Source organism: Monodelphis domestica, chromosome 4 (genome assembly GCF_027887165.1).
Source record: "Monodelphis domestica isolate mMonDom1 chromosome 4, mMonDom1.pri, whole genome shotgun sequence".
NCBI classification, from domain to species: domain Eukaryota; kingdom Metazoa; phylum Chordata; class Mammalia; order Didelphimorphia; family Didelphidae; genus Monodelphis; species Monodelphis domestica.
The window spans coordinates 40,827,403-40,971,581 of record NC_077230.1 but is presented as its reverse complement, the minus strand read 5'-3'; the positions used below and the strand labels follow the sequence as shown (position 1 = coordinate 40,971,581).

At 34.9% G+C, this 144,179-nt stretch overlaps 1 protein-coding gene across 9 annotated transcripts; it reads left to right on the top strand.

The window, feature by feature from the left end:
* The first annotated feature begins 23,964 nt into the window (after window positions 1–23,964).
* On the top strand, window positions 23,965–134,898 carry RPS6KA3 (ribosomal protein S6 kinase A3). 9 transcript variants are annotated; one of them, XM_056793330.1, is made up of 22 exons: window positions 23,965–24,094; window positions 45,025–45,081; window positions 75,853–75,969; window positions 80,365–80,446; window positions 87,669–87,749; window positions 89,138–89,217; window positions 89,806–89,912; window positions 96,390–96,427; window positions 96,872–97,014; window positions 98,366–98,436; window positions 99,824–99,912; window positions 100,049–100,113; window positions 103,288–103,390; window positions 107,708–107,832; window positions 112,292–112,414; window positions 115,046–115,135; window positions 118,216–118,374; window positions 120,896–121,057; window positions 122,807–122,883; window positions 124,261–124,378; window positions 128,021–128,161; window positions 129,296–134,898. In XM_056793330.1, exons 2-22 carry the CDS (start codon window positions 45,040–45,042, stop codon window positions 129,416–129,418), a joined length of 2,136 nt encoding a protein of 711 aa, XP_056649308.1. In that variant the 5' UTR covers window positions 23,965–24,094; window positions 45,025–45,039; the 3' UTR covers window positions 129,419–134,898. The 9 variants fall into 9 exon arrangements, with proteins under 9 accessions (XP_056649308.1, XP_007493500.2, XP_007493498.2 ...); XM_007493438.3 differs by having other exon boundaries at window positions 112,289–112,414; XM_007493436.3 differs by lacking the exon at window positions 23,965–24,094 and adding an exon at window positions 24,872–25,405.
* Window positions 134,899–144,179: the final 9,281 nt, after the last annotated feature.

Sequence of the window (144,179 nt, the reverse complement as noted above, 5' to 3'; positions counted from 1 at the left end):
AATGTAATGGACTTCTCCATTAGCGGCATTGCAGAGATCCTGAACACCTAGGAGGAATCTATGAGAAAAACCGCTATCCACATTCAGAGGAAAAACTGTGGGAATAAAAACACCATGGATCGAAGGGATATGGTTGGGAATTTAGACTCTAAATGAACATCCTATTGCAAACATCAACAACATGGAAATAGGTTCTGATCAAGGATACAAGTAATACCCAATGAAATTGCATGTTGGCTGCAGGAAGGGTGGGTGGAGGGGAGGGAGGGAAATAATGTGATTATTGTAACCAAGGAATAATGTTCTAGATTGTCTGGTTTTTTGTTTTTGTTGTTTTTTTTAAACCAGAAAAAAATGCTTTATTGGAAAGGTACAAAACCAGTCACAGCAGCTAAATGTACAGAATTAATTACGTTGTAGCTGTCAGAAGAGCAAAGTGATGGACACAAACACTAGGCTATACGCCATACAAACAGGAATCCACATTACTTGATATATTCTCAATAATTTATATTATAATAAAAAAGCAGCACAAAAATAAATATTGAAATGAAATTACTGAATAACCACAGAGGACAGAATGAACTGGTGCTAAAAACTTAGACTGTCCCTATTATCGAGGAGGAAATTTTTTAAAAAAGAAAGAAAGTATTGGTATAACTTCACTATTTTGGAATTTATCTCCAAAGAAGAATGGAAAGGGGGCTGCACTGGGGGAAAGGTGATAGGAGAAGATGAATGAAGAAAATTATCTCATACAAATGAGTCATAAAAGAAAGAGTTCATATGATAGAGGAGGAAATGTTGGGGGAAGAGTGGGCAATGCTTGAATCTCATTCTCATCTGAATTAGTTCAACAAGAGAAAATACAGATAGACCCTGCTGGGTTATTCATCTTATCAAAAATGGAAGTAGAAAAGGAAGCAGCTAAGAGAAGGGCATATAGGAAGTAAGAGAATTAGAGGTTGGGTAGATTAAGGATGTTGAAGATCAGAAGCAAAATGGACTCTTGAGAAGGGGAAAGGGTTAAAAGAAGAGAAGGATAAATTTAAGAGAATAAGATGGAGGGAAATACACAGTTAACAATCATAAGTATGAATGTGAAAGTGACTTAACTCACCCATAAAAGAGAAGAAGGCAGAATCAATTAGAAAATGAAATCTAACAACATATTACTTATAAGAAACACACTTGAAACAGGTCACATACAGATTTAAAATAAAGGGGTAAAGTAAAATTTAATATGCTTCAGCTGATGTAAAAAAGGCAGAAGCAACAATCCTGGTCTCAGAAAAAGTAAAAGCAAAAATGGACCTAATTAAAAGAGATAGTCAGGGAAACTGTATTTTGCTAAAGATATCATATACAATGAATCAATATGAATATTAAAATATATACAACAAATGCCATAGCCTGTAAATTCTTGAAGAAAAATTTAAAAGACATGGGAGGAAAGAGATAATTAAAAAACTATACTAATAAGCAACTTCAATTTACCCCCTCTCCAAATCTAGATAAATTTAACCAAATGAGAAAAGAGATGAATAGTATTTAGCAAAGTTGGATATGATTGACTCTTGAGAATACTGAATGGGAATGGACAAAAAGGAATATGCTTATTTCTCATCTGTGTATGGCACTTTTACCAAAACTGACCATATATCAAGGCATAAAAACCTTACAAACAAATACAGAAAAGCTAAAATGCATTTTTCTGACCATAGTACAATAAAAAATTACATTTAATAAAGGGCCTTTGAAATGCAGGTTAAAAGTTAATTGGAAGCTTAAAAATCTATTCCTTAAGAATGAGTGAGACCAAAGAATTATTTTAAATAACTAGAAAAAATGTCAAAAGTAATCTCAAAGAACAAAAGGTCAAGAATATCAAGGGAACTAATAAAAAAATGTAAAGGAAGGAGTTCTGGCAGTAACAGATCTCAAATTGTACTCTAAAGCAACAATCATCAAAGCAATCAGGTACTAACTAAGTAATAGGATGGTAGATCAGTGGAACAGATTAGATTCACAATATACAGGGATATATGACCTTAAAAACTAGTGTTTGATAAACTCAAAGATCCCAGCTTTTGGAATAAGAACTCATTCTTAACAAAAATGGCTGGGAAAATTGAAAAACAGTATGGCAGAAACTGGGTATAGACCAATATCTCACACCCTATACCAAAATAAGGTCAAAGTGGATATATGATTTAGACATAAAGAGTGATACCATAACTAAATTAAGGGAACATAGAATAGTTTACCTGGCAGATCTTTGGAGAAAGGAAGAATATATGACCAATGAAGAGGTAGAGAGCATTATAAGATGTAAAAGAAATAATTTTGATTATATTTAATTAAAAAGCTTTTGTACAAACAAAACTAATCTAACCAATATTAGGAGAGAAACAACAAACTGAGGAAACATTTTTATAATGAATGTCTCTGATAAAGGTCTAATTTCTCAAATTTATAAAGAACTACATCAAATTTATAAGAATACAAGCCATTCTCCAATTGACAGAGGGTCAAAGAATATGAACAAGCAATTTTCAGTTAAAAAAATCAGTCATCAAAAATCATATAAAAAATTCCAAATCATTCTTGATTAGAGAAATGCAAATTAAAACAATGCTGAGGTACCACCTCACACCTATCAGATTGACCAATGTGGCAGTAGAGAAAATTGGTAAATGTGGAGGGGATGTGGCAAAATTAGGACACTGATGCATTGTTGATGGAGCTGTGAGTTGACCCAACCATTCTGGAGGGTAATTTGAAATTATACCCAAAGGACTATAAAACTGCATTCCCTTTGATCCAGTAATGTCACTACTGGGTCTATATTTTAAAAAAAAGATAATAAAAAAAAGAGAAAGGACCTATTTGTAAAAAAATATTTATAGCCGATCTTTTTGGGTTGGCAAAGAATTGGAAATTGAGGGGATGTCCCTCAATTGGGAAATGGCTGAGCAAATTGTGGTACATGTTGGTGATGTAATACTATTATGCTATAAGAAATGACAAGCAAGCGGGCAGCTGGGTAGCTCAGTGATAAAGAGCCAGGCCTAGAGACAATTTGGCCTCAGACACTTCCTAGCTATGTGATCCTGGGCAAGTCACTTAACCCCCATTGCCTAGCCCTTAGCATTCTTCTGTCTTGGAATCAATACCCAATATTGATTCTAATATGGAAGATAAGGGTTAAAAAAATGAAAAAGAAATGATAAGGTAGATGATTTCAGAAAAAGCTGGAAAGATCTGCAGGAAGTAATGCAAAGCTAACTAACCAGAACTGGGAGAACATTGTACACAACAATAGCAATATTGGACAATGATTATCTGAAAACTTAGCTACTCTTAGCGATGCAATGATCTGGGACAATTCTCAAAGACTTTATGACAGGGGATGCTATCCACTTCCAGAGAAAGAAAACTCTTTGGTTTTATTTTGGGGTTTCGTTTATGTACAAGTTTCTAACAACAATGGCCAATATGGAAGTGTCTTTTGCATGGCAATCAAATATATGGGAGGGTGCATTGGTAGTGTTTATAGATATTTTTGACCATTCAAGTTGTAAAATTTTATGTAAAATAAATGTTTCATTGGAATAATAAAATAAAATAAAATATCTAGAGTAGGGAAAAAAGTTTGTGAGTCAAAGAATAAATAAAAAACAAAAAATAATTTCATTAAAGATAATGACAACATACCAACATTCGTGAAATGTAACCAAAGCAATATTAAGGGGAAATTTTATATTTTTAATGCCTAAATAAAAAAAAAGAAAGAACAAACAAATGGAGCATGCAACTAAAAAATCTAGAAAAATAACCAAATTTAAACTATCTAGCATTAAAACAAAAATGTTCAAAACCAAAGAAGAAATTGAAAAAACCATTGAACTCATAAATAAAATTAGGAGTTGGTTTTATAAAAAGAACAATAATAAAGATAATCCATTGACCAATTTTGTTTAAAAAGAAGGAAACCAATTACCAGTACCAAAAATGAAAACACTGAATGCACAGCCAATGAAGATGAAATAAAAGCAATTACCAGGATCCATTTGTCTAACTATATGTCAATAAAACTTATAATCAAATTAAAATAGATGAATAATTATTAAAATGTTCATTGCAAAAGATCAATAGAAGAAGAATTAGAATATTGAAATAACTATCTTTTAAAAAAAACAAATAAGCGGTAAGTGAGCTCCCTAGGGGGGAAAAAAAAACCCAGGATCATAGAATTGCAAGTGAATTCTACCAAACATTAAAAAAATAATTAACTCCAATGCTATATAAACTATTTGAAAAATAGATAAAGGAGTCTACCAAATTCTTTCTACAACCCAAAAATTATTTGATACTTAATCCAGAGAGAACAGAAAGCAGAAAAAGAAAACTATAGACCAATCTCCTCAATGAATATTGAATGCAAACATTTTAATAAAATTCTATTAAGTAGATTATACACAAAGATAATCCACTATGCCTATATGGAATTTATACCAGGCATTGTAGGACTGGTTCAATATTAGGAAAACTATAAGCATAATTGTCCATATCAACTACAAATGCAGCAAAAATCACATGATCATATCAATAGATATAGAAAAAACTTTTTACACAATACAGCATCCTTTCCTCATAAAAACCCTAGAAATCATAGGAATAAATTGCAGCTTTTCTTAAAATAATAAGTATTTATCTAAAACCGAAAACAAGCTTTATCTATAATAGGGATAAACTAGAAAACTCTCCAATAAGATCAAGAGTAAAGCAAGTATATTCATTATTATGATTATTTTTCAATATTGTACTAGAAATGCCATCTATAGCCATAAGACAAGAAAAAGAAATTGAAAAAAATTAACATAAAATAAGGAAACAAAATTCTTTTTGCAGATGGTACAATAATATACTTAAAGAACCCTAGAGAGTCAGCAACAACAATAAACCAGTTAAAACAACTTTAGCAAAGTTGCAAGATATAAAATAAATTCATTTAAATCATCAGTATTTCTGTGATACCAATAAAACCCAGGAAGAAGAAGAGAAAGAGAAAATTCATATAAAATAATTGCAGACAATATAAAATCCTTGGGAATCTACCTGACAAGACATGTTTAGGAACTATATGAACACAATTACAAAACACTTCTCACACAAATAAAAACACTTAAATAATGGGAGAAATATTAATTGCTCATGGATAGGTGGAGTCAATGTAATAAAAAAAATGACAGTACTAACTAAATTTACTTATACCATGCCATTCCAATCAAACTGGCAAGAAATTACGTTTTTAGAGCTAGAAAAAATAACAAAATTCATTTGGAGGAACAAAAAGTCAAGAATATCTAGGGAATAAATGAAAAAAAAAATGGGGAAGAAGTAGGATTATCAACACCAGATATCAAACTACATTACAAAACTGGAATCATAAAATCAATTTGGTAATGGATAAGAAATAGAATAGTTGATCGATGGACAGATTAGGTGTATAATATACAGAAAAAGTACAATAACATTGTTTGATAAACCCAAACATCCTAGATACAGAGTCAAAGTATTTACTATTTAACAAAAACCACTGGGAAAACTGGAAAGCAGACTGGCAAGTCTTCAAATAGGCACAATTTAGACATAAAAGATATTCCCATAAGCAAACATGAAAGAAATTACATGTTAGATCTATGGATAGGCAAAGAGTTCATTAACAAACAAGAGACAGAAGTTCACGGGATAGGAAATGGCTAGTTTTATTACATAAAATTAAAATGCTTTTGCACAAAGAAAACCAATGCTGCTAAATTAGAAGTAGAGTAGTAAATAGTAGGACAAGGAGAATTGTGTAGCAAATTTCTTTGATAAAAGATCTTGTTTCTCAAATATTATAAGGAACTGAGCCATATCTATAAAAGTGAAAGATAGTCCCCAATTGATAAATAATAAAGAGATATAAACAGACAGTTTTCAGAGTAACAAATCACAACTAATCATATATGAAAATGCCCTAACTCACCAATAATTAGAAAAATGCAAATTTAGTCCATTGAAGTGCCACCTCACACCCAACAGATTGGTTAAGATGACAGAAAAGAAAAATGACAAATGCTGGAAGGGATGTGAGAAAATAGGTTCGTTAATGCATTGTAGGTAGAGATGCAAACTAGTCCAACTTATGGTGGCAAAGAATTGAAAATATCCTTTGGAGAATGATTGAAAAAATCTTGGTATATGAATGTAATGGAATTCTGTTGTGCTATAAGAAATTATGAAGAAAGTGGTTTCAGGAAAATCTGGAAAGATCTGTATGAACTGATGCAGAGTGAGATGAACCAAACTATTGAACCAATTTATTCAATAACAGCAATATTGTAAAGATAATCAACTGTGAAAGACTGAGTAATTCTGATAAATAAAATGAACCATCATAATTCCAAAGGATTTATGATGAAAAATGTTATCCATATGCAGATAGAAAACTGATGGGTTCAAAGTGCCAAATGAATCATTTTTTTCTCTTTCTTTTTTGTTTTTTTGGTGGAGAGGGGGGTAGCATGCCTAAATAAGAAATGTTTTTCCTAACTTCATATGTATAATGGATATTATAATTCTTACTTTCTCAATGGGTAAAGGAGAGGGGAAGGAAAGAGAAATTTTGGAACAGAAAAAATAAAAATAATTTTAAAGGTTTTTATTGATATTTTCTGTTTCTTAATGATAGTTATTCCAAGCAAACCTTTTCTTCTCCCTCCAGAGTCATCTTGTATAACAGATAGTATTTTTAAAAGGGAAAAGATCAGCATCACTACTTTCATTTCCTTTTCCCTGATCACTTTAGAAAATAAACTTAAAGGGGGCAGCTGGGTAGCTCAGTGGATTGAGAGCCAGGCCTAGAGATGGGAGGTCCTAAGTTCAAATCTGGCCTCAGACACTTCCCAGCCAATACACAGTATTGACTCCAAGATGGAAGGTAAGGGTTTAAAAAAAATTTTTTTTAAATAAACTTAATGTTGGTATTATTAGGTCAAAAGGTACACACAGTTTTATAACTTATGAGCGTAATTCCAAAATGGTTAAATAAGTTTGCAGTTCCACCAACAGTGTATGTGTCTCCATTTTTCCACACCCCTTCCAATATTTGTTCATTTTGCCCTTTTATCATTTTAGTCAATGTGATAGGCATGAGAGTTATACAAAGATTTTATTTCTTCATCCAAAAACTGTCAATCATATCTTTTGACAAATTGTCAATTGGATAATGGCTCATATTCTTATATACTTGACAAAATTCTCCATATATTATGCATATGAGACTGTCTATATCCAAGAAACATCCAAGAAACTGTCTATAAAATTTTTTTCCCAACTTACTGCTTTCCTTCTAATCTTGGCTATATTATTTTTATTTGTACAAAAACTTTTCAATTTAATGTATTTAAAATTATCCGTTTTACATCTCCTTTCTGTCTCTTCCTTGTTTGTAAATTCTTCTATCCATAAATTTGATAAGTAATGTGAGCATATTAACTAGTTCTTCTAATTTGTTTATGTCATCTCCCTTTGTGTATCCATTTTGATCTTATCTTGGTAAATGGTGTAAGATATTGCTCTATATCTACTTTTTGCCAGACTACTTTCTAGTTTTCCCAATAATTTTTACCAAATATTGAATTATTATTCCAAAAACTTGGATCTTTACTTCTGTTTAACAACACAAAATTACTCTAATTTTTAGGACTATTTGTTGTATGTCTGTTCTGTTCCACTGATCTATTTTCTATTTCTTACCCAGTACCAGATAGTTTTGATCATTACTCCTTTATAATATAGTTCAAAATCTGGTATTGCTAAACCTCCTTCCTTTACATTTTCTTTCATTTCTTCCTTTGACCGTCTTGAACCTTTATTTTTCCCAATAAATTTTATTAGTTTGGTATAATTATACCAATTATTTTGGTAATTTAATTGAAATATCATTGAATAAATAGATTACTTTAGGAAGGATTGTCATTTTAATTATATTGGTTCTGCCCATCCATGAATAATGAACATTTCTCCAATTACTTAAATCTGAATGTATTTGTATGTGTTTTATAATTAGGTTCATATATTTTCTGGGTTTGTTTTGGCATATATACCTAGGTGTTTCATTCTATTTATAGTTAATTTTAATGGGCTATCTCTTACTATCTCTTTTTATAAGACATTGTTGGTGATCTATTGAAATAATTTATGTGGGTTTATTTTATATCCTACTACTTTGCTAAAATTGATAATTTTAACTAATTTTTTTAGTTGAATCTTTAGGATTTTCTATAGACACCTCTGAAAAGAAATAATTTTATTACTTATCTTCCCATTCTGATTCACTTAATTTCTTTTTCTTCTCTTATTGCTATTGCTAACATTTCTAATTTTAAGTAATATTGTGGACATCCTTGTTTTATTCCTGATCTTATAGGGAAGGGTTCTAACTTAACCCATTACAAATAATCCCCATTACAAATATTGTCATCTATATACTTTCTTCTACTTTGGTATTTATTTTGACCTTTTTTTTTCTAACCAGTTGATGATATGACTACATAAAGATATCTGATTCTGAAATGATTGCTCTGTATCCATTCACTTCCTGTCTCTTACAGAAGATCTAGTTGATTTTTTATGTGCATGATATTATTAGGTACTCATTAGGTTCAGCACTTTCCAATTCTCTTTTGAATAAAATATTTATGATATACAAACATAAAATTTCTACAGATATTTTACCTTGTGGTGGGAGCAATATTTTAAACCTGCCCCCCTCTCTATATAAGTTAGACTATTTTTTTTCCCTCCTGGAAGATGTATATTGCCCATATGGTTTATGCATGTCCACATTTGTCATCTAAATGAAGCTCTTGGGAAGACATTAATGACATAGGAATTTCACCCACCCTTCTCCAAGAGAGATGCCTGCCAGGAAGGGAGCTAAAGATTAGGGTCACAAGGCTTGGCTACTTTACTCTCCAAAACTGGGTTGCTCCCTCAAAAAGAAAAAAAAACAACTTCTGTTGTAATAATAATGCCTCATTTTTATATCATGATTTAATATTTTCAAATGATTTTCACCCTTGTTTTCTCACTTGATTCTTACAAAATCATAATGCAGGTAGTATTATTCTATATTAAAATTAAGGAAACTGGAGCTAAGATTATTCTTTGGCAAATTACTACCACATTCAATAAATGAGAAAGCTGGTATTAAAACTCTCTATACTGCTTCTAGAGACCAAAGCCAAATTGGATATAGAGATTTATCTTTTTGGTGGGCATGAGATAGGGAAGGGCATATTAGTGATAAATATTGGCAGTGGAAGAAGACCTTTTTCCTACACTATCACTGTGAATTCTTCCTGCCTATTCTTTTGCACTTTCTCTAATCCACTCTCTTATTCACTGAATCTATTATTTCTAATATGTTGTCTTTCCCTTCTCTACTTTTCTTTTTGCTGCCTCAACCAAGTTTTTTCTTTGAGGCTCTTTGTCCTTCTCTCACTATGCCTCCCAGAAACAATTCAAACTTTACCAAAATTCAACTACTTTATATTGATCAGAACCATAATTAAGAAACTTGGCACATAGGGCAAAAAGGGAAGATGATACCTTTAGTTAGGGAGAAGGTAAAAAAAAAAGAGAGAGAGACCTCAACATACTAGAACAAGTTAGGGGAAGGAAAATCTGGTAGCTTCCTATTTTCACTAGTCTTGCTAAATAAATGTTAGCTTTGCTTGGCTAGTCCAAGACCCTCAGAATGGCAGCCATAGTGGAAAAAAAGACAGCTGGGCTTCCCTCCTCCATTCACCAATCTCTCCTCTGCACTGACAATATAGTTGTTCACACCTATGTGCAACACAGAGCATCTATCTCTTCTTTTTACATTAATGAAGAATGAATCCCAACTCCAGGCCAGGAGTGGCAAAAGGCCAGTACCATGAAGGAATGAAGGTCATAAGAGAAGGAGCTTGCCCACTAATGTTTGTATGGTATCACTTTCCACATTGTGTCTAGGAAAAGAGTAAAAGAGAGTGCTTTGTCTTTAAACCACCTGAAGTAGTGAGGGATGGGAAAAAAAATGAACTGTTACTTGCTTAACTGCAATTTTTCTTCTTCTAGCTCTTTGGATAGACCATACATAGACAGAAAGAACTAACAATTACAAAGAAAGGGCAATGGGAAAATATGGTATGTCAATCAGATGAACTTCTTATCTATCCTTCAGTGGTTGTAAAGACGAGCACTATATCCCTGCTTCATGTATTGGGAAAGGTCCATGACTAGGACCAAATGGGCAGGGTATGATTAACAGCTTTTAAGAGATTTGCTTTTAAGGATGCTTCTTACTCCTCATACCTTAGATATATAGAAATACCCAAAATAGAGATTTCAAGATTGCAGGCCATTTATCATTCTGGACCATACACGTAGCTCCTGGTCTCAGCTTAGAAGAGATTTACTCTAGGTATTGGAACCATAACACCCCAGAGGAAGAGGATATCACTGTCTAACTTCTCTTCACCCTAGTAGAAAGACTAGTAACTAGCCAAACCTCTTTCCTTAGAGAAGCTGTCCCTATCCTTTCTAATACTGCCTTCCTGGGTATGGAACCATAGTAATTTCCCTCATATCTCCTTCAGTAATGCTGTCCCCAAATCACTAAACTTGATATACTCTGAATTCTGCAACACCCCCTCCAACTTCAGTGACAGCTGTGGAAAAACATTCACTTACCCCACTTTGGTTATTATTCTAACAATGATAACACCAACATCTAATCTCCAGCCTTATCCTCTCACCTGATTTCAGTCCTGCTTTCCAACTTTATACTCAATATCTCCATGTCCCAATGTTACTCCAGATGCTAAATATTCCCCTGATTTCATCATCTTCACATCAAATAAGCTTATTTTTCTAAAAGCCATGTATAATTAATTGCCATAGTCTTTCAATTTGGAAACATAGGGGTCATTTTCAGTTTAGCTTTCCCCATCATTACCTATATCTTCAATCATCAGGTCCTGGAAGCTCCCTTCCAAATGTCTCTTTTAATTGTCTTTTTTCTTTCCACTGTATCTCTTATTACCCTAGGATATTATGCCAATCATAGATTGAACAATAGGCCTCCTAGCTTCTGACCGCATCTCAAATCTCTTCCTCCTCTAATATACCCTAAATTCTGACAAAGCTGAAAGATGATACAAAACCCAACTTTTTTAGTCTTTAATTTAGAATAATATAGTAAAGTTATAGAAGAGTGTTGTGGTCAATAGCACTAGGATCAGGATTTATAGACATCATTAGCAAGGACATCAGCAATTATGAGTTTATTGATAATATGTGAATGGAAAACTTCTGGTTTGGAAAGTTTACAAACTATTGACCTTCTTCAAAATATAGTTTACTATATTACAAAGTGATAATGCTCAAATCAATCAATCATACCTATCAGATTGACTAATATGACAAAGAAGGAAAATAATCACCGTTAGAGGGCAGGTGGTACATTAGTACACTGTTGATGGAGCTGTGAACTGATATAACCCTTCTGGAGAACAATTTAGAACTGTAAAAGTTAAAATTAAATCTCAATAATAATATTGTAGTTTAAGAGATTTATTAATGATCATTAGAAATCAAGGAATAAAGAATATACAAAATAAAGACCATGTGCCCATGACTGGTTAGCCATTTTTTACTCAACCCCACTCACCACCATCAATGCTGATTCCACATCAGAAAGAGGGAGCCTCCAAAGCCCATGCCCTTTAACCTCTGTCTACAGGAAGTACAGGAAGTCAGTGGGCTCTTGGAATATGTAGTTCTTTTTTAGGTTAACATATTTTCAAACATACATTCCCCCACCCACCCACCCACCCACCCACCCCCGAGACCGGCGGAAGACTAGTCTCTCCAGTGGGTCCTGTAAAAATACCAACTTTGAAATTGCTATAATTTGAGGATTAGAGGAAAAGAGAACAAAACCAATAATTGCTAGGTGCATTGACAAAAAGCCAGTTGGGGGCAGTCCCCTTTTGGCATAAGAGTATACATTCAAATTAAATGTTCAACCAGCCTTCAGTTCAATCAACTACACCTGGTTCATTCTGGATCTTTTTGATGTAGCTTGTGGTCTGTGGAGGCATCTTCATGGTGCCTTCTAAGAAGAGTTCATGTTCTGGATTTGGATAGGTAGCATGTTTCTTAACCTAAAATTACTCTAAAAAAGAATTTTAAATTTGCAATTTAAAATAATAATAATACATTCCCCCCTGAAGAGGGTGTTGCAAAACACAGGGATCACTTAGGGATACATGATTTAGTTATGAGGTATATGAATCAATTGGCAAGAGAAATAAAAAATATTTTTAAAAATCCAAATTAAAAAAAAATAAGTTCTGGATGAAATATGGACTATCAGTCTTATGTGTAAAAATTCTAAGAAAAGGAAAAATAAATCCATAACAGGTCCTTGAATCAGGGCCCAATTAAAATGATCTAAGCAATGATGCATTTACCCAATCAGTAGCCAGGACTATAGAAAGTTTGCCACACCATGAAAGACAGAAAAGGGACTAGATTTTAGGAGCCAGGTAGGAGTCAAATTTGAGATACTTAATAGAATGTGAGGCAAGGAAGACCTGCCTTTAACACATTTTAAACAGCTGCAACCTAGAACCCCCAAAAAGTTCAAGTCCTCTTGTCTTGGCTCAAAATTTTTATGAATCCCATTGGGATTGGTTAGTCTCTTTGACCTTGTGCTCGATAGACATTATGCAGTTTAGCTTTGTGCTTCTTTGACACTGTGCAATGGTTCTTTTTGTATTCTCTTGTCCTGTAATCAAACAGAATCATTAAGCAAAGTCCCATAATTCTTTTTTAAACAATCTGTGGCATCATTTTTAAACAAAGTAAAATTTATTTGGGTCTAGAACATCACCAAGAAGTCTAGATAGTTCTGGTGGAAGTAAATCAAACTGAAGAATTTTGCAGGAGCTCTTTTTGGCTTTCTGCTTCATATAAATACCTTGGTAGGAACATTTCTTCATTTCTCTACCTTTAATACAATTTCTTTAAAATATAAATATAAAAGAAACTCATCCATTCAGAAACCACTAGTTAATTAAAATTATTTCTGAAGACCCCTTAACATTACAATTAAATTCTTAGCTTATTAAATTCTCTAAAGGTTGTTAGCCAGGTTGAGTCCATTTATCATTTATGTGACAATTGACAAATGCAAAATAGAAAAAAAAAAAGCTGTGTATGGGCTTTTACAATATTTTACAATATTTTATTCTGTAGTCATAAGGGAAAGGTAACAGAATATATCTAATAGTTAAAACACAGTAGATTAAAGTGATTCAGTGTAATAGAACAGTATCAAATACATTTAATATATGAACTTAAAACAACAAAATTAAATCTTAAACAAAACAATCAACAAAATACAATAAGATACAGAGACTTTCATTTTAAAAAATGGAGTCTGAAAAGGCTTAAAATTTGTCAGCACTATGATATATCCCATAGTGAGGGAGAACATGGGTTTTAGGAATCTCAAACTGGGCAGGCCCAAATGGCAAAGGGTTGTAGGGGGAAGAATTTCTCCCCTGAATCTCAGGCAAGATAATTGAAAGGATCAGTGGTAGAAAGGAAAAACATCCTAAAGCTGGAAGTTGTTTGCAATAGATAATGTAGTGCTCTTTCATAGAATATGCCATGATTGTAATCAATGTCCTGTTTGGAAGAGTCACTTCCTTCTCCCCTCCCACCTGAGGTAAAATGCTAGTTTAGGAGGCTAATCATTGCCTTGGGGAAAAAAAAACACCCTGGGTTTTTTTACCACCTGCCCTGAGGAGTGACTCCAAGGACTCCTAGCTTCTATGTGGCAGCAATCAGCCCAGCAGAGGCAGCAATGGTGGAGACCGATTTAGGATCTGAGCTGAAGATCAGGAGGAGGATGTCTGGAGACCAGTGGCTGGGGCCAGGTGAACTATCTGGGTCCAGAAGATCAGGAGGAAGCAGTTTCAGCAACTCCAGAGTCAGTAACAAGGAGAAATGAAAGAGGAATGAGGAACAAAGGACTCAAGCAGTTGGAGGAGAGAAGCAGTTTATTTCTTCTTTGACAAGAGTCCTCCGGATAAAAATAGCCCACCCAGGAGGGAGAGCAAGCAACCAAGCAAAAAGTAGTAAAAGAAAAATGCAGCAGCTCCAGAGAGTTGGAGTTTTCCAGGGTGAGTGGGGTGGGCAAAAAGCCTTGACAGGCGAAATGTGGCTTAAAAATTTTTCATCTAGGTTATCTTAAAAAATTTGAGAGGTTCTTCTCTGACTAGTGGTTGCCATCATGCCACAATGACCAAAGGAGCTTCATACCACTACTAAGTGTGTATCCCAAAGAAATCAAAGAAAGGAGGGAAAGACCTACTTGTATAAAAATATTCATAGCCTCTCTTTTTGTAGTGGCAAAGAATTAGAAACTAAGAGATTATCCATCAATGGGGGAATGGCTGAACACATTGTGATATATGATTTTAAAGGAATACCTATTACGCCATAAGAAATGACAAACAGGACAATTTCAGAAAAAGTTGGAAAGGCTTCTATGAACTGATGAAAAGTGAAGTAAGCAGAACCAGAAGAACATTGTACACAATCACATCAATATTATCTAACAATCAATTGTGAATGGCTTAACTATTGTCAACAATGTAAAGATCCAAGATAGTCCCAAAGGACCCATGATGAAAAATGATGTCTACACAGAAGGAACTGATAGTCTGAATGAAGACTGAAGTATATTATTTTTTACTTCATTTCCTTTATGATTTGTTTCTTGAATATGCAATATGTGTCTTCTGTTACAATAAGAAATCCATATTGCATGATAACTTATGTATATAAATGTCATATACCTTCCTGCCTCAGGGAGGGGAAAGAAAATGGAGGGAGAGAACTTGGATCACAAAATGTCAGTAGATGAATGTTGAAAATGGCTTCATTAAGCCATTAAGAAAAAAAAAGTTCAAATCCCATCCCCCCCCAAAAAAAAACAAAAAACAAATGGGGCCATGAAGTGTTAGACACAGTTGAACAACCACAACAAAAGAAACAGAGATTAATGCCCCTTGAATGAGGAATAGCTACTCCAAATGGTAACCCATGAATGAAATGTAATCAATCAACATTTATTTATTAATTTATTATTTCCTGTACTTTCTTCATTCCAATGCCTTCTCTTTCTTAATTATTTCCTATTCATCCTGCATTAATTGTTCCTTATTTTTTTCATATTGTCTCTCCCATCAGATCATGAGGTCCTTGAGGGTACCAACTTTATTTTGTCTTTCTTTTTTATTCCCAGTACTTAGCTCATAGTAGGGACTTAACAAATATTTATTTACTAGCTGATTTATCAAGAACCAACTTCTTGTCAGATGCTAGAAATACAAATACTATATAGTAAATGAAATCATTCTAAATTATATTCTAATGGGAGTAGCTGGGTGGATTGAGAATCAGGCCTAGAGACAGGAGATCCTAGGTTAAAATCGGACCTTGGACACTTCCTACCTGTGTGACCCTGGAAAAGTCACTTAACACCCCCCTCCCCTTGCTTAGTCCTAATGCTCTCCCTTGGAACCACTACACAATATTGATTCTAAGACAGAAGGAAAGGGGCTTTAAAAAAATAAATTATAAATTATATTCTAATGGAGTGTGCTATAAAAAAGGCGAATATGATCAATATCTGTTGTTCATCTGCCTACTATAATTCTTATGAAACCAATTTCATAAGACTTGTTTTAAAAGTTCTATAAAAATTCCTTGAGATGAACTACCCTCATATTTTGACATGAGTAGCAATATAGAGGGAGAGTCCTGGTTTGAGAGTTAGAAGATATTGCTGAATTTGAATTCTAACTCAAGTGACTGAAACTCCCTGGAGCCTGTATTTAGTTTTGGGTTTTTCTGGTGCTTTTTTGTTTGTTTGTTTGTTTGTTTTAACCCTTACCTTCTATCCTAGTAAAAAGTCCAAGACAGAAGGGCAAAGTCTAGGCAAACCAGGTTAAGTGACTTGCCCAGGGTCACACAGCTAGGAACTGTCTGAGGCCAGATTTAAGTGCAGGTCCTCCCAACTCCAGGGCTGATACCCTATCCACTCCATTCCTTAGCTCTCCTTCTGTTTACTTATTATAAAATGGAGATAGTCATACCTCAGTAATCTACCAAATTTTTAGGAAGAAAATGCTTTATAAACTATGAAACACCTATAGGGACAGAGATAATTAGAAATGGCAAGTTGATATACTGACTGCTTATCAGTCAATGAGAAAGGACATTCTTATAGATTCTGCAGGAAATAGATTGTTGGAAGGGAAGGGGGGGGCAATGTTTGTATAATATTAAATTAGTAATTTTGTTTCATGTGTTGCCAAATGACATTCTCTCAAAAGATATCAAGGAAATGCATGATTGGAAATGGAGTTGGGCCAATTCTATAGGAAGACTGAAGGATAATAGATAAACAGATGAGTTTCGCCCCCCTCAATATGTTAAAAAAAAATAAAATAAAAACATAAAGGACATTAGTTACATCATCCCTGGAGAATTTATGGGAAGATGTGAAAAAGAAGAACTCAGGGAGAAAAAAATGGATGGATGATGATCTGAATTGTGAGTATCTGTGAAATAAGAGATCTATTAGCTAACACTTTTTTCAATAATATCTGAATGGCTCTTTTCATCAGCACCTTTGTCTTATGGTACTTTTGTTTTCTTTCCTTTCCTTTTCTTTTCTTTTTTTTTCCAAACTCCTACTTTCTACCCTAGTTAAAACTCTTAAGACAGAGGGGCAAGGAATAAGCAAAGGGGTTTAAGTGATTTGCCCAGGGTCACATATCTAGGAAATGTCTGAGATCAAATTGAAACCCAGGTCCTCCCAATTCCAGGTCTGGCACTCTATCCACAGGGTCACCTAACTTTCCTTTCTCCTCTGTCCCCAGTGGTATTTCTCACCAAGAATTTTTTCTGACAACTTAAAAATAATTGTTTTTAATGTGAGTTTTTTTCTTTTCATTTTAGCAGTATACTGAGAGGCAGCATAACTTAATGGTTAGAGAGCTAACTCAAAATCAAGAGGACTGGGTCCAAATTCTCTCTGAACCACACTGATTGGATGACCCTGAGAAAGTCATTTGATTTCTCAGTGCCTCTGGCAACTTTCTGGGAGTTCTGAATAGAGATAAAATCACAAGGGAGAGGAGAGAAAATAAACTAATCTCTTCTTGACAACAATGATAATATAAATAAATAAGTATAAATAAACTTCTTACACTTGTTTCAACTGGTTCATACCAGTCCATGTTTCTAGTTTGAATGTATTTTATGAAGTATATTTCTAAAATTCCCTAACAGTCTCTTTATCTTGAGTCTCCCTGAAAAATTAATCCCTCATCCCTCATTTGAAAAGCATGTGGAGATGGCTGCATTTACAGTTAGTTATAGATATAATTATTTGCTTTCAATTTTATGAGAAAAAGAATAATTGCAAATAAAGAATCCCTTAAAACCTTCATTGTACCAAAGAAATCTCCCAATAGTTTAACAAAATACCACTTTATAAGATACAAAAATCATTTGGAAATGAGGCATTAAAAAATGTGATTGATTTGATTCTTGATAAAAAAAATATGTTGCATTTGCCATTATGGCACTATTGCCATTGGTGTCAATGGTTATATACGACTCCATATACATACACTTTTGCTATCTTCCTTAGGACAGAAGGCTCATATTTTTTGGAGATAATTGAGGTTTGGGATTCAGTCTGTGGCCATGCAATAGAACATAATGTGATCCCATGGTGGTTCTCAAGGGCTTTTCAAGTTGAGATATGGTTGCAGACTGGTCTTAAGAGCAAATTGTGGTATAAAAACAAAAATAAAATATGTTTGAATTTTTTACATTGTATTTTCCCCTTGCAAATTCAAATCAACATTAAAAAAAAAACACAAAAACAAGCATTAAAAAATATTTTCCAGGCACAGTTTCTACAAGGGGTTTTTTGTTTGTTTGTTTAGTTTTTTTAACTGTAGCAAGAGAAAGGGGATGGTACATGGGGCCTTTTGTCCCATCACCAAAGTGGTTTGTGGATTTAAAAAAAAAAGAGAGAACTTCTCTTACAAACAGAGCTAAATTGATAGGTGGAGAAATGGATTGTTGATCAGATGAATTACCCACACAAGGAACACATTGTATCATGTTCTCACTTAATGTTATTACAGCTGTGTTTAATTTCAATTTGAAATGGGAAATATTTTTCCTATGTATTATTTCCCTCTTATGAATTAACATTTACTAACAAGAACATTTAGTGAGAACTTTCTACTCTACTAAAATGAATGCTGGAGGGAAAATATTGGATTATTAAAACTTCCAGAATGACTTCTCCATTCCGTCAAATTACAAAGTCCCATAATTCTTTTCTTCCATACCAGTCAGAAAGAAAATAATACCTCTTAAGATTAAACCTTTTAGAAAACAATCTAAAAAAGAAAATATTTCCTCCTCTAAATTTCCTGTACTTTTTTTTTTCTTCCTACCCAAGCACCAGTCAGGTAAAGCTGCTCCCTTTGAATCATACTTGGGTGAATTTATTTGGATCACTATGTAAACAAAGTTTTGGTCATAGTCCATAATCATTTACATTTCAACAGATGTTGCAATAAAAGCAGACTACTAGGTCATATAGCATGCTATTTTAATTTGAGCCTTTTATCTATCAAGTGAACTCATCTATAGGGCTCACACAAAATTATTTAGTGCTACACAGAGATACTTTGCTTTTAGTAAGCATTCATAATAAGGCCACACATTTCATTAGGGTGTGTAATATACAGAACTCCTTAAGGTATGCATTTATTAAATTCTCAAAAATAAAAGATATTTTTATGCATCAAACTAAAGAAACCAAAATGTAACTTGTTTTTTAACAATTATACTTTAAAAACAAATCCAGGGGGCAGCTAGGTGGCCCAGTGGATTGAGACTCAGGCCCAGAGATGGGAGGTCCTGGGTTCAAATATGGCCTCAGACACTTTCTAGCTGTGTGACAGTCACTTGACCTCCATTGCCTAGCCCTTACCACTCTAAGATGGAAGGTAAGGTTTTAGAAAAAACAAATCCAAAAATGAGACATCAGGTACCCATCATACCCAAAAACCTCACCTAAATATTCAATTAATTAATATTTATTAGTTGAATTAATTTAAAAAGTGAATCATATATAACACATATGGCAGGTTTAATTTTTGTTTTGACTGCTTTTATTTTATGCCTTACTACATTTAATGGAAAATAATAAGTGGTTAGGAATAAGTACTTGAACTGTATTTTAAATAGAGCTTTTAGATTTCTGAAGAAAGCAAAAGGAAATGTACATAAAACCTCTTAAATTCATGGTACAATTAGGTTTTTTTTTAATAGATGTTATTTATATACTTCCAAGTTCCATCACATAGTCATAGACTTTTAGAGTTTGAAAGGACTTGAAAGGTCATTTTCCCTTTCCTTTCTCTCTGAAAAAGTGTAGATTTTTATAAGCCAACCAAAAAAAAATAAACCAAAACATAATTTTAAAAATTATGAAGTTTACTTTCAAATAAAAATGTTTTAAAACTTTGAAATAATACTTAAAATGCACATTACCTATTTTCTTTCTTAAGCAATGTAGATTGAATCAGAAGTCTGGTCTTACTCTAGTTTGGGGAGATTTAAAGTAAAAATTAAATTTTAGCTGAGGTTATATTTCCATGCATTTTGTTAAACTAATTAATATGTATCTATAAATTTGAGATGAAAATCAAGTAGGGTAATGTAATACTAATAATAGCTAACATTTATTTAGGATTTTAAGATTAGCAAAAGGCTTTACAACTGTTCTCATTTCATCCCTATAACAACCCTAAGGGGTAGGTGTTATTATCCCCTTTTACAAAGGAGGAACTTGAGGCAGAAAAGAATTAAGTGAGTTACCCAAGATTACACAGCTAGTCTTTATTAGAGGCTAGATTTGAACCCAGATTTTTCTGACTCCAGGTTCATTTGTCTCTAATGTAACAGGTAAGAGTGTTGAACCTGGAATCAAGACAATTTGGATTTGAATTCTGTCATTTAATAACTATCTAGACCTGAGCAAGTCACAACTTCTGTCTGCCTCAGTTTCTTCACCTGTAAAATGAGGGAGTTGAACTTGCTGACCTCTAAAGTTTCTTCCAGTTCAAAATCTGATACTCTGAAATATTTTTCCCTTTATCCTAGAAACAGTTACCAGAGAGGACAGTTTTCTTTTATGAAAAATAAAAAATGCAAAAGATTAGAAAACTTTTAAGAGATGTTATGATTCTTTCTTGACTATATTGTGACAAATCTATCCATTGTACAGCTATGAATTTGGATTTGTATGAAGTAGAGATTTAGCTATGAGCCACAGTTAGTCATCTTGAACTTGTCCAGAATGATGTAATTCTACTTTTGAACAATGTTAAATAAATGCACATTTAAACTATGTACAAGGGTTATAATTATAGCAGGAAACTAAGTGGGGGTGAGAGAGGTTGTCTGGTTGTGCTGTCATGCACTGGGAATGATTTCTTGGAAACTTATTCCATAATTTCTAGTGATGTTTGCAGTTATTCTAAGTTGCAAGTCTAAGCAATAACATTCCAATATTATAAATGACTAGATGGGAGGGGTTGCAGGGAGGTGATGAGTAGTGGACAGTGTTAAAAAGTGGGTTTAGAGTGGTGGAGCAATTGATAAAGTCTTTATTTTCATTTTGAAGACCAAGAACCTGAAAAAGAAGGACCAGAAGATTAGTGGAATGAGGTCATTGTGCTGCAAAAATAAGTAGCAAATTTCATTCAATGAAAGGAATAGAAGCTTAGAGTACACTTTCAGGTAACACTACATTCAGAGCCATTTTCTACCAACCAGTAAAATTCAATCCTGCCTTAGGCAATAGTGTCAGCTGTCATTTAAAATAATAGCTTTTTTTTGACCCTCCACACAAATTCCTCCCAGGCCTTACTTCTTACTTGCTTAAGTTTACCCAACTAGAAAAGGGACAGTAATAACAGTTAACATTTAATGTTTTAAGGTTTGAAAAGTACTTTGTGTTATCTCATTTGTTCATAATCTGTTATTCTAAAATTAAAATTAAAATGAACAAAATGTTTTACTCCATTTACTTGTAAATGAGGAATGTAAATCATTTTCTTCAAATGGAAAGAAATAATTTTTTCTTTAAATCTAAGCATTTGAAGGTAGGATTAGACCTTAGAGATTATACAACTCTATAACCTAGCCTTTTCATGTTTTAGCTAAAGAAAATCAAACCAACAAATATATATTGTATACATAGGTACCACACTATTATTAGCAATTTAATTACTGTTTAATGCCCTTTATGTGCTAGGTACTAAACTGAATCATCCATTGGTCTTATACAAGTTGATCAATTAATTTTTTGTCAAAAATATTCCAGCATTTTTCATGGCAAAAATAAATTAATAAAAGCTTTAGGAGGGGATTTTTAAGTTAACAAACTTTAAAAAGCTAGTGCCCATAATGTTACATATACATCAGTTTTATTAAAAAGGAGGTTCTATTTTAGTCCACCAAAGATAGTGACTTGGAACATTAATCACAGGTTTGCTATTATTTTGCCAGTTGTCATGAAGCACAATATGTAGCATGCTTACTGTTTTAATTGGTCATGTAGGATAGTAATCTTTTGCAACATGTTTGGAGAATACACACAAAAAAACTATGCTTAAATCTTCAATGCAACTTCATCTTCTTCTTCTTCATGCAACTTCAATCTAAATTCTCCTTGTCCTCAAATTTCTACATGACTTAATTATCACACATAAGGATGGTTTGCTATAACAGAAAAATTCAGATTGATTTCTTTAATTCATTCATTCTACTATCAAATGTAATAATTGTATAATAAGAGCTTAAGAATCAGAGTACCAAGGAGACCTGAAGAAGTAAACCCAGACAAGTGTAACAATTTGCTCAAGGACACAAAATATGAACAGATTTAGTGGGGTGGGGGGCCACAAATAGGAGTTGATATGTGTAGGGGGCTTCCAGTGAGGAATCTCCTCCTATTACTACAAAAGAACAATTGTTCTGCAATTTGTATCCTTAGAGAATGCCTTAAGGAAATAAGGAAATCAATGATTTGAGCAGAGTGACACAGCCAGTATGTCATAAGTGGTATTTGCCTTCCTCACTTTGTCTGAGATGAGTTTTCTATCCACCATACCATGAAGCCTTTCATACTAGATATTACATCTAATATCTTTCTATCCCACCTTTCCCTTTATTTATTTACTTCTTTGGTTGTAAAGAGAACTGGATGGTCTCTGGAAATGATATGGTTCAGAGTGAAAAAGGAAAGCTGTTTTAAACATAAGAGATTCAAAGATCATAGGGGCAGAAGGGACCATAGAAGGCTGAGTCCAATCATCCCATTCCTTTTGCAGATAAGAAAAGTGAGGTCCAACAAAGTTAAGTGACTTGTCCAGCATCACAAAGTTAATGAGAGTTTGAGCTAGGCTTTGACCCTAAATCTTTTTGATCAAGTCCTGCATTTCTATTTATCACACCTCCTCTACACTTCCTCAATTATCCAACCCAGTAGGAATGGAACAGAAGGAGGACAAGGGAGGAAGATGGTACTGAGATACACAAAAACACCTGAGCTCATATATCTATTAGATATTTGGGAAAGGTGCAGGTAGAGGTGACTATCAGCTCTGATGCCGCCAGACAATCTTGCATCTCTCTAAGGGGAAGAACAAATGGAAAACTTTTCAAGATTCCAAAAGATGAGTGGTTGGTTTTCAGTCGGGTCAGCTATAGTCTGGTGGCCAAAAGACTTCCTTATCTCCCTCTTGCAGTCCTGACCACATAGTTATAGCGTGATCTGAGGGCTAACGAAGTTGGGGAAGGGTGGTGGAGAGAATGAAAAGAAGATAATAAACACCTTGCTGGTTGAGGGTGAAAAAGTTTTGCAGTTCATGAAGAACCCCGTGTACTAGTTTTCTTTACGTCATCAGAACTAACCCAGTTAGGAGTCAGTTTTCTCAACAACGCTGAAACTGGTGTCTTTTCTCTAATGAATTCTTGATTTTGAAACCATACTACTGACACCTGTTTAAAAAAAACTAGTATAGTTTTCACCTGTTCTAGAAAGGGAGCTATAAGCTTGTCAGGTATTGGAAGCCAGAAAATAGATTAATTCTTTTGTGTTAGATGAAAGAGAACTTCCTTCCCGCTAACCCTGACCCCTCCCCTCCCCCCCCCACAAAGTCTACAAAAAGCTAATCTAGTATGTGAAGTGGCTTCTGGCATAGTGCGTGGGTGGAGACAGAGAGGGTAGTTTTGGCTGGAAAAGAATCCAGGTAATGCTATTGAAAACAATAGCACCAGAGAAATAAGTAGATAGAGAGTGCAACCGTGACTTGTCCGCTTATATTGTTTTTTCGTCCTTAAAGAGCAGCTAGTAACTTCAGATAGCTTCCATAAATAATGTTGTCTTTATATACTTCTGTGAGAGTGCTTTAAACATTTCTGTAATGCAGGATGAACTAGACAAACATTTATATATGATATGATTTCGCAGTCCTCATTTCAAAAAATGTTTTATTATTTTACGAGATAAAATTTCTAGTACTATTCGATTTCTATAGTGTGGTCCTTCCTCCTTACGGCAGAAGGGGGAGTCAGACTCGGTCCTCTCGGGTATCTCACTCACTCCCACTTACTCCGCCCCCAACCAGACCTACTTTCTAATCTCATCTTTTATTTTAAGTCAGCGGAATGATAGGAACCCCACTCTTCCTGCCTACAAGATATTTTTAATAACTCCCTATCCTGGCTTCTTTGGAGAGTGGCAGCATCAATTCATCTCGTGCTTTTCGACTTCGTGGAAGAATATCACTCTCCTGTAACGCCGGCCATAGTAGTAAGCCCTGGGCTGCACAATATTGGAGGAATGTAGGGTGGGGGAGGATATGATGGAGAGATAGGGACCGGGACTGAAACCCGAGTCCTTTTTATGGACCACAAGGGTCCGTGCTGCTTATCTGAAATCCAAATTTCGGAAATTTCACTTTGGGGAGAGTAAATTCTTCTAACAGAAACGAGGTTCGAATCAGAGCTTGAAAAAAGCTGGTATCTCAAGAGACCCCCAAAACATCCTTATTGGAGGCCTCGCTAGAAACAAGGGAATGCTTGGCGTGTGAACTGGGATGGGATGCTTTCATTATTTGACCATATTGTATACATACACACACATACATACACATACACACAGTAACAATTTTTATGAAAAACATAGCCAGTGCTTTTTCTTATACAGTGGGCCAAGGTCACTTCCCCAGGACTGGTCAGCCTGTACAATGCCTCTTCGGCTAGATGCCTGCCTGGGGTAGGCAGACTGACAAAAGTGCTACAGTGACAAACTGCCTGGGATTTTCTCCCGCCGTGAAGGGTGTCCAAAATCTCTAGGATAATGTCATCCCCCCTTACGCTACACCCTGCTCATACAGTAAGAGGGTTTCCCGGTCTCCCACACCTTCCGGTTTGGAAGCATTTGCCCCTTCCTCTTCTCCTTACCCATCCCTCTCCCGCAACACCCACTTGGTTTCCTTAGTCTCACCCCGCCCTGGGGTTGGGAGAGGCCAAGAAGAGGAGGGGGGAGAAAGGGGGGGCGGCGCCACAGGGCGTGGCCTATCAGGTCCCGCCCCCGCGGGGGATGCGCAAGGCGGCCGGAGCCTCGCTCTGAGGGACAGGTATCGCTTAGGCGCCATGTTGTGAGCGGAAGTGGGGGAGCGAGCGGCGGCGGCGGCGGCGGCGGCGGCGCCGCAGGGAAAGGGAGCGGAGCCGGGAGGAGCACAAGCAGCGGCGGCGGCGGCAGCAGCGATAGCGATAGCGATACTAGTGTTAGAAGGAGGAGGAAGAAAGAGAAGAAGGCGAGTTCCACACAGACGGCACCGTCTTGCCGCCAGCCCGTGCGGGCGTCTCGCCGGGAGAGTGCGGCGTTTGTGGGGGGTGTCGGTCCCCGTGCCTCCCCCCTGGGGTCCCGCGGCCGCCGCGCGCCGGGGCTGTGGGGCTCAGGCGGCGGAGCAGGATTCCCCGAGAAGGAGGAGGCGGGAGAGGAGGAGGAGGAGGAGACAGTGCCGGCGGCTGCGGGTCCGGAGAGAAGATGCCGCTGGCGCAGCTGGCGGACCCGTGGCAGAAGATGGCTGTAGAGAATGCGAGCGACAGCGCCGAAGTGAGTGAGGGGCAGCGCCCGGGGTCGGAGGGGCAGAGAAGCCCCTCAGCCTCCCGGCCCCTTCCCTTCTTCCTCTCCTCTTGCCGGCGCTTCTGGCCCCTTCCCATTGCTCCCTCCCCTGAGTGCCCGCAAAGTCGTTCTTCCTTCCTCTCTCGTCCGAGATTCCGGGTTGGTTACTTGTGTTGTGGTGTGTGTGTGTGTGTGTGTGTGTGTGTGTGTGTGTGTGTGTGTGTGTGTTATGTGTGAGTGTGTCGATTTCTCCCACTTCCTCACCTTATTTCTCTACGGGATGGGTATTTTTGTTTGAGGGGTCTTTGGGAGGGTTTTTTGTTGTTGTTGTTTGTTTGTTTGTTTTGAGGAGTGGCTATTTTCATTCTGGGATTTAAAGGTAATGAAGTAGGGAGCTGTATTTTAATCCACTTCGTGTTGAGATGGGGAAGAGAAGGGACTGAGCCAGGTTCCGAACTGGATTTAGAAAGTTTGACCCTGGGTGGATGTGCGGGATTCTTACGGATGGTCTGGGCTCTTTGCCAGAGGTGGTGGGGGGGGGGGGGGAGGAATGGGGGAAGCGTATAACTTGCTTGCAGAAGGAGGCAATTGCTTAGATGCCCCCTTGACTTTGTGCCCCCACGGGCTTCCACCTCTGGCCAGGTGCCGAGGGAGACTGCTGACAGGATTTTTGCCTTCTGCCGCAATGGTGACTTCTGCTTCAAAGGAGAAAGTTGACTATTTAGGTCTCTTCTACTCTTTTGGCTACCCTGTCCCCACTTCCCCCCGCCGCCTTGCATCAGTTTCTCATCTTTGACCTGGAGTTCCCTGGCCTTTTGAGCTTAATAAATTTCCTGCCGATTTGGAGTGGAGTGAGGGCTGTGCAGTGGTGGAGATAAGAATATTTGTAGTGAAACTGAATCTACATTGAAGTATATTCTGGTTTCCCCCCACTGGGATCCAGTGAATGTCATTCGATTTCACTGTGCTTGCACTTTCTCGTAAATGTCCTTGTCCAGAGCATAGGACTTTCTATCTTCCACCTGATTGTTGTCGCTGCTCCAGGATCCCCTTTGCAGTAAAAATAATCCAAACGGTATGAGTTCTGAGCTATTATTATCACTTCTTCCTAGAGCAATATAAGTTCCTGATGGTAGTGCACCATTGTTCATTCTTTTTGCTTCTGCTGCTTCTCTGGTCTTTTTCTACACGTTGCTGACTTTGAGAGATTGTAGCATTGTGTATGTGTAGTAGTTTCAAAGTCAGTGACCCCATTTCTAGAAAGCATGACTGAAATGCGGGAATAGAGTGGGATAGGGTATGGTGTAGTGTGATGTGTTTGGTGTAACAGCAGCTTTGGTCTATGCCGGTGTCCGCAGTATGAAGGATGTATTAGGTTACAGGTTACGTCAGGGTGACCGTGGTTGAATTTAATCCGAATGGGACATTTGCATTCCGGGGTTTGTGAGGAGGGAAGGGGAAAGATGTTAACATAATTTAAGGACTGTTCTGCAGTTATTTCCCCTGCCATAAAAATGTTCTTTACACATTTCTTTGTTTAAAAACAAATCTTGTAAGTTTTAATAGTACTAACTTAATGACTTGAATCATACTTTTTGAATCAAATTTAAATGCCAATTTTGAAAAGAGGGAACATAATGCCCGTAATCTAGAAATGAAAAATCTTGAGGCCAATATGGCCACAATACTAGTCTTAAATAGAGTTTTTGAAGTTTCTATAATTTTGCCAGTGTTTTAGAAACACATGATCATTTAAGGATATCAAATTTAAGATGGTTTGTCCCTTCAGAATGAAAAGTATATTTTCAGTAAAACCTTTTAATCATTATTTTCTCTGCAAAGAAAAGTTGTAGTGTATGTCATTAAATTGTTCAAGCAGAGACAAATGACTTACTTGCAATGCCACGTTTTAAAAGAAATTGAATTTAAGTGTAAGCATACTTAATGCTTGTAACAAATACAATTTAAGTATGATCTGAATATGACAGTTTCACTCATAAAACCTTTATTTAAAAATTCCAAATATGTGGTATCTTTCTCTTGGTAGTTTTGGAATTTTTCAGAAATTCAAGGCATTCTAATCACCTGTTATCACCAAAAATTTATATAAAAAATCAGTTGAAGTGTTAAACCAAATCAGTTGATGTATTTTAATTGCTTTTTTTCTAAAACCAGGTAGATAGGATCATGCCTTATTGCTTTAAAATAATAGTTTCCCCTAAAATTCTTATATAACCTGTAAGTATTAGAGGTTGTACTTTAAACATTTAATCATAAATGCTCAGAAGTAAAAAAAAAATAGGTTAACCCTCTAGAATTTAGAGTACAACGTGGTATATACAGTGGAGAGAGGGATGGAACCTGGAATTTAGGAAAGACCAGCAAGCTTGAATCCCTCCCTTGCCATTTTATGCCACTTGAACTCTTTAAGCTTGAGTTTACTCATTTAAAAAATGTATATAATAAGCTCTTTTATCTAAAAGAGTTTGTAACCATAAACCACTAGATAAATATCAGCTTTTAATGTTAAAATGTGATGTCTTTCATTATGGTAAAACAAAGTGCTTAATTTGCCATTAGGTTTTTTTGGTTTTCATCTAGACTTGGGATACCTTTCAGGTATATTTATTCTCTAAGTATCCAAAGATTTCCAAAATTTACTGCTTTTTCTCCTTTTGGTATGTTCTCTCCCTCTCTCCCTCTCTCCCTCTTCCCCTCTCTCCCTCTCTCCCTTCCCCTCACACACAGTGCTGTGCACTACACATAGCTGTTTGTTTAATAAATATTGGTTGGAATGGGTAAACTCATTTTAAACAGTGAAGATGACAACAAAATGCAATCTTTTTTTTAACCAGTTGAGGTTTTTTGTTTTTGTTTTTCATCCAGCATATGTTAATTACTATTTGGGACACCCTTTGATATTTGGACTGGCCACAAAGTATGTTTACTGTTAAAGCTTCCACAAGTCAAATTTGGGAATATAAAGGAAGTTCTATTTAGTAGCATTAGTTGAATAGAAAATAAGAATTTTGGTACATGCTGGAAAAAATAACAAAATGATTTAGGAAAGGTAAGAGATGGCAGATTCATTGGATTATTAATAATAAAGTTAGGATATTTGGAGGTTATATGTCTTTGAGGATTCAAGGATAACCATATTCTTCCATAAGTAAATATAGAGAATAGAGAGAGGATCTATCCAGTGTATTAGAACCCTTCTTCCAGACCTTTTTACATTTCATGGGTGCCAATACAGCACTCAGTCTATCAATTTGTTATGCTTCATTTTCAATACATGACTGCCCAACCTATTTTTCCTTGATAGTTTCCCTTTTCTCCACTTCTTGTATTTAGGTCGTTTAGGTCATTCCAATATATTGGAAATATGTTGCAGCCTCTTTGCATCCACTATATACTTCTTCTATAATATAACCTTTACCATAAGCAAATAATCAAACAGCAATCGTTTATTAATCATCTGCTAGGCGTACTGGGTATACCAAGGCTAAAATGAAATGAATTTGTTCATGTCCTATTAGATGAAACAATGTAAACCCAGAAAAGGAAGGATAAAAAATACACAAAGTAGTGTCATCTAGAAAAAAACACAGAACTATTAAATAGTCAAAATCACTCTTTAATCAAGGGCAAAAGGGGTTCAGCGCTAATAGACCTCAACAACAGAGTTTCTCCCTCCCCACGACTGCACAGAGTCAGAAGATTGAACTCTGGCCGCTCTGACCCCTGGGAGTGCCATCAACTCAGAATGGACTCCCAAGGAACAAAAGAATTTGGGGAACTTATATACCATTCTAGTTGAGCTGGGAGCTCAGGATGAGAGAGACAGTTGATTGACTTGGTAAGAAAAAGTAGCAGACAGGAATGACAGTGAGGGGCTGATGCTTTACTATGGATACAGAAAGGAAAGACTGCCTAGGGCTGGGCCACCTTGGTAATGGACCTTAGCCTAGGGGGAGAAACCATTGGGACAAAAGAGATAACTTAACATTGGATGGGATTAGCTACTCTCACCCAAACTACCAGGATGTCCATTGTCTGGTGATGTGGGACCTTCCCTCAGGGGGAAACTCTCAGGTGACTAGGTCAAAGCCTGGGGTTTCCTATCTCCCTACTAAATAAACTGGGGATCTCTAGAATTTCCACATTGACATTAGCTTCCTAATCTAAGGCACTTGGGAGTCTGTTGGAGGAGGTGGCACCTGAATTTAGCTTGGTAAAGTAGACTCAAACCACATAGTAGTAGTAGTCTCTCGGTAACCGAGGATGACGATTGTCTTTGTGTGTTTTCATTCATCTATGGTGTAAAGATGAGTGTGCACAAAGACACTTGTATGTGAAGGAGATTTAAGTGGAAAAGTCGATGCACAGAGACAGTCCCACTCTCTCGGCGTTGGAAGCCTGGGTCCAGCGGCACAAAAAGTCGTTACACCTGGAGACTTCCTCAGCTGCATTGGATGGCCGTGTTGTCTTTTGTGCTCCAACACACGCCCTAAGCACTCCACAGTGCTTTGCTGCGTTGCCATCTCAGCCATTGAACCTTCTTATTGGTTTCTTCCGTCTGTTCAGCTGAAGCAGTCTTCACATGCTGGGTGAGCAAAGCCCTGGTTCACCAGGGGGTTTAGCCTGCCTGTCGAAGCCGTTGCCCGGGGTGTGGCCGCTGCCGCATGCTAGCAGCTACTGGGAGCCACAAGTGAGAGCTGGGTTTCAGGTGAGGGTCAGAGGTTGGAGAGATGCTCTAAGAGGGCACGACAAGCCCTCCATACCAGAGATACTACCCCTCCCTGAGCACCCCATACACCCCCGAACCACATAGTAAAGGGCTTTAAATGACAAGTTTATATTTTGTCCTAGAGGCAAGATGTTCATTGGAATTTTCTTGAGCAAGGGAGTGGTAGGTTCGAATATGCTTTAAGCATATCATTTTGACACCTGAAGAGGACTTGGAGAAACTAGTTAGAAGACTCTATTGCTGTAGTTGGAGAGAGGAGTTGAAGGCCTGAACTAGGCCTTCTGAACTTTGTGAGTGCAGAGGAGATAAGTATGAACTATGTTGTGGAGGTAGAAAAATAAAATTGAAGCAGCTCTTTATTATTATTAAGTTCTTACTATGTGTCTGGGCTTCTGCTAAGTACTGAGGATACAAATTCAAGCAAAAAGAAGGGCAGACACTCCAGTTAGGGGGCTTATGTTCTAATAGGGGAAGTTAGCCCACAAAAGGGAACTGAAGGGTGAAGGACTGGGCTTTAAAGTCCAGACCACTGCACAAAATGGAGATCTCGGGAGGAATTCATCATTGGAAGAATGGAACAGGCTTTGAAGAAAGGTAAACACCTTCAAAAAGAGGCTTTGTTAGCCTATGGAAGTTTCTAGTTGAGGCAACTGCAAGAAGCATGGCTTTGAAATCTGTACTTCAAGAACATGACCTAGAAGGAAATTTACAAACCTTGGTAGGTTTGATATGAAGAACCAAAGAAAAGTAAAAAGGTGAGGAGGATAATTTCTAGATTGCAAGCATAAGTAATTTAGATGATGATGGTGTAATAGACATAAACAAGGAAAGTTAGAAAGAATGAAAGATTTGGAAAGGTAATGATTCTTTGGAGGTTGTGGTGTTCTAAGATACATTATATGGAAGATATGTTAAACCAAAAAAAAAAATATTTAAGCTAGAGAGAGAGCCAGTTGGAATCATTGGAAGAACTATGAATTTCTCAAATGTAATCCGAATCATTGTTTTCATCTTACTCAATTCTGGGCCAAACTCAATGGCCATAGGAGTGTTTGACTCATATGTGTGCTAATGTACTAATTCAAAGAACTGATCTTCCAAATGAACTTGTAAGCAATTTTATCTATTTAGTTTTTCCTGAATGAATCTGTTGATCATGCCAGTTTGAGGGAGGCCCAGTAATGACCTGGCCCTTAATGTAATCAGCACAATGTCATCTACATACAGGAACATCTGGGGACCTCTCTATCTTTAATAGAAATTCCCTACAATTTTTGGTCTCCTTATCTCTTTGCTTTCAGTAAACATACCCACAGCCCCCCTTTCAATATGAAAGGAAATAAATTCTAGTTTACTATGCATATTCACATAAAGTATAATGTAAAAAATTTTTTTTCACAAATAGGATTTTATTAGGTATAGAACAACCTTTTAAAATATCATAAAATTGTTTTTAAAAATGCTTCTCAGTAGTCTTAATTCATGAGATCTTTGATTCTGTTCTGTCACCCAATTCTAGGTGTCTTTTTTTTTTAACCCTTACCTTCCGTCTTGGAGTCAATACTGTGTATTGGCTCCAAGGCAGAAGAGTGGTAAGGGCTAGGCAATGGGGGTCAAGTGACTTGCCCAGGGTCACACAGCTAGGAAGTGGCTGAGGCTGTATTTGAACCTATCCACTGAGCTACCCAGCTGCCCCCCCCCCTTTTTTTTTAAGGTAGCATAGTGTAAAGTTTAGAGAAATGACCTTGCAGCCAGGAAAACATGTTTAAATTTTGTCTCTAAGATATGGTGTAGGGGCAGCCAGGTGGCTCAGTGTATTGAAGAGACAGGCCTAAAGACAGGAGGTCCTAGGTTCAAATCCGGCCTCAGCCACTTCCTAGCTGTGTGACCCTGGGCAAGTCACTTAACCCCTATTGCCTAGCCCTTACCACTCTTCTGCCTTGGAACCAATACACATGCCCTTACCACTCTTCTGCCTTGAAACCAATACACATTATTGTTTCTAAGACAGATGATAAGGTTTTAAAAAAAAAGATAGTGATAGTGTGATTCTGGACAAGTTCTTTCACCTCTCTGTGACACTAAGCAACTCTCCAAGACTGTTTCAGAGAAAATGCCAAACTTAAATTGGTAGAGGAAATTCCTAACGGAGTACTTCCTTTAATGAAATCACAGGTTCAGTCTCTATCCTTAGGTTTTTTGAAATAAAAATAACCTACTTATCCAGTTCCATTTCACTTTTTGTTTTGGATTTTATCAAGAACAGGACTGAGAATCGCCATTCAGGAAAAATGAATTGTGACTAAAAAGTCTTCAAGCAAGAATAGTATGTGCTTCTCCAGCAGGGCAGCAAAAATTTCATAACTTAGTTGATTAGAAATCAGTTTTTAATTTCTGGCTGATGTGGAGATCATTAAGCTTATCTTTAATTGGCTATTGTCACAGCTATTTAAGAAGAGAATTTCTTAATGAAACTGTATTCACTTGATTTTGGTCAGTAGTGGTTATTCCTTCATCTTTCTTAAAATTTTCAGATGCATGGATTAATGTTCCTTTATCAACCCTTTTGCTTTTCATTGTCTCCAAAACACATGTTTTCAGAAGCACTCCTACTTTTGGAATATTTCATTAGGGGGGAAATTATATTACCTATACCCCTTTGACAAGTTTTGTGTCCTCCCTGATGTAGGTTGACCCCTTTATTTTACACATGAGAATGCTGAGCTCTGGAGAGTTGAAATTTGTCCAAGATTGCACAACAGATTATAAATATGGTTTTCATTTTTTGTAGAAAATATGTTTGAGAGTGTGTTAATATATTTGAATTTTGTAATTTAATGTTTAAAGTCACTTGATTAGTAAACTCCTACTTGCCTAAAATTCAATACAAATAATTCATGCCTCTAAGAAACTTCAATTCTTTTATTCTCTGAAATTCCTTTATTTAGTAATAATCTTTTATCACTTCGAGCCATCTCACTCCTCACATAGCCAAACTCTTCTCCATTCCTCATCTTGATTCTTTGGTGAACCAGTTCAATTATACACTATCCTCTTCTTCCAAATCCCTTGTACCCTTATTCTATTCCCAGTTTTACCCTGCCAAGACTCAGCTTTGGTTTACTCTCATCTACCTTCACCCCTGCCCACATGCTACAAAATGAAACTTCTTCCTTCAAGTAAAAGGAAATGATAAAACCATCTTGACCGGATACACTTTATTATGTTGCATTATTTTAGCTGAGCCTTCACTGCAGTTTAGCAACCCTTTTATACCTGTCTCCCATTTACCACTGCACCTTTTCAAAACCTTTGTCTCTTTTAGAAAAGAATATTTCATTTATTTGGGGGAGGGGGGTATTTTATTTAATTAGTTAATTTAGAATATTTTTCCATGGTTACAAGATTCATGTTTTTTCCCTCCCCTCCCCCGCAAGCCTCTCCCCTAGCTGGTGCACAATTCCACTGGGTTTTACATGTGTCCTTGGTCAAGACCTATTTCCATATTATTGATATTTGCATTAGCGTGATCATTTAGAGTCTATCCCCATCGATCCATGTAATCAGGCAGTTGCTTTTCTTCTGTGTTTCTACTCTGAATGTGGATAGCTTCTTTCTCATAAATCCCACCAAATTGTTCTGGATCACTACATTGCTACTAGGAGTCCATTACATTCAATTGTACCACAGTGGATCAGTCTCTGTGTATAATGTTCTCTTGGTTCTGCTCCTTTCACTCTGCATCAAGTCCTTGAGGTCATTCCAGTTCACATGGAATGCCTCCAGTTCATTATTTCTTTGAGCAGAATAGTATTCCATCACCATTATATACCACAATTTGTTCAGCCATTCCCCAATTAAAGGGCATCCCCTCCATTTCCAATTTTTTGCCACCACAAAGAGTGCAGCTATGAATAGTCTTGTACAAGTCTTTTTCCAGCAGTGCTATGGCTGAATCAAAGGGCAGGCAGTCTTTTAGAGCCCTTTGGGCATAGTTCCAAATTGCTTTCCAGAATGGTTGGATTAATTCACAACTCCACCAGCAATGCATTAATGTTCCAATTTTGCCACATCCCTGCCAACATTTTATTACTTTCCTTTGCTGTCATGTTAGTCAATCTGCTAGGTGTGAGGTGATACCTCAGAGTTGTTGACTTGCATTTCTCTGATTATAAGAGATTTAGAACACTTTTTCATGTGCTTATTAATAGTTTTGATTTTTTTATCTGAGCACTACCTATTCATGTCTCTTGTCCATTTATCAATTGGGGAATGACTTGATTTTTTGTACAATTGATTTAGCGCCTTATAAATTTGAATAATTAGATCTTTTCAGAGGTTTTTGTTATAAAGATTTTTCCCCAATTTGTTGCTTCCCTTCTAATTTTGGTTGCATTGGTTTTGTTTGTACAAACCTTTTTTAATTTAATGTAATCAAAATTATTTATTTTACATTTTGTAATTTTTTCTAACTCTTACTTGGTCTTAATCTTTCCTTTCCCAAAGATCTGACAAGTATACTATTCTGTGTTCACCTAATTTACTTATAGTTTCCTTCTTTATATTCAAGTCATTCGCCCATTCGCCCATTCTGAGTTTATATTGGTGTAGGGTGTGAGATGTTGATCTAAACCTAATCTCTCCCTCACTGTCTTCCAATTTTCCCAGTAGTTTTTGTCATATAGTGGATATTTGCCCCCAAAGCTGGGCTCTTTGGGACTGTCTTACTGAGGTCACTTAACCCAAGTCTATTCCACTGAACCTCCCTCTCTGTCTCTTAGCAATTACCATATTGTTTTGATGACCACTGCTCTATAGTATAGTTTTAAGATCTGGTACTGCAAGTCACCTTCCTTCACTTTTTTTTTCCATTATTTCCCTTGATATTCTTGATCTTTTGTTCTTCCAAATGAACTTTGTTACGGTTTTTTCTAAAAACAGTTTCTTGGTAGTTTGATGGGTATAGCACTAAATAAGTAAATTAGTTTGGGTAGGATTGTCATTTTTATTGTTAGCTCATCCTACCCATGAGCAATTAATGTTTTTCCAATTATTTAGTTCTTGTTTTAATTTTGTGGAAAGTGTTTTGTAGCTGTGTTCATATAATTCCTATGTTTGTCTTGGCAAATAGATTTTATCTTAGACAATATAAAATACTTAGAAATCTTTGTCTCCTTGATCCTCTGATTACTCTCCTTTCCCTTCTCTCAGTTAAGCATCTTCCCTAGTATTTCACTGAAAAAAATTGAAGCTATTTACTAAAAGCTTCCTCTTACCTCCTCATCTCACCCAGTTATCTCCATCCCTATCTGACAAGAAGTGGCTCTTTTCCTTCCCCTAGCAAGCAGTTCTTCCTGGACAAGCAATTACATTTAATCCATTTAATTCTGCCTTTTCTATTAGCTATTTACCTGCTATAAACAAAAATCTTCATGTCTCATCCTCCAAAAAACTGTCACTTGACCTGTCCATCCCTGGCAGCTAATATCATATATCTTTCCTTTGTATCATGTTTAACCTCTTTGAAAAAACTCTGTTATCCTTATAACCTGACTCCTTTCAGTCTTCTTTGACCCCCTACAATATACAGTAACAATTACCTCCTTGCTCACACCCTCTTCTGAGTCTTCATTTTCACCAACTCTCATGCCTGTAACTCTTTCCCTCCTTATCTCCATCTCCTACCTTCTTTGGCTTTTTCAGGCCTCAGCTACACCTACAGCAAGAAGCCTTTTCCATTCCTCCTTAATCATAGTATCTTTCCTCTGAATCTTCCTCTCAGTTTATCTTTTATGTGTTTTCATTCTCATGAGACTGTAAGCACCTTGAGAACAGGAACTGTCTTTATATCCATAGGGCTTAGCACAGCACTGAAGGAACCAACAAGGGGAGTACTTATTCTGAATCTAATCTCACTGTTTTGAACTGACTGGTGGAATAGAAATGATGAGATCTCTAAAGGGAAATGAATTATTTCCCCCCCTCCCCCATCTCCTAGAGTTTGTGATAGAAAAAACAAATCCCATATGTGATCTGAAATGCACCAATATTTTGAGAAAGCAGATTTCAAAGGATTCAAAAGGAAGATTGATACTAAATACATGATTGATACATGAACTAAAATGATTCCTAGGAAATGAACCCAGGGAGATTGAGAGGTGCTAAAAAATTAAATTCTCAATGAAAAGGAAAACAGTTTCACTGAAAAAGAAGAGATTTGTCTCAAGACCTGTGTAAATTAAACAGGAAATTCATCAGCCTATTTAGATTTTTAAGAAAAAATATATAAAAGATGGAAGCAAGGCCAAGTAACAAGATGCAGTAAAAATAGTATAATACTAAAGTTCAGAATGAGCTAAAGCTTCTGACAGGGACCTAACAACAAAAAGCAGGAAAAGATGTTAAGTCTTGAAGAAAAAAAGAGGATCAGAGAAAGGATCAAGCCTTCTTGGAGAGGTTGGGACAATGGTAACCAACAAGAGAGAAATCAGATTTTCAATGCTTATTTTTTTCTTGTTTTCTCTGCCTAGAAGAATGACATTTGCACTGGAAATTACAGAACAAAAATGAGTAATGTGAAATTGATGCCCAAAATAAATAAGGAAATTAGAACCCAGCTTCCCTTCAAGAATTCAGGTCACCTGGCCCAGAAGAATTGTGTTCTTGGGTAGTAAAGAAATTGGTGGATGTTATTGCTGAGTCAGTAATATTTAAAGATATGGACAATCCAGAGAGATAAGAAAAGATTGAAAATGGATAAATATTTGAGTTTTCCAAAAAATTAAAAAGAAGGAAGTGTCTGCAAGTGAGACCAGTGAGCTTAAATTCCAATTCTGGGAAAATTTCAAAGCAAATTATTTAAAAAGATGATTGATCAACTTTTCAAGAGAAAAGTGGTGATTATAAGTAAACAGCATGACAATCAAGAATAAGTCATTACCACTCCGATTAATAATTGGTTAAGCCATATGAATAGGCAGTTTTCAGAAGGAAAAAATATTAATAGCTATTTTGGGGGGGAAATTTCCAAATCACTGAAAAGTGGAGAAATAAAGCAACTGAGAATGAACCTGTACAGATAATTTTAGGGTTATGACTTAAAGATCTAGAGTTAATTGGTCACCAGGGGAAATCCCAAATAAAATGCCCAAGTTGGTCTGGGATTTTACGGTAATTTAATTAATATAGAGGGAGGGAATTTAAAGAGGAGGGAAGAGGATATAGGATTTCTCCTGCCTGGCCTATGCCAGAAGGAGTTTAAAATCGCTGCCTCTAGTTCTTTGAAGAAGATTAGAGGCTTCTAAGAGGTTAAAGTTGGACAGTAAAGGAGGGAAATTCAGCCAGAAACTCACCATGGAACCGGACAATAGCTTGTAGCCACACTAAGATGCCAAAAGGCTCAGCACGCAACTCTCACCTAACTCCACAGCCATTTGGAAAGAATGTTTTTTGTGAGAGGGAAAAATCATCCTTGTGTCTCCTCCCCTAAACTTTCACATCTACCAATCACATCAAAGGCTTTCTCCAGGACTGCCCATACTTTTAGTTTGGGCATACCTTCTTTGATTATATCTTTTGAGTTACTTAACGCTTCTTTGTTAAGTTCACCTTTTGTTAGTTCTTGGCTTTTTTGTGATTAATTTAACCTTTATAGTTACTTAACACCTTTTTGTATTAAGATCTAAAAATAGACTTAGCTTAAGGTTCTAGCTTTACTATAAGGTGAGAACTAAGTACTTTCATTGTTCAATCAGGAGATTACAACTTTTATCTTCCCCTAAAGTACAGTCTAAGTAGGGTGGAGTAATTTAGAGTTCCCAAGACATTCCTACTTTTGTTAAACTAAGTATCTTCATTGTTGCAAACAGGAAATAGCTAAATCCAATCTTTACATACCTCCCACCTACCAGACTAGTGAAGTTGGAGAGAAATGGAAAATGACAAATATTGGAAGGACACTAGGAAAACAGGCACCTTAATAAGCTGTTCATGGAACTATGAATTGTTAGTCATTTTAGAAAGTAGTTTGGAACTGTTGCCAGAAAGTTACTAACTTTTTAACCCTAACTCTGGCATACTATCTTTGACCCAGCAGTGCCACAGTATTTAAAGAGATAAAAGACATGGGAAAAGAACCTGTGTGACAAAAGGTTATAACGACTCTGTAGTAGCAAAGAGTGAAACAGGTGCACATTAATTGGAGAATGGCTGAACATTTATACACCTTAATTTGAACCCATGACAGAGCAGAATTAGTTTAAATAATTGGAGTAGAAGCAAAAATGATAGTTGTTTGCAAGTATTTGAAGGGCTTTCATTTTAAGGAAGGATTTGACCTGTTCTTTTTGACTCTGGAGACTGAACCTAGGAGCTATGAAGAGAAATTGCAAAGAGACAAATTTAAACTTGATAGAGAAATGAATGCTACTTAATAGGCAAGACTCTAAGAATGGTAGTTAATGAAACACAAAAACTGAGTTGGAAAGGACCTCAATGGCCATGTGATTCAATGCATACCTGAAAAGAATACCCACTCTTAACATACCCAATAAGTGGTCTTCCAGCATCCATTTAAAGACCTTTAATGATGAAAAATCTAATACCTCTCAACACAACTTTGGGATAGCTCCATTAGGTAGCTTTTCCTGACATCAAGCCTAAATAAGCACTTATTTCATAAGATCTATGGAATATAGATTTAGAGCTGGAAGGGACTATATCATTTAATTTCCTCTATGGCCTATACCAATACCAATACCAGTTCCAAATCTAAATCCAGCTCTAAAAGAATATTTTAAAAATATTAAACCTTTTCAAGTGTTTGCAAACCATCCCTTTGAATTTGCTCTAGAAATTTGCCAAGAATCAAATTCAAGTTCACTGGCCTATAATTAAAATGTTCCAACCTCTTTCCCAGTTTAAAAAAAAAAACACCACTGCAACATTTATGTATCTTCAGATTAGCAGCACCTCTCTTTTTATCCATGATTTTTCCTTTTTTTTTTTAACCTTTACCTTCTGGCATAGAATCCATACTAAATACCTGTTTCAAGGCAGAAGAGTGGTAAGGACTAGGCAATGGGGTTAAGGTTCACGCAGCTAAGAAGTATCAGGCCAGATTTCATCCCAGGTTCTCCCATCTCTAGGCCTGACTCTCAAACCACTGAGCCATCTAGCTGCCCCATCCATGATTTTTCAAAGATTGACAGTAAACAGCTCAGTAGTTATATTCTTGGGTTTTTTAGGGCTCTTAGAGGTACTGTAGGTAGTCAAATTATATTCAGCTTTCCTTTCTTTATGATATGTGAGATTTCATGATCACTTCCTTTCCAGGGTTTTAAATTTTTTTTTTGCTTTTATCAGTCTGTTCTTTTTTATTAATCAGAATCAGATATAGAATTTCCTCTTATCACTTACTCTACTGTTTAAAGAAATATACATTTTCATCATTAAGGAAAATCAAGCCCCTTGTTTTTATTGGAATGTTCCCACAGATGTCTGAAAAGTTCACCTCATATCATTGTTATATATGATGCCTTTTCTTACTGAACTCATTATTTAGTTTCTTCTTGCCTCAGGGATTTCAGTAGTATTTTTGCTTTTTTGTTGTTGTCAAGTTTGTTTGGGTCTTCATTGGTGTAAGGGACTACAACATAAGTTAAGGAAACTTAACCAGTACAAATCCCAAACTGAGATCCAGTGACAGTGGCCAACTTGCTGTCCCTTGAACAAGATACTCCATCTCCTGAATCTACATTTTTATTGAATCCCCAATGCTTCTGAAACTCCCCACTAACTTCATTCCCTGCCCTAACTTCATTCAAATGTCAGGTAAAAAAATCAAATTTTCATAAAGAAGCTTTTCCCAATCTTCCTTAATTCTAGTGTTTGTACTCTTGAGGTTATCTACAATTTATTCTGAATGTATCTTGTTTGTGTATAATATTAATAGCTAGAATTCGATTAGTGCTTTAAAATTTACAAAGGCCTTTACAAATACAATATCTCCTTTTATCTTCACAGCAACATTGGTGGTATTATCATCTCCATATTACAGTTAAAATAAGACAGGATAAATGACTTGCCCAAGGCTACAGAACTAGTAAATGTCTGAAGCAGGATTTGAATTCAGGTCCTTTAAAAAAAAAAACGCTATTCTCTGTCTTAGTAAAAACTCTTAAAATAGAAGGGCAAAGATAAGGGGTAGGCAAATGGTAGTTAAGTGATTTCCCAGGGTCACACAGCTAGGAAGTGTCTGAGACCAGATTTTAACCCAGACTGGACCTGACTCTATCCACTGAACCACCTAGCTGCTTCTGAATGTAGGTCTTCTGACTCCAGGTCCAGCACTCTATTCACTGTACTATCTAACCCCTTCTAGTGGTTTGCTCTCCCTCCATGAGATTATGAGCCCCTTTAAATCAGAGATTGTTTTTGCCTTTCTTTGTATTCCTAGCTACTGGGCACTTACTAACTTTGTTGTCTTGACTATTCTTTCTATATAATGTTCCATTCTTTTTTGATAAATGGCTTAAAAGATTTCTCTTTTGTCTTTGTGCTCTTACCAAATTGCCTAGCACATAGTAGGTTCTTAATGAATGTTCTTTGATGTATATTTATAGTTTTCATTTTTATTTTAAAACCCTATTGATAAGTTATGTGTATCTCTAGGCAAATGTATTTTTCATAGATTTTATGTACTGAGCTACATCCCTGACCTAGTATTTGCAATTCCTGTATTTAAAACTATAACCTTAGGGAGCAGCTGGCTGGCTCAGTGGATTGAGCCGGACCTAGAGACTGGAGGCCCTAAGTTCAGATATGACCTCAGGCACTTCCTTGTTGTGTGACCCTGGGGAAGACTTGACTCCCAGTGCCTAGCCCTTACTGCTCTTCTGGCCTTGGAAATTATTCTAAGACTGAAGGAAAGGGTTTAGAGGGAAAAAAAGAAAAGAAAAACTGTAACCTAAAAATCAAATCCGATTTTTCAAAAATCTTTCTAACCAACTACACATTTACAATATCTTTTTTTCTTTTGAAAGTAGTACCTTCAGTCAGCAGCTGTTATAAAAGCACCACCTGTGCCCCTAAATTATTGACTGCTCAACATTCAGTATTATGGGAGCTTATTTAGAGGTAGAAGAGAGCTTAATTATCATCTAACCTCTCCCCATTCACTTTATAGATAGAGTTTGAAGATCCAGGGATACACAGGTCATTAAGTGACAGAGAGAGGATTTGAGACCATTTTTGCCAACTCCAAATCCAGTGTTCTTTCCACTGCATCACACTGTTTCTATAGCTCAGTGTTAATTAGTTGTACACAGTGATGAAACATCTTAGTGTAGTACTTAAATGAAAGTTATGCAAATGATAGTTTGTAAAAATGTGAATTTTTTTATAATCCATCTGTTGACCATTTTGTTATCAGACTTTTTAAATGAGTTTGCTTTTCAAATAATTTAGTAGAAATATGTCATTATTTTCATTGTACTTTTTAGAGCAGCATTGTTATCTAAGAAGGAAAGTACTTGGTTTGAAATCCTAGAACTCCATGATTAAACCAAGTTCAAGTCCTGGCTTGAACTTATACTTGAACTTATACACTTATACATTGTATGAAGTTCACAGAGAATAGCACAGTTGGAAGAGGATTCCACAGATCATTCATTCCACCCATATACCTAACCAAGAATCACTTTTGCAGCATTGCCCACAAGTGATCGGTCCAGCATTTTTTGAAAATTTTCAGAAAGGAAGAACATTATTACCTCCTATGATAATCTATTCACTTTGTAGACAACTCAGTACTCCATCAAGCTTGACATTCCATCTCCCACCTTCATACACTTGTGCAAGCTGTCACCTAACGCCTATGATAGATTCTTTTCACAGCTCCTCTTTTCAGAAGAATCCTTCAAGCCTCAGATCAGTTGCCATATCACCTTTCCTCTGATCCCTTCCCTCTGTCCCAACTTGATATTGCACCCTCCCTTCTGTAAAGGATAATTTTAGCATTGTAACCTAGTATATTAATTATTTGGTCACCATGTATATTCCAAATAAAAAAAAATACCCAAGTCAGCTGGAAATTTATGGTGATTTAATTAATATAGTGGAAAGAAATTAAGAAGAAGGGAGAAGGAAAAGGAGTAGGATTTCTCCCACCTGGCTAGTGCCAGGGGGAAGATTAGAGACTCTAGGAAGGTAAGGTTTTGGAGAATAAAGGAGGAAGGAATCAGCCTGAACTCCAAGAGGGCTCAGCCAAGATTCCTGAACCTAAATTAGCCCAAGGGGCAAACTCACCGCCAAAACCCAGACAAATAACTGCCACCACACCAAGATGTCGGAACGCTTAGCACGCTGCCAGCCAGAGCCGCCTCTCCGGGGAAAGAGAGCGAAGAGAGGAAGTTATGAGTCCTATATAGACGGTTTTACGTCACTTTACTGCATCTCATCTGTACCAATGTTAGCTTAGCTTGACTTAGGAAAACCCAGGGGTCTGTCAGCTGTTTCTGCACATGTCTGTTGAAGGCCATCTTCTTAGATACTTAATCCTTGAGTATGGGTGCAGACATTCCTGACCTTGCTAATAAACTAAATAGGGTGGAGCAATGTAGAGTTCCCAAGACCTGATTCTGTTAGACCAAGTATCTCCATTGTTACAAATCAGGAAATAGCTAAATCAAATCTTCTAAAGTACGGTCTGAGTAGGGTGGAATAGTTTTTAAATTCACATTTCTCTATTTATCTCTGCATATTTTATTATTACCTTCTTTCTTTTTCCCAATGTAAGCATTCTTGAGGCTAAGCTATTTCATTTTGGTTTTGCACTGCCCATATTCTAGTGCTTATTGAGTGTACCTGGTACATAATAGGCACTTAATTAGTGCTTAATTGGGGAAATTCAAGTTGAAATGCATTTTTCCATAGGACCAATTTTATAATTAGTTATGTGCTAAAATCCTATAACCCAGTTAAAGTATTATGAGTTAAGTCTGCTTAGTGATCTCATCAGCTGCTTTATCTTCAGCTAGCATCTCTAGGCACTTGACTCTCAAATCTAATCTTTCTCTTCAATTCCAGCCCCACATCATCAATTACCCATTGAACATCTTAAACTGACTGACCTATAGACATCCAAAACAGAACTCATCTCTGCTCCCCACTCCCTACAACCTACATGTTCTTTCATCATTCTTTTAAGTATTCAGGTTTGAAGTCTCAGTTATGCCTAGCACTTTATGTTGTCTCATCCCATATACCTAATCAGTCACCAAGTCTTGTTAGTTCTGCTTCTATAGAATCTGCCACATTTGACCTCCAGGAAGTGATGCAGAGCGAGAGGAGCAGAACCAGGAGAACATTGTACACAGAGACAAACACACTGTGGTATAATCGAACGTAATGGACTTCTCCATTAGTGGCAGTGTAATGTCCCTGCACAATCTGCAGGGATCAAGGAGAAAAAACACTATCCATAAGCAGAGGACAAACTGAGGGAGTAGAAACACTGAGGAAAAGCAACTGCCTGACTACAGTGGCTGAGGGGACATGACAGAGGAGAGACTCTAAATGAACACTCTAATGCAAATACTAACAACATGGCAATGGGTTCGAATCAAGAACACATGTGATACCAGTGGAATCACACGTCGGCCACGGGGGCGGGGGGAAGGGAGGAAAAGAAAATTATCTTTGTCTTTAATGAAAAATGCATGGAAATGATCAAATAAAATACTATAAAATTAAAAAAAAAGAAGGCAGGTAATATGATAAAGGTTGTACATATATCATCATATAATACATATTTCCTTGTTTATCATATTGTAAAACAAGACTCATATTGCTTACACTAGAGAAAAATGGATGGAGGAAATAAACTGAAAAATGGTTAAAAAAAAAAAGAATCTGCAACATTTGTCCCCTTTCTATTCATAGCCACCACCCTAGTGTAGAATCTCTTCACATCTCTCCTGGACTCTTGTAACAGTCTTTTAATTGTTTTAAGCCTTTCTCCTCTTCAATCCATACTCTATATGCCAAATAAATTTTCCTGAAACACTTGCTTTTATCCTGTCAAAAAGTTCGAGTGGCTCCCTATTGCCTCTAGGATAAAATGCAAATTCCTGCTTGCCATTTAAAACCCTTCATAATCTAGTTTCAACCTGTCTTTCTAGACTTATTTTACATTACTTTGTGCCATATACTGTAGGGTCTAGCCATACTGGCTATTTTTGCTCTTCCTCACAATAATAATAGCTAGCATTATGTAGTGTTTCACACTCATATGAGTGCTTTTGCACTGACCATCCCTCATTCCTGAAAAGTGTATTCCTCTTCACCTCTGTCCCTTTGAAATCCTTGCTTCCTTTAAGCCTTAGCTCAAAAGCCACCTTTTCACATGAAGCCTTAACTAATTTCCACTCCACCCCAGCTATTAGTGTCCTACTCCAATAATTTATATTCATTTTGTTTTATAAATATTATATGTCCTCATATTTATATGTTGACTCCCCTGATAGAATATAAACCCTTTGAGGGTAGAGACTTTCATTTTTGTCTTTGAATTCCCACCACCTAGCATAGTTGGTATTTAATAAATGCTTGTTGTTTGACTAATTGCCACCATTTAGAATATTGTTTCTATAGGAAAATGTTTTCTGAGCTCCCGATAACTAACTTCAAAAATAAATTTGTAACACAGCCAATTAATTACTTGGAACCATCTATGTGGTCCTTTGTTATTCCAGATGTAGACAACTTTTAAGGAAGAAAGAACACTCCCATATAGGCCCATGTATATTTAACTGACTTGAGAACTGTTTTAGTAATATTATACTTGGTCCCCTTTTCACAGAATGGGCAGCAAATTATGGATGAGCCTATGGGAGAAGAGGAAATTAATCCACAGACGGTAAGTAAAACTAACCTTATTAAAATGTGATATAGGTAATTAATAGATCACTGGTTTTAGTTTGTTTTAATATGTGAAATAGAAGTTTTAAGTAATATTGGTATTGTGTATACTTTCAAAAATAGTTTTCCAGTATACTTTTTCTATTTTGCAAGTTCATACAGCTGTAATGATTAAAATTAGCAGGGGGAGGGGAGTGGGAAACTGGGGCAGGTAGAAATTAGTTTCTCTTGCAAGGAGTATTATATTTCTAGAGGTTTATTTAAGATTAAGAACGTAAGAATATACAAGTAAGAAAAGCACGTGTCTAGGCCAGAGAGAGGTCTAGACAACCTCACCTACATCATGAAAAGACCCTTCTGCTTGCAAGCAGAAACAGGAAAGCCAAGAGAGGCCCAGAAGCCTTTCCAATCAGGTTAAATACCCCATCTCGATCTCGGCCCAGGTGAGAATTCAGTGATATTACAAAGCATTCTGGAGAAGTGGAACAAGGACTTCTGGGGATTGAAGTCCTGGATTCAAGTCTCCATTTTTGCACTGCAAAACTAACTAGATCAAATCTAGGAAGCCTTGGTTTCTAGATCTAGTGCTCAGTTCACTTTTCAAAATTCATTTCAAATAGGCTTCTTAAAATGTTCTGTGAAACTAGCTGATTTTGATTTAAGGATAAAATTATTTGTTTCATGTTATTTACTGCTGACTTAATTAAAACTTGGATGTTTAAAAAAGTTCAAACAGATCATAGATTTAGTAACAATAAATGTCTGACACACTGACAGTTCTCTTTTTTCCTAAGAAATAAGCATCATGGTATAATAAACAGCACAAAATTCAGAGTCAAAAGGCCTGAGCCCTAGCTCTGGCTCTGGTACTGAAAAGGTAGGTGAATAATAGGATTATTTTACCTCTCTGTGCCATGGTTTCTTCAGCTGTATGGTAGCACTAATATATTACAATATTATGATCACATAAGGCATAAAACAAGGACACAAGCTTGTTTTGTTGTTTAGCCATTTTCAGTTGTATCCAACTCCTTCTTATCCCGTCTGGGGTTTTCTTGGCAAAGATATTAAGAGTAGTTTGCCATTTCTTTCTCCAATTCATTTTAAAGATGAAGAAACTGTTTTTGACCTGCCTGACTTTGGAATCAGTACCATATTTGTGTTATAAAAGGAATTTGGTAGAACTTCTTTGCTTATTCTGTCAAATAGTTTGTATAATATTGGGATTAGTTGTTCTTTGAATGTTTGATAGAATTTGTTTGTGAATCCATCTGGTCCTGGGGATATCTTCTTAGAGTTCTTTGATGGCTTGTTCAATTTCTTTTTCTGATATGGGGTTGTTTAGATATTCTCTTTCTTCGGTTAATCTAGGCAATTTATATTTCTGTAGATCCATATCACCTCGATTGCCATATTTATTGCCATATAGTTTTATAGGCATAATAGTTTTTAATGATTGCCTTAATTTCCTCTTCATAAGAGGTGAGGTCTTCCTTTTCATCTTGGATTACTGTCAGTTTGGTTTTCTTTCCTTTTTTTAATTGGATTGACCAGTACTTTATCTTTTATTTGTTTATTCAAAGTACCAGCTTCTAGTCTTATTTATTAAATCAATAGTTCTTTGACTTTCAATTTTATTAATTTCTCCTTTGATTTTTAGGATCTCTAATTTAGTCTTCATCTGAGGATTTTGGATTTGTTCGTTTTCTAGTTTTTTAATTTGCATGCCCAGTTTATTGACCTCTGCCTTCCCTGATTTGGTAATATATGAACTCAAGGATATAAATTTCCCCCTGAATACTGCTTTGACTGCATCCCATAGATTTTGAAAGGATGTTTCATCATTGTCATTTTCTTCAATGAAATTATTGATTCTTTTATGATTTATTCTTTAACAGATTTTGGAGAATCATTATTTAATTTCCAATTCATTTTTTATTTGCCTCTCCGTGTACCCTTATTATTATTTTCATTGCATTTTGATCTGAGAAGGTTGCATTTATTATTTCTGTTTCACTTTTTTGCAAGGTTTTTATGCCCTAGTACACGGTCAATCTTTGTGAATGTACCATGTGCTACTGAAAAGAAGGTGTATTCCTTTTTGTCCCTATTCTAAGATTTCATTCACTTCTTACCTCTTTCTTATTTATTTTTTGGTTTAATTTATCTAGTTCTGATAGAGGGAAGGTTCAAGTCTCCCACTAGTGTAGTTTTTCTATCTATCTCATCCTTGAGCTCCACTAGTTTCTCCTTTAGAAATTTGGATACTATGCCATTGGGTGCATATATGTTGAGTACTGATATTTCCTCATTGTCTATACTGCCTTTTATCAGGATGTAATTACCTTCCCTATTTGTTTTTACTAGATTTATTTTTGCTTTGACTTTGTCGGATATCATGATTGAGACTCCTGCCTTCTTTTTCTCAGTTGATGCCCAATTGATTTGGCTCCATCCTCTTACTTTTACCCTATGGTTGTCCACCTTCCTTATATGTGTTTCTTAAAGATGAAGTAACTGAGACAAATGGGTTGTGATTTGCCCATGGTCATACAACTAGTAAATATCTGAAGCTGGATTTGAACTCATGTCTTCCTGACTCCCACCATAGTACTTAATCCACTATACCTAGTGGCCCCACACACAGGTTTGCTAGAGGTGTTTTCCTGTATCATGGGAAATGATCAATACAGAATCCAAATAGAAGAGGAATTTCCTATAGAAGAATTATATCTACTAGATGCTTCTATTTGTAGATAACATTGTGCTAATTGCATTAAACCCCAAAATATTGCAGAGCCTCCAAAATGAGATTCATAGTTAATCAAGTTTTGCCTATTCATTTAGAAAAAAGCTAAATAAAGAATGCCTGTTGTCCAAAATATGATATACAATGGGGAAAAAACAAGCTGGACAGCCTGTTTAGCTCATCTATAAGTATATATCTTATGTACCAACAATGTAGTGACAAGGAGCTAGAGCTATTATTAAGCACTCCAAGAAGAATAAGGTAGATTGTTTGGGAAATGCTATAATGCTTTTAATGACCCCAATATTCCATTAATATTCTTCTTGGAGTTAGTGTGGCTATAGTAATGGAATACCATATTTTCCAATAAATTAAAAGTTGAGTCACCTGAAGTATACTGAAATGATTCCTGGTGGTTGAAGTTGTCCTTAGAGAATATGGGGGTGGGAGGGAAAGGTGGGCTAGTGGTAAGAAAGACAAATACTAGGAAACTCACATGTTTCATTTCTACCTGAAGTGCATGAAAAGAACTAGATTAGGACCCCTACCATTCTGGGTGACTCAGGCCTACAACCATTAGGAAAGGGGTGGAATTGAGGGTATATTGAAGAATTGAAGTGAAGGAAGAGATGATAAAGGATGGTGACAGAAAAGTAAGATTTATAATCTTTTCCTTCAAAATTGTTCTACCACGCAATTTCTTCTTCCTTCAAATTTTTTAATAGGATAAGCTGCTATATTTCTAGTTCTTACTATAAACTTAAATATTTCCTATTGTATTGTTGATGGGCTTCGGCTTCTGCTTTTTTTCTTGTCGCATCTATCACAGTAGTACAAGAATTATATTTAGTAGATGAAGAAATTAATAAATCAATGTAGCCTACAACCCCTTAGAGTTGTAGTCCATTTGAAAGCTGGAAAAAGTGGAAGTTTAAACGCTTATATAAGAGTTTTACAGGCGAAAATAGAAAGTGTTCAAAATTAGGTTCAAATTCTGGTTCTACTACTTAATATCTCTGTGACCCTGAATAGATCATAGCTTCTCTGAGCTTCTGATCATCAGTAAAATGATGGAATTGATTTAGGTGACCTCCAGTGTCACTTGGCATTAAATCAATTCTCCTAATATATATGTCATCATTTCCAGAAATGGTTCATATGTCAGTAAGCTAAAATGTATGTAAGGTAAAATTATTTAAAATGCAGATTATGATTGTTTTTATCTTTAACTGTTCAAACTGTGTTTGCCTCAGTTTTCTCATATAAGATGAGCTTGAGAAGGAAATGTCAAACCACTTCAGTATCTTCACCAAGAATAGGAACCACAAAGATTCAGACACAACTTTAAAACAACTGCTGATAAGTTGTTGTTATTGTTTGGTTGTTGTTGGGGGGGTTTTTCCCCAGTAACAGTTTTCCATAGCTTTTCCATAACCTTTTCCCTAGCTAAACCCTTCTAAATAATAAGAATTAGAGTAGGTATCCAGTAGAATTATGACTTATTTTTTCTAATTGGCAGAATTTCAGTTAAGTGAAATAAAGACGATTAGACAATATAAAGGAACTAATTTGAGGCAGTCAAGTTGTAAATTATTAAATTATACTACCTAGGCTAACTATCCCCAACTTTTAGTAACCTTTCCATTCTAATTACCTTCCTTGACCATCTTGTCTTCCCTCTCCAACTCCCCATAAATGCTCTAGAAGAACAGGGGTCAGAACCTTGTTGGCATTATGCCTGGCAGATTTCTAGCTGCATGGTCTAAATATGATAGGAAAAAGTGATCATATAAATAATAAATTCAATAGGTTAACTAAAGAGTTAAGAAGGAATTTAATGAATCTGAGAATAAATTTCCCAAAAAGCTAACTACTTTAAAATGTTAAGTTCCAGTGGACTATTGATTACAACATATTAATTTCTTTCTCTCAACAGACAGGTGATAGACTCAGTGCAGAATGAGATGTATATGTTTTGGGCATATGCAATGTTGTTAATAAGTTTTAATTTTATTTCAGAGGTAGGGATAAAGATAGGGAGAAGAGGAAAATTCTATTAAATGTTATTTAATTATAAAAATAAATTTAGAGGTGATCTTCCTTCAGCGGGATCTTAAGGTAGGTGGATGTAACCTGCTATTGAACTAATTCAGTACTTAAAATTCAGTAGCCAAAATTGGGGGAAAGGAAAGGATGTGTGTGTATATGTATATATTCATACATAAATGAGGGAGAGTAAGGCAAGAATGAATGAACTTATTTCTAAAAGCAAATATTTTTGCCCATTGTTTTGCAAGTGACATACTGAGCAATGAATGCTATCCAAGTATAGCTAGAAGATATACATGTGACCAAGTTTTTCTGGTTAATACAGAATATTCTTTAATAAATAGCGACTGCCTCTTAGGCTTATCATTTTCTTGATACCTTTGCAAAAAGGGGGGGGGGAGCTTTATTTACTGTCATGATCATAGAGCCTCCTATTTCTCTCTAGCTATATACCGTATTGTTAGAATTTATATTTACCATTTCTGGTTTTAGCTAATGATTGCTTTCCTGTCCTGTTGGCAACTAAGTAGTGCAGTGGATACAGCACTCGGGCTTGGAGTCAGGAAAACTTGAATTCATATCCAACCTCAGACACTAGCTGTGTGACCTTGAACAAGTCACTTCACCATGTTTTCTCAGATTCTTCATCTGTAAAATGAGCTGGAGAAGGAAATGACAAACCACTACAGCATCTCTGCCAAGAAAGCCCCAAACGGGGTCACAAAGAGTTAAACATGACCAAACAACAACAATAACCTGTAATCGTAAGATCATAAGTTTAAAGCGAGATGAAACTCTAGAGGTCATCTAGTCTAACCCTCTCATTGTTACTCAAACCCTGCTTATATCCAGCTCAATGTAGTTCTTCTGTGGGTCTTTTTAATTGGTTTTAAGCAATTTTTAAAGATGTCTTAGGAGATCCCACATGTCATTTAATATTAAGTTTAGCTTACAAGTGTTCCTAATAAAACTATTTGTAAAATTGATTATACCATCTTATAAGTTCATGGGAAAAGTTCTAGAATAGGAATCAAGAGATCTTGGTTTCAGTCCCAGTATATAAACTTGTTGTGTGAAATTGGGTAATTCATTTTCTTTCTAGACAATATCCTCATATAGATTGGTGACGCTATTCACTGTATCATGTAGCTACCCTGACCGTAAAACGGTCATTCTATGACTTACTATTCCATGACTTTATATTAAAAAATGAATTATCCCAGCCTTTTCTGTGACTTCAAATAGTTCGTAAACTGGTTACCATGTTAGCAACACATTAGGTTTCTTACCAAGAATTCTAATTTATTGTCAGTAATTTAACTCATAGTCCAGTCTTTTTTTTATCCAAAGAGCAACTTCACCAAAAAGTATTTGTCTTGAGATAATTAATTTAGATGAGATAGGCAAATCTCGAAAAAGACTTGAAATGCTTTCTAACACCAGCTTTCAGATTCCTTTTTTCATTCTTGAACATGAATGGACAGAATATGAAATCTGGGATATGGCTTAATTTCACTGGTGCTAGAAAGTAGATTGGAAGGGGGTAGCTGAGTAGCTCAGTGATTAAGAGCCAGGCCTAGAGATGAGAGGTCCTAGGTTCAAATTTGACCTCAGACACTTCCTAGTTATGTGACCCTGTAACACACACCCTTAAGTCACTTAACCCCCATTGCCTAGCCTTTACCATTCTTCTGCCTTGGAACCAATACACAGTATTCCTTCTAAGTCGGAAGGCAAGGGTTTGTTTTGTTTGTTTTTTTTTAAGTAGGTTACAAAGGGCAACTAAATTTACTCACTCAGTTATTTGAATATCATCTTGCATTTGTTATATGGTACTATGTTTTTCAGAGTATTTGATAAAGTTGGTGAATGTTTTGTAGAGATTTACATTTCCTCTCTACAAAGCTACTACATTAGAACATTAAAACTTAAGATCTAGTTCTAAATCTGAATCCTATGTCAGACATTTACTAAATGTATGAGAGCTGAGCATCCTTCTCTTTACAACTCTTGTTCATCAGCAGTAAAATAGGTATAATGATACTAGTTCTAACCTTTTGACAGGATTAAAGCACAACATAAATGAATTGGTTGTTATTTTCTTTGACCTATGCAGCAAATAACCTCATCATGATCCAAGACCCACATTGAAGTTCATGGGCTATAGTTGATGAAATTTACATAGTTTTTCTTTGGCTCTTGGCAACAGTGTGGGCAAATGGGGTTATATCATATTATTTGGGGATGGGGAGTGAGGATGGGGTCAGTAATGTAAAATAGAATATAGATGTACCATTGTCTAAAAGAAGTCTCCTCCAAGGTAAAATAAACATACTTGATTAATTAAACTGATTTTCATAAAATAAACTACAAAAATTAGTTTAAATTCACTGGCTTAGGCATTTGAATACTTTCATAATACTTTCATATGGGTCTGGCCCAGAATTTGTTGCAGGAGTCCCAGAAATTGGTATGTGCATTAAACATTGTCATCTTTGTCTTTAGCTCCAAAAAATGATGCATTTTAAATGACAGAAGTTAATAAGTAAGTGTCACACAACTAGTAACTGACATTAGATTTGAACTCGGTTCTCAGTCACTTCAGACCCAGTGCTTGATCCACTGCATCACCTAGCTGCAAATGAGTCTTAGTTTAGTAAAATTTCAGGCAGAAGACAAAGAATATAATGGTCTTAATAGTTGCATAACTATTTGTCCTCCAGAAAAGAGAAGCAGCCCCCAACATTTTGTCATCAACCTTTTTGTTCCTATTCTATCTTTCAGAATTTGATCTTGTATCCTTGTCTCATCTCTGAAAGCCAACCCACTCCTATTCCTGACACAATACTAACGAGCCCTACCATAAATCAGTCATCCAATGCATTCTACTCTATCTTTCCTTCTAGTAAAAATTCCCTTTAGTAGATTTCAATGGACTTCTACTATTCTGGTATCTATTATAAAGGTCAAGGAAAATAGGACTCTCTTCCCCCAGAAAATACTTCACAACCCCCTCTCCAAAATTCTCATTGTTTAAGAAGGAGGAATAAGGTAAGATATATGTTTGTCTATTCCTCTTTTTTCTGCTTTCCTCTTTTTGGGGGGGTGGGGTTTTTGTTTTTTTGTTGTTGTTACCTTTTTAAGAGGAGGAAGATAGAGTGTATATTAGAAAAGCTCAGAGGAGGCAGCTGGGTAGCTCAGTGGATTGAGAGCCAGACCTAGAGAGTGGAGATCTGGGTTCAGATCTGGATTCAGATACTTCCTAGCTGTGTGACCCTGAGCAAGTCATTTAATCCCCATTGCCTGGCCATTACCACTCTTCTGCCTTGGAACCAATGCATGGTATTGATTCTAACGTGGAAGGTAAGAATTTTTTTAAAAGCTTAGATATTGCAATCTTTCACACTAGGACTGATAATCTTAACTAAAACCTATGTGCTGGCACTGTATCTCACTAGGTAAAATTTGCCTTTTTCTCTTTCCATTTAAACTCTTCCTTTCTACATTCTCTTACCAAATACCTACTTGTTATACTATAGTATCCAAAATCTTTTGTCCTCCATCCTCCTCATTCCAATTAGAAAATATTTATTTACACCTAAGTTATGTGTTCATAGTTTTAAAGTCTCTTAAATCAGTATATTCAGTCTTTTAGTAGGCAAACATACCTCCAAAATAAGTTGACACTGATAATTAGTTTAGTAAACCTTTTTCTTTTTAAATGCTAGGCTTTGAGGAAACTATTCTTTTCTCCAGATGCTAAATCTGCTATTGGAACCATAGAGAAATATACTAACAAGAACAAGTAGAATAATACCTTATGATTAAAGTCTTATTAGCCTAATTCCTTTTCTCTGCTCTCAGACAAAGGCAGACCAATAGATCCTTTTCTCTACTAATTTTTTAGTCCTAGTAATACATGGATCACACAAATTTCCACAAGGCCAAACCTAGAAGCACAAGAGCCCAGGGAGAAACACAAACTCACACAGTTGAATAAACAGAAATAGAATTCTTTGACTTACTATCACCTAAGGAAATCCTTTGGTTCCATAATCTCTGTCTAATCTCATGCTTATGTGATACTTACACCATAAACATATTGCATGAATTTACCTTTGAAGACAAGTAGGTTTTGAGCATTGGATCAACACTACAGTTTTCTTTGTTGCTGGCTTCTATGATCTAGTTGTTAATGGTTCCCTTAGGAAGGCTGTGGTAAATGGGTGGCCCCAGCTGTGATGTAGAGGATAAGGCACTAGCCTTGATAGCCTATCAGCCACTTACTATCTATATGAACCTGGACAAATCATTCAATTACCTTTTCTTTTAGTCTATTATTTTATAAAATGAGGATAATGGTAACTTTAGTACCTGCCTCCCAGGACTTTTGTGAGGAACAAATAAGATACTTAGCAAATTTTAAAGTGATATAGAAATGTCACTTATTGAAGTTATTATTATTCTCATCTTGTAGCCCATGATAAACAATCAGTAGATTAAGTTTAAACAAAACTGACAAATCATTCTACTACTACTCTTTTCCATTTAGCACATAATTTCACTAGTAGAGACTTGAATGTTTTTTTGAATGCGAATTTGAGAATGTAACCACTATTTGTAACTATAACTTTCCATAACAAAATGTGTTCTGTTTGATGAAATGATATGTCAAGGCCTTCCTGGTATAGAATAACACATTTCTGCAGTTGATATTAAAAACATATTGTAAAGCAATTTCCATTTCTATTATTATCACTTCTTTAAGTTCTTTGTTAATACATATTACAATAAATGGTCTAAAACATAATTATACGAATAAGTACCTTCTTCGTTCCTTATCCATCAAATAGTTACTTTTGTCAACAATTTCTGATGTTAAACAAAAGAGAAAATAGAGTTATGACAGAGCTCTTACACATTTTCCCCCCTTTCAGGAAGTAATATATTACAGAAAGCAAGATACAGTATTGTATTGACAGAAAATGCATATACCTACATGTAAACAATTTACTGTAATTTCTGACAATTATCTTGAGTTTTGATGCCTGATTTTTTTTACTTCAAGTTTTGTCATTGTACTCTTTGGCTAGAGTACCATGGATCAAAGAATCAGTGTCTAGAAAAGATAGCAAGAGAAGATACCTAAGCGAATGAGGAAAAGAAATCCTCTTTTTAGGAAAAAAAATACAGAAAATGAAACTTTTAAAAACTAATGAGCAAAAAAAAAACTGAAGGGGGAGAAACTTAAATGAGACGAAGAAAAAGAGGGGAAGAATTAAATAACTAGATCAAAACAACAACAAAAAAGGAACTACTAATAAGCAAAACTCCAAAATGAGAGAAACTGATAACAAATAGAAGATGATTTTAGAGTGAGGAGGAAAGAACTGATGGGAATAGGGTTAACTTAATAACTATGGGCTATAATGCCATATTTAGAGAGGGAAAGGGGAGAAAAAATCTACTTTTTTAAGGTAATTAATTAGATAGTATCCTTTTCCCTTGGCAATATAATTGTTAAGCTACATTTTTAAAATAATTAATCATTTCATTAAATTTTTTCCCACTTAAAACATTAAAAATGTGTATTTCCTACTGTCAGAACACAAAAAGAGAATTCTGTGAAACCATGAATCTACTTTATACCAAAATTTTTCAAATATGTATGTATATATGATATACACATCATTTGCAAAAGAAAGGGGAAATGACCTTTGTTAACTGTTATGCTATAAGAAATAAGCAGAATGATTTCAGAAAAATGATGCAGAGCAAAATAAGCAAAACTGGGGAAACATGGTACATAGTAACAGCAGTATTGTACAGTGAACAACTTTTGAAATACTTGGCTACTCTCATTAATAACAGTGATCTGGGAAAATTCTGAAGGACTTATGGTAAAGAATCCACCTCTAGAGAAAGAACTGTTGGAGTTAGATGCAGATCAAACCAAAGTATCTTTCATGGTCTATTTATGATTTTATTGGGGGAGAGGGCTTGTTCTATATGAAAATTATTATATGAATTTGGAAAAAGAAAATAACTGAATTTGAAATGAAAGAAAAAAGATCTTTGTAATTAATATAGTTATGAAAAATCAATCCTTGTAGTAGTATATCTCTATACCTTGTGTCTATTACCTCTCAAAAAGTAGGTAACATGTTTTATCATGTTACCTGGATGCCTTTCGAAGTTGTTTCCTTAATGTTGTTATTCTTGTGTTTTCCTGGTTCAGCTCATTTCCCTCTGTATCACTTCTTACCACCCAAGATACCTTAAAATTATTTCTTAGGATACAGCAATATTTTATTACATCCACATGCCATTAAAGAGATCTGGGTTAGTTATTCTTCATTTCTATCTTTCATCGTCTATATCTTTCACTTGTTGGAATAATGATCTCCTTAGATTTTTAGTAGCAATATGCCAGGTCTTGTGTAATCCTAATTGTAGTTCTTTTGGTGCTTAACTCCTTTTTGGATATTCCCTGTGTTTTTTTTGTTTGTTTTTGGTTTGTTGTTGTTGTTTGACATAGAAGGTTCTGAAGTTGTCTATGATATTCCTGAAAGGAATTCCTTTGAGGGAGGTAATCAGTGGATTCTTACTGTTTTTACTTTGCCCTCTGTTTCTAATCTGGGCAGTTTTTGTTATTAATTTTAAAAGAGCTCTCCTTTATCTGTTTTCCATTTAATATAATTTCTTACATTATTTTTCCCCAATCTTTTTATTTATCCTAATATTTCCTGTGATTTCTTAGGGTCATTGATTTGTTTGGTCTGTTCACCACTTTTTCTTCCAAGTTACTTGTTCTTTTTTCCAATTCTTTCCTCAAGAGTTCTTATTTACTTTTTTATCTCTCATCATTTCTTCTAAGAATTCATGTCAGTGATAAGGATTGGGTCACTGACCCTTTTCCTTTTAATATGACTCATACACTGTGTTGAAATTGCACTGGGAACCCTGTCACCTCCACGAAGGGAGTGATGATGTATTCCTCTAATTGTACATACTGGAATCCTAATGTAACATTGGCTGCCATGTACCTGCATGCAGTTGCAGGGTGGGGGAGTGGGCATGGTATGGGATCCCTAAAAAGTTTCCTGTCACTGCCCATGGTTCTTATGCTGACCTCCCCCCTACCCTCCAATCTTAGAAGATTAGAACAGAGACCCTGGACCTGGACTGTCCAGCCTGACAGCATGCTGGTGGTCACTACCACCTTCAGCAACAACCTCTATTTCTTTTGTGAAACAGGGATAATAATACCTGTCCTTAAGTGATTATTTGTATTAATTAGGAAAAGTACTAATCTTAGAGTCAAATAAAAGAAGTGAGTCAAGCCTTGCTTAAAAAGTTTTTGTGACCCTTATAAAGGCCTTACATAGAATTTAATACTGGAAAAGACTTTTAGAACACAGCCCCCTCACTTTACGTATGAAGGAACAGACAGAGAAATTAAAGAACTTGTACTATTTGTTTAGTACTACTCTTCTAGATTCAAGATTGATATAGAAATTCTTGCCAAATTTATATCTGTGATATATCTGTGAATATCACATATATCTGTGAATTATTTAATACTTTGTAAAGGAGTTACTGTTGTGAATTTATACATAACCTATTTTTATTTAAGATATCAACGTATGTAACTTTTTGGATATGACCTTTAGTTGTAGTTAGAATAATTAGGAACTTAGGCTTCCAAGTTTGGACCAGGCACTGAACCTATTTTCTTTCTCTAATTTGAGGGGTTGGATTCAATCCTTTTTTTCCCCTAAAGCCACTGAAAAGTTTGAATTTGAAATATATGGACAAGTTCCTTAAATGCTTATCTCAAAAGTTGAGAAGTATAGATGGACTTGTGATATTATTAAATATTTTGGTTTCAGAAACACAGCTAATTTGAGATCGTAGCAAAATGGAATACAAAAAAGACCTACTTTCTTCTAAAGCTAGATGCATACCTAATTTCATATATGATATTTAAGAAAAGAATATTGCTAGTGTCATTTTCATAGAAACCCCTCAACATATTGTACAGACTATCAGGTTTCCATAGAAACTTAGTTGTCCATAAAGTTTTTATCATATATTGATTTAGTTGATTTCTAAGGTTCAATTCAGCTAATACGACCTGTTTTTGTTTCTAAATATATACATATACTAGAACATTACTGAAAAAAGCCTAAAATCTTATGCTGTTTTTTAGTGTAGGTCAAGTAGGAGCAGAAATTAGCAATTTCGTTTTTTGCATGTTGTGAATCTTAATACTTTGTTTTGTGTGTATACTTTCAGGAAAAATAAAATTTATGACTATCAAAAAAGAAATAAAATTGATCTTATTCAGTTGACTTCCTTTAGTAATATTGTACAAATGTGCTACATACCATTAAAGTTTTGCCACTTGTGAAGATTTTTGAATAAATCACTATATATCTGTTACTAATAGTAACTTCTAAGTTTTCTGACTTTTCTGGGAATAGAGACTAAGGAACATTTGTAACAGGGTTTTGCTATCAACAAATCTGTTTTGGTTTCCTGTACTAGTCCCCTGCAGTTATCCGCTGCTGTTGAAGGGCCCTGCCTTTAGGTTTCCCTTTGCTTTACCACAGGAAAACGATTGGGCCCTTTTCAAGCATTTTCAGACCCGCCTGACAGGAAATTTTCTAATTACCGGAATAGTTGGTAGGAGAGAGAACTTTGAGGGGATTTGGTTTCCCTTTTTAACTTGGGATCCTTATGGTCAGAAATTAGCATGATGATTTCATAGCCATGTTTAAATTTTGGGCCTTTCGAATTCGTTCTTTTCAGGTAAGTTTGTCTGGCATTTTAAAGGAAAATGTTTTGCTTGAGACTAGCCATGATCCTAATGAAAGCATAAAACCCATTGTTTTTCATAAGAGACTTTTAAAAAATGCAATGAATTTTCTTTTACTGAAAACAACCTAGTAATATGCTTTAGATATTATAGTGCAGCTGTATGAACATTTTAGTAAAACTTAGTGGCATTAAATTTATGATATTCTGTAATAAATCTTAAAATACAGTTCCATTTATTTTTGAATTGCTATTTACCCAAGATTGGCATTAAATAATAAAAATGGACAAATATTGAAAATACTCAGCTCAAAACATTAAAATACAGTTCAAGTTTTTTTTTTAAGGGAATGATCTATTAACATTACTCTAAACTTCATGGATAGGTTCAAAACTTTTAATAGAATCAGTAAATACATTAAAAATAGTTTGAAAGAAATAGAATATTTTTATACTTTCAGAATGGGTGACTTCATCTAACTTTGATGTTATATAACTAAGAATTATTTAGTTTTAAAATATACTTAGAAAACTACAGTTTAAATTGCATTTTATCCAAAAGCCTCCTTGACCTCAGCTTTAAAAACTATTTTAATAATTGTTTTTTAAGAAGAGAACAGTGCTTTCTGAGAGGTATTACTATTATGTAGATATGGATTTTTATGAATTCCATAGCACTTATTAGAATTACTATTATACAGCCTTTTTTTATGGTTTTGTTTTTTCAACTTTAGACACCAGGAATTAGTTTATGGTATTCCAAAGGGTTCGTTTGAAGGAAGAAGTCAAATATCAATTTCAGTAAAGCAGATGGTTTGTTCATTGTAGAATTAGTTGAAGTGACTTGATTTCCCTTCTTACTTTTTTGGAAGTAACCTGCCAGATTTAATTCCAGGTACATTTTACAGTGCTTTTTGAGTGCACTGTTCTTTTAAGAAATAAAGCTAACATTAATTTTCCCTCTGGACTATTATAAAACTAGGTGGGTAACTATGGGGAGAATAGGTACTTTAATCAAAGTTAGGATAAATGTAAAAATGTTGTATTTTAGTGAAATGGGGGGATTTTTGCATATTATTATGCTAGTCTAGAGAATAAGTAAAAGGGAGAGGGGAGTTTGTGCTATGTATTTATAAAACCTTTTATTAAGTAGTACTTGCCTGTTTTGCTTAGAACTTTGATGATACTTTTTAAAAATAATAATAATCAAAGCAAGTTATTTATTATAGAATGTAAATGCATCCAGAACATTTCCTGACTCTAGGGAGGGGAGGAAAAAGGAAATTATGTATACAAGGCAGGGAACAATTCCAAATGTTGAGTCATCCTTTTAAAGTCAGTTAATATCACCCCCAGTAAGTTTGTTGCCCTTAATATTAACATACCAGAATTAGTCTTATGTAATCCAAATAATCAACATTTAGCTGCTCATTTCAAAAATATTTAAAATTTTTTCTTTATCAACTTTTAAAGCAAAAAAGTACATTTCCTTGCTTTATGGTTCTGGAAGGTAAACATATTTGGTTTTACATGTGTACCTCTATATTTTTTTCTTAGAGCCTTTAAGTGTTTATGAAACCAGTTCTATGGCTTGACTGGGTGTGTAACTGTCGTTATTGGGCTTAGACATCAAAAAGCTTGTCTTCCATATAATCCTTTCCCTTATCAATCTTTTCATTATGCTTTAAATTTCTAATTAGTTGTTCCCTAACGGTTTTCTAAAGATATGTGTTTGTTTTTTAATTAGTTTTGTTTTGTTTTTAAACCTTTACCTTCCATCTTAGAATCAATACTATGTATTGGTGCCAAGTCAGAACAGTGGGAAGGGCTAGGTAATGGGGGTTAAGTAACTTGCCCAGGGTCACACAGCTAAGATACATGTTTTTTAAACAAATTAGCACTCTCTTACCTAAAAATACTAATATTATATAGACTATTTTATCCAGAAAAATAGAAGGTATCACAGAACATATAACTATCGGCAGGACCATCTGTTTGGGAAAGATCTGAACCATGAGGTGCTACTTGGGTTTCAGTGAAGGGTCACAAAAGCAAGTGCTTTGGAAGCATCAAAACTAAAATAGGAATAGGGTAGGGTATTACTAACTTTTCACACTTTGGTTTTGCAAGGATTGGATGAGTACTTTTCAAATGGAAATATACTTTGTAGAACAATACAGAGTAATAACTATAATTATATAACAGTACAAGATTCATAACTACCAAATTCAATACTTGATAAACTATGCTATGCTACCTTAGTGACATAAATGTACATTGTGTGTGTCTACTTGTGTCCTGCTTTGGTGTTAAACATTGAATGAGATTTAAGGACGAAAGAGTTGACTTGCTTGTTGGTCCCAAAACTCAAAGAGCTTGTGTTCTCTTGACAGAGGATGGGGAGGAGGGATATCCAGGTAAGTAAGACCATTTAGGAGAATGCACAATGAAGTATATGAAGAGTGAATCAAGCTTTGTCTATCAATCAGCAACTTTTAAATTAGTCAAAAACTTAAGCATTCCTACTTAACACTGAGCAAGAGAATTCACCAGTCACTTACTAGAGTAAGCTCATACCTCCAGAGGTCACTGCCCTGTCCCTGGGCAGTGCTAGGCAAATTGAAAGACTGCAATTGGTTCCTGTAAAGTGGAGGAAGGGCCAGGAAGTGATGTGGGAAAAGGACTATAAAAAGTCCTGAACTCCCTGTCCAAGGACCTTCTCCACGTTTTGTGACTTGACTTTTGGACTTTGCTTTTTGGACTTGGCCTTCAGTCTTCTCCTTTGGAGTTCATCTTGGGAGACTCTGCATCAGTGAGCTGGACTGAAGGAGATGACTGTTTCCCTGAATCCTGTGTTGGCTTGCTGGGTGAGTAGCTGGCCTACCTTTCCTGGCTTCTGGAGAGATTGGTGCAAGAGAGGCCTTCCTTTCCTGGAGGTGGCTGCATTGGTGGAAGCCTTGCTGGGGCTGAGCTGGATGACAGAGCAACACTTAGAGTGATAGACTAGACATTTCTCTACTCTCTTCTTACATTTCTCCACTTTCACTCTTTCTGCCTCTTTGTAAATAAGGCTACTAAAAGTCATTTTGACTTAAGCTATAATATTTTAAAATAAGCAATCACAATATTTAGAACTTTCATATTAGCATAAAATTTTTTTATATTTTTATAAGAGAGGGGGGAAAAGAGATGACATCTAACCTGAATCTTTTAGAAAAAGATAATGATGGGGCAAGGCAGTTAGGTGCTCAGTGGATTGAGAGCCAGGCCCAGAGATGGGAGGTCCTGGGTTCTAATCTGTCCTCAGACACTTCCTAGCTGGGTGGCCTTGGGCAAGTCACTTAACCCCCATTGCCTAGCCCTTACTCCTCTCTTCTGCCTTAGAACCAATATATTGTATTGAGTCGAAGGTAGAAGGTAAGGGTTTGGAAGGAAGGAAAAAAAGATAATGATCCTAAAACAGAGTGCAAAGAGGAGCTAGACTGGGTATTCTACATGGATAGAGTGAGCATTAAAGTGGAAGAATTGTAGAGTGATGGCAGCAGAGGAGAGAACCTGGAAATGATAGTGGAAAATGCAGTCAACACCAGAATGGGGGCATGGGATAAAGTATCTTCTGAAAAGAGCTAGATTTCCATAAGCCAAAGAAAATAGAGCAGAACAGTTTAATGATAGAATAGATTTTCAGAGAATCCAATAACAAGGAAAAATCAAGAAAGAGGATGAATTCTGGAGTTTAGTATAGCAAGAGAAGGAGCACTGTGGTGTCCTTAAATCACAGGGTTTTAAATGAATAGCCTGTGGCAGATGACTGGCCATCTTGAAGGAGTGCCAGTTGATAAGGGATGCCATTCTTTAGATCTCTTTGGTGATAGGCACTTTATTTTTCCTGAAAAAGCTGGGGGTAGAGGTGGAAGCAAGTTTGGGCTTTGGATCTAGGCCAATAAATACCTGTTGAAAGGGGCTATAGGATGTGTTTTCTCACTCAGCACCAGTCCCATAGCCCCATACCACGGTAAGGGGGATAAGGCAGTACCCAGAAGAAACACGGATATAGAAAATACATTCAACGTCTTATTGGGCCATAAGGTTCTAGAGTCGGCTCAGATATTCTAGACAGCAAGAGTCCTACTACCCATGATGTGGCGGCGACTATGTGGCCAATAAATCTTGTTTGGTCATGTGCCTAAATAAGACGAAGAAAACCTTCCGCAAAAATAATTGGACTATAACTGTGATTTTATTTGCATAGGGTACTTACAGGGAAGAAACTTCCTCTGCCAATGATTAACTTAAAGTCATTGGCAAAGGAATCAGATTCAGATTTTGAACCTAGGTCCTTCTGACTTTTATCCACTATACTCACACTGCCTCTCAGGTGTGGTTAAGGAAAATAATAATCAAAATTTATATTGATGCTTCAAATTCTTTTAGACTTTACCTATTTTGACATTTGTTGGTATGTTTTAGATACACATATTGATGATCTTTGTCACATATTTTATACCATTGGAAATTTCCTGATCCTCTCCATATAACTGTAGCTACCTAAGGATAATAGAGGTGCTGACTGCTTTATATTCCATTCTAATAGACTGAAGATCCTTAAAATTGGAAACGTCCAAACTATTCACATTTGTAAAGATTAAAATTTAGGGGAGACTGAGGCATCTGAGGCAGGTAGAAATTAGTTTCTCTCTGCAAGGAGTATTATAAATTTTTAGAGGTTTATTGAAGATTAAGGATTGAAGAAAATACAGGATAAGAAACACATGTCCAGGCCATAGAGTGGCCTAGACACAACCTCACCTACATTATGAAAAAAAGCCACGCCTGCCCCAAAACGGAAGAGCCAAGAGCCCCTCAAAAGCCTTTGAATCAGCTTAAATACCTTCTCGATCTCGGCCCAGGTGAGATTACAAGGCATTTTGGGGAAGTGGAGCAAGGAATTGTGGGGATTGTAGTCCTGTATTCGAGTCTATTTTTTACACATTTGGGGTATACAGATAGAGGTTAACTCTAATACTTCGACTGTTAACCTACAGTATGTTCTCACATGTATCATTTGTCTCCTGTGTTTAACTATATAAAGTTTAGGACTTGTTCGAATTTTAACTTGGCAAAGGAGCATTTTTAATTTTAGCTAGTATATCTATTCTTTATCAAATGCAAAAGAGCCCAATGTCAACAGCAAAAGTTATTCTTCTTCATCCTTGCCCTTGACTGTGGACATAAAATGACTAACTTAAGCTAACGGTACACTTTGTCATGGAAGAATGAATTTTCTCTATGTAGGGTTAATTGACTTCTACCAGGGCTAAGCTTATGATGCCACTTCTGACTCCCAGAAACCTTGTCTTTAGAAGTACTGTACCTAGTCATATATACTGACTGTTCCTTGTTAGTATAGATTAAAAGCCAGAGGAATAAATTAATGTGCTCTTCCCTGAATGGAAGAATGCCACATGGCCTTGATATTTCCTTGCCTTGCTTCTTAGATTCCTAGACAAAAGACTGAGCAGCCAAATACTAGGATCCATCTACAGAGAACCTCATTCTTTACTGACCTGCAACTTTCAGAATCATTAGTTGTAGAAATGCTAGTGGTAAGACCAAAAAAATACATTAAGGGAATAAATTTAAGCAAAGAGGAAACATTTTTTTACTTTTTGCAAATGATATGATGACCCTAAAAAGTCAACCAAAAATTAATTTAAATAAATTGAAGAATATAAAATAAACCCCCCAAATCTTAGTTAGTGATTAGTTATCTAGCCTAATTAGAAGCAGAGATGTCAACCATAGATAGACTTGTAAATTGAATACTGTTTTCTATAAAAGAGAGAACAGCCATAGAATGTTTGCTAAGGGCTCTTTAAGGGGAAAACTTGGAAATAAGACTGAGGGCTCTTTAAGAAACCAACAGGTAAAAGCAGATGGGTAACTCAGTGGATTGAGAGCCAGGCCTAGAGATGGGAGGTCCTAGACCCTGGGTAAGTCACTTAACCCCCATTGCCTAGCTCTTACCACTCTTCTGCCTTGGAACCAATACACAGTATTGATTCCAATACAGAAGGCAAGGGTTTAAAAAGAAAAAAAAAGGGAAAGAAACCAGCAGAAGAAAGGTTTGTATGTTGGGAAGGCAGTTGCAGAACTCTGATGGGTCTCTTGAACTCCCTTTCTTGAGCAGGTGGCTGGAGATTTTTCTCTGGGATTATCTTTGAGTGGTTTCTGTGAGAGTTAACTTTGACAAGTTGGTTGAACATCTGTGAACATTATTTGGGATTGAGAGCTTTCTCCCAGAGAGAGAAAAGCTGCCAGGAGGGGGCTTTGTTTTCCTCACTGGAGCAGCTTCAGTGTCTGACTCCCTGCTGGGATCTCTAAAAATCACATCTGACAGTTAGCTGAGGCAACTTGTGGATTTTCATAGATATTCTAAGGAGTTAATACAAATTGAAGTTCATAATTTTAGAATAGGTTAGATAGAATTGAATCTGTAGTCAGTTAAGAGTATAGTGTCTACCTGGTAAACAAAGAAGATATCCCATAAGGGGCAGTTATGGTTCTGGGTTTTAGTTAGAAATATTAGTAATATGGTAAAATTTTTTGCTTCTTTATTTCTACCTTCTTGATCCCGTCCCTGCTTCTTCTCATAGTTAATAATAAATACATTTTGGATTAAGCTGTGTCCAATCAGTCCATCCACCACCTTCAACCAGGTTACCCTAACAGCTATCAATATCTAAACTTCAAACAAGATCAGTAGTACCCATCACATCTGAGCTTAAAATCTTCTGATAGAAAAAGTAGTCAAGAATACTGAAAGAAACTACAGAAACCATGGTTGTAGAGACTATGGCCCAACTAATAATGGAAAGGATTCCAGTATATTTTCAAGAGCTTCTCATCCCTAAAATAATCATGGATATCCTCTACCTTACTATACTGGATGTATTAAAAGTGATACCAGTACGGGGTTTAATGATACTGTTAGGATTGATACTAAGGTAGGTACCAAATATATTCTATTCTAACTCAAATATGGATCAGGAAGAAATATCAAATGAAGGATAATCAAAATAGAGACTAGAGATATCTAGAGGAAATCATTATGAGGCAAAGTAAAATAATAGAGCAACTTCTCAATGGCAAAACTATGGGCAATGATAACTTTTTCCCTCTTTGTGACATACCAACAGTAAATCTAGACCAAGAATTGCTTAATGTTAAACCCACAAAGGAAGAAACTGATTCCACTGCTTCTAAATCCAATAATAATACCACTGCTAGGCAATACCAAAACAATAGCAATGATAGTACTTTTTTCCCCATTCCATGAGGTGCCAACATTTACCCCAGAGCATGAGTTAATGAATATAAGACAACATAGGCCTTTCACTAATGGATGAGCTGCTATGTCTTACCAACAAAACTCAACGACTGTTAAGGGTAAATTTTAGGGTTGAGACTAAATATATGTTTTTATTTGGTTGCCAGGGATTTAAATTCTAAATCCCAATGACTCAAGTCAGAATGGAATTTTATGGTGGTTTATTTACAATAGAAGGAAGAAATTAAGAATGAGGAAGAGAGAGAAAGGGAAGAAGATCTGCTCCAGCCTGGTCTGAGCCTGGGGGAGTTCAGAGGCCTCAACCAAGGGGCCTTCCCAGAAAATTAAATCTAGCTCTGCTTCCAGCCAAGAAGCCTCCAAGATGAGAGGCCTCCTTGGAGGTTACTGCCTCCAGAAAGAGCCAAGGAGAAGGGGAGTCAGCCATAACACTCATCCACACGGCCATTTAAGGGAAGCAGTCTGAGGTCCCCCACTTGAGCTCCTCCAAGTCAAGTTCCACCGCCAAAGTCCCCCTCACAGGAAGTGACTTGAAATATAAAGGCAATTCTTTACATCACTTCCTGTGTTTCACATGTGCCAATGGTGGCTTAAACTTGGCTTTGGACAGCCCAGGGAGTCAGTCAATTGTCACTTGCTAGCACACACGGGTCATGGACCTTCCTCCCCCACACTTAATCCTTAAGTGAGGGTGTATACAGTACTGGTTGCTAAAATTCTAAAGACTAAGTAGGGTGGAATAAATCTAAAATTCACACAACAGAAAAAGAAACTTCATTCTAACTATAGAGTGTATAGAACCCATCTCAAGACAGACTTGGAAATTTTATACTCATAGTTACAAAATAATTTTTATGGAACTAAAGATTTAAATAATTGAAGAAATAATAAATGTTCATGGTTGCGCTATGCCAATATCATCACAATGAATTCTTTGTAAGTTAATATACTTTTACGTGCCATACCAATCATATTTTAAAACTTGGGGTGGAGGGGCAATAAGAGAAATCATTGAGGAACAAAAGGTAAAGAATATCAAGGGAAAGGTATCTTAAAGGAGAAGAAGGGAAATTAGTATCAAACCCCAAACTGTACTCATTTATAATCACCAAAACTATTAATGGCTTAAAAAAAAAATAGAAAAGTTGGTTATTGGAACAGATTAGGTAAGCAAGTCACAGAAGCATTGTACATAGCAGCATCATGTTTGATAAACTTAGGGATACCAACCACGGAAGAAAGGAATTCCTGGTTAACAAAATTTTCTGAGAAAATTAGGAAGATAGGATGATAGAAATTAGATGATGACGATGATATAGCACTTATGTAACAACTGTAATACAGTGTATATGTTATCTCTTTTGATGCTTACAACAACCCTGTTAGGTAGATTGTTATTAGCCTCATTTTACTGATGTTGCTTGCCTAGGATCACATAGTGAGTATATGTTCAAGGTCTCATTTAAATTCAGGTCTTCTTAACTCCAAGACCATTGCTCTTAACCGCTTGCACAATCTAACACTGTATACTAAAGTAAGTTCCAAGTGGATAGATGACCCAGATATTTAGATAGTTTGTAACACAAAGAGAAGCAAGAAAGAAGATAGCCACTTTAGATAGGGGAAGAGTTCTTGATAAAACAAGGGTGAGAGAATATCAGAATATAATACTGAAAAAGCAAAAAATGTGAATCAAAAAAGAGAGAAAGAGGAAAACAACAGACATTTTAAAAATTTACAGAAGAGTACAGAAGGATATTTAAAAGAAGACAATTTTAATAGTGTTGGTACTATTATGTTAAATTTTATTTTATATTTGAAAAGCATATCAAGTAGTCAACAAGCATTCATTAGGCAGTTAAAATGTGCTGGGTCCTGTTCTGAGCCCTGAAGGTACAAAAAAAGGGCAAAAATCGCTCTCAAGGATCTAGTTTTCTGGGGGCAACTAGGTAGTTCAGTGGATTGAGAGCCAGGCCTAGAGATGGGAGGTCCTAGGTTAAAATCTGGCCTCAGACACTTCCCAGCTGTGTGACTCTGGGCAAGTCACTTAACCCCCCCATTGCCTAGCTTTTGCCACTCTTCTGCCTTGGAACCAATACACAGTAATGATTCCAAGACAGAAGGTAAGGTTTTATTTTTATATATATATATTTTTTTTTTCTTATATAGAAGACAACATGCAAATATATGTTCAGAGAGTATAAATATAATCTTAGAGAGAAAGCTACCAGCAAAGGGTTCTGGAAAAAAACTTATACAGAAAGTGGCCTTTGAGTGGACTTTGAAGTAAGCAAGGAACGCTAAGAATTAGAGGTGAGAGGAGAATTCCAAGCCAGGAGGGAACCAATAAAAAGACGAAGGCACTGGAATTTGAGCAAATGATGAATTTAGAGTTGTGACTTAAAAATCTATATTTAATTGGTCGCCAGGGGAAATACCAAATAAAATACCTAAGTCATTCTGGTATTTTATGGTAATTTAATTAATATAGAGGGAAGGAAGGGGATATTGGCTTTCTCCTGCCTGACCTGTGCCAGGGGGAATTTAAAAAATCCTGTCTCTAGGTCTCTGAAGAAGATTAGAGTCTTCTAAGAGGATAAAGTTGGAAAGTAAAGGAGGGAAACTCAGCCAGAATCTCACCACCGAACCAGACAATAGCTTGTAACCACACTAAGATGCCGAAAGGCTCAGCATGCAACTCTCAGCTAACTCTCCACCGCCAATCAGAAAGAGTATTTTTTTGAGAGACAAAAAATCCCAAATATATAGACCTTTCATCCTTGTGTCTCCTCTAAACTTTCACATCTACCAATCACATCAAAGGCTTTCTCCAGGACTGCCCATACTTTTAGTTCTCACCTTCTTTGATTAGATTTTTTAGTTACTTAACAATTCTTTGTTAAGTTCACCTTTTGTTAGTTACCTTGACCTTTTTGTGATTAATTTAACCTTTATAGTTACTTAACACTTTTTTGTGTCAAGATCTAAAAATAGACTTAGCTTCACTATAAGGTGAGAACTAAGTACCTTCATTGTTCAATCAGGAGATTACAACTTTATCTTCCCCTAAAGTAAGGTTTAAGTAGGCTGGAGTAATTTAAAATTTCTACAAGGGAGTGGCGTAGTTAGGAAGATCACTTGAGTAAAGAATAGCTAGATATGGGGAAAGACTTGGAGGCAGGGAGATATTTAGGAGGCTATTACAGTGGTCTATTGAAAAAGTGAGGAGGGTCTGAATAAAGTGGCATATATGTGAAATGCTGTGATGATAAAAATAGTAAGATTAAACCATAGATTGGATTTGTGAGGTGAGGATTATACTTGGGTTGTAAAGCTAGTGACGAAGGATTTGGAAGAGAGTGGTAATAGGAGATCTGTTTTAGACTTGTTGAATTTGAGATTCTCTGCAGGGCATCTTATTCAATATATCCAGTAGGTAATTTGATGATGTGAGAGTGGAACTCAAGAAAGATAAAGGGCCTGAATGTATATATAGATTCAGGAATCATCTGCAAAGAGATGATGAGCAAATCCTTGTGATATCATCTAGTGAGACAGTATAGAAAGAAAAAAAGAAAGACCAAGTAAAAGATTTTGGCAGGGGGAAGGGGCAGACACTCAAGTTTAATGGATATGACATCAATGAAAATCCAACAAGGGAAACTGAGAAGCAGCCAAACAGGTGGGAACATAGAACCAATAAAGAGCAGGTGTCATGAATAACAGAAGGAAATGGCTATCTAAAGAGGAGAGGATGAGTGACCATTTAATAGAGAGCTCAAGAACATGTGGATTTAGAAAAGGCCATTAGATTTGGCAATGAAGAAATCTTGTTAATAACTTGGAAGAAAGCCTTTTCAACTGAATGAAAAGGTCAGATGCCAATTGAAGTGAAAGGAGAGAAAATTAAAGTCCTTAGTATTGATAGCTTTCTCAGGAAGAGGGGGAGAGAAGCAAGACTGAGTTAGTTCTGCTAGCAGGGATGGACCTAGTGAAGGTTTTGTAAGGATTGGGAGAATTGAGTATGTTTGAGACTGAAGATTAGAAAAAGAATCAGATGATACTGAAAACAATTGGCTAGAAAAGATAGAGGGAGTGGAATCAAGGGTGGGAATAGAGAAGTTCACTTTGCAAAGAAGAGCATCATCTCTTCATGAGTGGTGAGGATGGGGATAGGTGAGAAAGATGTCTCAGTGATGTGAGAAGAGGAGAACAGAGTGATCATTCAGCAAATGGCCTCAGTTTTATTGATGGAATGTTGTGGTCCTCAGCTGAGAAGGTAGAGCCTTGAGGAAGAATAAATGAGTTTGGAATAATTTGCTGTGAATGGGATAATGAATGGATTAAGGAGATATAAAATGATTACTTTGCAGCAGTGAGTGCCCAGTTTTAATTACCTAGCTTAAATTTGGAGTTAGGCTATTCAACATAATACCAGTTTTTTAGCAGCACATGAGTGTGTGTGCTTACATGTTTGCATGTTGTAAGTATGTAAGTTCTTTGATGGCAGAAAGAAATGTTTCATTTTTGTTTTTATAATCTCTATACACAGTTAGTAAAATGCCTGGCATTTTAAGCTCTTAATAAAAGTTTACTGATTGAGTAACTAGAAAAGTTTTGACATAAAAAAGGTAACTGAGGGAACTGCTGGGTGGCTCAGTGGATTGAGAGTCAGGCCCAGAGTTGGGAGGTCCAATATTCAGTATTGATTCTAAGACAGAAGGTAAGGGTTAAAAGAAAGAAAGAAAGAGACTGAAGAATTGACTTGATTTCTCCTTTTTTTCCTTTTTTTCCTTTCCCCCCCCCCCCACAAAATTCAAAAATGGGTATATTATAGTTTTATTCTCCCAAGGGTATGATACTTTATGTCCTTTCTTATTAAAACTTTGTTTACAGACATTTTATAATTTAAGGTGATTTATAGGGATGTTCGAGTTTGATTCTCCTCAAACCTTGAGTGAGTTCACTTTTTTTCACAGATGTAGACATCAAACAGATAGACTTGACTACAATTAGCCCTTAAGTGACAAAACTGGGTTTCAAACCTAGATTTCTTGTTCTTAGCAAGGACTAAATCATTTATCTGAAAACAGGATACGATCTCAGCACACATCTTCCAGTATATTCTCATTGTTAAATGGCATTTGAATGAGAAAACTCCTTTGACTCTGCTCTGAGACTGGAAGAGCATGAAATAGCTGATGCAGTCCTTAAAAATTCAATGTGCTTTCCATTGTACCAAACTATTCTTTATATCTTTTAATTTTGCCTCCTTTTGGTGCCAGGCATAGAATTTTTCACACGGTAGATTCATTCAGTAAATGAGTAAGTTGATGATATTTATGTTAATGTAGCAATAAAATAATTATATTGTTATTTTAATATCAAGTTAGAAAATAATTTCCTATTACTTTAACCTAAAGTTGATTGAAATTAATAGTATTACTTGTTTAAAATGACAATCAGTGTTTTATTACATTTGTTATCTTGTTGGTATGACTTTGTGGGGGATGCCTCTATAATAATAATCAGTATCTTTAACAAGCATACAAAGCACTTATAGGGGTCATTTGATGTTAATATTTAAGAAGTCACTGACCAATCTTCTATATGGATGCATTCATTTATCAAGGTATTTTACATGATCTTAACATGAAAGATTTGTGGGAAGACAATTTTGAGATCATGCCCTATTAAGTCAAATTTGGAGGGTTTTTTTTGGTTTTATTTTAAATAAACACATAAGACTGACATACTCTATCGTTCTGACTTTGAAGATGTCTGAAATAGAAAACTTTTTATTAGATCCTGCCTGTTCCCTTCTCATATTTTCATCAATGATATGCTTGATGCATAAATAAATACTTTTCATGAATAAAAATTTTAAGAGATGAGAAAGTTGACATCATTTGGCATTAATATCCTATTTTCTCTTTTTCACTTGGTTACTATTACTATCTCTCATTTTTCTATTGTTTTGGTATCTTCCCTTTCCTCCAACAAATTATAAATTGGCCCTCAAATATTTTAAAGATCGGCTTACTTTTTTAGCATGAATTCTTTCATTGAATCTTGTTCTGGTCTGCCCCCTTTTCCAAACTTTTTCTTAAATGCCATTTCAACCTATTAAACACTTTGGGGACTGAACTGTTGAGAGTCCAAATATCATACTTTCAATGTCTTTGATGTTAAAAATAGATCATTATAAAGTACCAAAATTTTGTTCCATTTTCTGCCTATTATTCTCTTGCCAATTTCAGGTATGAATGCTCTTGGAATATGGCTTATTTGGTTCTTATACCAAGCTTTCTTGAAATTTAATTTAATCTCTTCTACTTGTTTAATAGGATGACACTTTTCTTAATTTTACACCATCTTACTAGATAGTGTTTTATGAATAAGTTTATATTCTAAAATGAATGAAGTAGCCTTTGGCTATTGCCAGGTCTCTGCTTGGTCAAGATACCTTGTGGAGCTTGAGGTTTCTGGACTCCTTTGGCCTCACTGTGGGAATTGCTTTACATGATTAAACTCTTGAGGAAGTAGTAATAATCAAGGTCAACATTTTTATTTTTATTTTTACAAATAGACTAGGTGAAACAGTTGTAATTGTATGTACTGTCTTCTCTTTATCATTTCTACTAACTTGGTGCCGATTTTTACCTTTTAACTAGTTGTAACTGTTCATAGATTGTGAAATTACTCCTTTAGTAACCAATTTCTTGTCAAGCCATATAGTAGATTTCACTTATTTTTTTTTTTTAGGTATGAAGGCATTTGTTATGCATAAACATAAGGTTTCTATAAGGCTTTAGGTGTTCTTTGAGACATAAACCTGAACATAATTTCCAACATGCATTTTTATCCTTCCTCTCTGTTCACTTCATCATGTATCAAAATAAGAATTGATTTCATTTGGAAGCACATGTCAGAGTCTTCAAAGCATTTCTCTACGTTCTCCTCTGCAGCAGATGTTAACATAAAAGTTACACTTATCTTCATGGTGATCTATTTGCTTATGTTCATCATGAGATTATAAAATGAGATCATATGCCATGAAATGATGTTTATGTTTTGCCATTTGTTTTACAATGAAACCAAATCAGTCAATTCCTTTGCCTCTCTAAAGAGTTTATGTGAGCCATCTTTCCATTTCATTTCAACTTCATTTTATTTCTCGGTTAGTTTGACTGTGATAATGTGGTTCAGTACTTCCAGTCATAGAGATTATAGAATTTAAAGCTGAAAATGACTTTAGAGATCATCTTGTCAATTTTTGTTGTCATTAGAGCTTTCAATTTTAGAGTCCTAAAAATTAACATAAATTTGATAGACCTTCTGAAAACATTATGATTTTTAGTACCCTCTGTTTTCTTTTCTCACTGCTATGAAAGAAGTTCCCTTAACAGGGTTAGGTTCCAGATAAAATTTTTCTTTTGTTTTATGGTTTACTATGATCAAAAATATTTATCAGTTACTAGTCAGCCTACATTTGATGAGACTTTCCAGTGTTTAGATGGGTTAGACCACAGAATTTCTTTGATTGGGACATTATTAGAAGACTTTCCAAATTGGTCAAGCCGTGTGTGTGTGTGTGTGTGTGTGTGTGTGTGTGTGTGTGTGTGTGTGTGTGTGTGTGTGTGTGTGTGTGTGTGTGTGTGTGTGTCCGTGTCCCTATCCCAACATGTCAGTTCACTCCCTCCTCATCTCTACCACTTAGAGTCCCTAGCTTTATTCAAAGCTCAACTTCTTTCTAAGACTAGTTAGACTTTTCTTGAAATGACATTGTGGGGACAGCTTGGCAGCACAATGGATAAAGTGCCAGGCTTGGAGTTGGGAGGACCTGCGTTCAAATATGACCTCAGACATTTCCTAGCTGTGTGACCCTGGGCAAGTCACTTAATCCCAATACCTTGCCCTTACTGCTCTTCTGCCTTAGAACTGATTTTTATTATCAATTCTAAGCCATAGATGGTAAGGATTTTTTTTTTAATTACATTGTGGAATTTTATACACTTTATATTTACTGTATACATGTTATTCCCCAGGTAGAATGTAAACTCCTTAATGGCAGAAACTATTTCCATTTGGGTATTATATTTCCAGCACCTCCTATAATGCTTCACAAATAGTGGATGGGAAATAAATGTTTACTGAATGGAATTGATAAATGTTAGAGAGATACAATAGAAAAAGTGCCTGGATATGTATTCAGAAAATCTTTTTTTTTTTTTTAAATTAAGGCTCTGCCAGCCTTCGACAAGTCACTTTCATTTAATAGATCTGTTTCTTAACCTATAAAAAGAGAGATTGAATGATAGGATCTCTAAGGTTTGTTCCAGATCCAAAGCTATGATTTTGTAGGGAGGGTACCTGTTTTGGAGTCAGAAAACCTGTATTCAAATCTTAACTCTGTCACTTTGTACTTGTATGACCTTGGATAAGTGATTTGACTTTTGTGGGTACAGTTTCCTAATCAAACTTATTATATTTCTTTGAGCTCTGATTCTGTGATCCTTTTGGATTTGATTGAATTTCTAATTTCAGAAACCTGTGCTACAAATAAATACTACACTACATAAATACACAAATAAATACATAAACACTACAAATAAATATTATTATACTTCAAAGAATTTTATTCTCCTCTGCCTATCACACAGATCAGTCAGTAATACCTCCTTGGTAAAAAGTTATTATGAGATGTTTATGCTTAAATTTTTTATGTAAATTTATACAAATTCACCAAATTTGAAGACAATAGGATATATCAAATACTCTGTCACATTGCTATAAAGGAGAAAAATGAATTTTAATAGGTTTGGGTTTTGTTTTTATAATTGTTTTTAAATTTAGTCATTTTTAACATTAATCTTACAATTTAAATAAAAATTGAAGTTTCTTGAATCAAACATTTATTGAACTACTCATTATAAGACTAGGTTTGGAACCTCAGGTAAAAGTTTTACATAAAATTTTAACTTTATTGTAGAGATAGTTCTCCAATGCAGTATTCTACTTTCCAGAAATATTTTAAATATCTTCACAAATCACAAGATTATTTTACTGTTTAATCAGATACATGCTTACAGAGCAGTGTATATTTTCTTGTAGTTTTTCTAAGTTGGCACTCATTCCACTTGTCAAAAAAAAAAAAACCTTAAGCTTAATAATAACTGTAGCTAGTATTTTTATAGCACCTACTGTGTGCTAGCTATTTTGCTAAGCACTTTACACATATTGTCTCATTTGATCCTCACAACAACTTTGGAAGGAAGGTGCTGTTATTATCTCCATTTTATAGCTGAAGAAAGAGACAAAGAGGTTATGTGACTTGCCCAGTATCACAGAGTTATATGTGTCAGTTTGGAATTTAACTCAGATCTTATAAGCCTTGCTCATTTTTCCACAGGTTTTACTCTACCAGTTGACTTGTTCCTTGAAGTCTTTTATATGAGAGGTAGTTTTATTTAAATTAAGGTATTTGGGGGGGCAGCTGGGTACCTCAGTGGATTGAGAGCCAGGCCTAGAGACGGTAGGTCCTAGGTTCAAATCTAGCCTCAGACACTTCCCAGCTGTGTGACCCTGGGCAAGTCACTTGACCCCCATTGCCTAGCTCTTACTACTCTTCTGCCTTGGAGCCAATACACAGTATTGACTCTAAGACGGAAGGTAAGGGTTTTAAAAAGAAAAAAAAATTAAGGGATTTTTTTCTTTTAAAAGTTTCAGTTTGATAAAACTTTACTCTGAAGTGTCATTTTCAAAAATGGCTATAACAAAAGGTCTTTCATTTGCCTCAATAGGAAGAAGACAGTATCAAAGAAATTGCAATCACGCATCATGTAAAGGAAGGACATGAAAAAGCAGATCCCTCCCAGTTTGAACTTCTAAAAGTACTAGGGCAAGGATCGTTTGGAAAGGTACATTGTCTTTCTCTATATTAATGAAAATTAGATATGTACCATTGGATTTAGAAAACATTTTGTTTAAAAGGAAAGCAGTGTAAACCTCTATCAATAACTGTACTCTGACAATCGATGTAAGTAATTAAATATGAGGAAGCTACTGTCATCTACAAGTATATTGGAACCTCTTTAAAATATACTTTGCTGTGTAGTGAATACTATAGAATGCTCAGAACAGGCCTGTGCTTTGCTTTATATTTTACTTCACAAAACCTGATGTGATCTCTATATGGAAGAGAGAGAGAGAAAACAAAAGAGTACACACCGCTCTGGCTGATGGACATGAATTTTTTTTTCTTTTTGCAACCTTTATTTCTATAGAGTAATTTACAAATCACTGGATTTTAGAGCTAGAAAGAACTTCCTCTTGAGTTGAGTGTCCATTTGTTTTGTCACTTATGGTTTTATTTAAAAAGGATTTTATATATTTTTCAGGAAAAAATCCAAAATCCTAGGTGTTATCTTTCTTTTTCTCCCTAGATTAAATTTTGAACACTTTTACAAATACAGAATGCCTTTTATCCTCTGTCCCATTTAACCAATCTAGGCCAAAAAACATAGTGAAAATAACAACCGTGCAAGACTTAAGTGGGCAGTGGAATTAATAGTTAGCATTTATATAGTGCTTTAAGAGTTGCAAAGCAATTTACCAATAGAATGTTAATTATCCTTACAACAAATGTGGAACAGAGGTAGTATTTATATCCCTTTTTACAGATAGGGAAACTGATGCAGACACAAGTTAAGTGATTTGCCTAGGGTCACAAACTGATAAATGTCTGACACTCTCTTTGAACTCATTTTCTTGACTCTGTCCAGGTCTCTATACATTGTACGCCCTAGCTATAACAGAGAGACATAGCAATGAACTACTTTTAAAGGTTAGGCCAATAGATACTTCTTACCTGACTGACCTTGGGCAAATTACTCAACTCTAATTGCCTAGGCCTTACTGTTTTCTGCCTTGGAAATGATATTTGATATAGATTCTAAGATAGTAGATAAAGGTTTTAAAAGAAAATAATACACCAAGACTTTGTCAACACAACATCTGACAATGCCAATAGCCTAATCAGCCATAAAACAGAGATACTAAAAGGTATAGAGAATAGAGAAGGATTTCTTAGAGGCCAGAATAGAACTAATGAAGCTTCAGAAGAAGAGAGTACCCTAATTTTCTCTCTTCTTTATGTAATTTATGTAGTTTTTTTAGCCTTATATTTACAAATATTATCAGTTTCTGATTTATCTCAATAGAGGCCTCACCTAGCTGTATAAATGTAGAGACAAAATGTCTTTCATATCTGATTCCTGCAAGGTTACTAGAAGGAGCTGGGGAAACTGAAGAATATTTCTATTTTTCATAGGTTGACCATTCCACATGGTCAAGGCTATAGCCTCATTGCCTATGCCAGAATTTTTAAACCCTTATTCTTAAAAAGTTTATTTACACACTTTGTGTTGAGCTCCTCCCTGTAGACATTCAAGAGATAATATTTTTTCCTGTTTGTCAAGGACTTCCTATATTAGCCTTTCTGTTTCTCCTTTTTTTACCTGTCTGGATGCCTAATGAGAAGAAAAGCTAAACATTCAGTTTTCAGGCCTAGGTTAAGTTCAGTAAAAAAATGAAACATTAGATATGCCTCACTGTAATAATTAAATTAGTCTCTAGTAATAGAAATATTATATTTTATGAGGTTTATTAAGGATTATTAGAAATCAAGGAATAAAGAAAATACAAACATTAAAACCACATGCCTAGGGTTGATTAGCCCATTCAAAACTCCCGCACTTTTACCCACTACATCATTGCAATGGAAGAGGGCGAAGTAGTCATTGCTGCCAGTTAAATACTCCTTGTGATCTTGCCCAGGTGGAGACTCAGGTGAGATTATAGGGAATTCTGAGAAATACTAAGGACTTCTGGGGATTGAAGTCTAGGGTTCAAATCTCCATTTTACATTCCTCCCCCTGAGACCCGAGGAAGACTAGTCTCTCCACTGGGTCTTGTAAACATATCAACTTTGAAATTACAATAATTTGAGGATAAGAGGAAAAGAGAACAAAACCAATAATTGCTAGACACATTGACAAAAAGCCAGTTAGGGGGCAGTCCCCTTTGGCACAAAAGTATACATACAAACCCCACACAGTTCAGATCACCACATCCCAAAGTTCACTCTGGATCTTCTCGTGTAGTCTGTGGAGGCATCTTCATGGTGTCTTATCCAAACAGTTCAGTTTTTGGCTTCAGAGAGGTAGCATGTTTCTTAACCTAAAATTACTCTCAAGGAATTTAAACTTTGCAATTTAAAATAATAATATTTTTACAGTATCCCCCTGAAGAGGGTGATTGAAAAACACAGGGATCATTTAGGGATGCATGGCTGAGTTATGAGGTATATGAATCATTTGTCAAGAGAAATTTGAAAAATCAGAAAAATCCAAATTAAAAAAAATAATTTCTGGGTGAAATATAAACTATCAAAGTCTTAAGTGTAAAAATTCTAAGTAAAGGAAAAATAAATCTATAATAGGTCCTTGAATAAAGGCCCAATTAAAATGATCTAAGCAATGATGCATTTACCCAGTCAGTATCCAGGACTACAGAAAGTTTCCACATTATGAAAGACAGAATAGGTACTAGATTATAGGAGCCAAATTTTGGTACTTGTCTGTAAGTATTTTCATGAAGAGTGTGGATACAAGGAAGGCCTACGACCTCGAGTCCACATTAGTATTTCCTGTGTGCTCTTTTGGGCATTATTCAGGTTAAGTCTGTGCTTCTTGTTTTTATCCCATTTCCTGGACTTACACACAAACAATCATAGTCCATAACATTTTATCAATAAATGGCAGGTTCTCACAGTTTAAAGCTTTTGGGTATGCATTGATATTATAGCAAGTGTGTGTGTGTGTGTGTGTGTGTGTGTGTGTGTGTATATATTTATATATATATATATATAAACTTATATTACTGCAGAAAAAGAAAAATTTAATTGTATGTACCTTTAGTACAAGAAATGAGGAAAAGGGGGAAAATCAAATATTCTAATCAAAATAAAAGAAAAACAATAAAAAAAAATAAGGGGAAAAATCAGGAATTTAATGTGTTCCTTGAAAAACAGTATCTACTTGTCAATGGATTATTATCTCCGATTCATGTGATAGGATAGAGTTAATCAGCCTCAACAGAAGATGCTCTCTTTACATGTGAGCAATGAATCCAAGAGTCCTTCTCTCCAACCTTTATAGATGTTGGAGTCGTTAACAATATTTGGAATGGTCCTTCCCAGGAAGACCGAGTTGCTCCAGTACGCTGGAAATTCTTAATATACACCTTGTCTCCTGGGTTCAGGTCGTGAAAAGTCTAGTGGTCTAGCTTGTACCTCCAGATTCATGGAGTTCATGCAGTTTGTGCTGTAATCCCTGTGTATCGGAAACAATAGTAGTATCTCCCTCTAATAGTGATGTATATGCGGGGGAGAAAGGCTTAGCCTGTAGTGCTACCCTGAGCATTGTTATTTCTTGAAAATATCAATATATGATGAACATAACTTTACAATAATATTCTCCAGTTTGCTTATAACATTCATCTGAAATTAACTCGCTGTAACAAATATTAGGCAGGTTCTTGTGATGACAAATTCCACTAGGGTTTTAAATTATCTGGGATATCTGATTGCTATGAATCACGTAGAGTAGTTTTTATCTACATACTCAATTGACTAAGCAACAAACAGTATTTTGAAAATAACCAAAATATGAATAAATTTATACACCATGTCCAGTACTTTCTATTTCTCCCATATTAAAGACAGTTTTCAGTTTACATGCTTTACATAAATTCAACTCTGGTGGATGGGCAGCACCAAGGGGTCCTCTGCTTAAAATCTCTTTTATTTCCTGGGGCCACAGAGGGAGAGGGCGTTCTACAGAATAGCCTACTTATATTCAACAAAGACTGGTTTGATGTTATTTTTTAGAAAAGTAAAATGATAGTTTAATCCCAATTAAATAATTACAGACTGCTTAAATACAAAAATAATTCTTAACAAAACTATTCTGTTATCCTGCAGTAAGACTTATAAATATACAATCTGCATGATAATTATTAATGTAGAATCCCTTTATTATAACTTAACAACTAAAGTTGATATATTCTTTATCAACTAAAGCCATAGGGTTTTACTATATGTAATTGTCAAATTTGAAATAATGTAATTCTATCTATAATGTATCTATATCTTAATTAGATTATTATATTTTAAGTTACCATATTGAATAGTAGGATTTGGAATGTTTATTTTTAATATTTTTCTGGGTTTTTCTTTCATTTATATCAAATAGGTATTTCTAGTAAAAAAAATCTCAGGATCTGATGCTAGACAGCTTTATGCAATGAAAGTATTGAAAAAGGCCACATTGAAAGGTAAGTAATAGTGCTTTTTGAAGATCTGGATTTACTTAGCATGGATTCCTAGTGAATCATCTTTAAAATTGTTTATGCCAGCTTTATTAATAATCTGTTCTGCTTTTCCTTTTTAAGTTCAGTTTTCTGTTGATGGAGCTTTCCTATACATTTTTATAAAGATGATCTGGAGGCATATGAAAAGTGAAAATGCAGGTGCCTGGCATTAGAAGTTCTAACATATGAATTGTATTTTTACCCCTGGATGTAGACCTGGCAGCCTGCAACACTACATCTATGGGTTTGATCCAATACATTCTAATTTGTTTTAGATTAGATTTCTTTGTGTATCCGTGTCTCTTAGTAAGGTATTTTTTATAATCTGAGTAAAAATATGTGTGCCTCTTCCAATTACTTCATTTTGGGAGGGTTTGGTTTTTAATTAAATTCTGCCTAAAACCTAGAATGATGATGATTCTGTTGGAAATTTGGAAACTAGTGCCATATAATGGAAAAAGGAATTGCACTGGAAATCAGGAGACCTCTTTTTTTAGCCTTGGCCCCCATCACAAATTAATTAGGATCTTGAACAAGGCCCTTCACTTCTTAGCCTCAGTTTCTTCATCTGTATCTGAACTATATTTTAGCTCTAAAAATATAATTCCCTGATAACTTTTACTATCAAGCTTGATCTTTAGAGTCCTGAGCCAACAGTTCTTTTTGCTCTTTTAATGATAGTTATCTGTAATATACTACCATGTGAACATAGGGACAAAGAAACAAATGTATGGTAGCAGATTTCAAGAGTATGACATGATGAACTTGTATTATCTTTTTTTTTTCCCTTCGATGCAAAATTGAGCCCACCTCTCAAAATACAGGTATTAAGTTTACAGATTTTTCTCTTGAACAGCTGATACTATTTTGTGCCTATTTTGTACTATGTCAACCACTTTATAGTGTATCCTTCTGGAGAGTGAGAAGACTTGCAGAATGATTAGGACCTTGTACTCTTCCTCTAGGCCCCTTGTCTTCTACCTCTCAAATCCCATCCATAGAGGGAAAAATTACATTTTAAAAGTATCTATTAATGGAGAAATTGTTAGGAATATTCCTTGAGAGGTGATAGAGATTTAGAAAAGCAATATCCATCTTTTTTGTTTAAACTCTTGGCATATCTCTTTCACAAATATAATTGGAAAGGGTCATTACCAGCTGTAGAATTGGGGATAAAGACTTTTAGAGAGATCATACAGAATTAGAACTTTTAGAAAGATCATTGGACTTGGCAATTAACACATCATTGAACAGTTACAATAGAGTGAGAGGTAGAAGCTTCGCTCAAAGGGATTAATAAAAGGAAGTAGAAACATGCAGTATAGACCACCCTTTCCAATCTTCCTAACTCCCAAGTCTATGCTCTACTATACTTTGACTATAAGTTTTGAGTAGAACGTGATTTTCAAAAAATATTTGATCTATATGCTGTTCTCTTTTATTGATGTTTTAATTTAATAATTACATTTGGGCAGGCAGCTGGGTAGCTCAGTGGATTGAGAGCCAGGCCTGGAGACACGGGAGGTCCTAGGTTCAAATCTGGCCTCAGACACTTTCCCGCTGTGTGACCCTGGGCAAGTCACTTGACCCCCATTGCCTAGCCCTTACCACTCTTCTGCCGGAAGGTAGGGGTTTTTAAAAATAATTATTATATTTGCTTCTGGCAAAAATTATATTTCTTTTTGAAGTTTCATTTAAAAATATCTTTTTTTGCATTAATTTAGGTAGAGGTAAAATGTCTGTGATGTCTTTTTTCCTTCTGAGTGGTATATATTCCTAAAAAGTTTTTTAAATCATGATTTTAATTACTTCTAAATTATATAGAGGACCCCCCCCCCAAGTGGGTGCCATAAAGCCCTTAAATTTGTTTTCTTATTCCAGGCAAGGTTTAGATTTAATAATGCTCTACTACATAAGAAAAATGTATTCAAAGGAATGTAGTATGTTTGCCAGCATAGATCAGTATAACAAATTCCATTTTAGGGTTTATAGTTTACCAGAGCAAAAGAGAACTCTTTTTCTATTCTCAACCAGTATACTAATTAAAATTCTTGAGCATAGGGTGATTTATATTTGTTCCTAGTACTTTTACATAAGCAAAAGAAACTGGGTCAAAGAATTTTTATACAATCTTACATCAGAAGAAATGAAGGAAGACTTCAGTGAATGAGACTCTGCTCATTTTCAACTCTGTATAAACAAGATTTCCTTCATGTTACATATAAGGAAATGTGGAATAAGACTATTTAAGATAGTCATAGCCTGAAAAAATAAAGATATCTAGACCAGCCTTTTCCTCATTCTGGATATGAGGAAATTGAGACTCAGAAACATTAAATAACTTTCTCAGTGTTTTTACACAGTTAACTACTGAAGTCATATTAAAATATTAAGGAAAATTCTTCTTATTGCTTTGTTTAAAGTAGGTCAAAAGATAAAAATAGGGAGTCTTGTACTGGTCTAAATCAAAAGTGATAAAGGCCTGGTTGTAATTCCATAGGTTGCCTTGGACAAGAGGTAAACCTGCGATGTGAGAGAACACCAGTCAGCTAGATTTATTTTTAATGTTATGAGAGCATATGAAAGAGGACAACCTCAGACAATGCAAAAATGATAATAGGAGAGTCAGATAGGGCATACAGTAATGGAAAATATACAGAATGTTGGTTTAAATACAATGAGTTTTAACTATCAGCAGGACTTCCAAGTGAATGGCAATAGTATCTAGAAAAAAAGAATATTGGTTTCCTTTTCAGTTTGCCTATTACTATCAGAAGCACTGTCATCGTCTTAGCTAATAAGTCAGTGGTTATAGAAACAGAAAATTGAACCTTAGTTTTCTAGTCTAATTCATTTCTGTCTGTATTTTTGTTATTAGAAAATGTAACACTAATAATTTAACACATGTAAAAGTAATAGAGTGAGAGGCAGAAGCCTCTCCCTGAAGAGTTAATGAGAGGAAGTAGATAGGGCAGCTAGATGGCATAGTGGATAGGCCTGTGGATAGACTTCTCAGCCTGAAGTCAGGGCTCATCTTCCTGAGTTGAAATCTGTCCTCAAACATTCATTAGCTGTATGGCCCCAAGCAAGTCATTTAACCTTTACCTAGGTTTCCTCACTTATAAAATGAGCTGAAGAAGAAAATGGCAAATCATTCCAGTATCTTTGCCAAAAAAAATTCCAAATAGGGTCCCAGAGTCAGACATGACTGAAAACATCTAAACAATAACAACAAAAATAATACTAAGTCTACTCCTCCCTTCTGCCACAAAACAGTAGTCTTATTGTCCAACTTTTTAATTCCTTAGTTAATTTAATTTCTTTAAAATAATTTTAATTTTTTAAAAATAAATTTCTTTAAATTAATTGATTAATTGAAAACTTCTAGCCAACAGCTCTCAAAACTTATTAGTTAAACCCTCTTATCCTATATCAGGAGTAAAAAATATTTCATAAATGTGACTTTTTTTTATTCCTCCTATCCAATCATAAAATTGAGTCTTTGTTCTCTTTCATAGCTTTTCTTTTCCATTATCACCACTATGTCCTTAAGTCTCTGGTAATTTCAGTTTGGATTACTTTAGTTATCCTATCTTCAAACCATTTGCACATAGGCTCCAGATAAATCTTTTTTGAAATAATTTTCATCACTTGCTTGTCTAAAGAATCAGAACTCAGGTTCCTGTACATTCAGTGCCCTTCAAAGTCTTATTTCTCATGTCTAACTTAATTTATTTTATATTAGCCCCTTTCATCTCATGTACATTCTACCTATTCTTTGAGGCCTAACCCAAATCTTACTTTATGAAACTATCCTAAGTAACCCATATATACCATATTTCTTTTGAAGCACTCTAATATAGATCTCTATCAGTGATTTTGGTACTTCTATATTTATATTGTTGGCAGATATGTGTAGATTTTCTCTCAAAAAAGATTATCAGTCCAGTTTAGAGTTATGCTTTGTATCACTCATAATATTGAGCACAGAATAGATAGACAATGAATTACTTTGTAAACCATATTTGAGCATTCTTTTCAATATTTATACTATTTTTGTACATATTTTGTACTATTTTTATAGCCATTCCCTCTTTCCCACACATTGCAAATTCCCGTTTTCATCAATTAGTAGTTATTTTATACACACACACACACACACACACACACACACACAATACCCACAAAGAGAGTAGAAAGAGAGAAAATTCTCATAATAAGTAAGCATAGTCAAGCAAAGCAAATTCCAGCATTGGCTGTATCCAAAAATATTTCTTATTCTCTTAGGTATCATGTTTTATCATCAGTCTTCTGGAGAATCACATTTTTTGTCATTGCATTAATCAGAGTTCTCAAGTCTTTGAAAGCTTTCTGAATTACCTCATACAGGTCTTCGCAGTTTTTTACCAAAACTATTCTATTTCTTGTGGGACATAATATGCTGTTGATTTAATATACAATAATATTTACCTATTCTCTAAAAAATGGGTCCGTCTCCTTTCCAGGTTTTTTTTTCCTACTATAAAAACTGATATATATATAATTTTTTTTAACACATTTGTCCTCCTTCACCCCCACCCCCCCAATGTCATTTGGATATAAGCCTAATAAACAGATCAAAGGATATGGATGGTTTCTTCTGGGGCATTGTTCCAAATTATTTTCTAAAATGGTTGTACTAATTCATAATTCTACCAAGAATTATGTTAATTTGCCCTTTATTTCCATAACCTCTCCCAAATTTCTCATTTTTCTTTATTTTTTTAACTTATGCCAATTTAATGGGCATAAAAGGAATCTGAGAGCTTTAGTTTGTATTTATCTAATTATTAATTATTTGGAGCACTTTTTCATATGATTAATACATTTCTTCCTTTGAAAACTGCCCTTGACCATTTATCCATCAGAGAAATTTGCTACAATTATTCTTTTCTCCCAGTTACTCATTTCTTCTAAATTGAATTACATTGATTTTGTTTGTGAAGAACTTTAAAATTTTTGGTAATCAAAGTTGTCCGTTTTATCTGTTGTGATCCTCTGTATCTTCTTTGGTCATGAACTTTTGCCCTATCCTGAGATAGAACAGGTAATTTCTTCCTTGCTCTCATTTGTTTGTGTTATATTGTGTTACATTTTTTGTGTTATAGTGTGAAAAGTTTTTCTGTACCTAACCCCTTCCAGAATATTTTCTAGTTTTCCTAGTATTTAAGCCCTTACCTTAGTAACAGATTTGGGGTTTCATTTAATTCCACACTGCTGTATTTGTTTATTGTGTACCCACTTCTTTACATCTGAATATGTAACCTGTTCCACTGACCAACCTATACTTTATAACTAGTACCAAATGGTTTTGATGATAACTTTGTAGTATAGTTTGAGATCTGATACTACTACTAACATCCCTTTTCCCCCACCTTTTGTCATTTTTTTCCTTGAGATTCTTGATATTTTCTTCCTCTGGTGAATTTCATAAATTATATTTTTTTAGCTCTAAAATAATAATCCTTTGCTTGTTTGCTTGACATCAAACCATTGGTAGTGAATAAGTAAATAAATTTAAGTTGGTATTGTTATTTGATAGTGGTATAAATTACCTATTAAACAATTAATATATCTCTATTTCTGTAAAGATTATTTTGCCACCGCATTCATATAGTTCTTGGATATGGGTTGATAGACTTTGTCATTTGATAGAATATATTTCATAAATTCTCTAGTTATTTCTAAGGAAATGTTTTTTTTTTCTTTCTCTTGGATTTTGTTAGCAAAATAGAGAAATTCTCATGATTTATTTGGATTTATTTTGTATTTTGTAATGTTAATTTATATATCATTTAAATTAATTTTTAGTTGACTCTTTAGGGTACTCTAGGTGGAATACCATATCGTAGGTTTTGTTATATTTCTTTTTTGGATCTCATTTTCTTGTCTTACTGATATGGCCAATATTTTTAAATAGTGCTGATAATATATGTCCTTCATTTACTTTTTATTGTGAGCTCTTTAGGAAGCTATTTACTTAAGTTCTTTTCGTCTTTCTATCACTTTTATTATTAGACCTTCACTGAATGCCTAAAGTGACTGACATGGTCATATAATTACACCCTCTGAATTGGAAGGGAATTCATAAATCATCTAGTACAATTCATACATGAATAGAAATCTCCCTTAAAACTTCCTGTGTCCTTTGAAGACTTTAAGAGGAGACACATAAAACCAACCATTTTGAAATGACTTAATTTTTAGAGGAAAATTTTCTTTGCATCATGCTTATATTTAGTTCCTTAAAGCATCTTTCCATTACTCTTTGCTCTGCCCTCCAAGGGTCTAAGAACAAGTCTAATCTTTCTTTCACATGAATCTCTCTCAAATTTTTGAAGATAACTATCATGTCCCTCCAAAGTCATCTCCATGCTAAACATAAACATATGGTATAGTGTTAAGGACCTTCATCATATTGTTAGTTCTCCTCTAAACATACTCCAGCTTATCGACATCTTTCCAAAATGTTCACGTAACTGAACATAGTTCTCTAGAGGTGGTATGGCCAGAACTGGATATAGTAGGATTATCACTTCTCTATCCTTAAGATACTATACCTTTCCTTATATCTGCTATAATATCAAATTAATTTTATTAGATGCCATATGACACTTTTGATTCATTGAGCTTCAGTAAAAGCCCTAGGTCTCTTTCATTCAAGTTGCTACCTATTTGCCTTCCCTATCTTGTACTTGGATATTTGATTTTTTTGTATAAGGCCCTTATTTAGTTAGCTCTTTTAAATTTTGTCATCTTGGGTTTGACTCACTAGCATATAGCCTCTTATACAAAAGTTTTTTGATTCCTAATTCTGTTATTCATTCTGTTAGCAGAGTCCCCCTGAGATGCCTCATTCAAAATTTTTTTTTTAAACCCTTACCTTCTGTCTTGGAGTCAATTATTGACTCCAAGGCAGAAGAGCGGTAAGGGTTAGGCAATGGGGGTTAAATGATTTGCCCAGGGTCACATAGCTCGGAAGTGTCTGCGGCCAGATTTGAACCCAGGACCTCCCATCTTTAGACCTGGCTCTCAAAATCCACTGAGCTACCCAGCTGCCCCCACAAACATGCCTTTTTGGAATAGTAATTATTAACATTTGTTTGAAAGCCATTCTGATCCATTTAAAATATGTTGTGTTTTATAGTTCGAGATCGTGTGCGGACAAAAATGGAACGTGATATCCTGGTAGAAGTTAATCATCCATTTATTGTTAAGTTGCATTATGGTAAGTTATTTGAAGAAGGGGGATGGTTATCATGTATCAGACTTAAAAGATAGCCTAAGATCTTAAATAAAGATCTTAAAGATCATTTACCTGTACTACAACTACAGTCGCTTAAACTTAGATTGGTAGTTATTTTTATCCTTTCTAAAACTGAAATATTTACTAAGTAATTCTCAAATGTCTGAGTTTACAAATAGAAAATAATATATAAAAATGTAATATGTGCAGAAATCTATTTGCTATATGTATGTTTAGTACACAAAGAATGTGAGAAATTAAAATACAATATCTAAATAGCAAAAGGCATATATTGGTTTAAATTTTAAAACTTATACTTCCATTTTTCTTACAAAAATACTTATTTTAAATTATTCTTATAGTAGAACTTCCACAGTTTTCCCAGGAACTTAATCTCATATTAACTACTTTTTCCCTCTCTGTTTAGTTACGCTAGATTTAATATATTTTTTGCTGTTAACAACTCCAACTACAAGGTAGTATTTGTAATGAGAGGAATAGTTTAATATCGAGAAGTTGGGTGTATGTTTTTTTGTTTGTCTTGGTTTGGTTTTTCACTTTACACTGACCTTGTTGGCTAAATTTATTTTGAATGAAAATTTAAGTTCACCATTATATTTCAGATTAACATTCTAAAGATGCATTAATATATGTGTAATAACTATAAATTGATTGTCTTAAAATAGAAATACCAGATATGAATATCGAATAATGAAAATTATCCCCTAAGGCACACAGACCATCTTGATTCCTTATTATAAATAAAGAATATTGATTCTTAATTTGTCTGCTGTATCCATCTGTGCCTCATTTTAAATATAGGGATGTTTTTCTACATTTCAAGGGTAAATTAGCTTTTTTGCATAACAGAAAAAAAATCCTATATTGTCAATGTCATATTTCACAACTAGTCTGTCAGAAAGTTATGAGAACTGCCATGAAAAAAAAAATAAGGGGACAGCTGGGTGGCTCAGTGGATTGAGAGCCAGGACCAGAGATGGGAGATCCAGGGTTCAAATCTGGCCTCAGACACTTCCTAGCTGTGTGACCCTAGGCAAGTCCCCATTGCCTAGCCCTTACCACTCTTCTCCCTTGGAACCAACACATAGTATTCTAAGACAGAAGGTAAGGGGAAAGAGTGAGAGAGAGAGAGATCTTGTTGCTTCCTGTTTAATACTAAATTTTATATGTCCATACTGAAGATCAGGAAAAATTAGTGACTTGCCCTGACCCTAATTTTAGCTTTTTTTAAAGGTATGGATTAGCATTTCTTTAATGTAAAACATTTTTAATAAATTGCCCCAGTAAACACTTAGAAGTATGAACTTTGCTTAGTACTTACATTATCTAATTTAAATTAATATTTTCAGCTTTTCAAACAGAAGGGAAACTATATCTTATTTTGGATTTTCTCAGGGGAGGAGATTTGTTTACACGCTTATCCAAAGAAGTAAGTAACTAAATCTATATTTTATTATTCCAATATGCTATAACATTTCTCTGACACAAAATTCTCATTAGAAAATCAGTGAACCAGAATTATTTTCTCATCTTTTGGTTCTGTCCTGAAAATAGGGACCTTTTGTGTGGACAGATGAATAACTAATACCTTTCTAACTGTTAACACCTTTTCCAGTTATATCAAATAAAAAAACAGTTGTAGATGAGAAGAGGCAACAAAAGATAATCCTTTAGTGACAGTACAATTTCAGAATGTAATTCAAATTTAAGAAAGATACTTTGTATTTAGTAAGTACTTATGTCACATAGCACTAAATACACAAATATTTGGTGGATTGAATTAATTTTCAAAGCCTCTCAAATTCCAAAAGTGCAGGATAGGCCCTTGCTACATCAAAGGAGAATAATAAAGACTTGATAATTAATTGCATAAAGTGGAATGTAATCATACTTATAGATTGCTTTTTCATATGAGAACCACAGGATGGAAAAGACATAATTTTATTTTTGTTTTATTTTTAATGTGCAAGATCATACTAAAAAAGATCACTAATCAAAAATTCATTTCTCTATTTAGGTGATGTTCACAGAAGAAGATGTTAAATTCTACTTGGCTGAGCTTGCACTTGCTTTAGATCATTTACATAGTCTTGGAATAATCTATAGAGACCTTAAACCAGAAAAGTAAGGATTGTTTCTATTAAATTTAGTAGTTTCTTATATAGAATGTTTTCACAGATTTGTAAATTTAGGACCTCATTTTGCAGATGAAAAAACTAAGGCTCAGAGAGGCTGTCAGTTAACAAGCATTTATTAAATGCTTGCTATATACTTAGCACCAGAGCTACAAAGAAAGAAAAAAAAACAGGTACATAAACAAAATAAAATAAAACAGGTACATAAACAAGTGTGTGGAGAAGATAGAAAATCTGAAAAAGTAGCACTTAGAAGGACCTGGAAAGGGCTCCCAGAAGGGAAGCTTTGAAGGAAGCCATGGGCAGAGGTGGGAGGGCAGAGTATTATGCATGATGTAGTGCCAGTGCAAAGGTCCAGACACAGGATAGGTAATGTCATATTCAAGGAGCTTCAAATAGGACAGTATGGCAATATCACGGAGTACAAAGGAGGGCATAAAGTATAAGAAGATGGAAAAAGGAGGAAGTAACTAGATTATGAAATACTTTTCAGGCCAAAGAGAACACTTTCTATTTGACCCTCTTGGTCAGAAGTGTTCCAATATGCAGTTCACAGACTACATATAGCATGCATCATTTCTGAATATAGCTTGGACCAGATTAAAATGTAATTGGGAAATATAGAACAAAATTTTTTGTACAGTACAAGATAGATAATACTGTATTTTAAAACCAACTCAGTATGCAGCCCATGGAGATGCTTATGTATGAATCACTAACCCCCATTTCTCAAAACCATCTTGGTAGCTAACTAGAGGAAGGATTGGAGTATGAGAACACTTAACTTAGGAAGAACAGTTAAGTAGTCCAGGAAGTAGGTGATGAAGACCTAAACTATAGTGGTAGCTATATGAACTGAGAAAAGGGAACATATAAGAATATGTAATATGCCTTGTGTGTACATACATATAAACTATTCAACTAAAGTCTGTTGATATAATGAATAGAATCTTGAAATATGAATTGTGTAACCATGGGAAAATATTCTAATTTAATTAAATAAATGAAATTTTTAAGGAAAATAAAATAAGTACTTTATAATCCATAACATTTTCATTATGCCAGGCAAGTGTTTCCCTCATACTTAGAGACCATATCCAGATTTTTATGTTAGAATTTCCTTTTAACAAATGTTACTATTAATTATTACCTAATAATAGTGCAAATAAGATAAAAATTATTTTAAAGAATTTAGAGAACATGGAGACAGCTAGGTGGCTTGGTGGATTAAAGCCAGGCCTAGAAATAAAAGAACAATAGAAAGAAATAACAACCAAATCAAAATAATAATAAAAGATTATTATAGTTATGCATGTAAAATGTCGGTGTTATTAACCAGTTGTTAAACAAAGCACAAGCTGGGAATACTAACTTCAACAAAGTTATTCCAAAGTTAATCTTTCCAGCTAAGGATCTGCTTAACAGCAGATTAATACCACAAACATGTGAACTTTAAATTACTCCACCCCACTTAGATCTTACTTTATGGGAAGATAAAGTTGTAAACTCCTGATTGAACAATGAAGATTGTCACTCAGTTGGGATGCTATGGCTCCAGAGAGGATTTAACTAGCAGCCATAGAAGGGCCTTAATTAATTTTAACATTAACAACCACTGATGACTTAAATTCATCACTTTCCTATAATGAAAAGGAAGTGGGAAAATGGAAGGAAAATTTCAAAGCAAAACAGATTAATGGATTATGGGTATCATCTGAAGGATAATCCCTGTTCCCTAGAAGTTTCTATCACCAAATTTGCCAGTCTATTCATAAAAATGGTCACTTTGGCACCCAGGGCATCGTGGACTTTGTTAAGAGAGTATGGATAGGGGGCAGCTGGGTGGCTCAGTGGATTGAGAGCCGGGCCTAGAGACAGGAGGTCCTAGGTTCAAACCTGCCCTCAGACACTTCCCAGCTGTGTGACCCTGGGCAAGTCACTTAACCTCCATTGCCTAGGCCTTACCACTCTTCTGCCTTGGAGCCAATACACAGTATTGACTCCAAGACAGAAGGTAAGGGTTCTAAAAAAAAAAAAGAGAGAGAGAGTATGGATAGCCCCTGATATAACTACTATGACCTCTAAAGTGTGTGCAGCCTGCTCTACCTGCCAAGCATATAACCAACATGCCTTTCGTGGCAAAGCCTTTGGTGGGTGTCCTCTGGCTTACACACTTTTTGAGCACCTACAGATAGATTTCATAACAATGCCAAAGGCTGGACATTATTTATAAATTTTGTCTAGTCATAGTAGATCAACTGACCCAGATAGCCAGAAGCATTTCCTGTGACCCGAGCCACAGTGGCTTTTTGTTACTAAGGTGCCTGCATGTATTGATTCAGATAGAGGAAGTCATTTTACTGATTCTGTCCTAAATCAGATCTATTCTTGCTTCGGGATAATTCCCAAATTCCATGTTCCATATCATCCCCAGGCCAAGTTGAAGGAATGAATAGAGGACTTAAAACTATGATTGGCAAATTATGCACTGAGACTCATTTAAAATTCTGAAATGCTCCCTCTGGACCTATTTTATCTTAGAAGCAGGCCTAAAGGAGACTACACATCTCACCATTTGAGATGCTTTTTGGATATCTACCTATACAGGCTAAACTTTTCTCCCCTGCAATTACATCACTATTAGGGGGAGATACTACTATTGCTTCCTATATACAGGAATTATAGCACAAACTGCATGAACTCCATGAATCTGGAGCTGTAGTACAAGCCAGACTTTTCTCTTCATGACCTGAACCCAGGAGACAAGGTGTATATTAAGAATTTCCAGCATACTGGAGCAACTCGGTCTTCCTGGCAAGGACCATTCCAAATATTGTTAACGACTCCAACATCTATAAAGGTTGGAGAGAAGGACTCTTGGATTCATTGTAAAGAGAGCATCTTCTGTTGAGACTGATTGACTGTATCCTATCACATGCATTGGAGATAATAATCTGTTGTCAAGTGAATGCTATTTTTTTGAGAACACATTGAATTCATGATTTTTTTTTATTCCCCCTTATTTTTATTGCTGCTTTTCTTTTATTTTTATTAGAATATTTGATTTTTTTCCTTTTTTTCTCATTTCTTATACTAAAGGTACATACAATTAATATTATTTTTTCTGCAGTAATATGTTTTATATATGTACATACTTGCTATAATATCAATGCATACCCAAAAAAGCTTTAAACTGTGGGAACCTGCCATTTATTGATAAAATGTTATGAGAATGTGATTAATGTTTGTGTCTGATTCCAGGAAATGGGATAAAAACAAGGAGCACAGGGTCAGATAATTTTAAGGTTGTGACTTTAAATCTAGATTTAAATGGTTGCCAAATAAAAATTCCCAAGTCAATCTGGAAATTTATGGTAACTTAATTAATATAGAGGGAAGGAATTTAAGGAGGAAGAAAGAGGATATAGGATTTCTCCTACCTGGCCTATGCCAGGGGGAAACTCCCCACCTCTAGGTCTCTGAAGAGTAGAGACTTCTGAGAGGAAAAAGTTGGAAAGTAAAAGAGGAAAATTCAGCCAGAAACTCACCACCGAACCGGACAATAGCTTGTAGCCATGCTAAGATGATGAAAGGCTCAGCATGCAGCTCTCAGCTAACTCTCCACCGCCAATCAGGGAAAGAGAGTGTCCTTGAAGGACAAAAAATCTCAAATATATAGACCTTTCATCCTTGTGTCTCCTCTAAATTTTCGTATCTACCATTCATATTAAAGGCTTTTTCTCCAGGACTGCCCATACTTTTAGTTCTCACCTTCTTTGATTTGAATATATCTTTAGAGTTACTTAACAATTCTTTGTTAAGTTCACCTTTTGTGAGTTACTTGACCTTTTTGTGATTAATTTAACCTTCATAGTTACTTAACACCTTTTTGTATTAGATCTTAAAATAGACTTAGCTTAAAGTTCTAGCTTCACTATAAGGTGAGAATTAAGTGCCTTCATTGTTCAATCAGGAGATTACAACATTATCTTCCCCTAAAGTCTAAGTAGGTTGGAGTAGTTTTTTTAAAGTTCATAACAGATTGATACACTTCTAAGCCAATACAAAAGGACTTGAAAAACTAGTGTGAGACTCGAGGTTGCGACACTTGGCATATGTTAAGTTGTAGAACTTCCTTATATCTACACTCTTTGTGAAGTACTTAGACAAGTACCAAAGTTTGACTATCATTCTGCCTCCCCATATCCCTAAGAATGACAAAAAAATTCAGACCAGGGAATGACACTTCCCTATCAAAATAAAATTCTAGTTCTTTTTCTTCTTATAGTATGACAACTTCCTGTAGTCTTGGCTGCAAATGGGTAAGTGAAATATTACTGCATTCTGTCCTACAGACTTGTGGGATTAGAAAGTACTTTAAATTGGACCTATACAAGGGCCTATTAGAAATTTATTAAACCCAAATAAGGGCCTGTTTTGAATTTTTTTTCCTTTCTCCCAAAAGTTTAACTTTCTTCCATTTTTTTTCCTCTTTATATTTTTGGGGGTTTTTTGTTGTTTTATTTTGTTTTTCTCTTTTGATAATTAACTCCCATAAGTCAACACTGCATCCTGAACTAAGCTGGACGTTTTTAACACCCACTTCAGGGGTGATTGTATTTTAATAAAAATCCAAGAGTTTGAAATTTTGTTTGAGAAAGATCTTCAAGGAAAGTATCTTGCTAACTCCTAAATCCAGAGAATAAACTGTTGCAGAAAGATGCCAGAAAACCTACACTACATCAAGAACATCAAGAATGAACTTTGGGTGTGGTTTATTGAACTGAAGTTTGATTGAACATTTATTGTAAATGTACACCTTTATGCCAAAGGGGACCTCCCCTAATTTGGCTATTTTGTCAATGCACCTAGCAAAACATTGGTTTTACTTTCTCTCTTTTCTATTTCTCCCCAACTATTGTGATTTCCTCTTAGAAATTGAATATTGTATACATCTGTAGTTAGAAGTGCTTTAGGACTACAAAATGATTATGTTAAATGATCAGTGGGGAGACTAGTCTCCCAATGATCATGGGGGGATGGGGGGGTTGTGAACTTTAAATTACTCCACCCCACTGAGATCTTACTTTATGGGAAGATAAGTTGTAAACTCCTGATTGAACAATGAAGATACTTAATTCTTATCTCATAGTGAAGCTAGAACTTTAAGCTAAGTCTATTTTTAGATCTTAATACAAAAAAGGTCAAGTAACTAAGAAGTGTTAAGTAACTCTAAAGATATCATCTAATCAAAGAAGATAAGAACTAAAGAATGGGCATTCAGAGGAGGGAACACAAGGGTGAAAGGTCTATATATATATTGGCTCACTTCCTCCCTCCAGTACCTTTTGGGCCTTTCAGCATCTTAGGGTGGGTACAAGCTATTGTCCCGTTTGGTGGTGAGTTTCTGGCTGAGTTTTCCTCCTTTACTTTTCCAACTTTATCCTCTTAGAAGACTGTAATCTTCTTCAGAGACCTAGAGGTGGGGATTTTAAACTCCCCCTGCACAGGCCAGCCAGGGAAAATCCTGTATCCTCTTCCCTACTTTTCCTTAAATTCCTTAAATTATATTAATTAAATCACCATAATTTTCCACACTGACTTGGGCATTTTATTTGGGATTTCCCCTGGCGGCCAATTAAATCTAGATTTTAAGTCACAACCCTAAAATTATCTTTACAAATGATAGTTGCCTGCTTTGTTGCTGCTTAAGTTGCTGGAATTTTCTTATTTCTTAAGATTGCCTTTACGTATTTCTATTCAGTGATATAACTTAAATAACTATCCTTTGAGGAGGCTTCAGTAGAAGTATTATGGCTCCAAGTATACAAGCTCAAGAAGTTAAATACTTCCAATAAAAGAGTTACTGTAAGGGGCATATCAGTGACTCAAAACAGTTCTCTGTAATTATAATTAATGTAATTAATTGTAATTGGCCTTGCATTGTATGTTGCTATTTTCTATCTGGAAAGTAAATGCCAAATTTGAGGGTCAGAGAGTTTTTTTTGTTTGTTTGCTTGTTTTTGCCGAAATTTACATTGTACTCTACTTTTTTGAAAGAAGCTTTTTTGTTGTTTGTTTAAGCCTAGAAAGTAACTAGCCTATTGTAAAGGATTTGGAATCTATCTGACTAGTGACTGAATATGTAACGGACTGCATTTCCAAAGATGCGTTGTATTAATTGTAACTTTTAAGTGTTTGTACCATTAATTTTATTTTTGAATTTGGTATTATTTGTCAAATTATATTAGAATAATAATAACATGTATAACACCTTGAGTTTCCATAAAGTAATTGCTATTTTTGCAAGAAGTATTCTCACAGGTGAAGAAGTTGATTGTCTTCCCCTCTATAGTAAGTAGTAGAGTGAAAATTCCTTTCTGAAGCCCTCTAATTCCAAGTCCACTGTTGTTTTTCACAATACTATTCTACTTCCTTAGTCTTAGATTTATATGTTCTCTTCCAGCATACTTCTTGATGAAGAAGGCCACATCAAATTGACCGGTAAATATGAAACCTAATTTTATTAAAGTTCCTATCCATTATAATTCATGTTGCCCTTTTAAATTATTTAGTGTGTGTGTGTGTGTGTGTGTGTGTGTGTGTGTGTGTGTGTGTGTGTGTGTGTGTGTGTGTGTGTGTGTGTGTGTGTGTGTAAAATAATAAGTTTAAGATTTTTTTTTTTAAACCCTTACCTTCCGACTTGGAGTCAATACTGTGTATTGGCTCCAAGGCAGAAGAGTGGTAAGGGCTAGGCAATGGGGGTCAAGTGACTTGCCCAGGGTCACACAGCTAGGAAGTGTCTGAGGGCAGATTTGAACCTAGGACCCCCGTCTCTAGGCCTGGTTCTCAATCCACTGAGCTACCCAGCTGCCCCCAAGATTGTTTTAAAAGACAAGTTCTTTAGGAAAATAATGAAGTTTGTTGTTTTGTTTTGTTTTTTAACAGATTTTGGCCTAAGTAAAGAATCTATTGATCATGAGAAGAAGGCATATTCTTTTTGTGGAACAGTAGAATATATGGCTCCAGAAGTAGTTAATCGACGAGGTCATACACAGAGTGCAGATTGGTGGTCTTTTGGTGTCTTGATGGTAAGGTTTTGTTTACTAAAAAAGAGCAAACATATCAGAAGAATATGGTATAAGCTGCTAGGGACAGGAATAAGAGTATGTTAAGAGCCAATTATTTTACATTTTTATTTCCTATAGTTGTAGATTTAATAGTAAATTTGTTTTTGTATTAGATTGAGACAAGCTAATCCTTCCATAAATTTAACCTAAGGTAAGACAGTCAGAAATAATAACAGGCTCTGCAAATAGTAGCTATAGCCAATAACAAAGAAAAACCCATTGTATTCACATTGTGAATATTTTCAACAATACTTGTTGTTTATATAGAACTTTCTACCAGGAGCATATATAATAAGGGGAAAAGTATGTGCATAATCCCGAATTTTCTACATAGCCTGTCAGGAAATAGGAACTGTCCAATGAATTAATAGCTTTTTCCTCTGTTTTTACATTCTTTTTTGAGGACCTCGCTGAAAAGATTTGTTTCCTTTTAAGGAGAGGCAGATGGGGCATTTTCTGGTATTTTAAATGAATAGGCAGTTATTTCTTTGAAAAAGTAATATGTACATAAAAATTAAAGAAATCAATCTTCAAAATTCCATTGGGGGATATATCTTGCTATCTCTGAATCTTTCAACAGTTCTGACTGTTATTCTCTGCTGGATATTCCCTTCCTGCTGAATTCTATGAAAACTATACTCTCCTGGTTCTTTTATCTTTATAATTCACTTCCCTGTCTCATTCTTTTTATAGCATTTTAACCTGAGTGCTCCTTAGCTATCTGTTTTTGAACTTTTAAAATTTGAAAACTTGCACCTATCAATTCTTGGTTCAAATGTTTCTCTGGGACAGTGATGGTGAGCCTATGGCATAGGTACCAAAGATGGCATACAGAGCACTCTCTGTGGGCATTCAGCTGCTGATTCCTCATCCACTTTCCCCCTACTACCACCAGTTCATTACTAGAAAGGCAGAGGATCTCGGGTGGAACTGCTCCACTTCACCTCTCCACTGTGCAGGTGGCTCACAGGTAGTAGAGCTGGAGGGGAACAGATTGTTTGGGCCACTCCCCTCCCTCTTTCTACACTCACTGAGGACATTCTTCATTTCATCCACCCTTCTACCCAGCATCCCAATGGGAGCATTTTCTCCCTCCCCTGTGTGGGTTAAGGGTGGGAGGCAGGGGTTATGTGGCACTCTTGTCTCAAAGGTTCACCATCACTGCTCTAGGATGACTGGCGAATGTATACTAGTAATAGATATAATGGATTTATTTTATTTATTTCCTGTTTCTTTTACAATGTGGCTTTTTAGGCTTCCTAGTTGGCATTTATTCAATTAGTTAATGCAACTAAATATTTTATTTTTGCAGTTTGAGATGCTTACTGGTACTCTACCATTTCAAGGGAAAGACCGAAAAGAAACTATGACTATGATCCTCAAGTAAGTATTCTTATTTATACTATATTATAAGTGCTAACTATATATTTTGTACTTCAAAGATGGTACTTGCTCCTCTAATGCCAATTATAACTCCTTTAAAATTTGTTAGTTAATCTTCAGAAGTTGCTGTAACTAAAAAATGGCAAGGTATGGCTCCAATTTGAACTATAATGGTCATAAAATAGAGGGTCAATCAAGGGCTTATATGATACAAGTTCTTCATCGGCTTTGTAGCACCTACAGATGTTTGTACTCCACTGTCAGGACTTTCAAGGATCCACAGTCAAATTGAATGTCATATAATAGGACTACAGTGAACTACTTTAAAATAAATTATCAGTGGGGTAGCTGGGTGGCTCAGTGATTGAGAGCCAGGCCTAGACATGGGAGGTGCCAGATTCAAAAGTGACCTCAGACACTTCCCAGCTGTGTAGCCCTGACCAAGTCACTAAAGAAACCCCCATAGAAACCCCCATTGCCTAGCCCTTACTGCTCTTCTGCTTTAGAACCAATATACCATATTGATTTCTAAGATGGAAGGTAATGTTTTAAAAATAAATGAATTGGGCTGGAAATTTTGAAATATTGAGTGTAAAGAAACTGAGAAATGAATATTGCATTCACTGTTGTCATCTTTAAGTAAGAAAAAGGTACATAGCTTAATAGTACTATTAATGACTGCTAAAATAATCCCATGTTATTCTATAGAGTTGTTAAGAAGCAATGTGGTATAGTGTATAGAAAGCCAGCCTCAAGAACTAGAGTTCAACCCTTGCCTCTCTCCCTAATCCTGGGAAAGTCACTTAGCATCTCAACCCAGGTAACTGAGAATGCAGGGCAGTTGTTTATCTGCAGTGGTAGCAGGAATTTCCTTATCAAGTTTTTTCAGAAATCCTTGAATTAATAGTCCTCATCCAAAAAGAAATTTGAGTTGTGACCTCATTTTTAAAAAATTCTTTTACCCATTTAATTCTCGAGTTCAAATACTCCTCAATCAGAAATAAACATTGTATTAAATTTGCTTAAGAAGGGCACATTCCTAAATCCTGTAATACAAATTCTGCAGTGATTCGTTTAGAAATTCTTGCATCCTACCTTTTTTTCCCCCTTGAATGTAGAAACGTGTATGGTAACTTCCACTGATTCTGGAAAACCTCATTTTAAAAAAATATGTAACTTGCAATGAGAATTTTTAATAAATAAAAGAATTGTATTTCATTATATCCACTTTCTAGATGTTGAAATTAAATATAATTATTTTTAACCTTTTTATAAAAGCAAATAAATATCTATTTTCCCTAGCTTGTAACTTTTGAAGATACTCTGGGAAATAGTGGTACACAAATTGATTATTTTCTAAAAATTTTTATCATTTTTTACTCTTTAGAGCCAAACTTGGAATGCCACAGTTTTTAAGCCCTGAAGCACAGAGTCTTTTACGTATGCTTTTCAAACGAAATCCTGCAAACAGATTAGGTAAGCTTTTTTTTTCTTTTTTTGAAACTTATAGCTTTGAGCCAACTGTTTGATGGAGTAAATTAATAATAATAAATAAATACATTTTGCTTGGCTTGATGTGAAGTGAGCAACTAATCTCTATGACTTTTGATAGGAGCCGGGCCAGATGGAGTTGAAGAAATTAAAAGGCATTCATTTTTCTCCACAATAGACTGGAATGTAAGTATCTTAATAAAACCATGCTTTAATAGGAAAGCATTGTATTGCAAGACCTGGAGCAGGATATTTTACTGTTCAAAGTTTAGTTTTCTCATCTGTAAAGTGAGGAATTTAAAGTAGGTTGCCTCTTAAGTTCTGCCCAAAGTTCAGTGCACAACAGTTGCCCCACACCAATTGGAATGATGCCAGTAGGGGCAGAGTGCTAATCCCAGAGGCAGAAGATCTTAGGTTGAGATGTGACCTCAGATACTTCCTAGCTGTGTGGCCCTGGGCTAGTCATTTAATCCTAATTGCCTCATCCCTATTACCTTTTTTGGCCTTGGAACTGATACTTATTCATTCTAAGATAGAAGGGAAGATTTTTTGTTTTAAAGGAAATGATGCCAACTCTATAATCTATGGACTTCCTCATATTTATCAATATTACCACAAGGGTATATCTTAGACCGTCTTATCTTCATATACTGTTTATTAATGATTTTATCAGCATCCATGGTTTCAAATATTAGACTTAAGTAGTTGACTCACAGATCTCTATATCAATTGTGAATCTGTCTTCAAAACTCCAGTCCCACATTTCCAACTACTTCCTAGTTATTTCTATGTACATGTCCCATTGTCTCATAAAACCAACATGTGCAAAACAGAACTCAGTATCTTTCTTCTGGACCCCGTTTTCTCCAGACTTCCCTATTTATTTATGTGGAGAGCACCATCATCCTTCTATTCACTCAAGTTCATAATCCAAGGATCATATCTTTTATTCTTCATTCTCATTCATCCCTTTCACCATATCAGTCAGGAAACACTTATTAACTGCATGCTGGTTATAGGTAGTGTCCTAAGTCCTGGAGAAAGAAAGACAAAACAATGCCTCCGGTAGCCTACATTCTACTGGAATAAGTACAATTTATTAATAATATGTTCAGTATATCTATGCAGATTCCAAGTCTTGTTGATTCTACATTCTACATTACATAGACCAAGGCCACCTTTTTATTCATACCATAATGCCCTTAATTCAAGTCCTTATCATTTCTTGAGTAAACTAATACAATAGCCTTTTAATTGGTCTCCTTGAATCAAACAGTCATTTTACTCTCCATTCATCCTCCTTGTAACTATCAAAAGCATTCCTAAAGCATAGGTTTGACCATGTCATTATGCTTCTAAAGATTAGCTTCCATAATCTTCTGTTGCCCAATCTCCATTTGACTCCTATGACCCTCTGCAATATCCAACCTGCCTTTCAGCACTAATTATACATATTGTTCTCTAGATATTTAGTGTGTCCTTCCCTCCCCCCAGGTGACCTCCTTACTAGACAGTCTAGACTAGACTGTGCCTTTATCTTATATACAATTTACTTGTCAAGATACTGTTCTCATGGAGAAGTAGGGATTAGGGAGGTAATAGTTAAAAGAAAATTAAGACTTTTGAGGAAGAATAAGATAAAAAGAGAAGCAGAGAAGGAAAAACAGTGGGGGGAAAATAGAATGGCAGGAAATACACAACTATTAATTATAACTTTGAAGGTCAATGAAAGAATTCACCCATAAAATGGAAACAGCAGAACAGATCAGAAATCCAAACCCTACAATATATTGCTTATAAGAAACACATTTAAAAACAAGTGACAAAAAATAAAAACAGGCAAGGATAGCAATAATGATCTCAGACAAAGTTATGGCTAAAAAAAAAATCTAATTAAAAGAGATAAACATAGAAACTACATGATGTTAAAAGACACCATAGATAATGAAGCATTAAAGCATCCAGATTTTTATTAAAGGAAAAGCTAAAGGAATTGCAGGTAAAAATAAATGACAAAACTCTAATAAGTGGGGGTTTTAACCTTCCCCTCTCAGAACTAGATAAATCTAACCAAAAAAAAAGAAGGAAATCAAGGAGATAAATAAAATCTTTAGATAAGCTAGATAGATAACTATCTGGAGAGAACTGAACAAGAATATAAAGGAATATACCTTTTTCTCAGTAGTACACAATACCTTTACAAAAGTTAACCATATATTAAGGTAAACATTTTCATTTAATGAAGAAAAGCAGAATTGTTAAATGCATCCTTTTTAGATCATCATACAATAAAAATTATATTTAATAAGGAACCATGGAAACAATAAAAATTAATTGGAGACTAAATAACAATCTTAAAGAACGAGTGGATCAAAGAACAAATTCTAAAAACAAATCACTTTGTTAAAGAAAATGACAATAAGACAATATTTCAAAACTTTGAGATACAGCAAAAGCAATTATTAGAGGAAATTTATATCTATAAGTACTTATATCAGTAAAGTAGAGAAAGAACAGCTCAATGAATTGGATACACAATTGAAAAAAAAACAAGAAAAAGAGCAAATTTAAAATCCCCAATTAAATACCAAATTGGAAATCCTAAAAATTAAAGGTGAGATTAACAAAATTGAATATAAGAAAACCTTTTAATTAATAAATAGAACTGAGTTGGTCTAACCATTGGTAATTATAATTAAAAAGCAAACTTCTTAAGGTCAAGAACAGTTTTGTTGGATTTTTTTTTTCCTTTGTGTCTTGATTAGAGATTTGGACTTGGCATGTAGTGTAGGGGTTTCATAAGTGCTTATTGAATTGAGTATGCAGTACTCATTGTAAAAGACTTTGCTGAATCACTTGAGTTAAGTTTTCTCAGCTTTCTGGCTCTCTACTCCTTGCCCATTCTTCTGTTCTCTACCCTTGTTTCAGATTCTCCTTCCTTTTTTAACTTTGACTTCCCAACTTCATTTACTTCATAGAATCATTTTTCATATTATTTAAGCCCAAGAATGAATTTTGTATATCATCTAGTTTAACCACTCATTTTATAGAAGAGACCCTGAAAAATACAGTGATGCAAGGTCACAAAAATAATAAGTACCAGAGTTGGGGTCAAAATCCAGCTCTCCTCACTTCGAATTTGGTGTTTTTTAAATACCATTTAACTTATCATCTTTGTCATTTGTTGTTCTCGAACTAATTTGACTCTTAAACTGTTTTAGACTTACTTTGACCTTCCTTTGCCTTACCCATTGAGACAGGACATTCTACTTTCTCTTAATACCTTGTGATTCTAAATATTTTTTTGTAGTTAACGACATATGAATATAAAGGGTATAATTAATATTTTTTCTACTTTAGAAATTGTATAGAAGAGAAATTCTTCCACCCTTTAAGCCTGCAACTGGTAGACCTGAAGACACATTTTATTTTGATCCTGAATTTACTGCAAAAACTCCAAAAGGTAAAAGGGAGAAGGAGATGGGGAAGGGAAAGGACAGATAGAATATAAACTGCAGCCTACCCCTCTATTTTACCTTATGTTTTTCAAAAAAATTTTTCATTTGCAATCAAGTTAAGTTATATAAGTAATTATATAAACTTGATGAGTATTGAAATATCAATTTTCTTATATCTATGCTTGATAGATGCCTCATTTTCCTTGTCCTTATTTGTTTGATTATATATAAATAACTGGTTGGAAAATATTTCAATATATGCCTTGTGTTCTTACTCTTAGTGTTCTATTTACCAAAACTATGACACTACTTTAAGTCATTTCTATTTGGTAAAGCTTTTAATTAACCTCTAGCCTTTTAAAAGTATGTATTTCATCACATAACAATATCCTTTATAATTACAAGTGACTCTATTGGTAGAGCTGTGAACTGGCCTAGCTATTCTGGAAGGAATTGCAGGACTTTACCCCAGAAGTTACCAAACTGTTTGATCCTTTGACTGAGTAATACTGTTACCAGATCTATACTCCCAAAGAAATCAAAGGGTAGGACCCATAGGGACAAAAATATTTATAGCTATTCTTTTTTGTGGTAGCAGAACTGAAATTATCAAGCAGGGAAATGACTGACTCACTGTGGTATGTGAATATAATAGAACTATTGTTCTGTGAGAAATTATGAAGAAGGTTCAGAGAAACCTGAGAAGACTTTATGAACTTATGTGGAAAAAAGGAGAACTAAGAGAAAAATATACACAATAACAATAATGATTAATTTGACGGAGCAATCTCATTAGATGGTGAATAGAGTCAGGAAGACTGGGATTCCAATCTCATCTCTGAATCATACTGACTCTGTGACCCGAGGCAAATCACTTACCTTCTTAGTGCCCTGGGTAGCTCTCTGAGCCTTTACATTTATAGAACAAGTGCCATAGAGCAATGGTGAAGTTTCTTCATCAGGAATTCTTTTTACTAATAAAATCAGGTATCTTAAGAGGAAAAAAAAAACTCTCAGCTGTTACTGAGTTCAAACTTCAAATATCACTTGAACTTTGAGATGAGAGAACTTCAAGATGAGTCATATAATGAAATTTTTGGTAATTTCTTAAATGCTTGTCCAGTGCTTTATTGAGAAGTGGGAATTAAAGGAACTACATTCCTTAAATTTCTCTGGATCTGAAAGATAGAACCTACCTGACATTGCCCTTGGTATGTACAAACTTCTTAGAAAGAGATTCCTTCAGAACTTGTTTCAATAATGGAATTTCAGGGAGTAAGTCTAGGGAAGAATTTAATTTCATTGGCATAGGGAATTCCTGGGTGTAGAACCTCTTTACCAAGGTCCTCTTTCCCATGTAACATCTTATGGAATTGCCAAGAGCACTGAGAGGTTTAAATAATTTGTCCAGAATTCCAGCCAGTATGTCTCAGTTGTAGAACTTGAACCCATATCTTTTTTTTTTTTAATTAGTCAATTCAGAATATTTTGAACCCATGTTTTCATGGCTCTGAAACTGGTTTTCTGTCCACTACACCACACTGCTTTTCTGAGCTACAAACTAAGCTAAAAAATCCTCTTAGAATATTTTGAAAGCCACTTAAAGAAACAACCAAAAAAATTAAACTTTTCATAAGTTTTGTCAAGAAGGGAATAAAATAAGTGGAAACTTTGGAGAAAGAATAGTACCTTTGTGTGTTCAGTCTCTGCTTAATCATTATGCATGACTTGTTCCCTAATTATTGGTGTCTCTCCCCACTAGGATCTGTCCTGGAACCTCTCCTGTTTTCTCTCTATAACTTCTCATGGTGATCTTATCAGTTCCTATGGTTCAATTATAATCTCTATAGGTGATTCAAAATTCTGTTTATCCACCATTACTTTCTTTCATGAGCTTATTAACTACCTTCTACATATTTCTTACTTATTGTCCCATAAGCTCCTCAGATTTCATGCATCCAAAACATCTTATCTTTCTCCCTAAACCCACCCCCCTTCCTAATTTCACTATATCTGTCACGGGTACCATCATTCTTCCAAGGTTCAAAACCTAGAAATCATCCTTGACTCTTCAATCCACCTTACCCCTTATGCCCAGTCAGCTCCCAAGTTTTTCAGATTTTTTTCATCTTTCATGTTATTTCCTTTCTTCTACAGTCTGGTTCAGGTCTTTATTCACATGTGAAATATTATATTAATTTCTAATTGACCACCTTTAGACTCTCCTTTCTCCAGTCAGTCTTCCACACAACTGCCAGTCATATTCCTAAAACCCAAGTCTTACTTTGTCATTTCCCTGCTCAAAAAGTTCCAGTGACATTATTTATAGCATAAAATATAAGATCCACTTTAGTATTCAAAGCCTTTTATTATCTAGGTCCAGGATATACATTACTCTTCTTCATATACTGTACTTTGCCTAGACTACCCCTATTCCAGGAGAATGTAACTTTTTTTTTTTTGCTTTCTTGAACATGGATGCCAAAGATATTATTTTATATAACAACTACCTCCAAGGAAAGATAATTGCCATATCACTTTGTTGATCAGTGGAAAAAAAAGGAAGACTCTTATTCTAGATACTTAATGATCAATATTGTTTACCAAAAAAAAAAAAATATATATATATACCAAAATATACACATATATAATGCACATGCAGTTTGCACACCATACAGTGGAAATCAGCTAATTTCCTAATCCAGTTTAATAAGAGTTCTCAGATTAAAATTATTCAAACTATTCCTGATTTTTCAGTCTTACCTCCCCTAGCAAGCAGATTTGATAATGGAAGGAATTATCAGTAATAAGGTCTCAATTTAGTCTGATATCTGGGTAGGGATAACTGGGGACCAAACTCATCTAGTCCAGTCTGTGCTGTTGTGATTCCCTCTAGCAGAAAAGACAAATGTCCCTGCTCTCAAAGAGCTCATAGTTTAGGGGGAGTGACAAATACAAACAAGCTATATACAGGGTAAATTAGATAATATTAGCAGAGGGAAGGCATTAACATTAAGTGGGATTAGGATAGACTGCTTGTAAAGGTCAAGATTGTACCTGGAACTTTAAAGAAGCCAAGAGTCAGATATAAGAAGAAAATTCTAGGCAGGAGGAATAGACATTGAAAATTCCTGGAATTAAATTGGAAATGAAGTGTCTTGTTTGAGGAACAAAAAATAATCTAGTGTCACTTGATTTGAAGAGGACCTGGATATGATCTGAGTTGGCTGGGGGAAGAGAGGAGGGTGGGCATAAGTATAGTTAGGAAGTTTTCTGAACACCAAATAAAAAACTATAATATAAGAAGTAATAGGGAGCTGGTAGAGTTTTATTAAGTAGAGATAGGGACATGGTCAAATCTGAATTTTGGAGAAATAACTTTGACAGCTAAGTATAGGTAGAGAGCTGAAGTGAAGAGACTAAATAACCCTCAGGCTATTGTAATAGCCTAGGGTAACATGATGAGAGTCTGTACAAGGATGGGCAGCAGTGTCAGACAAAGGTATACATGAGAGTTGTTAGAAGATAAAATTGGCAGGACTTGACAAGTTGGATATTGGGGTGAGGGGACAGTAAAAGTACAAGATGGCATCTAGGTTATAAAGCTGAGTGACTGGAAGAATGATACCTTCAGTAGTAACAGTGAAGAGTTCAGGAGAGGGAAAGATTGAGGTGGGGTGGAGATAATGGGTTCCATTTTGTGCCTGTTAAGTCTGTGAGACATCCAATTTAAGACGTCTAATTGGTAGTTGGAGATGTGAGGGAGGTCAGCAGAGAGGTTAGGGCTGGGTAAGTAGATCTGAGAATCTAGTTAGTTTCGAGATGATAATTGAATCCAGGGGAGGTGATGAGATCATCACATGAGATAGTAGAGGGGAAGAGCAGAGAGCCAGGACAAGAGCCCTAAGAGACTCCTTTAGTTAGGAGGCATGCTCATTCTATTACATCTACCATACAGATGCCTAAGTGATTTTCTTTCCTTAAACCCAGATCCATCCATATCATTCTGTTAATAGGTGGCAGATCCTGTAAGATAAAATGTTAACTTCTCAATTTGGCTTTTAAAGTCCTTCATAAAAGCTTTATGGGAAGGCAGCTCCTCCACCCACTTCTCTGCACAAGTTGGGGCTGTGGATGTAGAACAGTGCATATGGGGGTGGTGGGTACACACATGCTCAAGCAACAATTTGATTCAAACCAATAATTGAGATTTTCATGATTCTTATGTGATATTTTATATAAACCTCTTCTAGTTGTAGATCATAATGAGTCTAAAATGGTGCTTCCTTGAATGTTCCTAGTAACTATTTTCTCATCCTCAGATTCACCTGGCATTCCACCTAGTGCTAATGCACATCAGCTTTTTCGAGGATTCAGTTTTGTAGCTATCACATCAGATGATGAAAGTCAAGCAATGCAGACAGTGGGAGTACATTCAATTGTCCAAGTAAGTGCATTTCTAAATAACAAATTGAATCTTAGAAAAAAATAAATTTATTATACAGATAATAAGTTGGGTTTAACCTAGTCTTTTATAATAAAGGTTAACTGTTTAAAATTAGATTTATGTCAGTAGTGCAAAAATTTGGCATCATCTAAGAAGTACTTCATTTAACATAGACAAGACCTACAAGAACCTATACCAAGCAGAATGTGAAAAACATATTTGATTGCCAAATGGAATTTTTTGAGAATTGCAGTAAGCATTATTACCACCATCCTTCCAAGGCTCTTTTCAGGACTAGGTTGACTTTCTCTTTGTTCTACCATTGGCTCACCAAGAAAGTTCTGGTGAACTGAATTCCCCTGGTACCTTTTTATATATGATATATATATAAATTTTTATAAATGATAGAGAAACCCAAAAGTAAATAATATGAGCTACAATCGATTGTTTTCATGTTCACTTGAACACAAGATTTTCAGAGGAATAAATTAGTATGAACCTTGAAGACTTCACAATCTGAATGCTAGAAAATTGGAAAAGATGAAAGATATAAGATATAAAAGATTGAGCTAATGAATTAAGAATTTGTCCTTATAGAAGTAATGATGCTCAAAGCAATGAGTTTTATTATATCGTTTTTATCCTCTTCTGGTATCATGTGAACTTTAACTTTTACTAGTATTGGGAAATAATATTTCATCTTAATGTTTTCAGTAGGTCAATATGAATTTCATAATGATTTAAGAATGTAATCAATTCTTTAAAGTAAATGCAATATGGTGAAATATTTAACCTTCAAATTTTGGCTAAACTAATGTCAGTAATTAGTATTGATTTAAGGCAACTGTTTGAACAAAGAACTTTACATAATAAATTAGCTGTTTATTTTTTCCCTAAAGAATTTTTTAAATTGTTAATGTCCTTTAATAAATATTTGAGCAACTAATGAATGGAAGGTATTATGCTAGTATTAGCCACAAATTTAACAGTTACTAAAAGTAAATCGAATCTTATTATAAGCTAGTTTATTACATAAATTCAAATCTTAGACTCATCAGTTTAGTAATCTTAAGGCAACATAGCATATTGAGTACTAACCCTGGACTTAAAGTCAAGTAGACTCATAGATGCTTTTAACTCTGTGCATCACTTGACTTCTCTTTGTCCCATTTTCTTCACCTATAAAATAGAAGTATTAATAGCATCTACCTCACAGGCAGCTGGATGGCAAAGTGGATAGAGTACCAGGCCTAGAGTCAGGAAGGCTCATCTTTCTGAGTTCAAATCTGGCCTCGGGTACCTGTGCAACCTTAGGCCAGTCACTCTAATATCTTTGCCAAGAAAACCCCAAATGGGGTCACACAGACATGCATAGCTAAAATAACTGAACAACAAACACCACCACATGCCTATCATGAGACTCAAATGAGAAAATACATGTAAAGTGCTTTGCAAACCTCAAATCACTATATAAAATTTTAGCTATTAGTGTCATTAATAACTATATAAATAAAAACTTTCTGCAACAGTACTGTCCTAAATGTTAATTGTATTAAGCAACTCCATTGTACTCTAAAATCTCTTTATAATAACATATTTCCCAGAAAATAATTGTGATAAATTCTATTCAAAAAAATATTTCTGTAAAACACTTATATTCTCAAGTCCCTTTAACAGCCACTATATTAAAAAGGTCATTTGTGAGCTCCTTGAGAACAGAAAATGTTTTTACCTCTTAGCACAGTGCCTGGCACATAGTAGGTGCTAAAGAAATGCTTGTTGACTAGAATTGTTTGTATCCAAGATGAGATAAGGATTGTTGAGTCAGCTTTCCTTAATTCTACTTAGCCACCCTAAACAATCAAAGCAACAGTTTGTGCATATGTGCTTTAAAATTTCCCTGTGGAATTTGGAGTAACTCTTTTCATTTGATAATTCAATATAAAACACTGAACATCATTTCTTTTTAATCTGTAGGCTCTACGGCCTGGGAAATACGATTTTAAATATTAATTTGAACTAAATTTCACTACAATAAAACATATATTATTACTGAATTTTAGCTGGGTTTTTTTTGTTTGTTTGCATAGTCTACAAATATTAAGTGTTGCTTTTGTCATAGAGTTTTATCTTTCTTACCCTGGCTTTTAGAACTAATAGCTCTGCCTTATATTTTATATTTAATCTCATTGCAGAATGCTACTTTCAAGGAAAAAAAATTTTTTAGAGGAAAAGTCCATGTCATGAAAAATAGGGTCAGTCAGCATGTGATTTATATTTGAAAGAAAATGTAAAAATTTAACAGCTTATGTTTATGTATAAAAACAGAGCATCTAGGGCTTGGCATATCCATTCAACATGAACTTGTAATTTTACAAGTAACATTTTTTTTTTAGCTCTACTGGAGGTAGGTAAGTCTCTTTAGACATAGGCTGATACATGTGCCCAAAACTCTCCTCATCAGGAAGACTGCCTACATTATTTAGATTTTAAAGTAGTAAGTAATTTAGCTTTACTACTAATCATATTTCAAAGTTATCTATTATTGATTAGTCAGTATAAAGTAAGTTAAAGTTTTGGGGGGGGGGGTTAAACCCTTGCCTTCCATCTTTGAATCAATACTCTGTATTGATTCCAGGGCAGAAGGGCTCGGTAATGGGGGTTATGTGACTTGCCCAGAGTCACACAGCTACAAAGTGTCCGAGGCCAAATTTGAACCTAGAATCTCCTGTCTCTAGGCCTAGCTCTCACAATCTACTAAGCCACCCAGCTACCCCCCTGTTAAAGTTCTTAAAATATCATCTAGTTAGAATTAAGATTAGTTTTCAGTGATCTTTTAGTGCTTTCATAGAGAAATAGCATAGTCAGTAACAGGAGCACAAGATTATGAGTGAGAGGATTTGGTTTCAAATCTTAACTCTGCCACTTAGTACCCCTGGGACCTAGGAGAGCCATTTTATCTCTCTGATCCTAATTTTCTTATTTATAAAATAATGGAATTGGATTAGAATACAATAAAGCCCTAAGGCTAAATCTCTAGTTTTAAGTGTTAATTATTTTGTAGTTGCCCAAATAAGAGCATTAACAATGTTTACGTGTTATATAGATGAGTAAACAAGCACAGAAGGATGTGTGAAAAGAACTTTACCTAATGTTTAGTGGTTTCTTGTGTATTCTTTACCTGCAGAATAGAAACATTTCTTCAATTTTCTTTCAACAGAAATGCCTTTAATTGGGCATATAGTTAAAATTACTTTTTCATTGACAGACTTAGGTATTTTGGTAAATTGCATTGTGAAATTTTAAATTCTAAACAAATAGATGTCTATTAATTGTTTAAAGCCAAGAGCTTCAAATATTAGTGAAAGGCTTTTATAAATAACAAGTTTAATAATTCAGCTAACTTGTCATAGTTTAAATTTGTCATTATAAATTTTTGAATGTGTTTTATGTAAATTGGTAGTTGCGTTTACAGTTTAAAATTCAGCTCAGTTTCTTAAAAGAGCATCCATCTACTTTTATGTTTTTATAAAGTTTTTGAATAATTTTCAAAAACTATTAATAAGGTCCATAAATAACCCAGCTATTATACCTCAATCTGTGTTTTTCATTTTTGAAATTAATTTTTTTACTTATATTTGATTCATAGGCAGATCCTTTACCCCAGAGATTGGGCTGTGGATAAATAGAGTAGATAGCTGCTTGATCTACAATATCCATGAGTATGCAGCAAGGTTCACTCTTATTAATTTTTAAATGTTTGCATATTCTTCATCCTAGAAAAGTTCTTTTTCCATTGCTTAAAGATATTTTATAAGTCAGTTTCCTTGTATTACAGCTTTACATTGAAGGCTCAAAGCCTCCAGCTTTGTCAGTCAGAATTGTTTAAGAACAATTGTTATGTGAGAGGCCTTGGAGATACCAAGAGACAAATGGACATTCTATCAGAAGTCTTTCAACATGCATGCATGCATACATACATATACATACACATATTTAGAGTAAATACAAAATAAGGAAAGAACATTCATGGCTTGTGAGAAAGTGATTTACAAGGGCATGCACACAAAGAAATGGAAGATAGATTGCTGTGTGTGAGGACCCCAGAGAAGGCCACTTTAACTATATTCTTTTTAAAAGAGATATCATGAATCTAAAAATAAGTTGGATATATATATATATATATAGCTTCATAGCTATATATATATATAGATATATTTATATAGCTTTATAGATATATATATAGCTATAAAGCTATATAAATGCTAGCTATTAAAATACTTCAATGCTGTATAATACAAGAGATTATGCTCCTCATATAAAAAACTCAAACAGAAGATGCAGCCTTTTGAAATATTTTAAACAAACAATAATTTTTTTTAATACGTTTCCTGCTTTTAAAATACATCATAATATTTGTTGAAGCATTCATCAATTGATAATGTTATTTTGGTAGCAGTTGCACAGAAATAGTATTCAGTTTACTGATGGATATGAAGTAAAAGAAGATATTGGAGTTGGCTCTTATTCTATTTGCAAGAGATGTATACATAAAGTCACAAATATGGAATATGCAGTTAAGGTATGTATTTACAGTTTTTTTTTTGTTTTGATATCATTTTTACAGTTCATCCATGCAGTTCAGTAGTAATCAAGAACTACAAAATTTGCTGTAGCAAGTTATGGTCAAATAGGATATCTAATGACTATTGTAAATCTATTTCAACCTATTGTTATTGTCATTGAGAATTTTAACCCTATGACCTATGATAGTTTGGTATTTCTAAGATGTGAAAAGGAACCTTTATATACTTTTCTATACTTGAACTTTTAGCTTAAAGTTAGTAAGAATTAAGCTATAGTCAACCTAGTGTCCCTCTCCCCTCAAGGTCAGTAGGCTTTGACTCTATATTGAGAAAAGTTAATAGCAATTGGTTATTAAAAATTCAAAGCCTTTAACTCTACTTCTATCTTAGAAATTGTGATGGCTGAAGCCCAGTTCTTGAATGACTAGAGATGGGCATCAATTTCAGTATCTTTATATTTTGATGTCATAGAGTCTAGAGAGGCAACATGGCAGATTGTGAAGGAGCAATCCTTTAAGGCAAGGAAGACATGGTCCTGCCTTTGACACATAGAAGCTGTATAGCTCTAGTAAGTTGCTTAACCTTTCAGTACCCTAGTCATTTAAAACTCTTCAGTTTCAAAGGATATGTCAATCTGTCTTCGAAGGGAAAGTTTTCACATTGGAGCATTTGCTATATCAATGAAATCATAGTTGTTGCCTTTATGCCCCTGTCTATGAATTAGATAGTTTTTTCTGTGATCTAGTTATTTCTTTTCCATATAAGTACTAGTCTTTTCCACTTATTTAATTACATACTATGTAATAACATAGTTGTGTTAGGTTGATAAGCCTTGGTAATCATTCATTTTAGTTTCCCAACTGTATTTTTTTTACTCTGACTGAAATTTGTGTCTTATAGAAGTAAGAGAAATAAGGTGCAAGCTGGAACAACTAGGATATACCCAACCAAGTGGCTAACTCAGAAATGGCTATAATGGCCAAAATCATTTTAGGAGTTACAAACATCAAGAATATAGCCGTTGCTGTGTGACCCTGGGCAAGTCACTTAACCCCCATTGCCTAGCCCTTACCACTCTTCTGCCTTGGAACCAATACATAGTATTGATTCTAAGATGGAAGGTAAGGGGTAAAAAAAAAAAAGAATATAGCCCTTGTCTGGTGATGGCATGTGATTTTAAATCGATTACCAGTTGAGGAAGGTAGTAGTCCCTTTTCAGTTAGGTTCTAGCTGTACTCACAGCAATAGAAATCCTGGCAGAAGTATACCTTAGATAATTTCTGCTTTTCACAGAGCCCATGGCCATCTGTCTAATCAAGATAACTATCAAGTGATCACTTGGTCATCTATTTATAAATTGCCATAGCAATTAGATAAACATTTAAATAACAGTAAATATACCTCTTATAAACATATTGATATTCCATAGCTTCAAATACAGAATTCCACTGCACATTAAAACATGTTACATATATGTATAAAAACCTACTGTGTAAAATTTTCCATGTATGTGTGACTACAGTTTATGTTTTACACCCTGTATTAATTACTGAACTATTTTACAGTTAAAATGTAAGAACCACAAAAGAAAAAAAAGAAGACATTCAAACAAAGCAAATATAAATAGAAATTTTTAATTTGTATCAACTTGAAGACTGAAAATCATGTTAAATTACCAGAAAATTCTTTTTCAAATACTGTTAAAATATATTTATGAACATAGTAAAGCATTATGGAAAATAATCAAGCTTCTGAACCAGAGATTTAAGATCTGAACAATCCTATTAGGATTTTAATAAGCTAGTTTTTGTTAAACTTAGTTTTAACTAAGTAAAGTTAATCATCATTTTAAGAGAGTAAAGAATCCAATGAACAGAGTGTCCAGTGCTCATGTGGTCAATACAACAATTCTACAGCTTATTTTATTAAAAGAGGATAGGGATAAAATATATAAGTGAAATTCATAGATCACCTAAAAGTTCCATTGTAACCAGTAGTTTTTACCATTTAACTGACCAAATCCATTAAAAGAACTACTGAGAAATAGAAAATTTGGAAAACTGATTTTTTTTCTTTCCATGATCACCTTTTTATAAAATAAGCAGCAAAATAGTGGGCAAAAAGTAGAAAAGGAAGGAACATAGATAATCTGCCATCACAGAAAATATATACTTGGAAATTAACTCTCTGATCTCATATTTTAAGAAAATCAAAAGGAATGAAATAGATATTTTATTAAATTTTACATAGCTTTTCCTTAGGCTTGTGGGACTCTTATTTCTGTTATTCTAAAATTATTGCATGTTCCTTTCAACACCCAGTAATCATGAAATTAGGCTAATATTGATTGCACTTCTAACATTTTTCTGTTTAGAGACTAAAATTAAATCTTATCTTCAGCACAGCCTAAAAACAAGGAAAATAGCAAAGTATTCTAAGCAGTATGGTCACAAGGCTGGCAAATGCTAGAAAATAGTTATAGAAAAATCCATAGTAATTTTAGTCTTGCACTAGTAAAATATGTGTTGTCACAGACTCATGTTTATAGTATTATATAAGATAAATCCTAAAGTGTTAATCATTTTGGAGTCTACCAATTATTCTTATAAATGCTGTTTCATTTTTAGATTATTGATAAAAGCAAGAGAGACCCAACAGAAGAAATTGAAATCCTCCTCCGTTATGGACAGCATCCAAATATTATTACTCTAAAAGATGTAAGTTAATCCTTTTAAAATAAATCACTTATCTTTCAGATAAATCTTAATTTCACTTGCAAGGTTTTTTTTCATATAGTGGTATAGCAGCAGCTTAAGTTTACTCCCTTTCCAACTATCCTACTTTCTGTTCTCCAGATGTTCCTCATGCCTACAATGCTGTCTTCTGCCTCTTAGAACCTTTGCTCCTGACCCTCGAAATTGCTTTGTATTTATTTTATATGTGTGTGTACTTATAAATATATCTTATCCGAATAGGACAAACTCTTTGAGAGCAGGACCTCTTTCTTTGTACCCCAAGCATCTGGTCTAGTGCATAGTAAGTTCTGAATAAATGGTTGTTGAATTAAGGTTGAATACTCAGGACAATCAAAAAGATTTATTATTATCTATATCATATATTAAAAAGGTGGGTCAAAGAAGTGAGAAATCCACTCTACAGGACAGCTGATAACTAATCATGGAAAGAAAGCAGAGCTAGTTAATTCCTGCTTTTTTTCTCTATCAAGAATAAATGTTTTTTAAACTGAAAAAGACCAAAAACAAAATTGAGAATATATGACTAATTGGGAATTTCAAATTTTCATAAATTAATAAGACATTGTTGTGTTCAAAACCCAAAGTCAAGGGTAGTAAAAGAACCAGAGGATTTGTTTGCTGTTTGTTTCTGTTCTCTTTGAAAGATCAAGAAAGTGCCTGGTTCCCTCAAAAGACTGTAAAAGAACATGTGTCTCAAGCTTTTTAAATGACAGTAAATTATCTGCAAACTATAAGCCAGTGAACTTGACTTAAATTCTTATCAAAGTACTAGCATTTATTAATAAGAGTGCCTACTTGGGATAGCCTTGGAATCAGGAAGACCTGGGGGCAAGTCACACTAGAGTGGGACCTCTCAGGTCATCTGGTCATTGACTAAGACTAGCAATAAATCAGTTATTAATCTGCATTAGTGAAAGGAGTTTCTACACAGTGTTCCCCCACATCAATGAAACCACAAGTCTGAACCAAAATATATATTATAGGCTTGATTATAAAATTGTTAGGTAGATTCAGGTACCAATTGAATAGCCAAAGAAATAATAGTCAGTGGTTTAATTTCTATGTAGACAAATGTCTATAGTGCCATGCCTTTAAGATCTGTGATTATCTCTTTAACCTTTTTATCAATGACTTAAAGACATAAATTATAATGTTTATCAAATTTTTACATGGCAAAAAGTTTAGAAGTATTGTTAATGCTTTGAATGACTAAGTCATGAGGTATTTTGTTTTGTTTTGTTTTTTTATCAATTGCATATTATAAAAAATTTCCACACAAGTTTTCCTAAGTTATATGGTCAAACTTCTCTCTCTTCCTCCCTTTCTTTTCCCCTCCCAGTGCTGGTAGGCAATTCAATCTGGATTTTAATTTTATTTATATATATATATAAAATCAGGCAAAACATATTTTCATACTGTTCATTTTTGTAAGTGAGTAATATTATAAAGCCAGAACCTCAAAACATAAACCCAAATAAACAGGTGAAAAATCATGTGCTTTCATCTGCATTCTGACTCCAACCGTTCTTTCTCTAGTGATAGATAATATTCTTTGTCATAAATCCCTCAGAAATATACTGGATCATTATTCCTGATAATAGCTAAGTCTGTCACAGTTGATCACAGTATTTCTGTTAGTGTGTGTAATACTTTCCTGGTTCTGTTTATTTCACTCTGCATCAGTTCATGTAGGTCTTTCCAGCTCTTTCTGAAATCATCCTATTCATCGTTTCTTACAGCACAATAGAATTCCATTACCATCACAATTTGTTCAGCCTTTCCCCAACTGATGGGCAACCCCTTAAATTCCAATTCTTTACCGCCACAAAAAGAGCAGCTATAAGTCAGAAGTTCTTGACAGCTTGTCCTAAGTCTAAAACTGAAATTTAATAGGGTTAAATGTAAAGTCTTATACTTGGATGGAAAACCATCTTTACAGATTCAAAATTGAGTAAGAATGGCCAGATAATAAGTATCTTAAAAAATAATTCCTCTTTTAAAAGATCTGAGGGCATCTAGGTGGCTCAGTAGATAGAACCAGAGTACTGGGTTCAAATGTAGCTGCAGACACTTTCTAGCTCTGTGACCATGGGCAAGTCACTTAACTCCAATTGCCTGGCCCTTACCACTTTTCTGCCTTGGAACTGATAATTAATATAGATTCTAAGCAAAAAGCATAGGTTTAAAAAAAATTGGGGGTTTTTTTGTAGCCACAGTATTATGCAGCAGAGTGCCATGACACCAGAAGAGATGGTTCCATCTTAAACTTCATTAGAAAGGGTATTGTGTGCAAAATGGAAGTGATACTTGATCTACTTTCCTCTGCCTTGGCCAGAAAATATGTAGTGCATTTTCAGTTGTGAATGTCACATTCTAGGAAGGATGTTGACAAGCTGGATGGGGTCCAGTGGAAGGTGGCCAGGTTTGTTAAAGGCTCAAGATTCAGTTCAGTATACATATATTGATCACTTCTTACTGGCCAGACACTAAAGATACAGATACAAAAGTGGAAGTGTACTCTCTAGGTGCCTACATTCTGTTTGAGGAAAATAATAGATACGTGGGTAAGTGTATTTAAACTAATTTTAGTTAAGAGAGGATAATACTCATACCTGGAGAACTCATGAAAGGTATCCCATAGGAAGTAGTGTCTGAATGGTGCTTTGAAGGTGCCTAGGAGGTTTCTACACAGCAGAGATGACAAGAGAACCTTGTGCAACTGGGATGTTACTGACAAGCAAGGGCAGGTAGGCCAGTATGGCCATTATAACATAAGAAGAATTAGTTAGAAGTAGTCTCTAATCAAAGGCCAAATAAATGGTCACTTGTCATGTGAGTTGTACAGAGTTTTTCACATATGAGTTGCACTAGATAGCACTCGAGATTTCACTAGCTTTTTTTCTCTATGGGCTGTGATGATTGTTGAAATTTTGGGTTGAATATAAAACATTCTAATTTATTTTCTGGGTATGGTAGGCTAAATGTTTTGTTTTGACACAAAGCTTCAAAAAATCATTCACACTGTTATTTGTATTTTGTAGGTCTATGATGATGGAAAATATGTCTATGTAGTTACAGAACTTATGAAAGGAGGTGAACTACTGGATAAAATTCTTAGACAGAAATTTTTCTCTGAACGAGAGGCTAGTGCTGTCCTATTCACAATAACCAAAACTGTAGAATATCTTCATGCACAAGGGGTAAGTGTTTTAAACAGTGGGGTGGGTATGGGTGTGTAGGGGGCTAGCTGTGTGTAAGGCCTGCTTTATTAACTTTTATGTTTTAATGTTTAAGTTTAGAATTAAGAAGACAAAACCATTCTGTCATAAAAAGTTCTAACTCCCCTATTCTCCTGGCCATTCTGCTCTTCATATATATATATATGAAAGCAAGATAGCATACTGGTATTTAATCTTGATTGCTGTTTTCATACCCCAGCCTACCTTAGCCAAAACCTCTTTACAAAATTATGTAATGTATAAGGAGAACCTTAGTTCTCATACTACCAGACCCTCCTGTAGCCTATGGACCCATTGTAAAGGCAAATCTGGCCTCAGACACTTCCCAGCTGTGTGACCCTGGGCAAGTCAAATCGCTTAACCCCTTTGCCTAGCCATTACCACTCTTCTGCCTTGGAACCAATACACAGTATTGATTCCAAGACAAGGTAAGGGTTTTTAAATAAATGAATGAATAAAATAACTGAACCAGTTCACTGGTATACCATCAGGGTATGCATGTCTTTCCATATCTCCTCTAACATTTAAAAATTATTTTTGTCATTTCTTCTTTTAACAATCTTTTGAATATGAGATGAAAACTCAGACTTGTTTTGTTTTTAGAGTTTTTGGAGTATGTTCTTATAAGGTTTATGCAATATCTTGCATGTCTTCATTTGAAAATTATTCATATCCTCTACTTCCTATTCTTAAATTTGTATTCATTTTCTGTGTATCTTGTTTATTAGACCTTTATCAGAATCTTTGATACAAAGATTTTTCCCCAGTTATAATTCCTGAATTATAAGTATACTGATTTTATTGATTCAAAAACTTTCCAATTTTATGTAATGAAAATTATTCATTTTGTTTTTTATAATCACTTCTGACCCTTTAGTAAAGAAACCTTACCATTCCCATAGTTATCTCCTTCAATTCTCTCTTTTTTTTTTTTAGTTTTTAAAACATTATTTTATTTGGTCATTTTTATACATTGTCCGTTGGAAACAGATCATTTTCTTTTCCAACCCCCCAACCCCCCGCCACCCCTTCCCTAGCCGACACGCGATTTGTCTGGGTATCACATGTGTCCTTGCTCTGAACCCATTTCCTTGTTGTTGGTATTTGCATTAGGGTGCTCATTTAGCGTCTCTCCTCAATCATGTCCCCTCAACCTCTGTAGTCAAGCAGTTGCTTTTCCTCAGTGTTTTTACTCCCTCAGTTTGTCCTCTGCTTGAGGATAGTTTTTTTTTGTTTGTTTGTTTGTTCTCGTGGATCGCTGCAGGTTGTTCAGGGACATTGTAAAGCCATTACTGGAGAAGTCCATTACGTTCTCTTGTACCACACTGTATCAGTCTCTGTGTACAATGTTCTCCTGGTTCTGCTCCTCTCACTCTGCATCTCTTCCTGGAGGTCATTCCAGTCTCCATGGAATTCCTCCACTTTATTATTCCTTTTAGCACAGTAGTACTCCATCACCAACATATACCACAATTTGTTCAGCCATTCTCCAATTGAAGGGCATCCCCTCATTTTCCAATTTTTGGCCACCACAAAGAGCGCAGCTATGAATATTCTTGTACAAGTCTTTTTCCTTATGATATCTTTGGGGTACAAACCCAGCAGTGCTATGTCTGGATCAAAGGGCAGACAGTCTTTTATCACCCTTTGGGCATAGTTCCAAATTGCCCTCCAGAATGGTTGGATCAATTCACAATTCCACCAGCAATGCATTAATGTCCCTACTTTGCTACATCCCCTCCAGCATCATTACTTTCCTTTGCTGTCATGTTGAACAATCTGCTAGGTGTGAGGTGATACCTCAAAGTTGTTTTGATTTGCATCTCTCTGATTATAAGAGATGTAGAACACTTTTTCATGTGCTTATTAATAGTCTTGATTTCTTTAACTGAAAATTGCCTATTCATGTCCCTTGCCCATTTTTCAATTGGAGAATGGCTTGATTTTTTGTACAACTGGTTTAGCTCTTTATAGATTTGGGTAATTAGACCTTTGTCAGAGGTTTTTGTTATGAAGATTGTTTCCCAATTTGTTGCTTTCCTTCTAATTTTAGTTACATTGGTTTTGTTTGTACAAAAACTTTTTAATTTGATGTAGTCAAAATTATTTATTTTGCATTTTGTGACTCTTTCTAAGTCTTGCTTGGTAATTCTCCATTTTTTTTAAATGATGTAACTTTTTTATATTTAGGTCATGTCTGTTTTAAAGCTTCTTATGACATAGTTTAAGTTCCTGGTCTAAATATGATTTCTCCCAAACTGCTTTCCAGTTTTGCCAGCAAGTTTTATTAAATAAAGAGGTCTTATCCCAGTAGTAGATATCCTTCAGTTTGTCAGATACTAGAATCTTGGCTTGTGGATCAGTGGCTACTCTGTTCCATTAATTAACACTTTAAAATCACTCTCATAAGCCTACTTTTTTTATGAATATGAATAATAATGAAAACTTAAAATTTTTTCATTTTGATTTATGTTTCAATTAGGTGGTTCACAGAGATCTAAAACCTAGCAACATTCTTTATGTAGATGAATCTGGTAACCCGGAGTCTATTCGAATTTGTGATTTTGGCTTTGCGAAACAGCTAAGAGCAGAAAATGGTCTTCTGATGACTCCATGTTATACTGCAAATTTTGTTGCTCCAGAGGTGATTATGATATTATTACCTTGTATGATTTATGTTTAACAAAATGTTTTCAATATGTATTGCAAAAAAAAGTTCCCGAATTCTGTTTTAGCAGTATAATTAGAATATTTTAATGAAAATAATTTAAGCAAAATGACAACCCTTTTTTGTTTTTGTGGAAGTACAGTGAATCATGCTTCCAGTACCAGATGTACCACATCTTTAGCCACAACTTCTTAATCTCTCTAATAATGCATCTCTGACTTGCTATGTAACATCTCCACTTAACTCTAGAAAAACTACCCTTGCCTATTTCTCTGTCATTAGCAGTGCCATTATCCTATTTTCCAACAACCCAAAACTTTGGTGTCTAATTCCCACATCCATTTCTAGATTCTTTACCTTTAGCAAGCTTACCACCTTCCTAATCCAAATCATCTCTTCAACAAAGACTGTTCCCTGCTAATTTCCCTATCTCTGGCATCTGTCTATTCAAACCTGCCCTGCACAGAGCTGCTAGGGTATGGTAAATGAAGTCAGGCAGTCAAAAAGCATTTATTAAGCTTCTATCCCTGTGTTTTAGGATTTTTGCTCAAATTCTGGGAATACAAAGAGTAAGATATTACTAATAATATCTTGCATTTGTATAGCTTTGCATATGTTATTTCATTTGGACCTCACAGCAACACTCTGAGATAAGTGCTGTTACTGGCCCCATTAAATATGAGGAAACTGAGTCTGACAGTTTTAAATGATTTGCCCAAGTCACAGAACTAATAAATATCTGAGGCAGGACATAAGCTCAGGTCTTTTAAGCCCAGAATTCCGTTCACAAAACTAAGCTATAATAATAGGAGGAGGAGGAAAAAGTTGATAGGTAGCATTTCTATAGTACTTTAAGGTTTTTCAAAGTGCTTTACAAATACAATATTTTTGTCTTCACAGAAACCTTGGGAGGTAAGGTATTAACTCTAACCCCCATTTACAGATGAGTAAACAGGCATATAGGGGGTTAAGTGACTTGCCCAGGTTCTATTTACAAGACAATAAATGAAGCTAGATTTAAATTCACATCTTCCTGACTCCAAGCCCAGTGTTCTTTATTCCCTACAATTCTCAGCTGTCACTTTACTACTTAAACTTAGTATTTCTCCCCACTAAATCAGATCCAAAATTCTCTGCCTGGCCTTCAGAGCCCTTACTTATGAGTTGAATTTCTGATTACTCCTCAATATATATTTTCTGCTTCAGCTAAGTAGGTCTGTTTGTCATACCTTCACATTACCTGCCTGCTTCCACCTCTATGCTTTGTACATTTTCTAAGTGTATTCCCCTCCCCTTCTCTCTGTGTGTATACATACGTGTGTGTGTGTGTGTGTGTACACACACACAACCCTAAATTCACAACCTCTAGAATGTCTTCCATTTTATAACCATTTGTAGTCTAATTATTTGTAACAAGAATATTGTTATCCTATATATGTATCTGTATTCATATATACTCCTTAATTTCCATTTACTGTGTTGAACTTTATTGTACTTAGTAGAACTTAATGTATTGAATGTTACTATCAGAATTTATTTTAATCAAAGTTTTGTAACATTGGTGGTGAAGGGTAGCACAAAAGCATGCCAGATTACTCAGGAGTTATGTAGCTTTGTTTCAAGAAAGGTAAATAAACCTTGACAAATCTAATTTTAACAAACAAAATCTATCCTCTAAGACTAATAATATTCTCTGAATTATTAATATTAACATTGTTTTTACAGGTTTTAAAAAGACAAGGATATGATGCTGCATGTGATATATGGAGCCTTGGTGTTCTTCTTTATACGATGCTTACTGGGTGAGTTCCTATTTTATAAGTGTTTCTTTGAATGTAGTCCTTGCTTTGTATCTTAAGTTTAATGTTAACCTTTCTTAACCATGGACTTATTTTTCCTGTGGAAGATTTTTAACTAATCTTTCTTCAATAAATCTATTAGATATAAATCTTAGCTATAAACATCACATCTATAAGCAGACTACTATTAGTTTGTTGCTTATGTGAAAAAAGTCCTTGAATTGGTTGTGCTGTTACTTATTTGAGACAAAGCTGGGTATAGATTTTTTTAAAGATTAGTATCTCTTCCCAATTTTATTAGGTAGTGTTGTATAGTATAAGTAATATTGAATTTGGAGCTGGGTGACTAGGAGTCAAGGTCCAGGTGGGCTATTATTAGGTGTTTGATTTTGGGCAAGTCACTGTTTCCTGCACCTCAGGGATCTCATCTGTAAATTGAGAAGTTGGATAAAATTGTTTCTAAGGCCTAATGTTCTTTGATTCTCTCATTAGGTAGGACTTTCTGTTATCTGCTAGGTTGTGTGGCAAACTGGTTTTGCAATATGAAGAATTTCAGTGAATAACCACTAAATATCCACAGTTTTTTAGTCACTGATGGCCTACCCTCAGTTTTTTATATTAATCAATGGTAACAAACTTCATACGCCAACAGCACCAACCGTCTAGCCAATTAGGCACTGTTTTTAACACTTTGGTTTATTGAGCAGTTGAACCAATGAAGATCTTAGAAAATTCAAGATTAGGGGGCAGCTGGGTAGCTCAATGGATTGAGAGCCAGACCCAGAGATGGGGAGGTCCTGGGTTCAAATGTGGCCTCAGACATTCCTAGCTATGTGACAAGACAGTTGACCCCCATTGGCTAGCCCTTACAACTCTTCTGCCTTAGAACCAATATACACTATTGATTCCAGGACAGAAGGTAAGGGTTTTTTTAAAAAAGAAAGAAAGAAAGAAAATTTGAGAATAGCAAACTTCATAGAAGTGACCTCTTAAATCTCTTAATGTAAAAAAGAGGAAAGCTGGTTTTGCTTGAAAGATTCTTTGCAACTTATACCTTCACTTATTATGAAGTTAAAGTTTTAGTTTAGTTTTTAGAGCTAGAGAGTCTAACTTATTTTACAAGTAAGAAAACTTGAGTCACAGAGAAATAAATGATTTGACTTGAGTCATACAAGTAAGGTAGATGAGCAAGCTAAAGTTTTCTGACTCCAGTACTTCATATACAAAGACAAAGAACACTCTACAGTGCTGCTAGTAATTCTCATTTGAACAATATCCAACCTTGATTATACTGGGGCAGTCCAAGTAAAAGTAACATTTATAAGCAAGCCACATTTTTTTTTTACATGTTAGTCACATATCAATTTTCTTATAAATTAGCTACACTCCATTCGCAAATGGTCCTGATGATACCCCAGAAGAGATACTGGCACGAATAGGCAGTGGAAAGTTCTCACTCAGTGGTGGCTATTGGAATTCCGTTTCAGACACAGCAAAGGTAATTTTATATTATATGTCATTTTATGTTTATGTTATGAAAAAGATATAGCTATTTGGATTGATGCTTAGTATTCTTTATAGCAAAGTAAATAATTGGCGAGCTATTAATTTTTTCCCCAAAGGTATTTGACCCTTTTTTATTATGCTTTCAAAATGACTTAATTGGAAGACTCAAATAATATTAGACTAATATGAACATGTTAGTTTAATCTACTCAGGATTCTCATCTTTAATATCCCAAGAAATAGTATAATTACAATATTAAGGTCCTTAAAAAAATTGCATACACTCCTTACTACCTTCTGTCTCCTCTACCACTCTTGAAATTCTATCAGAGGTGGTTAATGGCCATCCAAATGCAATGACATTTTTCAGTCTTTTTCTCACTGAAATATTTAATGCTTTCTTTCTTTAGTTTGGATTCTGAAGGAAGTACATTCCTGGTTCTTCTCTTTTAATGTTTCCATGTCATCTTTTTCTCCCTGTACGTTGTTCAAGGTTCTTTCCTCTTAACCCACTTCTCTCATCTCTTTGCTGTTGATGCCCAACTTAAAATTCCCCTTTTGAGAGAAGTCATCTTTTTGATATATGGCTTTCTGGTCTACAGCCCTCATAGTTACAAAAGTTGAGTATTATTGTTTCATTATAGTCTGTATTATGGATTAATTTGTCTTCATATTAATCACTAAACCTGCTAAGCACCCTATTTTACAATCTATAAGAGGGCTTGACCAGTGAATTTAACAAAGAAGATATATAAAAATAATGTATTCCTACCAAGTTGTTGCTTTGATTTTATATTTTGTTTTGTTTTGTTTTGTTTCAAGCAACTGAGTGGCTTGAAACTGATTGGCTTCTCAGATTTACCCTGAGCTTAGCAAACCTGAAGAGTAATCAAAATAACCCTTCTTCTTAGACTTCCTACTCCTCCTCTCTTCTCACACAGCAATCCTCTTAATTTAGGCTTCATCAACTCTCACTTGCATTATAGCAACATCCTCCTAAATGGTATTCCTACTTCAAAACTCTTATCACCCCAGGCTGTCCTACACTGCTGTCAATTTTCCTTAAGCACAGACATAAAACCATGTGACTCCCCAACTCAACTCCAGTGACTTCTTATTGCTTATAGAATAAAATATTGACTTCCTCCCCAGCTTTTAAAGCCTTACATCCTCTCAGACTTGAACCATTCTTCATTGGATATTACTGCTCCTCCTTCACTTTGCAGTCTATCTCCTGCTGGTATCTTCTCTTATTCCTCATTTACTGTCTAATACTCAACCTCCTATTTCTCTGCCTTTGCACTAGCCATTTCCATGCCTGGAGTGTACTCTTAATTCTGTATTTATGCTATATATTATTTAACTTATTCTTTTCCTTTGCACATATGGATTATTTCATTCTTTGTACTTATATCTCCAGAACCTGGCATACAATAGGCTCTTAATAAGTATTCATCAATAGAGTCTTAGATACAGGTTTTAATTGCACACTAAAGAAAGTGCATCCATGAAAAGCATTTCCATTATGCTGTGAAAGAATATTGTGAAAGAAAATACACACACAAAAACAAGTGCACATAGAAAGTTTTCTTTTAAAAGGATGCTTTGGTCTGCATTAAGACTCCACGAACTCTTTTTCTGGAAATGGATAGCATTTTTTCATCACAAATTCTTTAGAATTACCTTGGATCATTGTATTGCTGAGAAAAACCAAGTCTTTCACAATTAATCAGTGTATAATATTGCTGTTGTTGTGTACACCATTTTCCTGATTCTGCTCACTTCACTTTGCATCAGTTCATTGAATGTTCCCTTTTTTTCCCCTAAGAGATTGTACTTGATTTTTGCTAGGTAAATGATTCTCAATTGCTCCTTTGCCTCCAGAATATCATATTTCAGGCCCTCCAGTCTTTTAATGGAGAAGCTGCTAAATCTTCTGTTTTCCTAACTGTGACTCTATAATTATGGTGAATTGTTTCTGGCTGATTGCATTATTTTCTTTCTCTTTGATCTACAAGCTCTGAAATTTGCCTATATTTCTGGGAGTTTTCATTTTGGAATTTCTGTTAGGAAGTGATCGGTGAATTCTACCAGTTACTATTTTACCCTCAGCTTCTGGAGTATCATGGCAGTTTTCATTGGTAATTTCTTAAAAGAATTTTTTTTTCACAACTTTTTCTTAAATTATATCTCCTCATTTCATTTTCCAGGTTAATTGTTTTCCAATGAGACATTTCATATTTTCTTTTTATTCTTTTGATTTCAGTTGATTATTTCTTGCTATCTCATGGAGCCACTAGCTTCCACTTCTCCAATCCTAATTTTTTTTTTTTTTAATAACCCTTACCTTCCATCTTGGAATCAATACTGTGTGTTAGTTCCAAGGCAGAAATATGGTAAGGGCTAAGCAATAGGGGTTAAGTGACTTGCCCAGGGTCACACAGCTAGTAAGTGTCTGAGACCAGATTTGAACCCAGGACCTCCCATCTCTGGGCCTGGCTCTCAATCCACTGAGCTACCCAGCTGCCCCCTCCAATTCTAATTTTTAAGAAATTGTTTTCGTAAATGAGCTTTTTCTTCAGTATTTTTGGCTTCTTCCTTTACCAAGCTGTTGACTCTTTTATCATGGTCTTCGGTTTTTGTACAGTTGTTTTCAGAGTTAGTTCTAGAAGTCTATAAGTTTTCAGTTCATTCCAAGTGGTATACTCTAAGGTGAATTGTGGTCACTGATCTCCTGGCCTGTGCTCTGGTCTGTGAACAACCTCATGCACTCTTTTTCCCTCCTGGAACTGTTACCAGGAGGTCACTGCTATCCTGAAGCAAACTCTGGTATGCTCCTCTTCACTCAGGGACTGTGACCCAGGTGTCCAGTCCTGCAATAAGCAATACACTCTGTGCCCAGTGCCAGCAAAGAGACCCCTGTAATCTCCTTTTCACCAGTTGTTAATCCCCCATACTTTCTGTGGAATGAACTCTGGAAGCCACTGCTGCCAAGTTAGTTGCCACTGAGGCTTACTGCTTGGCCCCACCTATGTTGGACTGCACTCCACTCTGACCCTGGTGCAGTTGATTTTTCCTGCTAACCCTCTAGGTAGTCTTGGACTGGAAAATTGTTTCACCCTCTCATTTTGTGGGTTTTGCCACTTCATAAATCCTTCTGAGACATTATTTAGGAGAGCACAAGTGAAATCCTGCCTTTTCTCCATCATCTTCTCTCTTACTAATCATTAATCAGTATATCATAGGATATCTACAGAGTTTGCATTCCTTCTCTCACTCATATCTCAGCCCTTTTCAGTTTGGCTTTTGACTTCCTTATTCAACTGAAACTTCTTTTTCCAAAGTTACTGATGATCTTTTAACTAATACAATTGATGGTCTTTTCTTAATCCTAACCCTTTTTTCTTTGTTGAATTATACAATATTGACCACCCTCTATAGCCCTCTGATATACTTTCCTCCAGGTTCTCCTCCTACTTGTCTGACTTCATACTCAGTGTCCTTCCCTAGGTAAAGTAATGCTTTATCTCCTAGCTGTGTATATGTGTCTCCCAAGGCTCTGTCCTGGAACCTCCCCATTTCTCTTTTTACATTCTCAAAAGATAACATTTAAATTTCTTTTATTATGATTACAGGATCTTGTTTCAAAAATGCTTCATGTAGATCCACATCAAAGATTAACTGCTGCCCTTGTGCTTAGACATCCCTGGATAGTCCACTGGGACCAGTTGCCCCAATATCAGCTAAACAGACAAGATGCTCCACACCTAGTAAAGGTAAATTTAATAATCAAATTTACTAATTTTTAGAGTTGGTCAAGGAGATACTGATGTGACTAAAAAGATTTCCAGAGATTCTTGCTATTCCCTCTTTCCACCTTCCATTGTTGTTCTTAATACTTGATCTGTGTTGCAGATTTCTGGTGGGAGCTATTTAGATAAATTATAATAAGTGGGAAAGGAAGAAATCAGTAGGAATTTTTAAAATCAACTCAGAAACAGAAGGAAGATCATAAGAAACAAGGAGAGGATAGCTTTGAAAGTCATGTGTTAAATTTATTATTTATTTTAAAAGAACAAGCTAACTATAATAACTTCAGTTTTGTGTACAAGCCTCTTTCCTATGAATTTGGAACTTTTCATTTTTTATTTAGGTGTTTGTTAAGTTTAAAATTTTAATATTTACAAAAACCCAAAAAAGGGCAAATTACTTAAATTCTCTTTAAATCCTATGTAGATATACTTTAATTTTTAAAGTAATAGGTATTTGGGGATTTCCTTATGCTTTTTATGCTTAAATCTGACTCTTATGAAATCAAATAGCCTTCTCTCTAGCAAGATTTATAAATTAGTGCAATTTTAATTTAATATAGTCATTTAAGCTATAGTGGATAAAATTAGTTGATTTTTTTTTAATGTGGCTTAGGGTTCATATACCATTTGTAGTAAATGAAAGATTGTGAAATTGCTTAACATGAAGATTGGTGCTAACTTTAGAAACAAAACCTTTTGTGTGCAGAATCATTAACATTGCTCTTGGCAGCTCCTGGGTCTCTAGTTTCTCCATCTGCCAGATCAGATAGCTAATGAGTACTGTCCAGTGCAAGTCTCTGAAGAAACCTTGATTCCCTTCCCTTAATAAGAGTTAGTACTGTTTAGTGTAACTATAACAAAGATAACTCCCAATACCATCCCACCAAACTAAATATACTCCATTTCTCATGCTAAATATGAGTCTCCATTGTCTTTGTTTTAGCCAAAAGAGATTTTAACTACTTGGTTTATTTCAGTCATATACCTAATATAGTTAATATATCATGTGAAAAGATTTGTCTGCATTTCATATTTGGTATACACTTGATTTGTTCTCCAATCTATATAGTGCACTGATTTTTCTTTCAACACCTTTAGGGTGCTATGGCAGCTACATATTCTGCTCTAAACCGCAACCAGTCACCAGTTTTGGAACCAGTAGGCCGTTCTACACTTGCCCAGCGGAGAGGTATTAAAAAAATTACCTCAACAGCCCTCTGAAGTGACCTCAGCCTTTTATTTGGTACCATGGTATAAGATGATAGCACAAATCATGGCAACAGGTAGCACATACCTGAGAGATACCTGCAAGCACACACTGTCCCAGCTGGTACCCATAATGCTGCTGCTCCTGCTGCTCCTGCTTTCATCTGTTCTTGCTTTAAATGATTGTTGGAAAGTTAGACTTTTCTGGAGCTTTGAATGGAATGAATAATGGAAGTAATGAAGATATGTTCACTGAATCAACCAGAAGAGTCATGAACACCACCTCCGTCATTAAATAAAAAATATATATACACACACATATTTATATGTATATATGAGAATATATACATATATACATACACACACTGAATAATAAAGTACTCTCTACCATATAGCATTATTTTTATAGGGAATTTTTCTTGTCCCCCAAAATATTCTTTGTTACTTAAAAGGATGGACAGTTTCTGTTAAGCACTTAACTTAAACAATCCGTTTATATTAGCACTGTATCCTTTGTGCCATCCAACATTTTGTATGTTTTTGTAAACAATTCATATACAGTACATTTCTGTACTGCTTTCTTTAATGTATACATGCCTTGTTTAACTTGGACCTTATTATGAATCAATTTGACAATTAAATCTGGTTAAGCAGTTCACCTGGATTAATCAGTATTGTTGGACAGCTCAAAAATTACCTGATTGCTGAACAGCCATTGAATGTAATACTATGATCTTGTACAAACCTTTCCTCATGTCTGCGTCACTGATTTTGTTCTTAAAATGAGGTGCTGTAAGCTCTAGGGAGCTGTTATGATAGAGCAAGTCAGAGTAGTGCATTGTCATGTGTGTGAGACATGGTATCAAGAATATGCCAGAAAGTAAGCCTATCCATTTTACAACTTTGTTGGTTTTAGGGTTTTTTTCCCTTGCACTTTTTAATCATGAATGGTATTGATTAATATTGGCTTGTTTGTGGTCTAACTTTGTTTTCTCTTGAATTTTATTTGAGAATTATAATGGTTTAGTAAGACAATTAGAGAAAAAAAAGATTATCAAAAACTCAAGTGTCCATTGTAGGCTACAACTGGTATTTAAATAGTATTAGGTGCTGGTTTGAAATTGATGCATAAATCTGCTCTGCATTTGAATTTAAAGCTTTTCTTATAAGAAAAAAAGTATTCTTGACCACGTAGTATTGAACTGGAAAGATAAAATGGGAAATTGGTTCATCTTTATAAATGATTTTATGCACTCCTGGAGTCAGGATACTTCCTCCTATACTACACTTACCCAGATTCCCAGTGTTCATTAGAGAGCTATAATTTGGCAGATATCACTATTTTGTATCACCATTGAAATTTATGCAAAAATGATTGCCTAAGTTGAGTATCTGATGCAGATCTCTGCCAGAATACCAGGTGTCATATAAATATGTGCATATATATATGCATATTTTGCAAATGTCGCTGTTACAAATCATGATAGTGCTTAATTAACTCGGTTCCCTTTATGCTATTAGCTAATCAGTCTAAGTATCATGAAAGATACTTAAGCAAAGAAGAAATAAACTAATTTACCTCATTCTGAATGTGCTTAGTTAAATCTTAAACACTAAGCCAATATAAATCAGAAATGTTTTTCATGCCAAAAGCTTGATTATTTCCATAAGAGTACAAAACAAGGTTTTGGTTTGGTTTAACTAAATATCTTATGGAAACTGCTTATCATGCCTTAAATTTGGGAGGTAGCCTATTTATTAATGTCATATAGATTTGATATTAGGAATAACAAGAACAAAGAAACAAGGACTAGATTCTCTATAAGCTGTATAGTTCTTGATGATTTTGAATAGAGGAAATAACTGTTTCTAGAACATCTCATAGGTTGGAAGTGAGTTAAAAAGAGAGATTAAAACTAAATAAAAAGAATGCTTGCTAATTAAATATCTGCACCCCAGGTTATCCAGAATAGTTATTAGAAATCATATGGAATAAGAATGATAGCATATTGGTGGTGCACCAGAAAGAAACTTTGAAAAATTAATGTAACGCTGATATCTAGGAAAGTATTCGTGTTTTCTCCATTGCCCAGAAAGAAGGAATATTTTTTACCTACTTTGATTGAACTAAAGATTCACAGTTGACATGATTTGGGACAGGACAAGATAAATTTCAGGCAAAATATTTTGTTGATATTAACGTTATTTTATTGACTAAAATTTACTGACTAAAAAAAAAAAGACCTTAGAAATTATCTAAGAAACTCTTTTTGTTTTGCAAATGAGGAAACCAAGTTACTGACTCTGTTTCCCTTGAAGTAAAAAGAGGGTTAGGCCATCTAAGGTTCTGTAATTTAAAATAACCTGTTCAAAGTCACATAGCTAAGCTGGATAAAATCTAAGGAAACTGTGGTATAATAAAAAGGACCCTGAATTTGGAGTCAGAAGCTCTGCCTCTTCTTACCTGTGAGACTATTGCTAAATCATGTCACTTCTCTGCCCTCATTAATTTATCTGTAAAGTGAGAGAGATGGGTTCGATGAACTACATGGACTAGAAGTTCATTCCAATCCTAGAATCTTAAGACTTCTTAATCCTTTAAATCTTCTACCACATCATGCTATTTCCCCTACATATTGCCACTTGGCAAGTAAAATGAGCATTAAATTTTTCTTAGGATTAACATTCAACAAATATTTATTGAATATCTATTGTCTTCTGAAACACAGATTAAGAAAAGACTGGCTGCCCTCAGGGAGCTTATAAGGGAGACTACATACACAACTATAATACAAAGTCTCCCTTCTCTATTTGTGGCTACACTGATTTTAGTATTAAAAAAGTAATGTGGTCTTAACCTGCTAGATTTCAATAAATTGTCCTATTCTGTAAATAGCAATTCACCTGACCACAAAGCTATCACAGTCGGTTAAAAAGCAGGTTTATAAAAATAATTCAGGCTCCTTTTTTTTTACTTTACCTTTTTTATATCTATGAATCCAATTCTTCCACCTTTCTCTAGTTATTGTATTAACATGGACATTTTATTCTTACTTCCCTCAACAATTAAGTTGCCATTTAGAATCTACATGGTAATAGACTATTTTGGAAACGCTCCTTCTTGCTTTTTAGTCCTCTTGGCGTAATATCAATTTACATCTTGCCTGTAATGGGAGGCATTTTAAAAATTAAAGTATTATTTATTAGAAAGATTGGTTTTATCCAAAGTGAAAGAAATTTAATATTACAATATACTAAAGACTATTTGGGGCACAATCACCATTTGTTTTGTCAATTTCCTTTTTTTAAGAGATTGCATTAAAATTAAAAGTTTTGGTTGTTTTTTTTACAAATCACTTTTTCTGGTTTATTAGCTATATTAGGCATCACTTCCAAGTATTTTCCATTTAAATGTATAATTGTATTAGGATCATTTCCAGAACTGATTTTTGTGCTTGTCCCAGAAAGTTCCAGTCATACCAGGTCTGTCACTGTGATAAATGGAGTTCTTTATGACTAGCTAGTTAAGTTTAGACTTCAATCCTTGTTTTTTAAATTCAAAAACTAGACTAGATGACTTAAATCAGTATTGTGACTACAGTTAATAAAGGCAGACCTCTTTATCTCTAGGGTGCTTATATTTTGCTATTCTCAAATAAGAATTTATGGAGATCACTTAATGAAGGAATAAAATGAGGTTTTTAATGCCTGTGGTATTCTACAGATCCACACATAACCACTCTTTTTCCAGTTGATGGGTCTTTATGGCTATAAGAGACAATCAAAGCAGTTAGAAACAACTTAGTGCTATTTCTGACTATGAGATTTTATGTAGTATGTGTCTCAAAGAAGTCGAATAACTGAAACACCTTTGTTTTCGTAAGTCTAGGATCTCAATCTTGTGTTCATCACTTTGCTCTAACCAGTCTTTTAACTGTTTGTCTCAAAAGAATCCCAAGGATTGGGATGAGAGCCCACCTCCTACCTCTTAAGGCACTTTTCTCACAACTGCCACATAACCTTGAAGTTGAAGATCAGCAGTTTAGATTTCTGTCCCAGTGATTACTCCCAGATCTTCTCACAAAGTGCAAGTAGAGGTTAGTGGACTAGAAAAATTGGAAATAATTCATAGGTAAACCTCAGACAAAACAAAACTTCAGAGTTAAGTTGCCAGTTATTATATGTAAGTGTATATGAGAGAAATAGTCTGGCTGTAATATTAAGTAGCTTAGTTCTGCTGTCTAGTGGGGAGTGAAGATTTTTACTTCTATTGTAATCACTATAATATTGAACAAAACATACTGAGCATTTTCAATTGAAGTGTTTAAAAAAATATTTTAAATACCAAGCAAGAACATAAGAATATAGCTTGTTTTGTTTTATTTTAGTAAATGTAATTTACATTACCTCTAAAGCTTTGCTACTTTATTGGAAGAAAAAAGCAAGCTTCATGGTATGCCATTCTTTGGTGAACTTAAAGATTATTGGGTGATGAGTTTTAACTCAAAAATGATGTAAATTTATTAGCTTTATCTTAGCTCTTATTCTAATAAAAAGGAGGTGTATACAAGAGGGATGTAATTATTTTGCGGTTTTTGCTGGGGGAGGGGTTCAGAGTGAGTATGTACTGTACCTTAATAGTTTTTAAAAAAGATAAAAATCAGATAAATATTTTTCTACTATTATATGATTATACTTTGTATTAGTTTCTTTAGTATGGCATGCCAGGAAGCCCAGGGTACTATATGATGAATTAATAATGTATTGTACCTTTTATTAGGCAGTTAAAGTAGCATCAGATGCTTGGCACTTCTACCATAATTTAAAAAATGCTTATACAAGATCAAATATTACTGAACAGTTTAAATGATTAAATTACTCCCAGGTCTGATCTAGGAAATTTTCCAATCATACTGTTAATATGTAATCTTAAACTATTTCAATTGTATACATGAACAATCCTGAAAAGATATTGCTTGTATTCCTGACACAAGTTGTCAGGTTTTGTAATCTTTAAAAGAAATGAAAATTTATACAATGAATAAACTTTCAAATACATAATACATATATATGCCACCTTTTTCACATATTATTAATTATCGTATGCCAGTTGGATAATAGCATGTCATCTCAAATTAGGTTCAGTCTCTTGAACTGCTATTTATGAAATTGGATTTCTAAAAAAGGTAGACACATAGAGAGACACTTTAAATTTTGTTGGGTAGCTTTTATGCCTTACTGTTTAGGGGGTGGATCACTTGAACATTTTAAGGTTTGTTTGGGTTTGGTTTTTTTGTTTGTTTTTTTTTTTTAAGTAAATAGAAAGCCTCCAGGATTTTAGTCCAAACTATATAAATATTTGACAACCATCAACCAGAGAAGTTTATTACTAAGAATGACTTGTTTTAGACATGAAGTTTATGCTAATTATCAGTTGTTAATAATCCTGAGGTTATTGGTCTTCAATCTCATTAAAGTTTCTAATTTTCAACAAACTTTGAGTTATTTCTATTAAAAAGGAGCCTAGTCCACAATTTTGTTGGCAAAAATGACCACCTTTGGGAAAATAGAATTCTTAATGATTATGGACGTTTCTAAGGCAAGATCAAAGGCATATTTCACAATAGCTTTGCTAAATTAAGAAGTCTTCTAAGGTAGATGTGGTAGAAAGGTATAAAATCGAAGTGATTGAGAAAAGCTTTGTTTTTGAAATTAATATTAAATTCTTTTCTATGCAGAATAGCTTTCTGGTATTATACTGCTGAGAACTACTAGTTAATATGTTTTGTAGAGAAAGCCTTTACAACAAATTAGGTGTTCTGCCCATTTTTTTCCAATAAACTGAAAACTCAGATATCTTTAAATCACTATATTGAATTAGAAAATTCAAATGAAAAATTGGTCATTCAGGTTTACTTTGGTTACCTTAAGTATACCTGTTTAGTGTGTAGAATATAACTTATCCCACTTGTGAAAAATGTACATATCTGAGGAACTCCAAGCCTGTACTTTAAATGAAAAAGCAGTAATTTTCTTTCTTTCCCATAATGTGGATTTAATAGAAAAAAGAATGGTGCTTTTATTCCCTTCTTAAAGCAAAATGCCTCTTAGTTATTTTACATGATAACTGAGTGTTAAAAATATTGAGAGGTTAAATAAAGAAGATCCATTGTTGATGCCTGAAAATCTTGGATGGATACAAGACAACATGAGAGAAGACATATGACAATACAAACAATTGCAAACAATTGCAAATGTGAAGATGAGAAAATTTGAAGCATTCAAAGCCAGAAGAATTTCTATTGTATGTTTCCATTGCATGTCTTTCCCCCAATAAAATCCCTTTAGTTAACTTATGGAGTCAAGAAACATGTATGTGTATTTTGAAAAATGTAAAGTGCTAACTTAACATACAAAATGTATATAATATATGGGGAAATGATATACAGAAAGGCAACATCAAAAATATAGTAAGGAATCTAAAGTATATTCTCTGTGAATTTAAGGTTGCAGAGCACTTAGAGAAAAAAATTAATACTCAGTATGTAGTGTCACTGAATCAGAAGGATCCTTAATTGTCCACTTACTGAAAATCATAGTTTTCCTTTCTTATATAAGGATATGAGATTAATCAACAAATATTAATTTTTATAGTGTACTAGGTGCAAGACATTTAAAGATAAACTTTAAAAGTTCTTACCCTCAAGGAGTTCTATCAAACACCTACATATATAAGTATATAAAAAGTAAATCCAATTCAGAGCGGAAAAAAAAAAGCAAAAGTCTCACTTAATAGACGGCACTTCTGACTAAAATACAAAAGCAGCTAGGGATTCCAAGATGGAAAATGGTATGAGGGCAAGTTTGACTGATTTTATTCTAGAGGCAATAGGGAGCCACTGAAGTTTCTTAAATAGGAAAGTAAAATGTTCAGATCTAAACTATAAGAGTGTTCCTTTGGCAGTTATGTAGAAGATGGGCTGGAGTTGGGAAAAACAGGAGACAAAGGAATTAGGAAGCTGTTACATTAATCAAGGTATTAGGTGCCTATGTGGAGGAAATGTGATTATTTTAAAAGCTAAGACTGGACCTTCTGAGTCACTTAATGATTACTTACCAGTTGGAAATCTGGGTTTTACTGACAGTACCTGGCACTTAGCAAATATTTTTAAAAGGTTAATGATATAAAATGATCATCTGGAATATATTATTTAAGCCCTCCCAATTCAAGTTCTTATTTCATACTCTTTAACTCCAAAAGGGAACAAATTAGAATATCTATTTTTCTTCCTGACATTTTCACATTTGGTGTAACGGTCCAAGTTTATTTTTCTCTAGAGGGTAGCATAATACCAAGTTGTTGGGGTTTGGATTTTTAAAAGGTTAAAACTGGGCCTTCTGACTCACAACTGGAAGTAGCAGGATCATAGAATGTAAAGTAGATAAACCCTTAGAATTATCTAATCTGACTAGTTTTATAGAGGCTGAAATGGAAACCTAGAAAAGTTAGTGTAATGTATTATATTTCTCTTTCAGATAATTCAAACAAAATACAAAGTATTTTATATCAGCTTTTTTATTTTGGGGATCTTTCCCCTTCTTGGTAATTGGCAAAATTAGTAGAATCAGATTTTTAGCAATGTAGGGGGCCTTCAAGAGATTATCTAGTTCGATTTTCTCATTTGTAGATGAACAAACAAGCAGCAGTTAAGTAATCTCCCCTAACATGCAATTGGCTAATAGCAGGAAGAGTGCATCATTTCCCCAGTGTACTTCAATTTGTGTTCACATAGTCCACAGTGCTGTATCCTTAGATGATGCTCAATGAGTATTTTTTTATTTACTATTCCAGAAAATGTTATAAGTAATGGCTATCAGTTCCTTGTAAATCTGATGAGATTTTTTTGTCATTGATCTTAAGTTTAAGGAAGTTTTAGAAAGATAAAATGGCTAATATTCTAATTCTCATAAAGCCATAAAAATAGAAGAGATTGTTAGCTATATTTAAAAGAACAGAATATATCACTCTGACAAGCATCATTCCTGAGATTAGCCTTAGCAACAAGAAAGCCTAAATTCAAATTCTGCCTCTGAGAACAAATGTCAACCCAACCCTGAAAGTTCTCCCTAAAACACTGAAATCAAGATCATATCTTTATAGCATCTGGTGGTGCAATTGGGTCAAGCAACTGGGCCTTTGGTCAAAAAAGACCCAAGTTTGAATCCAATTTCAGTCATTAGTTATGTAATCCTGGGCAACTCACTTAACCTCACATAAGTTTTTATGTGTGACAAATGTTTTTTAAGAAAATTACTTAGAAGGGGTGGAGTCAAGATGGTGGCTTAGAAGCAGCAGAAGTTCAGACCTCTGAAAATGAAACCTAACAACAGGACAGAGCCAAGGAACTCTCCTGCTGGACTCAATCCAAAAAGTAAGCCCCCCACAAGCTGGAATCTGAGAACACTCGGGTTTAAGGGAAAGGCAGGAGGAAGGTTCCAGGACCCCTCCCCCCCCCACCTTGAGCACTAAGCCTCCAGCGGCAGTGGGAACCTCTGAGCAGGCAAAGGTGCTTGTCTAGAGGGTGTACCTTGCGGGCAGAGCTGTGCCAGGTTCAGAGTGTCAAACACAAGCGGCGAGAAAGGAGCTAGAGAGAGGGAGCGAAGAGCAGGCAGCCTGGTAACAGCAGCTGAGACCCTCCATATTAAGTCTTCAGAGGTCAGGGAATGCCAAACTCAAACACCCCTCCCTCACAGACTGCTGGACTTTAATCCAATCAAAAGCCTCCAGAGGACGGGGAAGCTCAAACTCCAAAACCCATCCCCCACAGACTGTACCAAGAGATCTTCTGGCAAAGCTCCAAGAGGGGAGACTGACAGAAACCCCCAAAACCAAAAAAATGAGAGGAGCAAGAGCACAAATACGGGGAGAAAAAAAGGGGTAAATATGAGCAAACAACAGAAAAAGAAGAAAAAAATTACAATAGACAGCTTCTGTACAGGCAACGAGCAAAGAGCAAATGGATCAGAGAGGGAAGGATCAGCAAACGAATCAGAAATCCGAGCAAATTGGATACAGGCTTTGGAAGAACTAAAAATGCAATTCAAAATAATTAAGAGACACTGAAGACAATTGGAAAAAGAACTTAAAAACTTAAGTCATCTGGAAACAGAAAATAGTGTCTTGAAAGCCAAAAATCAACCAGCTCAAAAATGAGGCAAAGGAGATAAAAGATGAGACAGAGAGGATTAAAGAAAATCAGACCAGAAGGAGAAGGATGACCAAAAACCCAGGGATGAAATCCAGTCTTTAAGAACCAGAATACAACTAGAATTAAGTGACCTCACAAGGCAGCAGGACATTATAAAATAAAACCAAAAGAATGAAAAAATTGAGGAAAACATGAAACATCTCATTCACCATAAAGAAGATTTAGAAAATCGTTTGAGGAGGGACCATGACAAAAGAAAAAGCCTGGACATCATACTACAGAAAATTATTCAAGAAAAAACTGCCCTGATATTCTAGAACAAGAGGGAAAAGTAGAGATTGAAAGAATCCACAGATCACCTCTTGTAATCAACCCCCAAATGACAACATCCAGGAATGTTATAGCCAAATTCAAGAACTATCAGACCAAAGAAAAAATATTACAAGCTGCCAAGAAAAAGTCATACAGATACCATGGAACCACAGTGAGGATAACACAAGATCTGGCTGCATCTACACTAAAGAACCAAAAGGCATGGAATATGATATTCCAGAAAGCAAGGGAACTAGGTCTACAACCAAGAATCAACTACCCAGCAAAACTGACTATATTCTTACAGGGGAAAGTATGGTCATTTAACAGAATAGAAGAATTCCAAGAATTTGTAAAGAAAAGACCAGACCTGAACAGAAAATGTGATGTCCAAGCACAGAACTCATCAAAAGAACTAAGAGAACCATCAAAAGGTAATTTAAAAAGAGGAGAAAAGAAAAACAAAATTTTAAGAGACTCAATAAGTTAAAATGATAGGTATCCCTATAAGAAAAGAGCTCATTGGTAACTCTTAAAAACTGTTGTTATCACCTGGGCACCTAGAAGAATTACACTTAGAGGGAACAGTGACAAACTGTATAGAATGAAATAACAAGACATAAATAGGTATATAGATATATGTATGCATAAATACATATACTGTGAATTTTAAAACTATTCTACCCTAATCAGACCATTCTTTCAAAGATCTGATTTAGCTATTTCCTGATCAATAACAATGGAGATACTTGGAATAACAAAATCAGGTCTTGGAAACCCACATTCTCCATCCTACTCAGTTTAACAAGTTTTGAAAGGTCTGCATCAAACTCAAGATTTAATTATCTGAGCAGATGGCCTTCAACAGACATATGCAAAAAAAAAAAAGGACAGACATCTGGGCTATCCTAAGTCAAACTAAGTCCTCATTGGTACAGATGAGATGCAGAAAAGGGTTGTAAAAATGTCCATATCAGGCACGTCATGGGCTGCCTCTTTCTCTTTCCCTGGAGAGATGACTCTGGCTGGCACAATGCTAAGTGTTCTGACATCTTGGAGTGTTGGATGGTGGGTTTGCCCTGGAGCTGATTTCTGGTTCGGGCATCTTAGCTAAGTCTCTCTGGAGGTCAAGCTGATTCTTTCCTTCTTCACACTCAAAACCTTACTTTCTAGATCTATCTTCCTGCCTGGTACTAGCCCCTTCCTTCTTCTTAAAATCTTCTCTACTATATCAATTAAATCACCATAACATTTGGCAGATGACTTGGGTATTTTATTATTTGGGATTTCCCTTGACAACCACTTAAATTTTTATGTTTTTTTCACTCTCAACCATAATTTCACCCTTTACAATACATGTGTGTGTACATATATATAACTAGAGCTTAAAAAAAAAAGGTTAATACTAAAAGAAATGGGAAAAGAAACAAAAGGAGGTCAATTTATATGTCACAAAGAAGCTCATGGTGGGAGGGGGGAGAACATCAATACACTGGAAGGGTAAAGAGGTTGGACACAGGAAATATTCAACTCTAGGGTATAAAATTGAGGGAATAACAATCCAATCCATTGGGGCAGAGAATAGATTCGCAACCTCTAGGGGCGTATAAGGGTAACAAACGGACTGGTAGGGAGGGAGAGGGTAGAGGGTAGTTTAAAACGACTGCAAAGAAAATAAGGGAGGGGGTAGAAAGGGAAGCAAAATAAGGGTGGGAACTAGGGGGGCTGATTAAAAACAAATATTGGTGTAGAAGGAAATAGTGAAAGAAGAAAAGGCAGGACTAGGAGTAGAAATCAAAATGCTGGGAAATACACAGCTGGTAATCAATCATAATCAATCAATCATCAATCAGTACACATAGGGTGAAAATAAGAGGATAGAGCCAAATCTATTGGGCATCAACTGATAAACAGAAGGCAGGAGTCGCAATCATGATATCTGACAAAGCCAAAGTAAAAATAAATCTAGTTAAGATATAGGGAAGGTAATTACATCCTGATAAAAGGCAGTATAGATGATGAGGAAATATCAGGACTCAACATGTATGCACCAAATGGCATAGCATCCACATTTCTAAAGGAGAAACTTAGTGGAGCTCAAGGATGAAATAGATAGAAAAACTATACTAGAGACCTGAACTTTCCTCTTTCTGACCTAGATAAATCAAACCAAAAAATCAAGAAAGAGGTCAGAGAAGTGAATGAAATCTTAGAAATATTAGAGTTAATAGATATGTGGAGAAAAATAGAGACAAAAAGGAATATACCTTCTTTTCAGCAGCACATAGTACATTCACAAAAATTGACCATGTACTAGGGCATAAAAACCTTGCAAAAAAGTGCAAAAGAGAAGAAATAATAAATGCAATCTTCTCAGGTCACAATACAATGAAAATAATAATTAGTAAGGGTACATGGAGAGGAAAATCAAAAATTAATTTGAAATTAAACAATACAATTCTCCAAAACAAAGAACAAATCATAGAAACAATAATAATTTCATTGAAGAAAATTACAATGATGAGACATCCTTTCAAAATCTATGGGATGCAGCCAAAGCAGTACTCGGGGGAAAATTTATTATATCCTTGAGTTCATATATTAACAAATTAAGAAGGGCAGAGGTCAGTGAATTGGGTATGCAAATTAAAAAACTAGAAAGTGAACAAATTAAAAATCCTCAGATGAAGACTAAATTAGAGATCCTAAAAATCAAAGAAGAAATTAATAAAATTTAAAGTGAAAGAACTATTGAACTAATAAATAAGACAATAAATAAATAAATAAGATAATAAATAAATAAATAAGAAGCTGGTACTTTGAAAAAAACAAATAAAATAGACAAAGTACTGGTCAATCTAATTTAAAAAAGGAAAGAAGAAAACCAAATTGACAGTATTCAAGATGAAAAGAGAAACCTTATCTCTAATTAAGAGGCAATTAAGGCAATCAAAAACTATTATGCCCAATTATATGGCAATCTAGGTGATATGGATTAATTTGCCTAGACTAACAGAGGAAGAAATAGATTACCTAAACAACAGCATATCAGAAAAAGAAATTGAAGAAACCATCAAAGAATTCCCTAAGAAAAAATCCCCAAGTCCAGATGGATTCACAAATGAATTCTAACAAACATTCAAAGAACAAACTAATCCCAATATTATACAAACTATTTGATGGAATAAGCAAAAAAGGAGTTCTACAAAATTCATTTTACGACACAAATATGGTACTCATCCCAAAACCAAGCAGGTGAAAAAAAGAGAAAAAAAAACTATAGACCAATCTCCCTAATGAATATAGATGAAAAAAATCTTATATCAGGAATGCAAGGATGGTTCAATATTAGGAAAACCATCCACATAATTGACCATATTAACAAGCAAGCCAACAAAAATCACATGATTATCTCAATAGATGCAGAAAAAGCTTTTGATAAATTACATCACCCATTCCTATTGAAAACACTACAAAGTATAGGAATAGAAGGGCCTTTCCTAAAAATAATAAACAGTATCTATCTAAAACCATCAGCAAACATCATCTGCAATGGGGATAAAGTTGAAGCCTTCCCAATACGATCAGGAGTGAAACAAGGATGCCCATTATCACCTCTATTATTTAACATTGTACTAGAAACACTAGCAGTAGCAATTAAAGAAGAAAAAGAAATTGAAGGTATTAAAATTGGCAAAGAGGAGACCAAGTTATCACTCTTTGGGGATGATATGATGGTCTACTTAAAGAATCCTAGAGAATCAACCAAAAAGCTAGTTGAAATAATCAACAACTTTAGCAAAGTTGCAGGATACAAAATAAACCCACATATGTCATCAGCATTTCTATCTATCTCCAACCCAGTTCTGCAGCAAGAATTAGAAAGAGAAATTCCACTTAAAATCACCCTAGACAATATAAAATACTTAGGAATCTATCTGCTGAGACAAACACAGGTACTATATGAACACAACTACAAAACACTCTCCACACAATTGAAACTAGATCTAAACAATTGGAAAAACATTGACTGCTCATGGGTGGGATGATTTAACATAATAAAAATGACAATCCTACCCAAATTGATTTCCTTATTTAGTGCCATACCCAGTGAACTACCAAAAAACTTTTTTAATGAATTAGAAAAAAACCACAACAAAGTTCATTTGGAAGAACAAAAGATCAAGTATATCCAGGGAAATCATGAAAAAAAAAATGCAAAGGAAGGAGGACTTGCAGTCCCAGATCTCAAACTATATTACAAAGCAGTGGTCATCAAAACAATTTGGTACTGGCTAAGAGACAGAAAGAAGGATCAGTGGAATAGACTTGAGGTAAAATGACCTCAGCAAGACAGTCTATGACAAACCCAAAGACCCCAGCTTTGGGGACAAAAATCCACTATTTGATAAAAACAACTGCTGGGAAAATTGGAAGACAGTGTGGGAGAGATAAGGTTTAGATCAACACCTCACACCCTACACCAAGATAAACTCAAAATGGGTGAATGACTTGAATATAAAGAAGGAAACTATAAGTAAATTAGGTGAACACAGAATTGTATACATGTCAGACCTTTGGGAAGGAAAAGATTTTAAAACCAAGCAAGACTTAGAAAGAGTCACAAAATGCAAAATAAATAATTTTGACTACATCAAATTAAAAAGGTTTTGTACAAACAAAACCAATGTAACTAAAATTAGAAGGAAAGCAACAAATTGGGAAACAATCTTCATAACAAAAACCTATGACAAAGGTCTAATTACTCAAATCTATAAAGAGCTAAACCAGTTGTACAAAAAAATCAAGCCATTCTCCAATTGAAAAATGGGCAAGGGACATGAATAGGCAATTTTCAGTTAAAGAAATCAAGACTATTAATAAGCACATGAAAAAGTGTTCTACATCTCTTATAATCAGAGAGATGTAAATCAAAACAACTTTGAGGTATCACCTCACACCTAGCAGATTGGTCAACATGACAGCAAAGGAAAGTAATGAATGCTGGAGGGGATGTAGCAAAGTAGGGACATTAATGCATTGCTGGTGGAGTTGTGAATTGATCCAACCATTCTGGAAGGCAATTTGGAACTATGCCCAAAGGGCGATAAAAGACTGTCTGCCCTTTGATCCAGTCATAGCACTGCTGGGTTTGTACCCCAAAGACATAATAAGGAAAAAGACTTGTACAAGAATATTCATAGCTGCGCTCTTTGTGGTGGCCAAAAATTGGAAAATGAGGGGATGCCCTTCAA

What these genes read in the sequence shown, in the direction of transcription:
- RPS6KA3 (XM_001363018.4), top strand. Translation starts at nt 25,337, where the DNA reads ATGCCGCTGGCGCAGCTGGCGGACCCGTGGCAGAAGATGGCTGTAGAG. An exon ending in AGGCCACATCAAATTGACCG is followed by an intron (nt 96,428 to 96,871) that starts GTAAATATGAAA and finishes GTTTTTTAACAG; the next exon opens with ATTTTGGCCTAAGTAAAGAA. An exon ending in GAGTACATTCAATTGTCCAA is followed by an intron (nt 107,833 to 112,288) that starts GTAAGTGCATTT and finishes TTATTTTGGTAG; the next exon opens with CAGTTGCACAGAAATAGTAT.